Source organism: Hermetia illucens, chromosome 3, assembly GCF_905115235.1.
Source record: "Hermetia illucens chromosome 3, iHerIll2.2.curated.20191125, whole genome shotgun sequence".
In the NCBI taxonomy this organism is placed as follows: Eukaryota; Metazoa; Arthropoda; class Insecta; order Diptera; family Stratiomyidae; genus Hermetia; species Hermetia illucens.
In genome coordinates this window covers 112409111-112553289 of record NC_051851.1, presented here as the reverse complement: position 1 = coordinate 112553289, position 144179 = coordinate 112409111, and the positions used below count along the sequence as shown (strand labels likewise).

The 144179-nt window shown below is 42.4% G+C and overlaps 5 protein-coding genes and 1 long non-coding RNA gene across 14 annotated transcripts; 3 read left to right on the top strand and 3 right to left on the bottom strand.

Annotated features, from left to right (window-relative positions):
* The first annotated feature begins 79018 nt into the window (after positions 1 to 79018).
* LOC119651354 lies at positions 79019 to 92456 on the top strand. Of its 2 annotated transcripts, none has more exons than XM_038054917.1 (7): positions 79019 to 79177; positions 79234 to 79524; positions 90665 to 91030; positions 91084 to 91427; positions 91487 to 91651; positions 91716 to 91982; positions 92077 to 92456. In XM_038054917.1, the coding sequence occupies exons 1-7, from the start codon at positions 79033 to 79035 to the stop codon at positions 92269 to 92271; spliced, it is 1773 nt and encodes a 590-aa protein (XP_037910845.1). In that variant the 5' UTR covers positions 79019 to 79032; the 3' UTR covers positions 92272 to 92456. The 2 variants fall into 2 exon arrangements, with proteins under 2 accessions (XP_037910845.1, XP_037910844.1); XM_038054916.1 differs by having other exon boundaries at positions 91716 to 91987.
* On the bottom strand, positions 79541 to 118735 carry LOC119651356. Of its 6 annotated transcripts, none has more exons than XM_038054919.1 (3): positions 118415 to 118690; positions 113066 to 113274; positions 79541 to 79796 (listed from the first exon to the last, which is right to left on the bottom strand). In XM_038054919.1, the coding sequence occupies exons 1-3, from the start codon at positions 118434 to 118436 to the stop codon at positions 79776 to 79778; spliced, it is 252 nt and encodes an 83-aa protein (XP_037910847.1). In that variant the 5' UTR covers positions 118437 to 118690; the 3' UTR covers positions 79541 to 79775. The 6 variants fall into 6 exon arrangements, 2 of the variants coding, with proteins under 2 accessions (XP_037910847.1, XP_037910848.1); XR_005249448.1 differs by lacking the exon at positions 79541 to 79796 and adding an exon at positions 112319 to 112600 and having other exon boundaries at positions 113066 to 113321; positions 118415 to 118735; XR_005249449.1 differs by lacking the exon at positions 79541 to 79796 and adding an exon at positions 112319 to 112600 and having other exon boundaries at positions 113066 to 113321; positions 118543 to 118735.
* Positions 118736 to 118785: 50 nt separating this feature from the next.
* Positions 118786 to 119819, top strand: LOC119651355 (cilia- and flagella-associated protein 20). The gene is made up of 2 exons (XM_038054918.1): positions 118786 to 119181; positions 119409 to 119819. Exons 1-2 carry the CDS (start codon positions 118906 to 118908, stop codon positions 119715 to 119717), a joined length of 585 nt encoding a protein of 194 aa, XP_037910846.1. The 5' UTR covers positions 118786 to 118905; the 3' UTR covers positions 119718 to 119819.
* A 150-nt stretch (positions 119820 to 119969) lies between these two features.
* LOC119651353 lies at positions 119970 to 133486 on the bottom strand. 3 transcript variants are annotated; one of them, XM_038054914.1, is made up of 4 exons: positions 133192 to 133486; positions 122295 to 122639; positions 120892 to 122210; positions 119970 to 120340 (listed from the first exon to the last, which is right to left on the bottom strand). In XM_038054914.1, exons 2-4 carry the CDS (start codon positions 122611 to 122613, stop codon positions 120101 to 120103), a joined length of 1878 nt encoding a protein of 625 aa, XP_037910842.1. In that variant the 5' UTR covers positions 122614 to 122639; positions 133192 to 133486; the 3' UTR covers positions 119970 to 120100. The 3 variants fall into 3 exon arrangements, with proteins under 3 accessions (XP_037910842.1, XP_037910840.1, XP_037910841.1); XM_038054912.1 differs by having other exon boundaries at positions 122295 to 122644; positions 133192 to 133484; XM_038054913.1 differs by lacking the exon at positions 133192 to 133486 and adding an exon at positions 122808 to 122923 and having other exon boundaries at positions 122295 to 122644.
* A 427-nt stretch (positions 133487 to 133913) lies between these two features.
* On the top strand, positions 133914 to 134417 carry LOC119651357. Its single transcript, XR_005249452.1, has 2 exons — positions 133914 to 134079; positions 134143 to 134417. It is a non-coding gene; the product is annotated as an uncharacterized LOC119651357 (long non-coding RNA).
* Positions 134418 to 141247: 6830 nt separating this feature from the next.
* LOC119652739 (hydroxymethylglutaryl-CoA lyase, mitochondrial) lies at positions 141248 to 142576 on the bottom strand. Its single transcript, XM_038057037.1, has 3 exons — positions 142356 to 142576; positions 141626 to 142304; positions 141248 to 141573 (listed from the first exon to the last, which is right to left on the bottom strand). The coding sequence occupies exons 1-3, from the start codon at positions 142425 to 142427 to the stop codon at positions 141335 to 141337; spliced, it is 990 nt and encodes a 329-aa protein (XP_037912965.1). The 5' UTR covers positions 142428 to 142576; the 3' UTR covers positions 141248 to 141334.
* Between the last annotated feature and the right edge of the window lie 1603 nt (positions 142577 to 144179).

Genomic DNA, 144179 nt, shown 5'->3' with positions numbered 1-144179 from the left:
CACATGGTTTACTGGATGACCACTATAATATATGGTGTAGAGGCTCTTCTCCAGGAAACCGGTCCCTGTCCATCGTATCTCTTGTAATGCTGTTATATCAGCCTTATATTGGGACAGGGTATCGGCAAGCTGCTCATCAGCGCACGTTCCATGAGAAAATGCGCAAATCGTTAGTCCGTTGTCGTTGCGGGGTTCGTCGTTGTAAAGTCCATCCTGTCCGAGGCTCCTTTCGTGGCTCCGTAACATCGGTTTTCCGTGTATGGTTGTCAGCCCTACCCAACCCCCAACCTGGAGGAGCAGTTGGTACAGTTTGTCCTGTTTTTAGGCGCGGGCGACTCGCCTTCATCCTTCTCCGTCTGCAGGGGGGTAGTAGAGCTGTTGGTGTTGGCTCAGCAGGCATTTCCCAGGTTTTATGCTCCATCGTGGATACCAATCCACGTTCCGCCCTGGACCTTTATTCCCCTTTGACCACCATATTTTATAGTCGGAATAGTAAAACGCAAATCGACTATATTCTCATAAGACGCCAACATTTTACCACCATCACTGATTGCAAAGCTATTCTCTTTGAGACGATCGCACCTTAACATCGGCCGTTAATTGCCATCCTGCGAATCAAGTCGCCGATTAAACTGCGTGAGGAACGCGCATTAAATGGTGCCGGTTTCGTGAGAAGAAAGAAGAAATGATCTCACTTACGCGATTACCAACCATCACGAATGTAGAAGAGTCGTGGAACCAAATTAAAGACGCGATCCACAAAGCGGCCTCTGCAACCCCTACGGGTTACCAAGCCAGGTAAGCGGTACATCAACCGAGATACTTGGCTTTAGAATGACGACATTGAAATGTAGGACCGTGAAAAGAAACGCCTTTACCACAAGTTTCTTGAGGATAAAACGCTCCCCAATTTGCAAATTTATAAGAATGCCAACCGGGAAGCAAATAAAGCGATGGCTGTCACCCGAGCGGTCCATTACAAAAATCTCTACGATAAACTGGACACTCGGGATAGCGAGAGAGATCTGTATCGACTTACCAAAAGCCGAAATGAAAGCACACAAGATATCGAACACTTCTGTTGCGTTAATGACAAGAACGGTACTTTGCTTACCAACCGTCGAACCGCAACGAATGGCGAGGGTATTTCGAGCAGATTTCAACTAAAGAATCTGTTTACCCTGCACTTCCACAATAATTGCCGACATTTGGAGCAATTCCACCTGTCAGCGTAACTGAGTTCCGTCCCCACGTACTCGAGGAGGGCGATCAGACCCGAGTCTGCAAGGAACTCATCTGAAGTGGCTCTACAACGAAGCCTCACCGGAGGTTATTTGGTACCATGGGAACCGGGATGGCCCTCCGAGAGCATATGCTCCAGAAGAAATCCTGGAGGATGTGTTCTCGGCCCGGTTATTTGCGGTTGGCCCCCTAATGGGAGTTTCATGGTGGTTGTGGTTATGCCTACATCGCGGGCAGAACTCCTCGGAGTTCAAGCGTGGAGTTGCCCTGTACAACTCGGGTGCCGTACCCCTTAATTGCGGCAAAGGTGTTAGATAGGCCTCGCATCCACTGGTATGAATGCTGAGCCTGCACTCAGTATAAACCAGAACCGCTGTGCTTGCATGGCGGGGCTCTGATTGTGTGCCACACGAACTCATCTGGTATGCCATACGAAAACACTGCCAGAAGAACTTGCTCCGATCGTGGAAAAATTGCGAGAGAGGCGTCTTCGATGACAGAATCACGTAATTCGCGCTAACGAAAATTCGCTTACCAAGATTGGTCCAATGTTCAGCAAAGCGACCAAAAAGCCAACCGAAGCAAAGGTGGCTCAATACGCTGCATGGAGATTTAAAAGCCTCGCAATCTCATCCAGATCAGTCTTTTGATAGAGTCAAAATTGCTTGTGAACAGAACAAAAACGGAAGAAGAAAGAACATTTTGATTTATTCAAAGTTCTTATCTTTACGTATATAAAAGAAAATAATGTAATTATAGAAAGTTTCTAATAGTTAACAAAAATTATGAAGATTATACAAAATCACATCGTATTTATTGAGCTTTCGGAAATGAAAATATTTGTAGATCCAATCTTGTAAACTTGTATGACAGAACTGTAGTTTAGACATCATGGCCGATGTAATGAAAACTGAAAATTCAAAACTATTCTGAATTTACTTACACTTGCCAAAATTTGCTCCATACAATCTGTAAACCGTAATTATATTATATAGTAGAACAAGAAAAGGGTTGTTTTAATTGGAACCTCGATGATATCAAGCAAAGTACATGTGGAACAATGAAAATAAATGGTGTGGTACAACTTTTGGAACCATAATTCTAATCGGAATTATCTATCTTAAAGTCAAGCGCTGCTTTCGCGAAAATTCAAAAATTTACCTTATTTAACACCTATAGCGCTAGGTCAAGAAAACAGATCTACATTTTAAAGCCAGCCTTTTTTGAGTAGGTTCCACTCCCACGTCAGAAGTGTTTTTTATTAAGGTTTTGTGTAAAACAAAACCTTATTAAAATCGATTCAATGTCTGTCTGTCACTGCACTTTTCTCCAAAACGGCTAAAGCGATCCGAACAAAATTTGGTGGACAGGTGGGAACTATGAAATGCATACAACGAGTGACATAAATTTAGGTGGAGTTTAAAGGGGGCTTCCCTTGCATGCGTGTAGGATATCAAATGAAAGGTCTCGATTTGTGCTGACATTAGTTTTGGTGTGAATTGCAAAGTGCGTGAGTAAGGAGTCAAAATGTACGCACTTAAAGTGAGACAGGACTCATTTTCGGAACCTACCCAACCTAAAAATCCGAAAAAAATCAGAGCGGTACGCTTATATGAAATCTTTGCCCCAAAATATGTCTCATTCCGATATCTGCTCAAATAAACTTACTAATAGTATATTACTAACTGTTAGAACTTTACTGAAAAACCCCCTTAAATTCATCCTAGGACGAATTAACTGTTTCTAAACCCATACAAATAAGATGCTGACGTCATAATTGGAGGGAATAATTGACATTTGAGTGAAATATTAAAATTCCATTCAAGAAGAGTCTAGTTCTCCCCAGCCTTTATATTAAAATTGGTTTACTGTCTGTCCGTCTGTCTGTCTGTCCGTCACACGCATTTTTCTCGGAGATGGTTATAGCGGTTGGCACCAAATTTGGTAGAAAGGTGGGAACTGTGAACGCTCACGCATATAGTGAGTTACATCCGTTTACGTCGAATTTAAGGGGGGGGGGGGGGGTCCCTATACATGCAGAAGGGGGTTATAAATTTCTTTTTCATCAAATATAGTCATGTGGGGTATCAAATTAAAGGTCTCGGTTAGTACTTCTCGAAGCCGATCCTTGTTTTGACATTTGTTGAAAAGGTGGGGAGTGCGGGGAGTTGAAAGTGGTCATTTTTTTAACAAACCCATTCTCAGAAACTACCCAACCGAAAAATCTGAAAAAAATCAGGGGGCTGCCACTATATGGTGCCTAGGCTCCGAAATACCCTCCATATCGACCTGTTCAAATAAACTTAATAATAGTACATTACTAGATTTTTTAGTAATTGACAGGAAAACCCCCCTTAAGTTCTCTCTAGAATCACGAAATTTTGCAGCAATGTAGGCTAGGGCATAGAGCATGATCTTGCCATTTGATGAAAATCATACTATTACTGACAAAGTTATACTAGGTCAAACTGTCGCTTCTCTGCAAATTCAAGACTATGAATGTATTATAAATATTACTTGAAAGTGGAAATTTTCACATAATATACGCATATTTTACGTGCTACATGCTAATAGGACAAATGCACGCCCAAATCTCTTTATAAAAGAAATACACAAAACCTTTCATACCTGAGCGCTGAGCTTGCGGTTTCCTGACTTGTTTATATTTGATGTTCGTTACATTCTTGGCATTTGCTAATAATATTAAACTCAAAGTGTGAAGCGTATGAGGTCGACTATTATCAATACAGGGGTTTCCATCAAATGATTTATTTAAATCGCTTTCTAAAAAATCAAGGCAATGGAATTTTTAGCTATGTGCCACGAAGCTATCGTGTATATCTTGTTCTTTTTCTTCAGCCCTTATCTCGTTCACAAGCGGGGTCTTCTCATCGTGATCAGTTTCGTCATTTTATTTTATCAAATGCCTGATCAGAATCTAATCCAGCATATGAAGCTTTAGTTATAACAACACTTTAATGTCAATTTAGTTATAACAACACTTTAATCTATTTTTTGTTATTTTATTTTATTCAATGTAGGATTCACAATTTTATTTTTCCTTTTTCTTACGTCTACGACTTCAGTCTGTTTAATGTGACTTTTCACTAATTCAGTTTAATTATTTTTGTTTCCACCGATGGCCACTGTCAAATCGAATTAACAACATTCGAAATTTGTATTTCTCGCTGACTAACCGATTTGTTGACCTGATGCCTGGATGCGCTAAGTCGTGAACCACGTGAAACACTTCCTTGCGAAAGGTGACCGGAATGTGCAGCCGGGTTCCCTTTTTCGTGACTTCACAGCAGAGAAAGAGGTTCGAGCCGAAGATTGGCAACTCCCGAAATTTGTATTTGGGGTTGGATTTGACGCTCTGAAGTACTGCGTCATCCTCCTGCGCCTTGGCAATAGCCGAGAAGTTGGGTGCGGCAGGGATGTTAACCTCGGAGACACGTGGCAAAGCGTATGTTGTCCTTCCCGGACACATGCTGGATGTCTGACGTAAAGTGGCTTATAAACCTCCGGTTTCGAAGCTGACGAGGGGACACTTTGCCGGGCTTTTGCTTCAAAGCATATGTGAGAAGCTTAGGGGCCGTGAACGCTGTGAACGGCCTGCCTTCAAGGGAGAAGCGGAAGTATTTAATGGTCAAAGACGAGGCGAGCAGTTGTCGATCGTAAGTTCTGTAGTTCCGTTGAGCGGGGTTTAACTGTCTGGAGAAGAAACTCAACGGCTGCCAGACTTGATCCACCTTTTGGTGAAGGGGAGCACCTACTGCGATGTCAGAGACATCAACAAAAACGGCTAAGGGTGCATCTTGCAGAGAGAATGCCAAGAGTGTAGCGTCGGCCAGTTGTTGACGGGATTTGTCAAACACACGGATAGCCTCTTCAGACCACACGATCTCTCGTGTTGTAATGATAGAAGTGGTTATAGGAGATCAGGTCGATCATCCTGAGTGGCCGATAATGACCTAGAGGGCAGAGCTATCCCAAAAATCTAAACAAATTGGCTAAATTGACCGTGAAGGTCCGCCCACAAAGATTGAAGCTTCATCAAAGTGCTCGGTCGACACGTTCCCAATTATTCTTCCCCCTCAGATCTTGTATGAAGCGCGGCCCCTGAGGTTCCCACCCTTCCTCGACATCCTCAGGCCAGTTATTCATTTTGAGGATGTCCCTTATAGAAATTCCGCGGGAGAAAGGAGGATAAGAAAGGGAGGAAGTCCTCAAATTACGATTGGATTATTCAAGCTTCATTATTCATTGTTCAAGCAAACTTCAAAACATGAAATATAACAAAAACAAAAGAAAATAAAAATAAACAAAATGTAAAATTTAAAGAAATAAAATAATAAAAAAGAAAATAGAAAAAAAAGAAAACTGACTTACCCAGGTCGTCACTCCCAGCTCGGGATGATGCTGGTTTAAAAATTCTAAAAATTTTTATAAAAAACAATTATAAGCACAATTAATTTATTAATATATATATATATATTTATGTCCTTCTACTTGACGATTCCTTCTCGGCCAAAATATGTAACATATGTATGTCATCCAGCAGGGGTATTGCTTAAACTCTTACATAAACGATTACTAATATTATGCTAGAATCCGCACGTTTCTTAGCTGTCCAAAATCGGTCTTTTTCTTCTAGCGAAAATTTTTCCGGAATTTCTCCACAATGTTTGGCACTCATGAACACTCAAGTACCCAAAACAAAGCACTCTACTCTCTTGTCTTCCACCGTTTTTCTTCCGCACTGCTTCAACGCACCAAAAGAAAACAGTAAATCTACTATAGCCAGTACCCACACAAAAATGACCCCACTTGCTAATGTTCTTGCAGAAGCTTATCTGTACACATCAAAGGCGCTAAACAAGGAAAAGACATAATCTTCGACAAATCGTATTGGTAAGAGAGAGATCAGTGAGCTTTTGCTATTCTGGTACTACGGCGTGCTTACCCATATAGCAAAAAGTTGTGTCACGTATTCACTTATCCATAAACAAAAACTTGCCGATCTCACCAATACATTGGCAAGTCCGGGCGGTATGTCAAACACAGCTAATCGGATTTTCGTTACATCTCGCTCATGCTGAAGGGCAAAACAATTCGAAATCGTGCGTACTCGCACTGATTTCCCCCCTTGCGAGGCAAGGGGGAGTGTGGTAGCTGTCTAGTATCTAACCGTGCCCGCTACATAGCCTTTCTCACTCGCTAGGCAATGTTGCGGCAACATGCGCATGCGCCTGCGAATGCGGCAAATTATTCGCCTCTTGTCAAGATCAATTCGCCCGAATGCATTCAATAATGTGCAATCTGCGGCGAACATTAAGCAATTGCACACTATTAAATGCATTGTTTAAGCAAACTAATTAAGAAAGAGCCGAATGAGATTCTGCTCCCGTCGCGCAGCCGTGATCACTACAGTGTGTCCTTAGTTTTGGAGCCGGACAAGTACGCGTTCAAAACGGAAGAAGTTTAGCATGCCCAAGAATCTTGGCAAATCGCTCATGATTTTCGAACACGGGAAGCTTGAGATCGCTTCCACCTTGTCTGGGTCGGGCTGTATTCCTTCAGGGGAAATGAAGTAACCGAGGAATCTCACCTGCGTCTGGAGGAACTTGCATTTCTCAACGTTTAGGATTAAACGCCCTCAAAGAGACGTTGAAAAATGCACTCAAGATGGGCTAAGTGCTCAGACTCTGAAGAAGAAACGACTAAAACACCATCCAAATATTCGAAATAAAAGTCGAGGTTTCGCAGGGCCGAGTGGATGAACCTTTGAGAGGTTTGCGCCGCATTACACAACCCGAAAGTCATTCGTGTGAACTCATAGAGTTCAAAGGGTGTGCATATTGCCGTCTTTGGAACGTCTTCTGGAGCTACTGGGATTTGGTGATACGCCTTGGTTAAATCCAAGGTCGAAAAGATGCGGCAATTTGCGAGATTATGTGCAAAGTTGTGGATGAGAGGAATAGGATATCGGTCTGGAACAGTCTGCGTTTTTAGCTTCCTCTAATCCACACAGGGGCGCCATTCGCCATTTGTCTTAGGGACCATATGGAGTGGGGAAGACCAACAGCTGCCCGAAGGTCTGCAGATACCCTGTTGCATAAGTTGTTCAAACTCTTTCCGTGCCAGCTTCTGGGGTGGTAGAGGACGCACCTTCGAGAAGATCGGGGAACCAACGGTGTTAAAATGATGCTGCACATTGTGCTTCACTGGTTTAGAGAGACTACACTCGGTAGTAATCCAGCTGATCTTTTGGAGAAGTGCCCGAACATGAGAGTCGGTAATGTCTAAAAGTACGGAAAGATTGTAACTTGGGTGAGATGCCGTTTCGCCGGACGAATTAAGGTTGGTCGTGGGATCTATAAGAGACTTGTTTTGCGAGTCCACCAGCAACCCATAGTGAGAATATGGGAAGCTGACATCCACCAGGATGAATCGCCACGAAAACTTCCTATGCAAACCGAGACTCACGTCCACTTTCCTTTACCCGTATGTACTAATTCGGGAGGAATTTGCTGCCGCCAGTTTTAACGATTGAGGAAATAGTCGATGGTGCCAGGGTACGGGAAGAACCGAAACCTCCGCACCAGTATCTACGAGATAGCTGCCCCTGCTGAGAGGGTCGTAAATTGTTAGGCGACGTGGCGCTGTATTCTGGGTGGTCGTCGCCCGGACCCCCCGCGGACCTAGTTTTTTAAGGTAGGCGCGAATTTACACGGAACCGTACATTTGATGACTTTCTCGCCGAATCTGCGATGGTACCAACAAATACTTCAGTCCGTAGATTGTCCTGACGACCTACTACCCGGTCGCCCTTTTCGACCAGAGCAAACTCGTGACCTGCCGCCCGAACGCTGAGCGTCCAGCGTCGCTCTCATTTCAGCCATAATGCCACTAGCGTGGCTATTTCACGCTTCAGTTCGCCAACTTCGTCAGAATGCTGCTGAACGGCCGCTCTTGTTGGCCACAGCCGCCAGCGCCTCCAAAGAACCAGCGATGCACGCGAGGACCGCCTGGGTGCCCTCCTGGAGCCGTCGCAGCCAGAGTGATTTTAACAAGTCGTCGTCGATCTTGCGAAGCGATTGGCTGGGAATTCGATCGCCCAACGACAAACCTGCCAGCAAGTGATCCAGCTTAGCTGACCCACTTACCGGCAGACATTTGATTAACTCGGTCTTCAACAGTGTGTAGGAAACCGATTTCACAATGTCGACTACCAGGAGGATGGACTCCTCATCCAGACCTACAATCGCGTGGTTAAATTTGGTTGCGTCCACCGTTATTCCAGACATGTGGAACTGTGCGTCCAAATGGACGAACCACACCTCCGGATTTCGTCGCCAAAATGGAGGGACGTGGACTGCGGGAGCGGTCACATGAGGGTCTGATGGGCCCGCCGCGTCTTAATTTTCAAACGACATTACTAAAGCTAAACTAACGACGCGAGTGTTGTTGAAGGCGCGGCTGTACCGAATTCTAACAAGACCCTGCACTACGGCAAACCGCACCCACAAATGCCCACTCGAGCGAAACGCAGACACCAACAACGCACTCGAAGCGGATGCGTAGGCCAAAAAGAGAGGAAAAGAACTCGCCACCAAAGGCAAAACTCCATTGACTAACGTATAAGCCTAGTGTAAAAAGTTTGTTTGACATATAATACCAATAGAATAAATATACCATAAAATGTAATTAGGCTGGGATTAAAATTCATTCCTAAGATACCTGAAAGATGTACATACAATCATTTGTAACGACATATAAAACAGGTGCAATGGCAGTAACCTGCCCCTCGAGATATTTAAATCGCTCAGTTCTGGCATTGGCCAGAATCAGCCAATGGAGAACTATGTTATGCTTCTCACATAGGGAAACACGAAACCTGAAGCGTCAAGCTTCCGGTTGCCGACTTCTTTCTCTATAATGTTGAGGACCTTACAGAAGATGTTGAATAATATTAGTATACATGGGGCCTTCTATGTAAACCCATTATATATCAAATCTATACATCTATATGGCCACAACATGTAAACTCAATTTGTATGTTAAGCAAACACAACTTCTAGAGAAACAGCCATTGAAAATCTACTAAGTTTAAGAATCAATCTGTAAAAATTTATTTAAATTAAAAATGATTAATACTAATCAATTACTATAGAATCCTGCAAGTCGGAATACCAAAAGCGGGGTGCTTCGGGGATGAAGGCTTTGAGTTCATCTTTCGGGGAAGAAGGCGTTGATTCATCTCATGTAAAAAACTATCTATGCACGATTTTTCATTCGTACATAGCTAAGAATACAAAATATTCCGTCATAATTTTTCAAACTCTAAGATACACATATGTACACACATGCTAACGACATAAATACTGTGTTCAACCTAAATAAACAAACATCATCTGTTATCGCACGACGATGCACGCATAATATGTATGCGCGCATCTAAATTAATGTAACGCATCTTCACGCATTTCTACCTTACTCTGTGCACAAAAACATACATATGTATATACATGTGTTATGTACGTAAATAAAAATATCCAGATACACATATATCTATTATATTGTTTACTACCCGTAGGGGTATTTCAGAGCATAGGCACCATATAGGGGCAGCTTCTTGATTTTTTAAAGATTATTCGGTTGGATAGCTTCTCAAAATGGATCCGTTAAGGAAATGAACAATTTGACCCCCCGCACTCCCCACCTTTTCAGCAAATGTCAAAATTAAGACCGATTTCGGAAAGTACTAATCGAGACCTTTCCTTTCATAACCCACATGTATAGGAACCCCCGCTTAAATGCGACGTGAAAGGATATCACTCACCCTATGCGCGAGCGTTCACACTTCCCACCTTTCCACGAAATTTGGTATGCATCGCTATAACCGTCTTAGAGAAAAATGCTGCTGTCACTCAGACAGTAAATCGATTTTAATAGGGTTTTGTTTTACACAAATTGCTAAGTTTCAATTGCTATAACTTTGGCGTTAATGGTCAGATTTCCATGAAAGCCTGCATGTATATACGAGATATTGTCCTCTATGCTGGTGTGATGTATTTGTGTATTTGGTACTCCTTGGATAAATTTAAGGGGGTTTTCCAGTCACTTTCTAAAAGTTGGTAATATACTATTCGTAAGTTTATTCAAGCAGATTTTGGAATGAGACAATTTGAGGCCTAGATTTTATCTAAGCGCACCTTCCTGATTTTTTCAGATTTTTGGGTTAGATAAATTCCGAAAATGAGTCTCTAAGTGCGTACATTTTGACTCCTTACTCACGCCCTTTACAATTCACGTCAAAACGAATATCAGATTCGGAGAACTGATTGAGACCTCTCATTTGATATCCCACATGACTACATCAGATGTTTACAACCTCCCTTTACATGCATTGGGAACTCCCCTTTAAATTGCACGTAAATATATGACACTCACTGTATGCGTGGGATTTCATAGTTCCCATGTGTCCACCAAATTTTGTTCGGATCGGCTTAGGCGTTTTGGAGAAAACAGCGTGTGACAGACAGACAGACAGACAGTGAATCGATTTTTATATTTCCTCTTCTTTTCCTTCAGCCTTTGTCCCGTTCACAAGCGGGGTCTGCTCGCCGTGATCGGTTTCGCCGTTGTTTAGGACTGCCTTTTGGTCGTTTACCATCGATTTCGATTTTCAGACCAATCTTGGCAAGTGAATTCTCGTTAGCATGAATTGCGTGACCATACCATCGAAAACGCCTCTCTCGCAGTTTTTCACGATCGGTGCAACCCCATAACGATCGCAGATATCCTCATTTCGGATGTGATCAAAACATGTCACGCCACTAGTCCAACGTAACATCTTCGTCTCCATTACCGCAAGACGCCGTTCATTGTCTTTTATAGTCGGCCAACACTCAGACCCATAAAGAGCGACTGGATGGACGACATTGCGGGAGGGACATTCCGATTTGAGATGTTCACTGATACGTCGATCACATAGAACACCAGTTGGGGAACGCCACTTCATCCAGGTTGCGTTAATGCGTCAAGCAATTTCATAACGCAGTTCGCCATTGGCTGATAGCATTGACCCGAGGTATTTAAATCGCTCAGTTCTGGGCAGATCGCTGCCGTTGACAGTGATTGTGCCTGTTTCCTGGGGATCGGTCGTCAAAATTCAGTTTTGTTTAAATTCAATGTGAGACGGTGTTGCATGATCATTCCATTTTTGCACAAGTTGCTCGGGATCATTTTTGCTATTGGATGCTAAGAAAACATCATTGACATAAAACAGTGTATAGAGCGCTTGACGTTGGATGTCCTGCGTGACGGTGTACACAACAAAACAAAGAGAAATGGCGAGAGGGCGTTTCCATGATGAACATCAACAAAAACACGAAGCGGTTTTGATACACCCGCCACACTTCGAACTTTACTTTTCGAATTGAGGTAGAGCAATTGAACCCAGCGCACGGGTTCTTCTGGCACTAAGTGTTGTCGTAAAGCCCATCAGATGAGTTCGTGTGGCACACAGTCAAACGCTATCTCGAGATCCAAAAATGCAATCTAAAGAGGGCGATGCTTCCCACGGTGTTTCTCCATGAGTAACCGCGTAGTGTGTATTGCGTCAGTAGTTCCAAAGTTCTTCACAAATCTGGCTTTATTCACGGTTATTTCAACGATCCCGAATGTTTCAAGAATGCGAATGTTTGTCAAGAATGCGTTCAAAAGTCTTCATGGTATAGCAAAGTAACCGGATCGGACGGCAATTTGAACATTCTGCTGGATTACCTTCCTTTTTCCATATTGGAACGGTGGTACTTTCTTGCCAATCAAATGGTGTTTAACCGTCCTGAATAATCCGGTTAAAGAATTCAATCCGGTGAATTCCTAAAACATAGTAATATACTATTATTAACTCAATTTGTGCAAATATCCAAACGGGATGTATTTTGTGGCCTAAATTTCATACAAATGCATCACTGTGATTTTTTTCAAATTTTCGGTCGGATAGATTTTGAGGAAGAACCCTGTTTCACTTTGTGGGCACACATTTTGAGGCCTATCTCTCTTATGGTTCACTTAACGTCAGGAGAAATGTAAGTTTCGGAGAGCACTAATCGAACCCTTTCATTTGATACCCCGCTTGATCATATTCTGTAAAAAAAGAATTATACCCCCCCCCCGCCCTGTCGCATTTATGGGGAGCCTTCCTTCAATCTTAACAGAAAATGGCGCCACTCGCCGTAAATAAAGGGACACACAGATTACATGTTCTCACCAAGTTTCGTGACAATCCATTCAGTCGCTTTCGAGTAAATCAGATGTGACAGACAGACGGACAGACCGACATTGAACCGATTTTAATAAGGCTGTGTTTCACACAAAACTTTAAAAATGGAAAAAGCGAAATCAATATGATTCCAAACTTCATTAAGTTGAGGGACGGACCATGTAACAAACGAAGGTTGCTACGATCTGAAAATCGTATTATCAAGCTGATTAATGTATTAATTATACTTCCTGGAGAATTATTATTTTTTCTTGTGGAATTAGCAATAAAAATTTTTGGCCATTTTTAAGGTTTTGTGTAAACATAAATACTAAAATCGATTCAATGTTTGCCTGTGTGCCACACCCGATTTACTCGAAAACAACGAAACCGGTTATAACGAAATATGGTAAGGAGGTGTGGTCTGTGAATCCATATAGTTAGTGGCGCCATTTTGTATTGAATCTGAGGGGGAGCTTCCCATACATGTGAAAGAGGGGTGTACATTTTTTTTTCATCAAATATGATTATGTTGGGTATCAAATGAAAGGGCACGAATAGTACTTTTCGAAGATAGTCTTTTTTCTGATAGTGGGTGAAACATAGAGGAGTGAGGACTCAAAATGTGTACCCCAAAAAATGAAGCAGGTCTTTTTCTCGAAGCCTATCCAACCAAAAAGTATGAAGAAAATGACAGTGGTACATCTCTACGAAATCTAGGCATCAAAATATATCCGGTTAAGAAATCTACACAAATAAAATTAATAGTAGTATATTTCCGTATTTTAAAAGGGATACGGCATAATTTGGTCAAGTTTGAAGAGAATTTTTAACAAAATTATAGAAGGTGAAACTTTGCAATTTTTTACGAATTTCAGGCATTCTACAATATATATGAAGCCATATTGATCGTACACACATTTCCGATTTACTTCGTCCATAAAAGTATACATGTGTATATATAAAGTACGTATATTGAATACGACTTGTTCATTGCGTTTGATACTGTAAATCATGAAATATTATTAGATCAAATCTGTAAAATGTGTTATGGAATAAGAAGTAACGCATTAAAATTACTAACTAGTTATCTAATAAATAGACGGCAAAGAGTAAAAATAGAAAACATATTTGGTGACTATGAAAAAACTAAAACTGGAGTGCCTCAAGGTTCTATATTAGGTCCATTATGATTTGCTAACAGAAATAACTGATAATGGTATTGTATCATATGCCGATGGTTGTAATGATAAGTGTGGAGATAAGAGATCAAGTCGATCCCTTGAGTGGCCGATAACGACCTAGAGGGCAGAGCTATCCCAAAAAGCTAAACAATTTGGCAAAATTTGACCGTGAAGGTCCGCCCACGAAGATTGCAGCTCTATCAAAGCTCTCGGTCGACACGTTCTTGCACGCCTCTGTGCTAGCCAGGCTCGGGAATGTGGGGGGGTCCTTTGAGCGCTTTGATCCCTCACGCTTCATTACTAAAAACAACGTGTCTTTACCGGTGCGTGGGTCCGCACCGGATTTTAAAATTTGACTTTACAAGGGATTTCGCGATGGCCTGGCTAGCACAGAGGCGTGCAAGAACGTGTCGACCGAGAGCTTTGATAGAGCTGCAATCTTCGTGGGCGGACCTTCACGGTCAAATTTTGCCAAATTGTTTAGCTTTTTGGGATAGCTCTGCCCTCTAGGTCGTTATCGGCCACTCAAGGGATCGACTTGATCTCTTATCTCCACACTTATCATTACAAATGGCGCCCAACGTGGGGCCCAACATTTCCTGGATTCAGGCTTAATTTATTATTTACAGGTTTCCTGAATTAAGTGGAAGATAGCCTATTCCGGCTCACAACTTCGTTTGGTGGTGTCGGATAGAGAATCAATAGATTCTCAATATTGTTCCCGGCTAGGCTCCACGTACACTTGTCTTCAGATTTCTAGTTTTAGGTTTCACGCCTTTTTCCCCGGAAGCAAGTGTTCCTAAGCCTCAATTTCCTTTCCCACCCTGTAACGTAGAGTTTCCTGCCCTATCCTTGGTAGAATACCAAAAGAGCTAGTCGTTTGTTGTGTTTGTCTTGAGACTTAACGTCTCGTAGGTGATTGCCTCCCAGAAGTCTCTGGATCTACGGGCCTTTGCGGCTATAAGCTGAAAGGTATTGCCGTCCGAGCTTCTGAGGAGTGTCCTTCCCTACCTTTATGTGAAACGACTATCTCTTCGTTTCGGAATTTTGAAGAAAATTAAATATTCTTTCTTCTTCGTAGGGATGAAGTGACGGGTGAGATGGATCCTTGATGGAATACGGAGGTAGTCGGCTATATGCTGTGCCGTTCCGTCCTCAATGATTCATCTTCACTTTGTTCTCTGACTCCAGCCGAGGAAGATTGAATTTTCGCGATTCCTTTTTGCTTGTGTTCTTTTATTTAATATTCTGCGACGGGGAGCAACTCGATTGTTGTCTCTTCTTGGAAAACACTGTGTGTAGAAGTTCTGCACACAGATGAGAAAATTTATGAGGTTGGGATGGCATTTTAGTCATCCTAGAGTTCTGCGGGAGTTGAATATGGAGTTGAAAATTTTGAGAGTGAGGAGTCCTCGTAATTATTATTTTTTTTTTTTTTTTTTCTTTTCTTATCGTTCGATTGAGATTAGTATATTAGTTCATTTTTAAGGTTTTGTGTAAACACAAAACCTTATTAAAATCGGTTTACTGTCTGTCTGTCTGTCTGTCTGTCTGTCTGTCTGTCTGTCCGTCTGTCTGTCTGTCTGTCTGTCTGTCTGTCTGTCTGTCCGTCACACGCATTTTTCTCGGAGACGGTTATAGCGATTGACACAAAATTTGGTACAAAGGTGGGAACTGTGAACGCTCACACATATAGTGAGTTACATCCTTTTACGTTGAATTTAAGGGGGGGTCCCCATACATGCAAAAGGGAGGTGCAAAATTTTTTTTCATCAAATATAGTCATGTGGGGTATCAAATTAAAGGTCTCGATTAGTACTTTTCGAAGCCAGTCTTAGTTTTGACATTTCTTGGAAATGTGGGGATTGCGGGGGGTTGAAAGTGATCATTTCTTTAAGGGGGCCATTCTCAGAAACTACCAAACCGAAAAATCTGAAAAAAATCGGGAGGCTGCCACTATATGGTGCCTTGGCTCCGAAATACCTTTCATACCGACATCTGTTCAAAGAAAGTTAATAATAGTATATTACTATAATTTTTTATAATTGGCTGAAAACCCCCCTTAAATTCATCTTAGCGGCACGAAATTCTGCAGTGATATAGGCTATATTGTAGAGCATAATCGTACCAAGTTTGATGGAAATCGCACTATTACTAACAAATTTATAATACATCGAAGTTGTTGCTTCTTTGAAAATTGAAGACTATTAATGTCAATATCACCCGAAAGTGGACATATGCTTATATTACGTGCTACGTACTAAGAAATACACAAAACCTTTCGTACCTGAAGCGTCCAGCTTCCGGTTTCCCGACTTGTTTTTATTTATTTTCCTTTGCCTTATTTTTTTTGTTTTCTTTCCTTCGTTTTTTTTCTTTTCGCTTGAATTGATCATTTTACTTTTTTTTATATATACTTCGTTTTTCTTCTTTTCGGTTTTGCAACTTATAATTTCGCTTCTTTTGTTTTTCTTTATTTTTTCTCTTGGACTTCCTTTTGGTCGTTTCCAATTTTATTTTCTTTTTTTTAAATTTTAATTAAACACATGTCTCATCAACGAGATCACGGGTCTCGCGACCTTTATCGCCTTCCTTCCACGTTACCTCCAGGTCAATGGAGCTCAGCTGAGCTTGACCTGCCAGCACGCCGTGATGACTGACGGTGGCATGAGGCGGCGAGGAGAGATCCTGTGGGTTGGGTTGATCCTTCCACGCGGGATGCTAGGGCGACGGACGCTTCACGAGTTGAAGGATTGGTTCGAGAGCAATTTGTCCCGCTTCGAGACTCGAACCCGAACACGCACTCTGTGCATCAGGCAGCTCAACATCAGCCTGCTTCAACTCGTGCAGTACATTTTGAGGACAGACATGACAGAGGACATAATAAAGACAATTTTTACACACCTGACCATAGACGTAACGTTGATTTTTACGGACTTGACGACAGGTCCGGATCCGAGAACTTTCAACGACATGACGACAGATCCGGACTCGACTATATGTACGATTTTACCGACTCTGACGAGGACGATTCGCCGTATAGATGCCAGGCACGACCGCTTAATACAAAATCAGCGGATCGTGTTTATTCAATTTTGGCATCCTGGGACTTGGTTTTTGATGGCACATCCAAAACTTTGCCCATCAACCAATTCTTGTTCCGCGTGGAGGCTTTGACCAACACAACCTTACAGGGGGATTTCGGCCTGCTGTGTACTTATGTACACACTCTTTTCAGAGACAGAGCAGCAGATTGGTATTGGGACTATCACCAGTCTGTCGGACGAATCGAGTGGACCTCTTTTCGTGAGGCTCTTCGCCATGAGTTTAAGGATTCTCTAGATGATTGGGATATCCTTGAACTGATGAGGGAGCGCATGCAAGGTCCATCCGAAGATTTCGACAGTTACTATAAAGCTGTGCGTTCGCTAGCCAATAGGCTAGAAAATTCTTTAACGGAAGACAAGTTGGTAGAGTTGCTACGTCGTGGGCTGGGACCCGACGTTCAGAGGCACCTTCTCTATTTTCCGGCTAGTACGGTTCGCGAGCTGCGGAAGTTAGTGCAGCAGAGCGAAATTTTAGAGGAGCGTCTCTCAAGCAGGCTCTCTCACCAATTACACAGCTATTCTGCTGAATCTGAAGAGGGTGTTGACATAAAGAACATCTCAGGAAATCCTCAGTCTGAGATTCAAGATCATGATTTGGACTTGGTCTGCTGGAATTGTCGGCAGATTGGACATTTGTTTGAAGACTGTTGGGAGGATCCCAAAGTCTTTTGTTTCGGTTGCGGGCGCCCGAACACTCGTAAGCCCGTATGTCCAAATTGTCGAGTTCCAGAGCCCAGCCCCAGTCATCAGGGCAATCCTACATTGGACGCACGTGACTGCGCAGGCGTTGCGACAACGTCTTCCACAGTAACTCCGAAAGTTACCGTGTTGAAGCGATCCGATAAACCAGATTTGACCTACCCGGATTTGACGCCACCACCAATTATTTCAAGGAAACCGATGCTTTCGGTTCTGAGGCCGTTGCACGTAAGACTGCAACAATACCAAGCGGCCAGAGAACGGATCTTCGGAGTAGCAGAGATGGCGACGAAAAAACCGAAGCGCTCAACTCTTCGCTTACGCCAATATTGGATGCGAATAATGCGCAACCGTCGTCTTTACTACTCTGCCATTCTCACGAGTCGGCCCAATAACGACATTCGCCCGTATGCGGATGTCACAGTCTTGGGTGAGCGTGTTTCAGGACTGATTGATACCGGAGCCACGGTAAGTTGCTTAGCTTCGGATTTCGCCCGGAAAATTATTAACGACGGTCGGTACAAGTGGGAGAGATTACGCATCGATCTCAGGACAGCTGACGGGACTAGCCACTCGACAGTAGGCAGAGTGTCAGCTGACATCACGTTTCGTGATCGGACGGAATCGATGTCGTTCCTCCTTATCCCGTCGTTAACGCAAAATCTTTACCTTGGAGCTGATTTTGTGCGCAAGTTCGATCTCGCACAGGACTTATTTGTACCTTCCATTTGTTCCATCGAAAATGTCGAGAACGTCAATCAACACCAGTTGACGACACACCAGCGAGCAAGGCTCGAGGCTGTCATTGGCAGTTTTCCATCTTTCGAGTCGGAGGGCTTAGGACGTACAAGTCTCACGACACACGTCATCGATGTCGGCGGTAACAAACCGATTAAACAGAGACACTTCTCAGTCTCTCCCGCCATTGAAAAGCTCCTCTACGAAGAGATTGATAGGATGCTGGCTTTGAGAGTCATCGAAGAATCGCAAAGCGCCTGGTCTTCGCCAGTTACCCTTGTGGTGAAACCTGGTAAAGTGCGACTTTGCCTTGATGCACGTAAAGTGAATAGTGTAACAGTGAAGGACGCTTATCCTTTACCTCTCATCGAGGGGATTTTCAGTCGTCTCCCGAAGGCTAGATTCATTACGAGTCTAGATCTGAAGGATGCGTTCTGGCAAATTCCTCTGGATGAGGCGTCCAAGGATAAGACTGCCTTCACCGTCCCAGGTCGGCCACTCTATCAGTTTGTGACCATGCCGTTTGGGCTCTGCAATGCACCTCAAACCATGCAACGACTGATGGATAAGGTCATCCCTGCTCACTTACGTCATCAAGTCTTTGTATATTTAGATGACTTGCTGCTTATTACAGAGACCTTCGACCAGCACCTGCTGCTCTTAAGCGAAGTGGCTCTCTGTATGAGACGCGCTGGCTTGACATTGAACATCCGGAAGAGCAAGTTTGTCATGAAGGAAGCTCGATACTTGGGGCACATCATCGGTAACGGGACGATTTGTACCGATCCCGACAAGGTACACGCCATCAAAGATTTTCCGCGGCCGAAAACCGTCAGGCGGTTTCTTGGGATGTGTGGGTGGTATCAGCGATTTGTGCCAAATCACGCTTCGCTGACTGCACCGTTGACAGACATGCTTCAGAAGAAGCGGCAGTTTTGCTGGTCTGAGGAAGCTATCTCGGCCTTCGACGCTCTGAAAACGAGTCTCTCCTCGGCTCCAGTTCTGCACAGCCCCGCCTTCTCCAAGCCTTTCGCCATACATTGTGACGCAAGTCAACATGGCATAGGAGCGGTGCTGATGCAGAAGACAGAGGAGGGACATGAAGTTCCTATAGCGTATATGTCGAAGAAGCTTACACAGCCTCAGCGAAACTACACTGTCACTGAGCAAGAATGTCTGGCAGCGGTGGAGGCAGTGCGCAAATTCCGAGCGTATGTTGAAGGCACAACATTCGAAGTGGTAACTGACCACGCTTCGCTCAAATGGCTGATGAACCAGTCCGACCTTCACGGCAGACTGGCCAGATGGGCATTGAAGCTTCAAGGATTCTCGTTCATCATTAAACACAGAAAGGGATCACAACATCTGGTCCCGGATTCTCTATCTCGCATGTATTCACCAGCGGAGGTGGATGCTTTGGAGAGAAGTGGGAACAACGCAGACGTGGATTTTAATTCACCACATTTTCGGTCTGCGAACTATTTGCAGTTAATAGAGCGTATTAGGGAGAATTCCAACAAACTCCCTGATCTGCAGGTATGCGATGGATTGGTATACAAACGAACCAATCATGCTTCAGGAGATGAGATGCAAGAACAACAGGCTTGGAAGCTTTGGATTCCGGAGGAGCTGACGATGGAGGTGATCACCCGTGCCCATGATCATCCTTTGAGTGCACATGGGGGGGTTGGTAAAACCTTGGGTAGACTGCGGTTGTGGTTTTATTGGCCTAAAATGGTTTCACAGGTCAAGGACTATATCCGCAATTGTGAAACGTGCAAGACGTCAAAAGCTCCCAACCAAACGCTCCAACCTCTAATGGGAAAAGCGCTCATCTCCGATCGGGTATTTCAACGTTTGTATATCGATTTGATCGGCCCATACCCCAGATCTCGCGCCGGAAATATCGGAGCAATAGTCGTTCTCGATTCTCTCTCAAAGTTTTCATTTGTGGAGCCGATTAAACGGTTTACCGCAAACGTGCTGACCGAATACTTGGAGAAGAGAATCTTTCATGTGTTTGGAATCCCTGAGTCGATCACATCTGATAATGGGGTACAGTTCAAATCCGTGGCTTTCAACGATCTTCTGAACCAGTATGGCATTCAACACATTTACACCGCTTTATACTCCCCGCAGGCAAACGCCTCGGAGCGAGTAAATCGCTCACTGTTGGCTGCTATACGCGCTTATATCGGTCCTGATCAAAGAGATTGGGATAACAAGTTGTCATCCATCAACTGTGCCCTGCGTTCTGCGAAACACGTCTCGATAGGGACATCACCCTATCACGTCGTTTTTGGGCAAAGCATGGTCACCCATGGGAGTACCTACGCCCTTTTACGACGCCTGAACGCCTTACCTGATGCGACCTTGGAGATCTGTTCTCAGGATAAACTTGCTATTCTGAGAGCAGAGGTTCAAGGGCGAATCCTCCAGGCAAGAGAGGCACAGGAAAGGGGTTACAACTTGCGATCCCGAGCTCGTGAATTTCAGGTCGGAGATATCGTGTATAAACGGCTCTTCAACTTAAGCAGTGCAGCAAAACGATATAATGCCAAATTGGATCAGAAGTTCGTGAAGGCGAAGGTCATCGGTCGAGTCGGAACGGTTCAATACGAGCTGGAGGACATGGAGGGTCGTAACCTGGGCATCGCTCACGCGAAGGACCTCAAGGCCTAATGTGGGTTTGGATCTCGGTCTACCTTTCCTTGTAACCGCCAACACCCAGCCGCTATCAGCAGTGAGGCCCTCACTGGTCTTCAGCTTTCTTTCCTCGAGCGGGTCTCGAAAACCCAGCTGCCCAAAATAAAAATAATAGTGAATTCGGGCCCCACGTTGGGCGCCATTTGTAATGATAAGTGTGGAGATAAGAGATCAAGTCGATCCCTTGAGTGGCCGATAACGACCTGGAGGGCAGAGCTATCCCAAAAAGCTAAACAATTTGGCAAAATTTGACCGTGAAGGTCCGCCCACGAAGATTGCAGCTCTATCAAAGCTCTCGGTCGACACGTTCTTGCACGCCTCTGTGCTAGCCAGGCTCGGGAATGTGGGGGGGTCCTTTGAGCGCTTTGATCCCTCACGCTTCATTACTAAAAACAACGTGTCTTTACCGGTGCGTGGGTCCGCACCGGATTTTAAAATCGAATTTTACGTAGGAATTCGCGACGGCCTATCGAATAAAACCAGAACGCGAGCTAAATTGGAAAATAAAAATAATAAAAAAAAACGGCTCGACCGCGCGCGTGGAGCCGTTTGTCTCCGGACCCGAGTGCCGCGATCAAGTAGTGGAAAATCCACGACGGATCACCTTCCCGATTGCCGTCCCTTCCGCCTCAGATCTTGAACGAGGCGCGGCCGGTGAGGTTCCCACCCTTCCTCGACATCCTCCGGCCAGTTATTCTATTAGAGGATGTCCCTTTTGTAAGAATTCCGCGGGAGTAAGGAGGAACTAAGGGGAGGAAGTCCTCAAACCACCTTTGATTATTCACACATTAATGTACTTTTTCAAGCTTCAGAACATAATACAAAAAAAAATTATTACAACCAAAGAGAAATTAAAATAAAGTTAACTAAAATGTAAGTTTAGGAAAAAGAAAATGAAAATAAAATAAGAGAAAAAAAAAAACAATAAATAACCAAAATGTAAAATTTACCAACGCGAATGGAAATAAACTAAAAATCATAAAAAAAAAGAAAAGAAAAGAAAATAAACAAACCACTTACCCAGATGTCACTCCGAGCTCGGACCGATCCTTCGGGTACCTATTTCTTTTTTTCTTTAAATTCAAACTATTTATAACTAACAAATATATAGTCCTACAAAAAAAAAAACTAACGTTAGTTCACTTCTTCTCTATAATTTCGTTCCTCATGCTTTTATGAGGTTGTTTTGTTTATACACAGCGCGGAAATTTCGACACTAAACTTCAGCAATTAAATATTAATTTGTTTCCGTTGCTATTTCGCCTATTTCAATTGTTTTTCTCCTTTTTGCTTTAAAACTCTGTACATTGATCATTTGTTAACGATTAAACGATTTTAACTTATTCTCGGAATCTTCGTTTAAAATACACTTCAGTTAGCACGATGTGGTGTTAGTTTTCTTGGTCGAATTCTTTTATTTTGCTCGCGAAAACCTTCCCACCTTCGGATGAATGATCCTCTTCTTTTTTCTCCGTCTTCACTTTCCTCAAAATTCAAACCCGTTCTCCTCCCCGCCAAAAACCTTCTCCCAGCAACATTCTCGCTGCCTTTGTTCGTGCACCGCTTCTATTCCCGCTACATAGCCTTTCTCACTCACTAGGCAATGTTGCGGCAACATGCGCATGCGCCTGCGGATGCGGCAAATCATTCCCCTCCTGTCAAGATCAATTCGCTTGAATACATTGAATAATGTGCAATCTGCGGCGAACTTTAAGGCAATTGCACACTATTAAATGCATTGTTTAAGCAAATTGATTAAGAAAGAGCCGAATGAAATTCCGCTCCCGTCGCGCAGCCGCGGTCACTACATGGTGCAGCTGCAATAACTAAAGGTAAACCCTGGGAAAAAACCAAGAATAAAATTAACAAACTACTGGCTAAGATAGATACATGGCTTGCTGTTAATAAGTTTACTTTAAATGTTGATAAAACCGTCTATATGACATTTGGAAATTACTCCACTAGCGTACCTACTGATATTGGAGTAGAAATTCAAGACAAATCACTAAACAGAGTTAAAGGCTGTAAATACCTAGGAATTATAATTGATTCCAATTTAAAATGGAATAAGCACATTGAATACATAATCAGTAAAACCAAATATCTTATTTTCGTTTTTCACAAACTATCTAAATTTATGGAAAAGAAAGCTCTTTTGGTAATTTATTATCCTATTTTTCAAAGCATTATAAGTAATGGAATAATTGCTTGATGTGGAGGGTATTCAAATAATCTAAATTTGTTACAAGGGCTTCAGAATAAATTACTAAATCTACTGAATCTGGAATAATTGTTTTGCTTAGAAGGGATTTTATATCACTATATTGAGTTTAAAATAATTTATGAAGTATCAACAAGCAGAACCAGAAATAAAAACATTTTATTGCTAAAAATTTGTAAAACAATTGGCAAAAAAAAAGGTTATATTATTGCAATTAAAATATTTAATAGGCTTCCCAATGAATATAAAGTATTTAAGTAAAATTTGAACAAAAAATATAGAAAGAGTAAAATGAAATCCTGGATTATAGAAAATATATGAGAATTAAAAATTTTGATTATTGAATGTACTCTATTAGTAACTGAATTTTTTGTAATTTTTTTAGTTTATAAGAAATATCTTAGGTTGTAAGACACCACGACCTACACACGGGTATTACTATACCTCTGTAGGAATTACTATTACAACTACTTATGTAATAATAAACTGGTAAAATAAATAAATAAATATGTTCGGTAAATTCCTCGAAGGGTGCATGTCGGAGGTGCTGCTGGTAAACCTCCAGATGTACCATCCTCTTATAGACCTATATGTCTTCTAGACACTATGGGGAAAATGTTTTATTGCAAAGCATCTAGAGGATGCTGAGATATACTCTTCCGAAGTGCTTTAAAGGCCTTGTTGGAGAGCACTGGGCTGGCAAAGACTAGGGAAAAAGGAAGCGGTCCCCACCACAAAGCGAAGGGAAACTTTAGCCGAAGCACTGATACCGGCAAATGTGGTGTGGAGAAAGCTAACATCGTAGGAGGATTGGGATGCGATCAACTCAGTGATCGCATGAATCCAGGGCAAACTGTGAAAAGCGGAAGAGGTGCGGAAGGTACAGTTACGAACATCGCGCATTAAGGAGTGGAGAGCTAGCTAAATGTTCCGCAAAAAAAACACAAAATATAAGTTCCCGAAAGTAAAATCTATCAGAGGCCATAAAAAGCTTCCGAAAGCTCTAATCGAGAAACCGGATACCGACTATTCTCTTCGGAAAGCTTGAAGGAATCTGAAAATACCCAAACAAGATTGACCACACTCCTAGAACAAGTCGGAATACCGGAAGCTTGTGCTTCGGATATAAAGGTTTTGTGTTCATCTTATGTGAGAAACTTGAAAGCACATTTTTCTATCCATATATAGCTACAAATCCAACATATTTCTTCATCATTCATTCATTCATTCTTTTCCAAACTACAAAATATATGTACATATTACAGCCATAGATATTATCCTCACCGTAAGCAAACATTTCCGAATACTATACATATATATGCACGTATATAAATTGATCGTCATATTTCCCATTTACTTCGTTCACAAAAGCACTATATGTACATATATATTACGCATATTAAGTACGGCTGGTTTAATGTACAAATATATCTATCTGAATTAGACACTACCCGCAAACTTCATCAGCACGCATATACTATATGCTTACATACACACATGTCTGTTTGGAGTGATTGATATTCATGTGCAAACGGCTAAAAAACTAAAACAAAATAATTATATGAACTTCCTTCATTGATGTATTGACGAATTGATATGGGATGATGACGTCATCCACGTTGTAAAATGCACGAAATTCACAAAAAATGGCAGTTTCACCCCCTATAACTTTGTTAATAATAATTGCATTTTCTTTAAACTTGGTCAGATTGTGCATTATGCTAACAATTACACTCATGCCAAATTTTGTACTTCTAGAATGGAAATATGCTATTATTAACTTTATTTGTGCAGATATTAGGACCGGATGTACTTTGAGGCCTAAATTTCGTAGAGATACACCACTGCGATTTTTTTCAGATTTTTCGGTTGGATAGGTTCTGAGAACGAGACCTGTTACACTTTTTGATGGTCATATTTTGTGCCTTCACTCCCCTATATTTCAACCGATATCAAATATGAAACCATTTTCGAAAAGTACTAACTGAGCTACTTTAATTTTATACCCCACATGACTACATTTTATGAAAAAAAATTTTGCACCCTCCATTCACATGTATGGGGGCCCCCTCTTAAACTTAACACAAAATGGTGCCACTTGCTACATGTAAAGCGAACAACAGATCCCATGCTCCTAACAATTTTCGTGACAATCGGTCTAACCGTTTTCCAATAAATCGGGTGTGACAGTCTGTCTGTCGTACCCGACCCACAGACAGACAGACGGCTAGACAGACATCGAACCGATTCTAATAAGATTTTGTTTCACACAAAACCTTAAAAAGGTGTAACCACGACAAAACTACAAGCAAAATGATCCAAGCAATAACTAATATTTTTAACTCGACGACACATATTGGTTGCTCCTTGGACACGTGCAATTACGGTCACAAAATCGGGAAAAGATTCGGCGCAAGTAGCATCAAGCTGTCCGATACGCCTACTTCCAATCCTATAAAAGTATTTGAAAAACGACTGGCATCTTGTAACTTCTAACAATGCGTGATATAATCTCCAAGCATCAATTTGGCTTCCAAGAAAAGCATGGTACAACAGATCAGGAGACAATCGAGAAAGCGTAGTGCGGCCATTACTGTACGAGTATCTTTCCGATTTGCCAGGTTTCGATAATCCGTTTATATATGTTATTATCTACTCGTACTTCACAGACGACGGCGATTGCTAGCTCTCACAATACGGTGCCTCCAAACCATTGGATTTTAATTGAAAACTATTGAGCGGTGGATAATTCACGCTATGAATATCTGGCTGGCATATTACGGGTACCCGTTCGAGTGAATTAATATTTCATAAAGTGACAATAGATATATTGGCTTCCACTTCGATCAATATTTTACTTGGAGAAGGCACATCCCAACTAAATGAAAGCAAGTTAAATAAAAAGTAAAAAGTATATACCTGCACAATAAGGCACTTCCGTAAAAGCCATTTATTAAACCCATGTGGTGCAATGATTTACAATATACGAATACACTCAGAAGGAATGGCTCCGTGAAAAAAGTGATGACTTTCCAGCCCTGCACCCTCCCCCCATTACAACTGATGTCGAAATTGAGACCGGATTTAGAAAAATTGAGACCTTTCATTTGATACCCCATATGCCTATATTTGTTGAAAAAAAATTGTTACCATCTTGTGTATATCTGGGAACCCCCTTAAACTCAGTTACTCAACACAGCGTTTCTTCCAAATTTCGTGTCAATCGTCATAACTGTTTCTGAAGAAGGTGTGTGACCGACAGGCTAGCAGATATTAAACCGCTTTAAAAAGGTGTTGTTTTACACAGATGTAGCAGACCTCAATCTCTTAAATCTCGCCGTGCAAATCATTTTCGGCAAACAACAAAACCCTTCGCACCTGGAACATTCAGATTCTGCCTCAACCTAAACACGTACATGCTTTTAATTCAGACAGAAATCTGAAAAACTTTCAGTTTTCAGATAAAACTATCGATCATCCAACAACATATACTATTAGCTCAGAATACTCAAAAACTATTTTATTTTCAAGGAAACATACGAGCTACAATTTAATTGACATACAACAATATGCATTAGAAGTCTCTGTGAATTAAGTGGAACTTAAAATTGTTGCTGTGAATATGAACACTATTAACAACCCAACTCACAGTGTGACATTGCCACGTTTTTGAAGACGATGTGTGTACTTATGTATGTATATACGTAGAAAAAGTGTTACATACACAATGTTGTCATGTGCAAATATGACACGTTGCAAACGGCGTGGAGGTCATTGGCATTTGATAGTTGAGAGGGTTTATCATATAGGAATGACATGATCCCTTCCGCAATGTATGAATCAAATTTTGAACAGATATAACGAACTGCTGATTGCCTCAGAATGAAAACTGAAAGTAGCTCTAATGAAGTGTTGAGAATGTATCCAAATCGGGGAGTGTATATATTTTCCTCCAAAAAGAAAAAATTCACAGCACCTGCTCTTATCTGAAATGCTGTCGAATAGTGAGCACACACTTTTCACATAGAACATTTATACAATTTGCTTCCAAAAAAATATGTTAACATCGGAAAACAGTGAGGTGTGGTATATTTTCTGCATTTATTTCCAAAGATAAGAATCCAGAAAACCCAGAAAGCTTAGGAGAAATCAAGCCATGGGGATAATGATAAGAACAGTATCGACTACGACGACGTCGACATAGCGCAAAGTGCCTACGTCAAAATTGACACGATACACGTTTTCAAATCATCTCACTTGGCGTCGAAATTTGTGGACACAGCGCTTAAGCTCTGTGTTTGACCATGATTTATATACATACATAAAAACGGCTTGTACCTACTGACATCTAAAAATATGATAAACGCTTCTGCTCCAGGTTCCATGAGGTAATATTTTATTGAGTTGACACCTGGCAAAGGTATCCCCTTGGGACTATTGGATACGATGGGATTCCCAACTTTTATGCAAACATTTCTAACTACCAAATCATCGGCATTGTTGCTTTATCATCTGAGCACGAAGCACTTAAGCCAAACGAACAAACCTTTTTAAAAATCATAGTTTCCTTTCGTTTGGATTAAGTAATCCGCGTCTCATCGAAGGCCAATTCCACCGAATATCCCTCCAGTGCACCAAAACTTGCACAACACTGCTAAGAAGGAATCTACCGCGCATTCACGCGACAGTCCGATTTTCTGTAACCGAGGAGAGGAAATCCTCTTCTTCCGGAAACCTTGATCGAGACACCTTCTGTTCGATTTTCACTCCACACCGTTAACATTAAGACTGAACTAATTACAATTTTTAATTGTTTCGAGACGACAACGTGCCTTAAACCGAAATAATGTTTTCTTATCAAATGTTCGATGGAGCTGGCTGTGTTACTTAACGCCCCCCCCCCCTTTCTCTCTTTTTGTACGATATGCGCGTATATACAACACAGTACACCATTTGCTCTATACTCACACTGCACTAAGAAGTAGGTACAACGAAAAAATTACTAATTGTAGAAAAGTAAAAAAGTAAAATTAAAAACTCCTAAGTCAAGAGGAAACGATATGAAAAATGAGGTGAAAAACACCGGCAGGTAACTGTGAGACAATTTCTGGGTATATATTAGTATTATTGGTTGATAAAGTGGAAACAAGAAGTAATATCGAAATATGAAATAACATGTGACGGAGCTTTTCGAGAAGGCACCACATATGTTATGTAAAGGCAAATGAACATGTGCGGGAGGGTATAATGTTGGAACACAGAAGCATAGTAGAGCAACACGGGGGCTAGTAAAGAATTTCACTATGCACCTGCATTCATAATTATCATAAAATTCACTGTAGTCGAGTGGGATAATAAACATAAAGGTGGTTCTTTATATATGTTTTTTAAGTATGGGTGAACGAAAGAAGCGGCACTTGGGCAAACCGTATTCTAAGGAACATTAACTCCATTCTGTCCTTCTCACTAGCAATACGTTATGATAGCAAAAGCCAGCAACTTGTCCCCAAGCGATAACAATTAAATAATAGTAAATATGCCAGTCACGCCTTTTATGAACCATTTAACACTCAATGAGTGCAGTAAGAAATGCATTTACTGTGAGATTGCACACTGCACTCGCACAAATCGAACGAAAATAGTGTCAAGAAATTTCTTATCTTTTTTCATAATTGGATATTTTATCATCAAGCGCACAACTGAAAGAACCTTAACATTAGTGCTAAATAATCAATCCATAACTTAAAGGAAACTCCGTTAAACCATTTTCTTTCCAAATGTTCCCTTTTTTCCCCACTCATAATAGTTCTCGGTACCGGTTGTTGCAAAATGCAACCAAGAGGACCAGACTTTTAATCAACACACCAACAATGTCCGGGTCTACTCGCACTACCTAGCAGCCGCGGGCCTGAGATGGCGAAGGCTTACAAGCTGTGCCAAATCAAGGAGAATTTGGCCCGCTTATAACATAGCCCGATCACGAGAGCTCCTGTGCCAGACGCGTGCAAATGCATTCAAGATTACGGCGGTCTGCACGGGGCACTGGCCCATAGGGGACCATGCCGCTAGGCTCGGCCTACCCTACAACTCGCATTGCCGAAGCTGCGGAGAAGGAAGGGAAACCCTCATGCACTTTCTCTGCGATTGCCCGGCTCTAGCTCGAGTCAGGCTGCGGACACTGGGTAAACCATTCTTTGGGGACCTCAGTGCGATTTCTAGTTACAGGGTCGGAGAGCTGCTTTCCTTCGTGAATGCTACGGGCTGGCTCTGAAGATCCGAGCCAACTGGACTCCGCTTCCCTGTTCCTATAACAACAGTCACGGTCTTAGGAGTTTGTGGCATCAAAACGGCGCACCAAAGCGCTAATTGGGCTCCTCGGAGCGGCCACTGATACCTACCTACCTACCACCAACAATGTTGTCGCAAACAGATTAAGACCAGCTATCTTCGCTCGTTCCGAAGAAACGGAGAAACCCTAACACTAAGCGAAGATCAAACCCCACACTGAGGTTCTATTGCCGTGACACGCTAGACACGAGCAACTAACCTATCATGGAAAAGCGGGCTCCGTAGTATTCTACTATCGATACCAACCAATAAAGTAGTATGAATTAAGAAGCGTTGCAGCAACAATCCATATTGGATCAGGGCCTTGAAGTGTGTTAGAGCACTTTATTCAAGACCGTAACGGTACACTACAGTAGTACACTGTAAGAGGCAATGTGGTCAGCATTGCGCTCCCCCGAGATTATTACCCTGATTTGACTCAGGTACTCATTGACAGCTGAGTCGACTGGTATCCGACGTCAAGTCACGATACAAATCCCACTGCTACCAGCGAGATTTGAACCGCGGCCTTCCGTATGACAAGCCAGTTCTCTAACCACTGAGCTATTCGGACAACCTTATTGGCATACAGAACCAGAAATACAAGCTTACCGCCAGTTTAGGTTTTTGTAGACATACGAGCAAAGTCTAAAGGGGCTAGGTTTAGAGATGCCCACAAGTATTCCTAATTACTTAATTAATTTTATAGTTGATTCCGGATTTTTTTACCATCAACCCAAAGATATATGCAAAATGCATTTGTGTTGTTGATCCTAGATACTGTAAGTCATTCGCACATGCACATGATCGACTGATCGTAATTGTAACAATGAACAAGTCGGGAAACCGGAAACTGGACGCTTCAGGTACGAAAGGTTTTGCGTATTTCTTAATACGTAGCACGTAATATATGCATATGTCCACTTTCGGGTGATATTGACATTGATAGTCTTCAATTTCCAAAGAAGCAACAATTTCGACGTATTATAAATTTGTTAGTAATAGTGCGATTTCCATCAAACTTGGTATGATCATGCTCTACATTATAGCCTACATCACTGCAGAATTTCGTGCGGCTAGGATGAATTTAAGGGGGGTTTCCAGCCAATTACAAAAAATTATAGTAATATACTATTATTAACTTTCTTTGAACGGATATCGGTATGAAAGGTATTTCGGAACCAAGGCACCATATAGTGGCAGCCTCCTGATTTTTTTCAGATTTTGCGGTTTGGTAGTCTCTGAGAATGGCCCCCTTAAAGAAATGATCAGTTTCAACCCCCCGCACTCCCCACGTTTCCAAGAAATGTCAAAACTAAGGCCGGCTTCGAAAAGTACTAATCGAGACCTTTAATTTGATACCCCACATGACTATATTTGATGAAAAAAAAATTTACACCCCCCTTTTGCATGTATGGGGACCCCCCCCCCCTTAAATTCAACGTAAAAGGATGTAACTCACTGTATGTGTGAGCGTTCACAGTTCCCACCTTTCTACCAAATTTGGTGTCAATCGCTATAACCGTCTCCGAGAAAAATGCGTGTGACGGACAGAGAGACAGACAGACAGACGGACAGACGGACAGACGGACAGACAGACAGACAGACAGACAGACAGACAGACGGTAAACCGATTTTAATAAGGTTTTGTGTTTACACAAAACCTTAAAAACGTGGTTCCCTATACGTGCATTCCACGCTAGACACGCCTATGCACCATCGCGGTCGAAGTATCGTTGGGTAGATAACCCAGTTACAGTGAATCCATTAAAAAGTTGGACAGTTACGGCAATACATTTGAAAGTTAAACATATCGAAATCCCGATGATATTTTTTAATAAATTGTAAATAATAATGTGCTTTTACCGTTATTACTGTTATTTTTAACAGAAAAATAGTGAAAAAACTAAATAATTAACGTTTTGCACAGACAAAAAAATTTTGACATTCCCAATTTAATAAAAAGGAAATAAATTTCTGTCAACAATTGGGTAAATCAGTAGTTTATGTGGTGACCATTAGCTTTTTGAAACTGCCAGAAGTCTTCTTTACACCGACTCTATAAGTTTTTCGGTGACTTATGCGGGAAAAAAGCTCCAAACATCCTTTATGTTATATTCTGAATTCTTTTTGTTCCTTATCTCCCCTTTTCGTAGCTCATTTTCGACGTGTACCCACAAGTGCTCTATCGGATTTTAATCAGGGCTCTGAGATAGACGAGGAAGGGTCTTTTTAACATGGTCAAGCAGTCATTTCTTAACGACCATTGCTGTGTGTTTTGGGTCATTGTCAAAGTCAAAATGTACGCACTTAGCATGAGACAAGACTCATTTTCGGAAACTACCCAACCTAAAATTCCGAAAAAAATAGGGCTTTGCGCTTAGATGAAATCTAGGCCTCAAAATTTGTCCCATTCCGATATCTGCTCAAATAAACTTACTAATAGTATATTACTAACTTTTAGAAATTTACTGAAAAAAAAACCCTTAAATTCATCCTAGGACTGCCGACCTCTATCAACATAGAGGACAATATTTCGTATATACGTGCTAAACTTAATGGAAATCTGGCTATTAACGCAAAGTTATAACGGTTCAAAGTTAACAATTTCACGCGAATTGACTGCTTCCAAAGCCATTGCAAATAAGATGGTGACGTCATAATTAACGGGAATAATTGACATTCGCATGAAATATTAAAGATGCATTTATGAAGAATCTATTTATCTGCAGCCCTTTTTAAGGTTTTGTGTGAATCACTTAGGTGAAATCTAATCTTCGAGAGATGTCCCATTCCGGTATCTCCCCAAATAAATTTACTAAAAGTATATTATCAACTTCTTGAAATTGAGTAAAAAGCTCCCCTTAAGTTGATCCTGTGTGTATTTTGCACCTACATAGAGGACAGCTTCGTGCATACACATGTCAAGTTTCATGAAAATCCAACTATTAGTGTCAAAGTTATAGAAGTTCAAACTTATCAATTTCGTCCGAACAGCATCCTAAGCCATACAAACAAGGTGCTGACGTCATGATTAACGAGACTAATTGACATTCGAGTGAAATATTAAAATTCAATTTAAGAAGAATCTAATTCTACCCAGCTCTTTTTAAGATTTTGTGTGAACACGAAACCTTATTAAAATCGGTTTACTGTCTGTCTGTCTGTCCGTCTATCTATCTGTCTGTCTGTCCGTCACACGCATTTTTCTCGGAGACGGTTATAGCGATTGACACCAAATTTGGTAGAAAGGTGGGAACTGTAAACGCTCACGCATACAGTGAATTACATCCTTTTACGTCGAATTTAAGGGGAGGGTCCCCGTACATGCAAAAGGGGGGTGTAAACTTTTTTTTCATCAAATATAGTCATGTGGGGTATCAAATTAAAGGTCTCGATTATTCCTTTTCAAAGCCGATCTTAGTTTTGACATTCGTTGGAAGAGTGGGGAGAGCGGGGGGTTGCAAGGGATCACTTCTTTAAGGGGGCCAGTCTCAGAAACTACCAAACCGAAAAATCTGAAAAAAATTAGGAGGCTACCACTATATGGTGCCTGGGCTCCGAAGTACCTTCCATGCCAATATCTGTTTAAATAAAGTTAATAATAGTATATTACTACAATTTTTTGTAATTGGTTTGAAACCCCCTTTAGTTCATCCTAGTACCATGAAATTTTGCAGTGATATAGGCTATATTTGAGAGCATGATCTTACCAAGTTTGGTGGAAATCACACTATTACTAACAAAGTTATAATACCTCAAATTTGTTGCTTCTTTGAAAAGCGAAGACTATGAATGTCAATATCACCTCTTTCACTCTCACATAATATATGGATATATTACGTGCTAGGTACTAAGAAATACCCAAAACCTTTCGTACCTGAAGCGTCCAGCTTCCGGTTTCCCGACTTGTTTATACTTGATGTAGGTTAAATTCTTGGCATTTGCTAATAATATTAAACTCAGAATGTAAAGCGTATGAGGTTGACTATTATCAATACAGGGGTTTCCATCAAATGCTTTATTTAAATGGCTCTCTAAAAAATAGGGGCAATGGAATTTTTAACTATGTGACACGGAGCTGTCGTGCGCTCGTCGCTCTTCTCATCATTTTCTTTTCCTTCAGCCTTTGTCCCGTTCACAAGCGGGGTCGGTTCGTCATGATCAGTTTCGTCATTTTATTTTATCAAATCACTGATCAGAATGTAATCGCGAGTAATTTTAGATTTAAGAACACCAGTTGTGAAATGCCACTTCATCCAGGTTGCGTTAATGCGTGAAGCAATTTCATCACGCAGTTCTTCATTGGCTGATACCATTGATTCGAGAAATTTAAATCGCTGAGTTCTGGCAATGGCAGTAACCTGCCCCTCGAGATATTTAAATCGCTTATTTCTGGCAATGGCAGTAACTCCTCCTCCTCACATAGGGAAACACAAAACCTTTTATACCTGAAGCGTCAAGCTTCCGGTTTCTCGACTTGTGTAATATTCTTTTGGGAAAGGAATCGCTTCTTCCTCGGAGTATAGGCCTTGCATCCCTCCCTAGGGAGAAAATTCCGGACGGTTTGAAGATGAATTGTCACTATACCTTTGTTCTCCAAATTCTGTGGAATAGATGCTGCATTGTCTCTGCACTGTCTTCGAATTCTTCCTTATGTCCCGCAAAATTTGTCACTACCTGTACCGATCCACTTTCTTGAATTTTTTTTTACGACGGAACACACCGTGGTCTTTAGCTTTTCGATTATTTAATCTATTTCCCGCACACTTTTATTATTATTGGAATATTTAATGCTTAGCTCTTTTAAGTCACGAGACAACTGCTTATTGTCCATTTTCGGACCTACTAGGAAGCCCACAATACGAGACATAACAGTAATCTTTTTGAACCGCAATTATGTTACGTTGCCGATATGAAATGATAACTCGTGGTGTCCAAGTTTTTGTTTGCCACGATAAATGCTAATTTTTTTGTTTTTTAACGATTTTTCTGTGAAACATAAAATAAAAAAAATAATAATAACGGTAAAAGACACACATGAGATATTATTGTTTTCCCGTTCATAGCTCATTTGAAAATATCAGCTCGCTTTCGAGATATTCGACCTTAAAAATGTATTTGACTGTATGGACATTTTCCGTTGCTCTAGAAATTTGGTCAATTATTATTACCTCGGTGTAATCATAGCCTGAATTCTCACATCCCAAAAAACCGATCATAAACCCCTTTCGACACCAAAAGTCAAATCGGTTAAGTCAAACCGTACCCGAAGCGTTGTTGAGGTCCAGATAGCAATCGAGTCTCATAATTTGCAGTCTGTGTCCATTACTTTTTGGAGTATTTTAAAATTATTAATTAATATTCGTTTTGAGAATGATGGGGTCCTAAGTCCGCATCAACTTAATGCTGGACCGGACCAAATGGGAAGCAACTTACTCCCTCTTTCCTGGTCCACGGACCCCTCGCTTAGGGCTTGCACCCAAACCAGCATTAAGTTGATGCGGAGTTAGGACCCCATCATTCTCAAAACGAATATTTCAGCTCTGGCCAAGCTCTGGCCAAGCTCTGGTCAATAAGGCGGATTTGCGCTCAATATAATTCGTAGTCATGTCGTGTTCTACGAATTATATAAAGGAGCACTCAACATCTGCGAGCCGCTATGGTCACGCTGCTCCCAGGGCAGAGGTGAGGCAGCGTCTGACGATTTGCCTCTGCCCTGGTAAGAAACCGTAAAGTCGCCATCGCTTCACTTTTTTTAATAATTAATATTTTTTCTTTCCTGTTTAATGTTCAGTTCAGTCAGAATGTGGCTCAACTTTATTATTACCAAACTCTATACTGCACTGGTGAAAAACCTACACCAGCGGAGCAATACAAATTCAAACACAAACATATATGAAGAATCGTAATGAGATCGCGAAGCTGACGCTCAATCAACTCGTCTATCCTATCATCTCAAGCAGAATTTCGTGATTTGAATTTTACATCTGTGCACAACTCTACATTCTTCATTAATGTCTCGAATTATAGCGCAAGTCTTCTCTAAATGTATAGTTCGGAACTTAGATTAATCATTTTCAGTATTTTACATAGGTATCTTTCGTGGGAATATAGCTGCGAAAATAACCACTGAAATTACTTGAACCGTCTGTAGTCTCCAACTTTCGTCGGGTCTACCGAGGGAAGTGTTAGGAATTTTTCTCACTGTGTTCTTCCAGGATTCCGGTCCAACGGTACGACTTCATCGATTATGAAGCACTACATGTATTCGCAGTGGAACATACTTATAATAATAATAGTAGTTTGAAATTAAGTCATACTACAACGCCATCTTCTTTAGTACGTTACACTAGATTATTATATATGTAAATTTAGCTCCATACAGCGAAAGGCAAAATTTATAATGTAACGTTTGTGCAGACACCTTTTCAGGTTTATTCGACCACCTGAATTTCCTATGACGTTTTAATGTCTCCCAAATAACCAAATCGGTTTGCGGAACTAGCCAACCTACCAATGGTAGATGAAATCGTAGCTAAAGTCAAAATTCCATCAAGTAAGTTGCCTAGTTTAGAACAAGGGACAATTGATGTCATTATTACAGCGATGAATATCCTGCACTACATGTAGCCTCCATAATCACCATCATCAACGGCGCAACAACCAGTATCCGGTCTAAGCCTGATTTAATAAGGAACTCCAGACATCCCGGTTTTGCGCCGAGGTCCACCAATTCGATATCCACAAAAGCTGTCTGGTGTCCTGGGCTACGCCATCGCTCCATCTCAAGCAGGGTCTGTTTCGTTTTCTTTTTCTACCATAGATATTTCCCTTATAGACTTTCCGGGTGGGATCATCCTCATCCATACGGATTAAGTAACCCGCCCATCGTAACCTATTAAGCCGCATTTAATCCACAACCAGACGGTCATGGTATCGCTCATAGATTTCCTCGTTATGTAGATTACGGAATTCTCCATTCTCATATAGGAGGCCAAAGATTCTTCGGAGTATTCTCCTCTCCAACGCGGCCAAGAGTTCGCAATTTTTCCTGTTAAGAACCCAAGTCTCCGAGGAATATATAAGAACTGGCAAGATCATTGTCTTGTACAGTAAAAGCTTTGTCCCTCTGGTGAGACGTTTCGAGCGAAACAGTTTTTGTAAGCTGAAATAGGCTCTGTTCGCTGCCAAAAACCGTGCGCGGATTTCATCGTCGTAGCTGTTATCGAGTATGATTTTCGACCCTAGATAGGAGAAATTATCAACGGTTTCTATCTTTATTCTCCCCGTTTGACCAGCGCAGTTTGATGTTATTTATTCGTTGGTTCTCGGTTCTGACATTGCCACCATATATTTTGTCTTGTCTTTATTAATGTGCAGCCCAAAATCTCGTGCTGAATGCCACCTTCTCGATCTAGATGAAGGCAGTTTGTACGTCTCGGGTCCTTCTTCCCATGATGTCGATATCGTCAGCGTAGGCCAGTAATTGGGTGAACTGAAGAAGATCGAACCCCTCGCATTTACCTAAGCATTACGGGTCACTTGTTGATGTTCAATGGTCTTGAGAGTGATCCTGCTGCTTTTATCTGGCCTCGCACATTGGTCAGGTTCACCCTAGTCAGTCTTATTAATTTCGTCCGGATACCGAATTCTCCCATGGCCGTGTACAGTTTTACCCTGTCTATGCTGTCATAGGCGGCCTTGAAGTCGAGAAAAGATGGTGCAACTGATGTCCGTATTCCAACTGTTTTTCCATCGTTTGCTGCAGAGAGAAAATCTGATCTGCTGCTGATTTGCCTGGAATGAAGCCTCTTTGGTATTGGCCAATGATGTTCTGGGCGTATGGAGCTATCCGGCATAGCAAGATAGAGGAGAATATCTTATAAACGGTACTCAACAACGTGATATAGATATCATGTTACTGGACTGTGTGATATCCCCCTTTTTATGTATGAGACAGATACATAAGATGGGACGGATAATGTCTCGTTGCCAATCGTCAGGCATTAATTCGCTGTCCCACACCTTGAGCATAAGTCGATGAACCACTTGGTGTAATTGGTCGCCTCCATATTTAACCAATTCAGCGGTAATTCCATCGGTTCCGGGTGACTTATGATTTTTAAGCCGATGTATTGCACGGACTGTTTCTTCTATGCTTGGTGGTGGCATTATTGCCCGTCGCCTTCAGTTCCCGGAATCTCCAAATCGCCGATGTTCTGGTTGTTCAGCAGTTCATCAAAGTACTCAAACCATCGCTCCAATATGCCCATTCTATCGGAAGTCAGACTTCCCTCTTTGTCTTGGCAGGATGAGCATCGAGGGGTATAAGGCTTCATTCTGCTGACTTGTTGGTAAAACTTACGCGCCTGGTGCGGTTGCTCCCTGTACTTAGTTCACTGACCTGTTGATTCTCCCAGACTTCCTTTTTCCACCTGCGAAGTCTCTTCTCCGCTCGAAGGAGTTCGTAATAAGTCTCCGCGTTCTTTGAGAATGCAACATTATTCGGTATGCATCGTCAAACCAGCTGATCCGACTCTTTTTTCGGCTGGGGCCAAGTATTTTTGTGGCCGTATTTATGATAACGTTCTTCAGGTGATTATGAAGATCATTTGTTGATGCTTCATCTCCAGGACCTCTGTTGACTGCGGTTATTGTGGCATCCATTTCCCCCTTATAGGTGTCGCGGAGGGCTGTGTTGTGAATGGCATTAGTGTTAACTCTCACTTGATTGTCAGAGGGGATTCTGGGGTGGGTATGTTATTCGAGCTCGGAGCACCATGTCAACGAGATAGTAATCCAAGTCTATATTGGCTCCCCTATTTCTTCTGACATTCATCAGGACTGAGAGATGGCGGTGTTCGATCAACACGTGGTCAATTTGGTTGAAAGTGGTCCAGTCCGGAGGGGCCAACTTTTTGTTGGAGACCGCTTTCCGCTGTTAAAATCCCCAAGTATGATTTTGATATCATATCTGTGACAGGCTTCGAGGGTTCGTTGTACTGCCGCGCAGAAGGTATCGTTCTCCGACCCTGCAGTGTAATCTATTGGGGCGTGAACGTTAAAGAGGCATATATTTTTATGTCTGCCTCGCAAACGCAGAGTGCATAGCCGTTCGCTTATGTTTTCAGAGCCGATAACAGCAGGTTTCATTTTTTGGGTGACTAAGAAACCTACTCCGAGCACAGGGTTTACTGGATGGCCGCTGTAATATATAGTGTAGCGACTCTTTTCCAAAAACCCGGTCCCTGTCCAACGCATCTCCTGCAACGCTGTTAAATCAGCCCTATATTATGACAGGCTATCAGCTAGTTGCTTGGCAACTCCATCTCTGTACAGGGCTCGTTCCAGGAAAAAATGCGCAAACCGTTATTCCGTTGTCGTTGCCGGGTTTGTCGTTGTGTTATCCATCCAGTCCGAGGCACCTGTTGTGGCTTTGTAACAGCCCCCAACCCCCAACCAGTTGGTACAATTTGTTACGTGTTTAGACGCGATATACGTAACAGCTACCGACAACTTTGACACAGTTCAGGTAGGAAAAAAAACTTTATACATGTAGACGGGCCAATAAACTATCCCTAAAAATAACATTGCCAGGACGTCCAAGAAGAAACCGGCCCATCAACAATTCGGAAACCAAAGAATGTACATCTTGTACTTTGCAAAAGGTACCGCAAACCTGTTGCAAAGCGCAAGTGATCCCAGCTACCCAATTCTATTTTCGCCGACTTTAAAGGCAATGAAAAGATTTTGCAACCGATGACCATGTTCCAACAGTTTTTCAACGCATGCCGCACAACCAAAATCTAAACTGTTGCTTACTTGTTATTTGCCTGGAGCGAAACCTCTTCGATATGCGCTGATAATATTCTGACCGTATGGGACTACTCTACATAGCGAGATAGTGAAGGATAATTTATAGGCATTCTTCAACAACATGATACCTCCATAATTAGTGTACTGAGTAGTATCTCTGCATCGGAAAATATTTATTTATTTTTTATAATGTAGGTACATGTCTAAAGTTTTTATTTACATTGTTTTGAAGATCAAATCTGTTAGGTGACGTCCCCCATTCTCCATACATTGCGTAAACCGATTTCTGGCGTTTGTCATGACTCTTGTTAGCATAGCAGGTGTTATGTTGGCAATTTCTTCTTGGATGTTGGTCTTCAAATCTTGTAACCAACCCACACAAATGAAAATGGGCTTCATCGCTAAAAAAACAATAGCACCCTCGGGAACGACATTAAGAAGAAACTCACACGCGTTCATCCGAGAATTGAAGTCACGTTCTAAAAGTTCCTGCACTATCGTCATCTTATAGGGATGAAAATGAAGATCATCACGAAGAATTCTTCTCACAGAACGATCGGATAGTCCAAGGGCAGATGCGTGTTTGCGCGCAGAATGCCGTGGCAATCGCAACATTGACGCTCTCACTGCTTCAATGTTCTCACGTGATCTAACGGGCCGAGGGACTCCAGTTCTTCCTTTTGTCGCACTTGCAGTTTGTCTAAATGTAGTGACCCATGTAACAATTGATTTGCGGTCTGGGACAGGAGCCAACGGGGCTAAATTAAAGCGATTCCGAAATGCACGCTGTGTTGCAATAACCGAACATCCGCTTAAAAAGTAAACCTCAACGGTAAAGGCACGCTCCTCACTATTCCAACGCATGATGGCGACTGAACCGTATCGGGACAAAACTTTACAGTATCCCCTCTTGAACGAGACCACTATCGCTCCGCTATGACATCAACTAACTGAGTGGCACGCATTTTGAAAAAGGAAGTTATGTTGCCGCACCCTGTATTATGTGAGTATATCCACTTTCGGGTGATATTGACATTCATAGTCTTGAATTTGCAGGGGAGCGACCACTTTGACCTTGTATAACTTTGTTAGTAATAGTGTGATTTTTACCAAATTTGGTAGAACCATGCTCTATATCGTAGCCTACACCGCTGCAAAATTTTGTGATTCTAGGGTGAACTTAAGGGGGGTTTCCTTGTTAATTACTAAAAATTATGGTAATGTGCTATTATTAACTTTATTTGAACAGGTATCGGTATATATAGCGGCAGCCTCACGCTTTTTTACAAATTTTTCGGTTTGGTAGTTTCTGAGAATGGGTTCATTAAAGAAATGATCACTTTCAACCCCCCGCACTCCCCACCTTTCTAACAAATGTCAAAACTAAGACAGGTTTCGAAAAGTACTAACGGAGACCTTTAATTTGATACCCCACAAAGGGATTTACTAAAATCTAAAGTTTTTTCACTTTTTATCATAAAGTGACGTGCGCAAACTAACCATTTCATGAGAGACTGCTGCTTGTATAATCCTTAGTCTGTTGTCATTGATAATTTTGTGCTAGCTATAGGAGCCGACTTATTGCCTGAATACGGGCTCCCACCCTAGCTGGTTGTTCAATTCTCCAACTAAGATTTTGATAACATACCTGCGAAAGGTTTCGAGGGGTCGTTCTACTTAATATTAATCTATTGAGTTGTTCCTATAATTTTATTTGTGAAGGGAGTTTTAGTATTTGTTTGTAGGAGGTATCTTTCTTTGACTTTGTAGTGTCATCTGTAGGAATACATATAAAGGTTAAATGCGGGTTAAGCAATACAATATTGGTGTCCGACGATCTATGAAATTTCTAAACAACTATTGATTGTTCTTTTAAAATTATGTTCGAAAATATTTAAGGCGGTCATCCCGTATGAAGGCCGCTTTTTCGCTTTTTTGGAAATGTTTTGTGAAGAACTGGATAAAGATACAAGTACAAATTTTTCACCATATGTTTATTAATATCTTGAGCAAGTGTAGTGATTTTTTCACTCGGATTGCGTAGTTCATTATTTATACACCCAACTCCAAAAAAGGTATTTTTCTACTGCCACCCTAGAAGGCGCTGCTATCATTTTAACGAAAAAAAAAAGTAATCGGCATTTTAACCTGAAAACTTAATTACAGTTCGCAAACTAGGATTATTAAAAAATACAAAGAGCTAAATTTTTGGCGTCCTGCTAAACTTTTTTTGTGAATTTTGGTGTTTTCTTAAGGCTTCTTTCATGAATAAAAAAGACTACTGAATGAATCGCAATTATTCTAGTTTGCGGACCGTAGAAATGTGTTCTGAATAAGTCGTGAAAATTTCTAAGAATTTCTTTTGATAGATTTTGCGCTATAGTAGAAGCCCATTTTCAATATGCAGTTTCGAGAAAAACGCATTTAAAAAGTAGAATGTGATTTTTAGCCATAAAATGTTATCTGACCTGCTGTACCTAATCCATAAACCTTAGGTTTCTTCAAGAGACATGTACAGCCTTGGCTTCAATTGCTGCCCTTTTAATGAAGTTATTTGAACGTCGTTCGGACCGATAAATACGCGCTTTATTACGGCGGTCGACATAAATCTGGCATGTGACTTATTACGAATTACTATAATTTCCGAACGACTCCGAATATCAAAAAATCACTTTGCCTATATTTTCTACATTATATCTAGATACAATTGATGCAAAAAATTCGATTCCGCGGATCCGACACACGGAATGACTCCCTTAAAGTATCCGCAACAAAAACAATGAAATTTGTTGAATCCAAAAATGCAGATTTAGTAGTATAAACTGATACCTAGATGAGAACTAATAATCGACTTTCACATAAAAATTACAAAATTTATCAGAAATTTAGAGTAGAAAATGAAGTATGGAAGTATCATTTTCCATTAATACCATTAAGCACTATATACTGCCCGAAATCAACCTGGGAAACTTAGAAGTGTTCACAATTTCAATTCATTTTCAATGATTACAAACTAAACTAACTAAATTTGCTCAAACAACAGCCTTGACGCAAACAATTGAAGACTAATGCTACAACTGGGCAAGCCTTTAATTTATGGAGACTGTATTCAAAAGTTAAACTTATGAAATGCAGCAGGTTGAATAAAGAAGATAATATCTGTGTAAGTTTAGATGTTCGATAGCGAAGCCCCCTTATATCAACATTCTGGGCGAAGTACCTCGGGAACTCTGGGCATACCTCACGGATTACGCCACACGCAAGCCGAAATTTAGGAGAAACTTCGGTGTGCGCTTTTTAAGCAGGGCAGAGTGGAAGACTGGCGCAGTGTGTTGCAAAACTACGAAACATTTCACCGATGGATCAAAGATGGCCTGTGGAGTCGGCGCGGAAGTTTTCTCGGATCTGTTTGTATCCGAGAAAACTTCCGTGTGTTTCTGTCGTAAAGTCACCCAGGATGCAGTGTATTTCACGCCAATGTACTGCAATACTGGAAGCCTGCCGATAGCTGGGTCATGATCCGGACCCCAAACATAACATAAGCATTCTGACCGATAGCCAAGCAGCCATTAAGGCCTTGTACTCAATGGCGACATCCTTCAGGGTGATGAAGCACTGCAGAAACGATTGAACGATCTGGGCAGCATGCTCAAAGTCACCTTTCTCTGGGGTTCCTGGTCATAGGAACATAAAGGGGAATGAACGGGTTGACGGACTGCCCCATGGAGCTCTGCTCTTGCCAGTCCCTCGATGGGCACAATCTATGCTCCGATGGCGACTGTTCAGTGTGGAAGCTACTCGCACTATTTAGCAGCCGCGGACTTCAAATGGCGAAGGCTCACCACCTGCGCCAAGTCGTGAACCTGGTTCACCTATAACAAGACCCGATCGCGTGAGCTATTGTGCCGGACGTGTACAAAACTATACAAAATCACGGCAGGCTGCACTGACCTATGGTCCCCTACAGGGCAGACTCGGTATACTTTAAAGTTCGTATTGCCAAAGTTGCGGAAAAGAGGAAAAACCCTCAGGCACTTCCTTTGCGACTCCCCACATTTAGGGTAATAACAAAAATCTAAAATATTGGTTCATATATTCGCAACTTTCAGGCATATTTACATATTGAAGAGACAAATATTATGCTCATCCCAAACAAGGGGGGGGTATGACGGATTGAGAGAGCGACGAATAGACAGATAGGCAGACATAGAATCGATTTTAATACGGTTTTGGTGCACACAAAACCGTAAAAAATTTAATTGAGAAATATGCTTGACTTAATTTGCCATTTTATAGGCGCTGGTTCTCGGAGTATTGGCAATTCAGTGGAATTCGTTAAGATCGTTTTCTTGATTCTTCTTGATTGACAATTCAAAATTTTTAATAACAAATCTGAACAACTGAAATATGACAATTTTTTAATTTTTCATCCCCAAAATTTGAACCCTCATGATGTAAAAAAAAATACTGAGCGAACTTGGCCAGGGCTTGAAACGTTTGCTCATTTAATGTAGTTTTCAAAACTATGCAGCACGCTATATCGCTTTTTGATCAATGTTTTCATTGCCATTTTTGCCCATTTTAAGGTTTTGTTTGCAAAACGAAACTTTATTAAAATCGGTTCAGTGTCTGTCAGTCAGTGGTTCTGTCTGTCTGTCACACGCACTTTTCTCAGAAACGGCTATACCGATTGACACGAAATTTGGTGAGAAGGTGGGACCTGTGGATCCCCAGACATGCAGTGAGTGATATCTTCCTACGTTGAGATTTAGGAGGGTCCCCATACATGTAAAAGGGGAGTGTAAAAAAATTTTTCACCAAATATAGTCATGTGGGGTATCAAATGAAAGGTCTTAATTACTTTTCGAAGCCGGTCTTAGTTTTGAGATTTGTTAAAAAGACGGGGAGTGGGAGGGGTGCAAAGTGACGATTTCTTTAACGGACCCATTCTCAGAAACTACTCAACCGAAAAATCTGAAAAATCATCAAGCTGCCTCTATATGGTGCCCAGGCCTCAAAATACTCTCCATATCGATATCTGTTCAAATTAAGGTAATAATAGTATATTACCATATTTTTGAGAAAATTGAGTAAAACCCCCCTTAAGTTTATCCAGAGTTATAAAAGTTGGTAATAGTATAAAATATAATATGATTATTTATTACTAACAAAGTTACATTAGCTCAAAGTTGTCTTTACCGTGTAAATTTACAACCTGAAGTACTAAATCTGACGTGCTAAATGCATATTTTTAACGGGCTGCGTACAGATGGGATAGTTCTACACTCAAATATACTCACCCAAGAAGCAAACAAAACCGTTCATACCTGAAGCGCCCAGCTTCGACTTGTTTGTATTTGATGTTGGTTAAATTCTTGGCATTTGCTAATAATATTAAACTGTGAGGGTGAAGCGTATGAGGTTGACTATTACCAATCGCTGGCTACAAAATAGAAGGCAATGGAATTTTTAGGTATGTGACACGGAGCTGTCGTGCACTCGTCGCTCCTCACATCTTTTTCTTTTTCTTCAGCCTTCAGCTCACAAGCGGGGTCGGCTCGTCGTGATCGGTTTCGTCATTTTATTTTATCAAATGCCTGATCAGGATGTAATCGCGAGACCTTTAAATCCCCATCCAGTGTATCAATCCACCATGGTTTTGTTGTTGTTGTTTTGGCCGACTTTTTGGTTGCTTACCATTGACTTCGATGTTCTAACCAATACTGGTTATTGAATTCTCGTTAGCGTGAATTACGTGATCACACCATCGGAAACGCCTCTCTCGCAGTTTTTCCATGATCAGTCGAAACCCATATCGATCGCGGGTATTATCACTTCAGACGTGATTAATACGTGTCACGCCACCAGTGTAATGCAACATCTTCTTCCCCATTACCGCAAAACGCCGTTGTCATGACAATCTGTTCAGCCGTTTCCGAGTACATCGCGTGTGACAGACAGAGGGACGGACGGACAGACAGACATTGAACCGATTTTAATAAGGTCTTGTTTCACACAAAAATTGTATACCGTCCTTTTGCATGTATGGGGACCCCCCCCCCTCCCCCCTTTTTTTTTGGGGTAGGGTAGGTGAATGCATTTACGCACACAGTTCTGGACTCCCGATTCGGTACGTCGACGGACTACCAACTAAACACCTCCCCATCGTCAGAGAGCTAGCCTGGAACCATTTGTCACATTACTTCGGACTAGTCCCCGAACTCTCCCGCCTTGCGGAGCCTTCAAATAAGGGAATTCCTTTCACCAACGGGAGGGGAGAGGAGGAAGGGAACTGTCAGCAAGGAGCCCCCTGCCGGCTCCTCCACCGGTCGAGTTCTATCTTCTTAGCAACGAGAAGGGCCCGAACGTAATGGGCAACATGGTTCCACCTGTCAGCAGTCCTCAGCATCTCTTCGACAATATTGTCTGGAGAGAGATCCCCTGTGTTTAAATAGAGCTGCTGACCCCATCCCACCTTCCACAAGAAAAAAAAGTGTGGTGGGCATCGTCCACAACTCCATTGCAAAACACACAATCCGGAGAACGCGCCTTTCCAATCTTGTGCAGGTAAGTCTGAAAACCTCCATGCCCACTTAAAAATTGGGTAAGGAAATAGTCAGCCTCACCATGCTTCCGATTCAGCCACGCAACTAAGTTGCCGATGAGCCGCGCAGTCCATCTGCCTCTAGTGTCATTTTCCCAAGAGAGATGCCACTCGTCTAGAGTGTGTTGTCGTTCTTCGCGAGCAACCACCTCCCTTGGCCCATCTCCCTTTCGCTCGTATATGGCCTGACGCTCCCTAGCAAGAAGGGCAACGGGGATAACTCCCGCGATCACCATCACGGCCGGTTCAGAGACTGTGTGGTACACAGACGCCACCCGTAAAGCTCCCCGTCTCTGTACTTGCGCGAGGCGTTTACGATATACCTCCTTGTTAAGAGCGCCAGCCCATACCTCTGCGCCGTAGAGCAGGACAGACTGCGTTGAACTCATCAAGAGACATCGACTACTAGACGTAGGACTCCCAATGTTTGTCATTAGCCTACTTAACCCGGAAACTCCAGCCGCAGCCTTGTTCGCTGCTGCTATGATTTGCTCAGAAAAGCTCATCTTTGAGTCAAGAGTCAACCCGAGGTACTTTACCGCTGATTTTGACTCGATTATCGACTCGCCGAACGGTATGGGACGCAGGGTCGGAATTCTCTTTTTAGTCAGGATGACTACTTCGGTTTTTTCCAGTGCAAGGTTGAAACCATGAGTAGCCATCCATCCGCTTACCCGTCGCATCAATATGCCGAGTCTGCTTTACGCCTGTTCGACAGTGCGTCCAGCAACAAGCGCTGCGACATCATCTGCGTAGCCGACCAGGCGCGACTCTTTTGGCATGTCGAGTTTAAGCAGACTGTCATAGGTAGCGTTCCAGAGGTCCGGCCCTAGAATGGATCCCTGTGCTACCCCCGACGTGACCTTCATCCACCTTTGACCCTCTAGTGTTTCATAGAGCAGGGAGCGGTTCCTCAGATAGTCCCTCAAAATCCGTAAGAGATAGTTCGGCACGTTGAAGGTATTGTCTAGTGTGCCTAGAATGTCTTTCCATCTTACGGAATTGAAGGCGTTTCTGACGTCAAGCGTTACGAGGAGCACCACCCGTCGAGTTCGGCGGCTATGCGCCTCTGCTCGTCGAACGGCGTCCGCGACCTGCATGACAGCATCAATTGTCGATCTCCCTGCCCTAAAACCAAACTGCCGGGGAGATAAATCTCCGGCAGCGCGTATCGCTTCAGCGAGTCTACTTCTGATGAGCTTTTCGAGCACTTTCCCAGCAGTATCAAGCATACATAATGGGCGGTATGAAGACGGTCCATCTGCTCGGCCTTAGGTGAACAGGGTTTCCGCAGAGCCCCGATTTTTCGGGTTACAAATTTGTAAGCAAGTCCCCACGGTCCCCATTCACCTCGTCGATCAGATCTTGCCAGCAGCGAGCTTTGCTCTTGTTTATTGCGCTGCGGAGTCTCCTTTTGGCTGATTTGTACTCTGTCATTATGGTACATGACTCCCCCCGGTCACCTAGACGTTGTGGTAAGCGGCGGAGCCTGTGACACTCCTTCCGGAGCGATTTCCACTGTCCACCAATACATGGAAGGTTTGCCACGCCTCGATGTCTTCCTGGGCATGGAGGCTCCGCAGACCGTCGTTATCAGGTTCATAACTGAATTTACGACAGTGCCAACCGCGGCGCCACGGCCCCCAGGAGTACCCTTTAGCCTGGCCCCACCTGTTCCCAGAGTTTCGACAAACTTCCCGGTGTTCACTTTCGCGACTTTCCATACACGGAAAGATCGAGAGTTTGTGTCCACCACTTCGAAAGCAATGTATTGGTGGTCACTTGCCGAAAAGTCTTCCAGAACTCGCCACCCGTCCACCAGCGACACCAGTGATTCCGACGCGAAGGTTACGCCTGGAATGCTTTCTTCGCAGCCCGGGCGCCGGAACGTTGGGGTGGATCCGGTGTTTAGAACTACCAGTCCTGTTCTCGCCGCCATTTCCAGAATTCGTTTCCCTCTGGAATCTGTGTGAGGCATGCCCCATTCAAGTGCCCTAGCACTGAAGTCACCCGCGACCAGAATCCGCCTATCCGTGCTTAAGATAGCGTCCTCCAAAGCATCATGCCTCCGACGAAAGTCCGGCATCGTCTCATTCGGCGTAAGATAGACACTAAAAAACGTTATCCCTGAACACTGAATCCAGACAAAGCCGTCCCCTCGGCCTTGGGCAAGAACCCCCAGGAGGGTGCCGTCCCGAACCCAGATGGCAGCGGTACCTGATATGTCTGGGTGCCATGAAACTGGGCCCATGTTTCGATACTGCTCACAGATGAGTACTAAATCAGCTTTGGTCTCCGCAGCGAACTGCGCTAGCAACTCGTAAGCGGTTGCACTCCGGTGCATATTGATTTGTAGGATGCTCTGAAAACTGGACACCACCCCGATCCCGCAGTGTGCGCAACGCTCCCATCAGTCGCGCCACGGTCCCTGCATAGGACGCAGCTTTCCGTTTCATTGCAGCTGTTCGCTTTATGGCCTGCCTGACCGCATTTACGGCATGTTGCCCTTCTGTCAGGTCCCCGACAGTTTGCAGATGTGTGCCCATAATCCAAACATCTGTAACATTTGGTTGGGGTGGCGCGAATTCGTATCCTACACACTACCCAACCAATTCTTATTTTCCCGCTGTTTAGAAGCTTCCTCGCGTATTGCTCGGCAACTTTCACCACAGCGAGTTTTTGGCCTCGGGAGTTTGCGGAGGTGATACCAATCCGGACATTGGTTACCTCCGGCCATTCGCATTTGATGGCCTCTTCTACCTCGTTCTTTCCCGTGAGACAGTCAAGGTCTCGAATTTCTAAAGCACACGTGGGTTCCAGGCTAGAAACCAAAGCTTTTTCTCCTAGAAGCCCCTTGACTGCTTCACAGAACGTGACTTTATTTATAGTCTTCGGGCCTAGTTCGACTAAGGCTCCACCACCCTTCACTTTACGTATGGGAGACATCTCCGCTCCGTTGTCTTCGGGTTTGATTTTGTAACGGATTTCACTGAGGACTTCCGCAAAAGTCTTGCCTTCCGTCGGCTTAATAAGCAAAGCTGGCGGTCTAGTCCTCCTTCGTCTCCCCACCTTTTCTATTGGCACTCCGTCCTTCGTGTCCGCCTTAGTTTTAGGCAGAGGTTTTTCTGATGGCGCGACGTGTTGTTGTCTTTTGATCCTCGTCGCCTTCTTCTTTTCAGCCCTGGAGAGTACCTGAGTAAAGTCACCTTCAGATGTCCCTTCCTCCTTTCGTTTTTTACCAAGTTCGCCCTGCAATGAGCTGTCAGCGATCTGCTTCCTGCGGATTTTGTCTTACTTTCCATGTTTGCCTATAGTATGAAATCCTGTCCAAGAGCTCTTCCAGTTCCATTAGCCCGTTTTTCACCCCCTTACCGACGTTTTTCTGGAGGAACGTTGAAGATCGCATGTGCTTCACAACTGCCGTGCATTTTTTAATAAGTCTTTCCTCTTCCGCTTGCGCCAGAGTAATCGACAGTCCTCCCACTCGGCTTATATTCGAAACCATTTTATTACTTTCCGCAGTTTCCATTGTGCCTCTTTCCCCAATTATAGCACTGTGCGGTATGGTCTGGGTTTCTATCTGTGTTGTAGGTGCCGCATCACTTTCCGAGTCTTTCTCTCCGTCTGCGCGTCCCGATGTCTCGTCGGGTATTTCAGCCCTTGTTGCGTCCTTCGCTGGACGCTGGGGTGAACGGCGCATTTTCGTGCTGCGAATAAATGCAGCCAGCTCACTCTCCATTTCCACTATCTCCTCATTTCGTTCGTTTTTATTCTCCATTTGAGTTGTTTACCAGCGCATCGTGTGCAAGGGAGCGGGCCGCAGTAGTCAGGAACGGGTATACCCTCGGGGACACAGCCCCTACCCCAATTCCCTGAGGCCTGCCCTACGCTTAGCTGATCCCGTAATTCACGGACGGATCAGCGCTCGCTCGGGGCTACGCGGTCTACTAACACCGGTTCAATGCACACTACCCGACCAGGGTCCCGAAGGGGCTGGCTCCTAATAGACGCCACAACTACCACCTTCGCAGAGCTAGGCTCACATCACCCCATCGACGTCGACAGGGAGTTGTCGACGGCTCCGGGGACTCCCAGTGTGTCCCGGCGTGTATCGGTCATTAGCAGTTCGCTCTTCACCGAGAAACTTTCTCGAGGCTACTACCTAGGACGCAAGTATTATGCCAGCTAGGGGGTCAGAACTACTTGCTCAGGCACCTCGGGGACGCCACTCCCCGTATCGTAAACCACCCGTGAAGGATCGTTGACGATCCCTGAGGACATTAAACTCACTGCATGCGACGGGATTCACGGATCCTACCTTTAAACCAAATTTCTTATTCATAGTAATAACTGTTTTTAAATAAGCGACAGACAAACGGACGGATAAATAGAGAGAGAGAGAGAGTGAGTTAACCTCTTTTTCTTTTTCTTCAGCCTTTTTCCCGTTCACAAGTGAGGTCGGCTCATCGTGATCGGTTGGCTCTATCGAATGCCTGATCTGGGTGCAATCTTGAGGCTTTAAATTAAATTCCCATCCAGCGTATCAAGCCACCGTTGTTTAGGACTGCCTTTTGGTGGTTTACCATCGACGTCGATGTTCAGACCAATCTTGGCAAGTGAATTCTCGTTAGCACGAATTACATGACCATACCATCGAAGACGCCTCTCTCGCAACTTTTCCACGATCGGTGGAACCATATAACGATTGCGGATATCCTCATTTCGGAAGTGATCAAAACGTGTCACGCCACTAATCCAACGGAACATCTTCGTCTCCATTACCGCAAGACGCCGTTCATTGTCATTATGTTGTTTACCGAGAATGAAGAGGACAGGGTATACCTATTTCTTAGAACTGTCTGACACCCCAACAACGAATAAAAGGGGAAAAAAGAAGAACTGGAAACTAGCAAAGGAGGTATGCTCAGAAGCTCGGGTAAGGTGGGCAGTGGGAACTTTTAAACCACTGAAGTCACCCAGGGTAGATGGGCACTATTACAGAGGGACCTAAAAATCATCTTAAAATCTCTTCTGAGGGTGGTAAGGGGAAGCATAGCCCTGGGATATACACCAAGGGCTTGGGGATAGGCAAAAGTGGTCTTCATTTCGAAAGCGGGTAAAAAGGATCCTTTTCACCCTAAATCTTTCAGACCAATTTGCCTAACGTTCGTACTCAAAACGGTGGAGAAAATCATAGATAACTATATTATAACTAACGTTCTACAGCGTAATCCCCTACATCAGCGTCATCACGATTAACGATGTTAATAAATATTCGAATACAGGCCCAGAGTTACGGTGGCGACATTGTTTTAATCTGTAGGCGCAGATATGAAGATACCCTATGTGATAGAATCTAACGGTTACTAGTGTCTGGTGCAGGAAGGTGGGACTGCGGATCAACCCAGCCAAAACCACTATAGTACCATTCACTAGGAGGCGTAAGCTTGATCACCTGAGAGCCATAATATTACATGATATGGAGGTGAAACGAGTAACATAGGTCAAATATTTGAGAATTACGCGAGACCAAAAAATTACTCTGGAAGACACATGTCGGAAATATTGCCGGAAAGCTACCAAGGGTCTGATGACTTATGACCCCGAAGATACTACTTGGGTTTATACATTGCAATAGCAAGGACAATGATTACCTATGGGGCGGTAATCTGGGCAGAAAGAACTGAACTCAGCACACAAACCAGGGAATTACACAAACTCCAGATTCTGGCAGAGTCTGAGGACATGCCGTTCGTCGTCGTTCTGGGATTAGGCCCTTGCCATCTGCAGATGCTGATACAGGCCACGAGGGCAATTTTCAGGATTGCCGGGAGTATCAGTGAGGCGGGGAACTGCCCAAACCAAAGAAAAATTGATATTCCTTCTAGGCGGTATCCCGAATTATTGATACTAGAGAGCACAAGGGTGTCGTACGGAAGGTCACAGTTCAAATCTCACTGATCGATTTGTATCGTGATTTGACGTCGAATATCAGTCGACTCAGCTGTAAATTAGTATCTGAGTCAAATCCGGGTAATAATCGCGGGCGAGCGCAACGCTGACCACATTGCCTGCTACAGGCTATCCTGTAGTGTACCGTTACGGTCTTGAATGAAGTACTCTAACACACTTCAAGGCCCTGATCCAATTGGATTGTTGCGCCAACGATTATTACTTCCGATTTGTCACAATCTTGGCAGATGCCGGATTTTTTCCTAATACTAGCACTAAGTGCCAAGCATTTAGGCTCAGACGATCCTACCTCCGTTGGTGGTAGTGGTCGGTGATAGGTCAATGGGAGAATCCGTCGAGAACTCCCCGCAACATCTAGCACATATCCAGAATGGTATATTTTGCATGATTTGAGCAAGACTGTGCGAGAATCCCAGGACATCAAGGGAAGCCGTGAGGGATTTACGTACAGTACCTTTAGCTGAAAATATTATGAGAACTACAACCACCCGCTCGAGACGCCAAATTTCTTTGATTTCTCGAACCAGTGGCTCATAACTCACCTTCTCCTCCACGCATTTCCGTTCGATGTTGATGTTATAGGGGATAGCAACATCAGTAATATACGCGGAGCAACCCGTCAGTACGTTCAGGCTTGTTGTGTGGAATATGGAGATCAGTCAGAACTTATCGGTCCCAATACTATCAAATACAGCTTCCGGCTCATATCGATAAACCAGACATGTTCCCGGGATCAGCCCATGCCTGTATGCAAGGTTTTGATAAATCACTTTACATACAGCATTATACCTGGTGATAAAAGCAGTATAGGTCTCAGGGCGAAACGTGGATGGATGGAGCATAAAACGTGGGAAACGTCTGCCGATCCAACACAAACAGCTCTACTGCCAAACCCTATCTCCACCTACACGTGGGAGCTCTTTCTGAAGGAAAAGCCGCAGACGGAGAATGATGAAGGTGAATCTCCCGCGCCTAAAAACAGGACAAATTCCACCAACTGGCCCTCAAGGTTGGGAGGTGGATAGGGCTGACAACCCTACATGGAAAACCAACGTTACGAAGTCACAGAGGGAGCCTCGGACAGAATAGTCTTTCCAACGACGAACCCGGCAACGAGAACTGAATAACGATTTGCGCTTTTTCTCATGGAACGTGCGCTTCCTGTACAGAGATAGAGCTGCCAAGCAGCTAGTCGGTACCCGGTCTCAGTATAGGGCTGATGTAACAGTGTTACAGGAAATGCGTTGGACAGGCACCAGTTTCCTGGAGAAAAGGCACTACACCATATATTATAGTGGCCATCCAGTAAACTATCTGCTCGGATTAGGTTTCTTAATCAGTCAAAAGATGGAACCTATTGTTATCGGGTTTGAAAATGTAAGCGAAAGGCTATGCGCTCTGCGCTTGAGGGGCAAATTTAGAAATTTAAGCCTATAGTATAAACGTTTATGAAAACTTTCACACCCCTACAGAGGAGACTTCAGAGTTGGAGAAGGATACCTTCTACGAAGCAGTTGAGCGGACCCTCGAAGCCTGACCCAAGTATGATATCAAAATCATACTTGGTGATTTCAACAGCCAAGTAGGGACGTGTTAAGGCGATATGTTGGCTCCCATAGCTTACATACAATGATAACGGACTGCGGATTATTCAGTTAGCAGTATCGCATGAAGTGGTTGTTGGAAGTATCTGGTTTGCGCAGAAAGCGCTTCACAAACATACGTGGGCCTCTCCAAACGGGACCACTTTCAACCAAATTGACCACGTGCTGATTAAACGCTGCCACCTCTCAGCCTTGATGAATGTCAGAACATATAGGGTGGCCAATATAGACTCGGATCACTATCTCGTTGGCATGGTGCTCCGAGCACGAATAACAACACCACCCAGAATCCTCTCTGACAATCAGGTGAGAGTTCACATTCAAGCCATTGCAACACCTATAAGAGGAAAATGAATGCCGCAATAACTACGGTTAAAAGAGATCCTGGAGATACAGCATCAACAAATGATCTTCACAACCACCTGAAGAACAATATCATAAATACGGCCACAAACATACTTGGCAATCAGATGAGAGTTGACACTGAAGCCACATACAGCACAGGCCTCCCCAACGCCTATAAGGGGAAATTGGATGCCGCACTAACCGCAAACAACAGAGATCCTGGAGATAAAGCATCAACAAATGATCTTCACAATCACTTGAAGAACGTTAGCCGCATAAGGAGTCGAAATGGCTGGTTTGACGATAAATGTAAGTTAGCAATGGAACGGAAGAATGCTGCATACCGAGCAATGCTGCATTCTCAAAGAACGCGGGCACGCACGGAAACTTATCACGAATTCCGTCGAGCGGAGAAGCGACTTCACAGACGGAAAAAGGAAGCCTGGGAGAACTAACAGGTCTGTGAACTAGAAAAGTACAGGGAGCAACCGCACCAGGCCCGGAAGTTTTATCAACAAATCAGGAGGATGAAGCCTTATACATCTCGATGTTCATCCTCCCAAAAAAAAAAAAGGAAATCTGATTTCCGACAGAATGAGCATATTTGAGCAATGGGTAGAATACTTTGATGAACTACTGAACAACCAGAATATTGGCGAGTTGGAGATCCCACCAACTGAAGACGACGGACAAATGCTGCCACCACCAAGTATAAAAGGCACAGCCCGTGAAATCCACCGGCTTAAAAACCATAAGTCGTCAGCAGCCGATGGAATTACAGCCAAATTGGTTAAATATGGAGATGACCAACTACACCAAATGGTTCATCAACTCAGGGTATGGGACCGCGAATCAATGCCTAACGACTGGCAACGAGACATTATCTGTCTCTAACATAAAAAGGGGGATATCACGCAGGGCAGCAATTATGGAGGTATCGCGTTACTGAGTACCCTCTAAAGGATATTCTTCTCTATCTTTCTAGGCTGATAGACCCATATGCTCAGAACATCATTGGCCCATACCAAAGAGGCTTCACTCCAGGCAAATCAGCAGCCCTACGCTATTGATATTATGGGAAGAACAACCCGAGATGTACAGTTTACCTTCATCCAGTTCGAACAGGCGGCGCAATCTTGGGCTGCACATAAATTAAGGCAAGGCGAAGTACATGGTGGCAACGTCAGCGCCAAAAAGCAAAAACCGAACAACATCGAATCGCGCTGGTCAAACGAAAACAATAAAGATAGGAGACTACAACTTTGAGATCGTCGAAAATTTCTGATATCTCGGGTCGAAAATCACAACCGATAACAGCTATGACGATGCAGCCACAGAAATACCACTGGATGGTCTCCGAATCATCACGATTAATGTGAATTCCATCGTTGGAATCTACCGAAAAGCGGAGCTCCTTGATTTCGCTGGCAGGCATCAGCCTGACATGGCAATTACATTATGATGGATGATGCTATGAAACTCGAACTTATAAGGAGGAACTTTGAGTTGGTGCATCGGCCAAGAGCGGACTTGGAGCCAACGCCAATTTCGGAAATCGTGGAACGAGATGCCCATAATTTGAAAAGCAGTCTGAACGGCAAGGCTGATCTTAAAGAGAAGGATTCATCCAGTCCCAAGGGCTACCGCCCAATCGGTTTGCTGCTTCACATCAGCAAGGGTGTTTAAGGTTCTGGTATTGAAAGCGTTGAACGAGCATATCAAGAAGAAGGAATTATGGTCGAATGCACCATACGGATTTCGATCTGGACATTCAACAATACATGCAATAACAAAGGTAGCGTCTGATATTTGCTAGCGGATTAACAATGGTGAGTGCAAAGACGCTTGCCTTATACAGATAGAAAGGGCGTTTGATACCGTCTGGGTCCTGAAAAACGAGTTTCCTAGCCACCTCATAACGATGATGTGTAGTATGCTGTATGGCAAGTGTTTTGTCATCACGGACGGAAGTCTCACTACAAATAGAGAATTTCATGTTCTGAGTGGATTACAGCAAGAAACAGTGGCTGCGCCTACACTTTTCGCAGTATTTGCCGGCGAATTATTCAACTTATTCGAGTTTAATAATTCTCCAAAATTTTGTGGATTGTCTTTCCTTAAAAGAAGGTAAGGTAATGACATACAGTTCTTCACGAACAGGTGGCGGATGAAAACCAACGCACAAAAGTGTGAAACAATTCTGTTCCGAAATCCCTTGCCGTACGCCAGTAGGAACTTGAAATGGAATTGGACAGATTTCTACATTGTCTCAAACGAAGATAGTTTTGAGCGAATTCCCAAATGATGGGTATTTCGAGAAAACTCGCACGACAGGCTTCATTCCTGCCGAAGCGTTCGTCTATCTTGACAGGGATGGTCTAATTCTTGATTCTGCCGATGATCCGGTTATATATCATGTACATAGGTGGAACACGGACAAAAGAATAGAATATCACCCAAACTTGACTGTAGAGGCTCCGGAATTCAACAGAACGAGAGCAATTGATATTAATAATAATAATCGTTGGCGCAACAAGCCAATTGTATCAGTACCTTGCAATGTGTTAGAGCACTTCACTCAAGACCGTAACGGTACACTAAAGGATTACAGTACCTTGTAGGAGGCAATGTGGTCAGCATTACGCTCGCCCGAGATTATTACTCGGATTTGACACAGGTACTCATTCACAGCTGAGTCGACTGGTATCCGACGTCAAATCACGATACAAATTCCACTGCCACCAGTGAGATTTGAACTGTGACCTTCCGTACGGCAGCCTTGAGCTCTAACCGCCCAGCCATCCGGACACTAAATTAATTGATATTAAGCGGGATGAAAAGGAGAAATCCTGGTACTGGTGGCTGCGGGATTCTGGTTCGTGGCAGCTGTGCTCATTTCAGTCATTTGTGGCTTGGTGGGATTTTGTAAATATGTACAATTTGAACAGGTGTTGCTTTTGCCCCCATTTGCAATATAGACATACATGTTATTATTCTTCGTCTCTTTATTAATATTACAACTGTTGAACTGCTTTTTCTTCCTATTGATATTGTTATTGTAAAAAAAAACAAAAATAAATAAAGTGAAAAGAAAAATAAAATAACAAAAAATTAGAAAAACAAAGAGAAGTTTTTGACTAAAAGGTAAAAAAAATAGTTTTTTTTTGGGTTGGGGCGACAACTTTCATTCTACATTGCAAGCTGGCTTAACCCGCGACTATCAACCTCTGACCATTTGCAGATTGTTATAACGGTTCTCGTGAAGAGATATCCACGAACTCCAACAGCTGTTGCTCTCTTACATGGTCCCTAGTCCTAACGGTAACGGGGCCTCGTCGTCGACGAGCACTTTTCTATTGTGTTCTGGCTACAAGCTCAACCTATCGCTTGTTGCTATCAAATTCTGCCGTAAGGCTAGTATAGCAGTATTTTATGTTTAAATGAACTGGGATTTGTTCTTTCATATTTGTTGTGCGTACATATCTGGTTTTTCGATGTTACTACCAGACATTCATACTCTTGAGTATAATTGCAAGTAGGTACCATTTCATTCCTCTTGCTGGAAACTACTTATTGTACCAGGCACTCTGTAAGGCCGTATAGGCTTAGAGAACATCGAAAAATGCGGTTCCTTTACAGATTGGTACTTGCGACGTCATGAGTCCCATCCGAGAACTCCCAAATGCCAGCTCATATTTAGCTGGCATTTCGAAACTTCCGGAAAATCCCATGTATGTCACACATCTATTCCTAGAGGCGAGCCTCCCTCCGGTTTCCTAATGCCAGTATTTTGGACCTGGAGTGTGTAGCTGCAAGCTGCTAACACTCTCATGCGGAAGCAGCCAATACCTCTCATTTGGTCACAGTAAGAGTGTCTAGTGTGGAGGCACAGATACATTCCACTAAAAGCAGCCCGGTATCCTCCGCCCTTTCTATTCACATTTTGTGATTTCCGTAAAATGTCCTATGCAGATGGGAGGGATTAAGGCTCTCTAGATCGGAGCACTGTAAGCGGCTGAGACTTCTCGTATGGGAGCAGCTGTCCCTCTCATTTGGATATTATATGAGTGTCCAATATGGAGGTGCAGCTACATTTCACTATAGGCAGCTCGATGTCCTCCGACATCTTAATTCAAGATCAAACAAAGATAAGAAGGAAGAGAAGGAGTAGTATGAAAGTGTAAAATGAGAATCTATTCCTCATATAGCGATATTTCGAAGACCATATACCTAAGGAATGAAAAACTCACGTATTTAAAAAATAAAATTTGTCTTTTTTTCTTTCATTTATTATTACTTTCATATTTATTTATTTGCCACTAAGACCAAAAGAATTTTGTCGGGTTTTTACCATTTCCCAACAACTTATTGTAAAAATAGATTTTTGGTTGTTACTCTTTCTCTTCTCTGCTGTAAACCGTTATCAAAAAATGCTGAGAGCCCACAGTGGCCATTAGATTTAAGTTATTTTTGTTAGTTTAAAACATTGTCTTTTTGTTCATTTTTCCAATCTATATATTATTGTTTTGTCTTGAAAATAAAAATGATTTTAAAAACAACAAATCTTCAGTAAAACAAAAATAAGATGCTGAGATCAGGAGAAAGAGATAAATATCGCATAGTTGGAGTTTTTCGACTATGCCAAATCTTACCTGATCCCTCTTGGTCACAGGTCCCGCGACAGGCCCACCAAGAAAATGCATCTAATGTCGTTAAAAACAAAATGATCGTGTTGATAAACCTAAACTTCGGAGAAATGCTAGGGCGTTTATATCAGCCGACGCGGCAGGACGTGCCCGGCGAGGCGAGGGTTCTTCACACATGAACGACGTCACAACGTAAGTAAATGAGTCCAAGCAAAACAAATACATTTCTACGCACTAAATATTGCTGGCTTCACTGAATAGGTCGAGAAACCGGAAGCTGGACGCTTCAGGTATGAAAGACTTTGTGCATTTCTTTGATAAAGCCATATGAATGTGCATTTGTCCCATTAATACGTAGCACGTAATACATGCGTATATTATGTGAAAATACCCACTTTCGCATGATATTGATATAAGGCTTGAATTCTCACACAAACCGGAACGTTGACCTATTATAACTTTATTAGTAATAGTATTTATTATAGCCTTTTGCAGCCAATTACTAAAAATTTTAGTAATATACTATTATTAACTTTATTTGAGAAGATATCGGCATGGAGGGTATTTCGGAGCCTAGGCACCATATAGTGGCAGTTTCTTGATTTTCTTCAGATTTTTCGGTTCGGTAGTTTCTGAGACTAAGTTCGTGAAAGAAATGGTCGGCCCCCGCACTCAGCCCCTTACCAACAAATTTCAGAACTAAGACCAACTAAGTACTAACCGAGACCTTTCATTTGATACCCCACATGACTGCACTTCGTGAAAAAAAATTACACCCCACTTTTGCATGTATTGCAGACAGACAGACAGTAAAGATTTGAGTAAGGTTTTGTTTTACACAAAACCTTAAAAATGGAGGAACTCTCAAGAACCCTTCGGAAGATGTGTATTGGTATTTGCGCTCTATAAGACACTCAATGGTGGGGTACCAAAAGCTGGGCGAACGTGTCAGATTTTTTTTCTTGTTTAGTTTTAACGACGTATTCTTTTAAATAGAAACTAACAATAAGTTTTCAGATTTTAGAGCTAAAATTTGGATGTATTCCTCGTCAGTGCTACAGGACATATTATTCACTAAGTAAAATGATTTGCTGTTAATTTGTTTGTCTTTATTTATATTCTAGAATGTTCATGCTTTTCAGTCAAATATTTCTAGTCGAGTCCCAGCTTACAGTTTTTCTTTATGAGCCAATACATATTTTTTGTTCTCAGTTTAATTTGCAATGCCTTCGTTTAAAATATTTAAGACTTATTTTTGCTTTTCGCCAGTATTATTTATTATACTTGCATATACCGATATTTCGGAAACCACTTGTTCCCTCCATCAGTGCTACAGTTCCCTAAGATTAAGGGAACAATTATTCATTAATTATTTCAAACAATTAAATCGCTAGAATTTAAGGCAAGATCACTTAGATTGCCTTCGTCTCAATACGTTTTCTCCACATTAGTCGGATATCCAAGTGCAAACTTTACCTCATTCTGTTGAAGGTTCGTTACACCATTGATTGACACCTTAGCACATTTTTGCCGGTTCGGCGGCTTACGCCAATTTTCCATTTTGTAAACCACTTTTCAATTCGTCTTAGGTGGATTTGTAAGTTTTTTGATGCAACCTGAATTTAGAGACTTAAAATGGCAGTACCATCTGCAAACTTTAAAGAATCAGATTAGAATCAGTTGGTAGATCCGAGGTACAGATGAGGTAGAATTGGTCTAAAGATACTGCCTTGAGAGAGCCCAACTTAGATGTTGTACTCGCGAGACGTGAAGCTTTTGTATTTCACCCTGGATTTGCGGTCCAAGAGAAAAGATTCTAAAATTGCATGAAGCACTGGAAGCAACTTCTTTATTATAAAAATCTGTCCTTCGTGCCACACTTTGTTAAAGGCTTGCGCCACATCTGAAAAAACCGCTGAGCAATACTTTTTATATTCCATTGTGTTCTGTGGGTGAGAGGCGACTAAAAGGACTAGAAATTCGTGGGCTACCAACCTGCAAATTTTCAAACTTTATTGTTACCGAAACGCCAACAACGCCCCCGATAGGGACTGATCTCACGGCTAACACCTTTGTACATCGAAAACGGACTATGATACGTCTCTGGAATGTGCGAACCCTTCTCAACAACTGTAGTGGGGGTCCACAGAATGCTCACGCGTTGCTCCTGAAGGTCCAAGTTCCATCATAATTTCACAATGCTACGCACCAACGGAGGCTTTCGATATAGTGTAGAAGGATGCTTTCTGCAAGCAAGTAAACGCAGTTCAGGGGAAGTTTCCTATAGGTGACATTGCGTTGGTAATGGGTGTTCTGTATGTCAAGGTGGGTTCTGACAACATCTTGTTCGAACATATGATGGGGGGAAGTACGGTCTTGGCGACCCTTACGGTAATGGTGGGAGTGTCGTGGATTTCTGCAAATTCTACCGCCTCGTCATTGGTGTTCGAGCACAGAACTTGCCACAACGTCAGGCTTTAACTAAGCGACGTCGTACAAACAATCAGATTGACCACTTCGCGATCAACAGTAGATTTAGAAGTTGTCTTCCAGATGTACTGTAATGATAAAAGTGGATATGAAGATCAAGTCGATCATCCTAAGTGGCCGACAACGACCTAGACGGCAGAGCTATCCCAGAAATCTAAACAAATTGGCTAAGCTGACCGTGAAGGTCCGCCCGCAAAGATTGAAGCAGGTATTGCTTAAATTCTTACAGAAACGATTAATGTATTATGTTAGAATCCACACGTTTCTTAGCTGTTCAAAATCTATCGTTTCCCACGAACGACAACCTTTCCGGAATTTCTCCCCAACGTTCGAAACTTGCAACAAACGAAAATCACTCATTTTCTTCTTCAAGGAAAAACAAAGAAAAACCTCCTCCTCTTGTTCCTCGCGAAAATCTTTTCCTTTTCTCCCCAAACCAAAACGACCCTTGTTTCTTCAACTCAATTGTCACCTTTTCCACTCCTTCGCCAAAAAAAACCCAAAAAAACTAAACACTTCACTTCTTCTCCTTTCCGTTTTTTCACTCTGCACCGCCTCCTGGCCCTTGGTCTTCCGTTTTTCTTGTTCCCTCGCGAAAATCTTTACACCTTCTTTCTTCAAACAAACGACTTTCCTCCTTTCAACTCAACTGTCACCTTTTTCCACTCCTCAGCTAAAAAAAAAACCTCCAAAACCAAACACTGCACTTCTTCTCCTTTCCGTTTTTTCCACTCTCACCGCTTCGTCTCCAATTTGTTCTCCTCGCACCTCTTCATTTCCGGCTACATAGTCTTCAACTCTCTCTAGGCAATGTTGCGGCAACATGCGCATGCGCATGCATTCGCCCGAATGCATTCAATAATGTGCAATCTGCGGCGAATATTAGGGCAATTGCACATTATTAAATGCATTTTTTAAACAAATTAATTAAGAAAGAGCCGAATGAGATTCCGCTCCCGTCGCGCAGCCGCCGTCACTACAGTACGTAACAGGCGCTGACATCGGCCTCGAAAGGGACCACCATCTGATGGCCGCTTACGTTCGCTGGCGTGTTGCTTCCGCCACTTCTTGCAGGATTGGGGAGCTTTGACCTCTTAAATTCAACATCGACCGCTTGTACGGCCAAGCTGTCGCTCGACAGTGGGAGAGCTATACTGAGTAATACGTCTGAGAATATCGAGCGATATCTCGAGTAATTTATCGTAGCATACCCCGTGACAACGGAGCAGATCTGCTGCTCCCACTCGTACGGAAATCTTGGGAATTCGAAACCTTTCCCAGAGAGTGGAAGAAGGCGATTCCAAAAAAGGGCACACGTTTCAAGTGTGCAATCGAAGGGGCATCTGTGTGCTCCCTGCCGCCACGCCTTCGGCTGAAACCTAGGAGTTTCGGCGAGAGACCCGGTGGCGAGACTAGTACCTCACCAAAACATAGATACAAACTTCAAGTTCCTTCGAGGTGCAGACCACCGGCTGCGTGTGACGAGATGGCGGAGGTGGCTTTTATCTGGGTACGGCCCCTCGTAGTAGACGCTACAACCCGATCTCTCCAAGCCCGTCTCTCCTGTGGAGGACCAGGCCGCCAGAGAGTTGAAGGTCTGCCCCAAAGGCTAGCTTTGCAGAACTGGCAGCAAACTCTTCGCGGACAGCTGTACGGAGACCAAGCAGAATGAAAGGCAACCATAAACAGAACGGCTCGTCGCGCACCATAATGTCGGCCTTCAGCGTCCGATGCCAATATTCTAGCATACGTCCAATGGTATGCGGTTGGTATACAGTCCGCTGATCTTTGAATCCCAGGAGCTTTGCGAGCACCGAGAAGAGAGTAGATTCAAATTTCATTCCCTGGTCTGTGATGATGACGGTGAGAACATCAAAGCACGGATCCACTCTCGACAGAGGACCTCAGCACATGACTGTGGGGTTATATCCTTCAGAAGTATTGCCTCAGGCCGCGTAAGCTGATCAATGATCGTAATATTTGTAGCCGTGCGAGTCTCGCAGAGGACCTATAATATCGAGGTGTATAGTGTGCCTTGCCGACCTAAGGAGTACACCTGGTTTCTTCCTAGAATGTTTAGTGATCCTACACTTTTGACATGCTAAAGCCACTTTGACCCTTTCTTTACGAAAAGCGGCCGAAATATATGGCCTAGGTCTCTTTTGATAGATCTCGCAGTAGATAGAGGAATGACAGCCCAAGATAGGGAGCTCCTTGAACTTGTCTTTTGAGTCCGATTGCAACTACTTGTCGACATCGATGTGGTGATGTGGGACTAGTTCTTCCAAGGTGGTAGTTGTGGCGTGTATCAGGAACCAGCCCCTTTGGGATCCCCATCGGGTAGTGTGCATGGAACCGGTATTAGTAAGCCGCGTTGCCCCGAGCGAGCGCTGATCCGTCCGTGAATTCCGGTATCAGCTAATCGTCGGTCAGGCCTCAAGGGGGCAGGGGCTTTTTACCCGAGGTTATACCCGTTCCTGACTATTGCGGCCCGCTCCCTTGCACACGATGCGCTGTTAAAAAAAAAACTTAAATTGAGAATATAAATAAACGAAACGAGGAGATAGTGGAAGTGGAGAGTGAGCTGGCTGCGTTTATTCGCAGCACGAAAATGCGCCGTTTACCCCAGCGCCAAGTGAAGGACACAACAAGGGCTGAAATATCCGACGAGACACCGGGATACGCAGATGGAGGGGAGGACTCGCAAAGTGATATGGCACCTGCGACGGAGACAAAAACCCAGAAAGTACCACACAGTGCTATAATTGCGGAAAGAAGGACAGTTGAAACACTGCCGAAACTAACCAAATGGTTTCGAATATAAGCCGAATGGGAGGGCTGTCGACTATTCTGGCGCAAACTGAAGAGAAAAGGCTTATTAAGAAATGCGGATATGATCTGCGACGTTCCTCTAAAAAAACATTAGCATTGGGATGAAAAACGGGCTGATGGAGCTGGATGATGGAGCTCCTAGACAGAATTTCATATTATAGGCGGACATGGAGAGTACGAGAAAATCAACGGAAAACAGAAACAACCGCGCTTTCCGATAAGAACACTTCGAGTACCAAACGGATGGCAGGCAGAGCGAACTGGAAAAAAAAACGGAAAGAAGAAAGGACACCTGAAGGAGTCTTCACTCTGGTACTCTACAGGGCTCAAAAGAAGAAAGCGAAGAGGTACACGAAGGACGGAGCACCAAAAGAAAAGGTGGGGAGACGGAGGAGGACTAGACCGCCAGCAACATTTTTGCAGAAATCCGCAGTAGAATCCGTTACAAGATCAAATCCGAAAATAGCGAAGCAGGAGTGCCTTCCCTTCGTAAAGCGAAGGATGGTGGGGTTCTAGTCGAACTAAGCTCGAGGACAACAAATAAAGTTACATTCTGTGAAGCAGTCACGGGGCTTCTGGGAGAGAAAGCTTTGGTTTCCAGCCTGGAACACACATGCTCTCTGGAAATGCGAGACCTGCCTTACAGACAAGAACAAGATAGAAGAGGCCACCAAACGCAAATGTCCGGAGGTAACCAATGTCAGGATTGATATCACTTCTGCGAACTACCGGGACCAAAAAGTCGCTGTGGTGGAAGTTGCCGAGCAATACGCGAAAGCTGCGTACTATGCAAGGACCGTGGCGCGTCTGATGAGAACGTTGCGAACACTGCGGGCTCGGGGCGGTGTCCAGTCTTCAGAGCAGGATTGGAAATAGCTAGAACGCGGTCAACATGATTCGCATCCTACAAATCAATACGCACCAGAGTGCAACCGTTCAAGAGCTGCTAGTGCAGTTCGCTGCGGAAACCTAAGCTGATTTGGTACTCATCAGTGAGCAATACCGAAACAAGGACCCAGTTTCATGACACCCTGACAGATCAGGTACCGTTACCAAATGAGTTCGAGACGGCACCCTCCTTAGGGTTCTTACCCTAAGCTGAGAGGACGTCTTTATATGGATTTGGTGTTCAGAGATAACGTTTTTCAGTACCTATCTTACGCCGAATGAGAAGCGCCGGATTTTCGACGTAGGCTTGATGTTTTAGAGGACGCTATCTTAGGCACCGATGGGCGCGTCCTGGTCGGGGGTGACTTAAATCCATGCCTCACTCACACTGCAAAGGTAAACGAATTCTCGAAATGGCGGCGAGGACAGGACTGGTAGTTCTCAACACCAGATCCACCTCAATGCTCCGGCGCCCAGGCTGCGAAAGAAACATCCCAGACCTAACCTTCACATCGGAGTGACTGGTGGACGAGTAGCGAGTTCTGGAAGGCTTCTCGACAAGCGACCATCAACACATTGCCTTCGAAGTGTTCTGTGCATGGAACATTGCGAAAGTGAACACCGAGAGGTTTGTCGAAACTCTTGGAACAGGTGGGACCACGCTGGAGGATACTACTGGGGATGGTGGTACTGCAGCCGACACTGTCGTAAATTCAGTTATAAACCTAATAACGACAGCCTGAGGAGCCTCCATGCCCAGGAGGGCATCGAGACGTGCCAAACCTTCTATGTATTGGTGGACAGTGGAAACTGCACAGCTCCGGAAGGAGTGTCACAGGCTTCACTGCTTAACATAACGTCTAAGCCAGAGAGGCATGTACCATAATGACGGAGTACAAATCAGCCAAAAGAAGACTCCGCAGCCCAAATAAACAATCAAATCTCGCTGCTGGCAGGATCTGGTCGACGAGGTGAATGGGAACCCTCTGCGGCATTTTCCCTGCTCGTTGGAAGGTGGCGTGGCTTGTGCTGATCAGCAAAGGGAAAAGCGATCCCGAGTTGCCGTCTTCATACAGCCCACTATGTATGCTTGACACTGCTGGAAAAGTACTCGAAAAGCTCATCAGAAGTAGACTCGCTGAAGCGATACGCACTGTCGGAGATTCATCTCCATGGCAGTTCGGTTTTAGAGCAGGGAGATTCACAGTTGATGCTGTCATGCAAGTCGTGGATGTTCTTCGACGAGCGGAGGCACATAGCCGCCGAACTCGACGGGTGGTTCTCATCGTAACGTTTGGCGTCAGAAACGCCTTTACTTCCGTAAGCTGGAAAGATTTTCTAGGCACACTACACAATACTTTCTACGTGCCGAACTATCTCTTACGGATATTGAGGGACTATCTGAGGAACCGCTCCCTGTTCTATGAAACACTATAGGGTCAAAAAAGGATAGAGGTCGCGTCGGGAGTAGCGCAGGTATTCGTTTTGAGAATGATGGGGTCCTAAGTCCGCATCAACTTAATTCTGGACCGGATCAAATGGCAGTAGCGCAGGTATCCATCCTAGGGTCCGACCTCTGAAGCCCGCCCTATGATAGTTTACGTAAACTCGACATGCCAGAAGGCTCGCGCTTGTTCGATTATGCAAATGATGTCGCGGCGCAAAGCAGACTCGAATTAGTCATTCTGACTAAAAAGAGGATTCCGACCCTGCGTTTTATTTCGTTCGGCGGGTCGATTATCGGGTCGAAATCAGTGGTAGCTCGGACTAACTCTTAATCAAAGATGAGCTTTTTTGAGCAAATCAAAGCAGCAGCGAACAAGGCTGCAACTGAAGTTTCGGCGTTTAGTAGGCCAATAGTAAAATATGTCCTTCGTTTAGCAGCCGACGTCTCCTGATAAGTTCAACGCAGTCTGTGCTGCTCTATGGCGCAGAGGTATGGGCTAACGCTCTTGGCAAGGAAATATATCGTAAGCATCTCGCGGAGATACAGAGACGCTTGCGGGTGGCGTCTGCGTAACGCACTGTCTCTGAATCGGCCTTGATAGTGATCGCGGGAGTGATCCCTGTTGCCCTTTTGCCAAGGAACCCCAAGGCAGAGTCAAGGGAGGTGGTTGCTCGTGAAGAACTACAACGCACCCTAGACGAGTAGCAACTCTTTTACCATAACGAAGCTAGAGGCAGATGGCGCGGCTCATCGGCAACTTAGGTCCGTGGCTGAATCGGAAGCATGGTGAGACTGACTATTTCCTTACCCAGTTCTTGAGTGGGCATGGAAGTTTTCAGTCTTACCTGCACTAGATTGAAAAGGCACGATCTCCGGATCTTCACAAAACAATTCTACAGGCTTGAAAATATCTTTCGAGTTTATATGTATGTACTTTTTGTCTACACTTGCAAAGCCTTTTAATTTTCTTATTGGATATTAAGTCGGACTTCACCATACATACATACGACATAATCAAATCATTAAGGCCGTATTCGCATTCACTTGTGTAAATACCAAAATATCCACTTTCACGTATTCGTATGCATAGAAAATCATTAGAATTTATTCATATTTGCGAATAGAAATATGCCCAACTTAGCTGAGAAGTCAGTTTAAACTTTGGGGACAATAGATCGCGACGATGGTTATCTTGCTGGCCCACTCCAGTAATTGGATTGAAGTTGCTTGGCGGATTACCTCCACTGCATTAATCTCCTAGAAGATAATGCTTAATACGGGGTTTAGATTCCGACAAAGCTATGAGCTTATCCTTCCAGATGCTAAGTGTCGTAAAAGCTAAACCCATCAATTTGGAAATTGTTTTTGTGGGTGAGATCTGTTCGGATATTCCGTAATGTCGTATTTTGAGCTGGTTCATTTGCTCCTGAGAAGGATGTAAGATCTGGGTTTGATTTTGCGTCATTGCTTGCATCATGTTTTGCATCCAGACCATAAACTGGTCCATCGTTTGAGTCAGTATAAGGAGAAACCCTTCCAGATAGTGGGCCGGGGCACTTGTATTTCATTGGCTTTGAGAAGCGGATTTAAAAGCTAGCATAGCTCACGCCTTGTTGAGCTATGTTTTTAGAGCCTTCAACCGCAGATGTGCTGGCGGGAGTTGTATTTGTTACAGAGCGTTGAATTCGTTCTTAGGTTTCGATTTTTGATTAATTTCAGCATAGACTGAGTAACCTCCGTAACGTCCTTACACACTGCCTTATGCCGATGATATTTTCCCGAGTTCTCATAGTAACCCTGATCTCGAACAACTCTGTCCAAAAATGGAATAATCGCTTCTGCCAACACGGTCTCAGATTGAGTTTGAATAAAACAAAATTTTAGTCGACCAATCCCCATGAAAGTGGCATTATTACTTTCAGTGGCAGTGACCTTGTGGAGGCGCTGCAGTGTGTAAGCGGCTTAACGGAGATTCACCCGAGCTCCACACCAAAATCGCAGCACAACCTACCACTACTGAGAAATTCAAAACACACCCGCCTGAGCGGCCGACATAGCAACCGGGCTCGTGACAGTCTGCTTGACGCCGTCGAACAGACAGGTCCATATCAATTTTTTAATTAATTTATTAATTAAAATGGGAATTTAAGTATCATTTTATTAATTGTAATAATGTATGCATAATATTGATTTAATTGTTTATTACAATATAACTTAGTTAATTTTTATGAATTAATACATAAAATGCAATTGATTCATTAAATAAATTGGTTACTTACATAGCAACCTGCCCAGAACTGAGCGATTTTAACATCCCGGATCAATGCTAGAAGCCAATGGTGAACTGCAATGGACATCTAAAATTTTAAATTTACCGGAGTAATATCCGCCCTATCGACCGCTATGTTTCTAAATGTTGGCCGTATATAAGAGGGAATAAACGGTGGCTCACGGTAATAAAGACAAAGATATTACTTCGGACCAGCGATATGACACCCCATGATCACATCCGAAATGGAGAAATATGCGATCGATATGGTTGCATAGATCGAGGAAAAATTGCTAGAGAGGCGCCTTTGGGTACGGTCGGCCGAAACAACGGTGCCTCAATGTGCTGTATGTCTTGCGACTCCATCCAGATCAGGCCTTTGACCGAGCAAAATGGCGCAACCACTACAGGACAAAAACTGGTGAAGTATAGCATGACCCTCTTGCGTTAGGGATTATTCTTGCCAGAGCTTTACTCGCCGTAGATGCTTTGCCACAAGCATATTGCATGCGATGTTTAACACTTAGCTTGGTGTCTATCATCAATCCCAATTATTTAGTGGCCTGGTCCGAAATGATGGTGCGACTGCCAATTGAATCGCGGAGTGAGTGACAGTCCAGCGCTCTTTAACCAGACCTTAACTGCACTAATTGTTTTATTTTGTATAATCTAGCATCCCTTAGACGCTTTGTAGCTACGGCCAATGTTATATCATCGGCGTCGAAGATTAAATACATCATTGTACATGATGTTTCACAGCAAAAAACCCCGGAACGGGGACCTGTGAAACACCTGCGGTGACAACATACTCCTGGGGTCCGTCATCGATGTAATAAAAAAAATATCGAAAATAGCAGCTGGATATGTGGGAATGTCAGTCGTTACCAAGGTCCGCCCAACGTCATCAGCCCGAAATATTTTATAGTATTAATCTTTCCGTGGATCGCATTCTCTGCCTAGTCAGTAACCAATTTCAGGGTATCAAGGCTTAATCTCGCTTTATGAAACCCATAATGTCGATTACGCTTCCCCCAGAAACGGTGATATCTATTAACACGAAATTTAGTAGGAAGAGTAGAATTGCCTGCATGCAGTCTTCTTCTTTTTCTTCAGCCTTTGTCCCGTTCACAAGCGGAGTCGGCTCGTAGTGATCGGTTTCGCCATTTGGCTTTATCGAATGCCTGATCTGGATGCAATCTTGAGGCTTTTAAATACCCATCCAGCGTATCAACCCACCGTTGTTTAGGACTGCCTCTTTTGGTCGTTTACCATCGATTTCGATTTTCAGACCAATCTTGGCAAGTGAATTCTCGTTAGCACGGATTACATGACCACACCATCGAAGACGCGTCTCTCGCAACTTTCCACGATCGGTTAACCCCATAACGATTGCGGATATCCTCATTTCGGAAGTGATCAAAACGTATCACGCCACTAGTCCAACGCAACATCTTCGTCTCCATTACCGCAAGACGCCGTTCATAGTCTTTTATAGTTGGCCAACACTCACAACCATAGAGAGCGACAGGACGGACGACGTTGCGGTGAATTTTAGATTTGAGACGTTCGTTGATACGTCGATCACAAAGAACACTAGTTGACAGTGATTGTGCCTGTTTCATGGGGATCGGTCGTTAAAAATTCAATTTTGTTTAAATTCAATCTGAGACGGTGTTGCATGATCATTCCATTTTTGGACAAGTTGCTCGAGATCATTTTTGATATCAGACGCTAGGAAAACATCATCTGCATAAAGCAATGTGTAGGGCGCTGGACGTTGAATATCCCGTGTGACGGTGTCCATAACAAGAACAAAGAGGAGTGGTGAGAGGACGCTTCCTTGATGAACACCAACAGAGACACGAGGCGGTTTTCATACACCCGTCATACTTCGAACTTTACTTTTCGGATTGTGATACAGCAATTGAACTAAGCGCACGAGTTCTTCTGGCACGAAGTGTTGTCGTAAAGCATACCAGATGAGTTCGTGTACTACACGGCCAAACGCTTTCTCTAGATCCAGAAATGCAATGTAAAGAGGGCAATGCTTCTCACTGTGTTTCTCCATGAGTAACCGCGCAGCGTGTATTGCGTCAGTAGTTCCGCAGTTCTTGACAAATCCGGCTTGATTCACGGTTATTTCAACGATTTCGCGAATACGGTTGTGAAGAATGCATTCAAAAATCTTCATGGTATGGGAAAGTAACCGGATCGGACGGTAATTTGAACATTCTGCTGGACTACCTTTCTTTTTCCATATTGGAGCAGTGGTACTTTCTTGCCAGTCAGATGGTGTTTTTCCTTCCTGAATAACCCGGTTAAAGAATTCACTGAGCCACAGTGTTGGGTCCCAGCTCTTCGCTTTCCAGAGTTCAGATGCAATGTCGTCATTTGTTTTATTGCCTCCACGACTTCAATTGCGCTGACAGTCAAGCCCTTTGGTGTTTAACGTAGGTACCTGTCGTGCAGACTAAATCCTACGGTCCTCTTAAGACATGGATTGATTTTGTGACCACAATCAGAGCCCCGCTGAGGCAAGCAACAACGGTACCATTCTATACCAAATGCATGGCTTAGCATTCATACTGATGGATGCAAGAATTACCTAAATCTCTACCGAACTAAGGAGTACGGCACCTGTGTTGAAACGCAACACCACGCCGCGGCCGGAAGGTCTCTTCTCGCTTGAGCATAACCGCAACCCCCATGAAACTCCCACTAGGGGGCCTACCGCAAATAACCGAGCTGTCCTCACATACAACGGAAGTTCACCCGAAGTATGAGAGTCCAGGGGCTATCCCGGTTCCCATGGTACCAGTATACCCCTGGTAAGGTTTCGTGACCAATTTGCCTCTTCAGATGAGTCCCCGTGCAGACTCGGGTCTGATCGCCCTAATTAGACCTTGGAGCATTCGCCTACTGCATTACGGCCGGCAAACCAAAGTGAGTACAGCGTCTCCCAGTGCCACTACTATGGAGGTTCTCCTCGGCCATGTGGTTTTGGTTTGGCTGACAGGGTTGCCGCCCCATCTTCCTCCCCGCCACCTCTGAGCACCAGTTGCGCTGACAGTTAAGTCCTTAGGGTTTTAGCGTAGGTACCTGTCGTGGAGACTTAATCCTACGCCTTCTTAAGACACGGATTGATTTTGGGACCACAATGAGCGCCCCGCTGTGAAAAGCAACAACGGTACCAGTCTATGCAAGTGCATGGCTTAGCATTCATACTGGTGGATGCAAGACCTACGTAAATCTTTACAGAACTAAGGAGTACGGCACCCGTGTTGAAACGCAACACCACGCCGAGGCCCGAAGGTCTCTTCTCACTTGAGCATCACCAACAACCCCAATGAAGCTCCCACTAGGGTGCCAACCGCAAACAATCGAGCTGTACTCATATACGACAGGAATTCTCCCGAAGTATATGAGTCCAGGGGCTACCCCGGTTCCCATGGTACCAGTATACCCCTGGTAAGGTTTCGTGGCCGAAGCCACGGCCACGGCCGAAGACTCGGGTCTGATCGCCCTAATTAAGCCTTGGAGCATTCGCCTACTGCATCACCGCCGGCAAGCCAATGCGATACAGGGTTTCCCGGTGCCACCACGTGGAGGTTCTCCTCGGCCACTTGGTTTTGGTTCAGCCGACCTTCCCCGCCACCTCAGAGCACCAGTTGCGCTGATAGTGAAGCCCATAGAGTTTTACGTAGGCACCTGTCGTGAGACTTAATCCTACGGTCCTCTTAAGACATGGATTGATTTTGTGACCACAATCAGAGCCCCGCTGAGACAAGCAACAACGGTACCAGTCTATACCAAGCGCATGGCTTGGCATTCATACTGGTGGATGCAAGAATTACCTAAATATCTGCCGAAGTATGGAGTACGGCACCCGTGTTGATACGCAACACCACGTCGAGGCCCGAAGGTCTCTTCTCGCTTGAGCACAACCACAACCACCATGAAACTCCCACTAGGGGGGCCAACCGCAAATAACCGAGCTGTCCTCACATACAACAGGCTTTCCCGGTTCCCATGGTACCAGTATACCCCTGGTAAGGTTTCGCGACCAATTTGCCTCTTCAGATGAGTCCCCGTGCAGACTCGGGTCTGATCGCCCTGATTAGGTCTTTGGAGCATTCGCCTACTGAATCACGGTCGGCAAACCAAAGTGATTACAGCGTCTCCCGGTGCCACCACTATGGAGGTTCTCCTCGACCACTTGGTTTTGGTTTGGCCGATAGGGTTGCCGCCCCATCTTCCTCGCCGCCACCTCTGAGCACCAGTTGTGCTGACAGTTGGAACTGGTCCAAATGTCGGCAATGATTGTGGAAGTGGAGAATGAGCAAATTTTCCAATTGAAATCTGCTCGAAGTATTCTCGGCATCTATCCGTTGCGGCTCAACGGTTAGTAAGCAAAGTACCGTTCCTGTCATTAACGCAACAGATGTGTTCGATATACGTGTACGTTCATTACGGCTTTTAGCATGTCGATACAGATCTCTCTCGCCATCCCGAGTGTCCAGTTTATCGTAAAGATTTTTGTAATGGTTCGCTCGGGTGACAGCGACCGCTTTCTTTGCTTCCTGGTTGGTATTCTTATAAATTTGGCAATTAGCAGCCGTTTTATCGTCGAAAAATTTGTGGTAGAGGCGTTCCTTTTCACGGGCCTTTATTTCAACATCATCATTCCAAAACCAAGTATCTCGGTTGATGTACCGCTTACCCGGCTTAGTCACCCCGAGGGTTGCAAAGGCCGCTTTGTGGACCATGTCTTTCATTTGGTTCTATGATTCTTTCACATTCGTAATGGTTGGCAATCGTATGAGTGAGACCGTTTCTTCTTTCTTCTCACCAAATCGCCACCATTTAATGCGCGGCGGGCCAGTGCGTTTCTCACGCTGTTTTATCGGTGGCTTAATTCGCAGGACGGCAATCACCGGCCGATGTTGAGGTACGATGGTCCCATAGGGAACGACTTTGCAATCAGTGACAGTGGTAAAATGTTGGCGTCTTATGAGAATATAGTCGATTTGCGTTTTAATTCTCCCACTATAAAATATAGGAAGATGAGAAAATCGTTTAATGAACCATGTATTCATAAGTACAAGATCATGGGTGTCCGCAAAATCCATTATACGCTCGCCACCCTTATTCCGTGCTCCGAACTCCTTTCCCCCATGGCACCTGTTACTGTCTACTTTTCACCCACATGAGATCGGCAATGATAATATAGTCGTCAGCAGACGCGTGGCAAGTCTTTTCATCAAGAAGTTTGCCAGAAGGCATCTTTCTCGGCATCAGGTCGACCTGTCTGTGGTGCGTACTCGGTGAAGAAGTGAGTAGTTCGATCAGCTGATATAATGATGAGCTTCATCAGCCGATCATCAAATCGTTCGACTTCTTTAATGGCATCATGAAAACCCTCTGAGATGGCAATGCCAACACCATATTGAGTGTGTGGGTTACCAAAATAGAAAAGTTTATAGCCACTTTTACCGCATTCGCGTTCAATGTCGCAGCTTTTGCCACCAGACCATCGGGTTTCTTGCAGAGCGCAGATATTAATGCGCCTTTTTCGAAGGGCACTTGCGAGTTCCTCCGTCTTTCCAGTTAGGGTACCAACATTTAACATGCAGACACGTATTTGTTTTGTTCGTTTTGTTCGGACGCCCTAGCAGTTCTCCGAGGCTTGTAACTCAATCCGATCATCAAGGTTGAAACGACATTGTATGCATTTTCTTTTTCGACTGTTGCGGGACTTGTCACCAAGAGAGATCAGGTAGGATTTAGCATAGTGAAATAAGCCCAACTATACTCTATTTATCTCTTTCCCTGATCTTAGCATTTTATTTTTGTTTTACTGAGGATAGTACAGAGTACGTTGCCTCAAACCCTCCTCCTTTACCTGGGCTTGTGACCAGCATACAATGTTAATAGAATGGCGAAGTTCAATTGCCTGCATGCAGTGAATGATATCTTTCCAGATTGAGTTTAAAGTGGAGTTCCCAAGAGAGGAGGGAGAGGGGGTGTACATTTTTAAGAATATTAAATGAAAAATCTCGATGAATACCTTCCTAAGCTGAAATTAATTCCGGGGAGAAGCGCGGCTAGCAAGTGATCATTTATTCCACGGACCAATTCTTAAAAACTACCCAACCGAAAAATCACAAGATAATCATCAAGTTGCCCCTATACGATATCTAGGCCACAAAATGCCCTCCACATCAATATCAGTTCCGAGAAAGGAAATACATATATATATATTACCATATCTTTTGGAAATTGGGTAAAAAGCCCCATAAGGGGGGAACCACATTAGAAAACTTTTTCACGTACATTTTGAGATTTTTTAGTGGGGAGAATTATTTGGAATTCACTCAAATTTCGACATCATTTATATCACATACACGAACAACTTGTGCGATTTTTTTTTATAAATTTAAACCGAAAATAAAAGAGTTACGCAATGATATTCCGCTAAAAGTCGTAACTAATAATAATAATAATATGATAATCGTTGGCACAACAATCCATATTGGATCAGGGCCTTGAAGTGTGTTAGAGCAGAGTGTCCGGATAGCTGAGTGGTTAGAGCACTAGGCTGTCGTACGGAAGGTCGCGGTTCAAATCTCACTGGTGGCAGTGGAATTTGTATCGTGATTTGACGTCGGACACCAGTCGACTCAGCTGTGAATGAGTACCTGAGCCAAATCAGGGTAATAATCTCGGGCGAGCGCAATGCTGACCATATTGCCTCCTAGTGTACCGTTACGGTCTTGAATGAAGTGAAAAGTCGTAACTAGTGTTCGTCAACAACGGGACGTGTACCAAATTCAACTTTTATCTGAAACAAAAAACCTTTTAATTATACATCACTAACTTATTTTTTAAGCATATGAACCTCAACGTAACTAAAAATAGTCAAAGTCAAAAATGCTACAGGGGTTAAAAAAAATTATTTCAAATTACACCATTTTTTTCACCAATTATACAAGAAAGGGTACCCTTAAATATGCGATATCATTGGAAATGTCGGTTTATATTCTTGGTAATTTTTTAAAGGATCATACCTTCGAATTTCATAATGATGGATTCATTACTTTTTGAGCTAGAATTCCTGCAAATGTTGGTTGAAAAATTCCCTTTTGGATATGAAGACATTTATCACTCTTAATTATGAACAAACTATAGTTACAACAAATACAAACGAACTCGTACAGGCTAAGAATTTATAAATACATCACTATTTACATAACGCTGCAAGATTTCGTAAGGACATACAGCGACTACCTCCTGGGCAGTGGACCTTGAGCTTGTACCTGATAATCGCTCGGTTCTACGCTCATCATATCTAAACGACCACGAATTTCGCTTTGAAATTTCTCCAGCGTATTCTGGAATAACTAAACTAACAATCTATTCAATAAAAAAGTTCGATTCTGAGTTCCTAATGTGTTTTCCCCCCTTAAGCTCATCCTGGAATCAAAAAGTAAGTAATGTAGACTATAATGTAGAGAATGATATTCTGAGATACCCACTTCCCTTTAAGGCAATTAGCGTGGCTTAGAAGTCAAATTTTAATAAAAAACATGTTATGTTTTACTAACAGATTCTCAACGATTTTCTTCCTTCATATTAGTTCTATTAAAATATATCTATTTTTTCATCAACAACAGGATTCCTTTATTATGGAAAATAAGCACATTTTGATTATTAACGTTTATAACAAACCTTCAGATATCTTTCAAAAATAGGTGCAAATTATTTTTAGATTAATAAGAATCATTACCGAAGCAGGATATTACTTTTTTGACGTTGGGAATTTTTCTGGGTGTGACCAATAGGGTTAAAATCCTACTGTTACTGATGAAGTTATAGTGGATTGAGAATGAGTGGAAACGCAACCAAAAGATATACACATATATAAATTTTATATTAAAATTACTCCTATCTTGCAGTTAATGAAACTTTCTAATGCATCCAATTTACGGAAGTCATTAACCTCCTTAACTACCTTTAGGTTAGCCTCCGTTATTGCATGTTCCTCCTCGATGATGTGTCTGGCTACCAAAAATTTAAGGGCATGTGTTGGTCTGTTTTGCGCTTTCGCCAAATTTACTTCCTTTATATTTTCGTTGAACCTCGTTGTTATTAGTCTCCTAGTTTGCCCCGTATATGATTCTCCACAACGGTTAAATAATTAATATCGACGAATCATCGTAGAGGCGGTCAAAGGGTCTCAGGGCGAAACGTGGACTGGTACCCACGATGGAGCACAAAACCTGGGAAACACCCGCTGAATCAACACCAAAAGCTCAACTACTAAACCCTATCTCCACCTCCTCTGGTGATCGCTGAGAGTTCTTTCTTAATGAAAAACTGCAGACGGAGAAGATTGAAGGCTTATCTCCCGCGCCTAAAGAGGGGACAAATTGTACCAACTGGTTCTCCAAGTTGGGGGTTGAATAGGACTGATAACCTGAGAGTTCTTTCTTAATGAAAAACTGCAGACGGATAAGAATGAAGGCTTATCTCCCGCGCCTAAAGAGGGGACAAATTGTACCAACTGGTCCTCCAAGTTGGGGGTTGAATAGGGCTGATAACCAACCCTATACCGAAAACCCAAGTTACGAAGCCACAGAAGAAGCATCGAGCAGGATGGATTTTACAACGACGAACCCGGCAACGAAAACGGAATAACGATTTGCGCATTTTAACCAAGTAGGGAAGGAGCCCGTATTCAGATAATACGTCACGAAGCTGCCATATGAATACCAATAATAACGAACTAGGGATTCTTCAGTTTGCAGTATCGCACGCAATGGTTATTCGAAGCACCTGGTTTGTGCGAAAAGCAGCCCACAAACACACGTGGGCCTCTCCAGACCGAGCCACTTTCAACCAGATTGACCACGTATTGATCAAATGCCGCCACTTCTCAGCCTTGATGAACGTCAGAACATACACATATAGGGGGGTCAATATAGACTCAGATCACTATTTCGATGGCATAGTGCTCCGGGTTTGAATTACCCCACCGTCTACAATCCCCTTTGACAATCAAGTGGGAGTGAACATTGAGGCCATTCACAACATAACCCTCCGTAACACCTATAAGGGGAAATGCATGCCGCAATAACCGCAGCTAACAGATGTCCTGGAGATGAAGGATCAACAAATGATCTTCTCAATCACCTGAAGGACATTATCATTGATACAGCCACAAAGATACTTGGCCCCAGCCGCAAGAAAAGTCAGTGCGGTTGGTTCGACGATGTATGTAAGCTAGCAACCGAACGGAAGAATGCTGCATACCGAGTAATGTTGCATTCTCAAAGAACGCGGGCACACGTAAAGAATTCCTTCGGGTGGAGAAGCCTAGGAGAACCAACAGATCTGTAAACTGGAAAACCCCACCAGGAGCGGAAGTTTTATCAACAAGTCAGCAGGATGAAGCCTTATACACCTCGATACTCATCCTGCCGAGACAAAGAGGAGAATCTCATTTCCGACAGAATGGGCATGTTGGAGCGATGGGTTGAGTATTTTGATGAAGTGCTCAACAATCAAAATATCAGCGAGTTGGAGGTCCCGCCAAAAAACCATTGCCTCTCGGCCAATAAACCTTTAAGAAATACAAATGCAGAGCCTTTATCACCACCCTTTTCCTATAAACGTTTAAACAACAAACAGTTTTAGTAAGTACTATATGTTTTCATTTTTTCTTCTGAATTTCTTCTGAATTTTACTGTATTCGTAATCCAATCGTTTCAAGAAACATACTTCCCCGCTTTTACTGAAATAGAATCTTATATGAATACAGGCATATATTTTCCATCACTTATGGAAATATAATTATGTATTTGACATCATTTTTCTGAATATCCACAGTACACAAAGAAATGCGCTCAAACTGGAGGAAATATATATGCATACATCTGTGTATATACGAAGTTTCTTTTTTAAACGATAAAGTTAGCTTAATTGTCGGTTCTCACCTGATTACACAAGTTATCTGGAATGCTGCGTAATGTATACAAACATATATACATTCATATATATATATATATATATATGACACGAAAGGTGAGTGAAGACAAATTATACACATTATATATCTATGTATTAACGACGATACATGCAATAGATGTTAACAACTGTCCTAATACAATGCATAAATATTAAGTCATTTCTGCAATTCCAGGTTGATCGGAAACAGATACTTTAACAAGCCTTCTGGTAATATCTGACCGAAATGCAGTTAAAATACCTCCACCGCTCATTACCTTCTTTCATTGGAATTGAAGAGTTATTAAGAAACAATCTTATTCCGTGGCAAAGCTAGTATCTTTCAGCGCCCAGGAGAAATGCAGCTACAAAAATATTCAACCCTTTTTTTAAAATCCCAGGCCCATCAATTTCTAAAGAATTGCATGCTCATAGCACGCAATTAATGCTTATTAGCCCTCCTTCAGCAGCCAGCAATCATCGGAAATAACAGTTTTCCAATCACATGATGTTACTAATTATACAGAAACAAGGACTATACAATATCTATAAAACCTATTGGAAGGGTCATATGAAGCGAGTCCTTCTTCTGAACGCATACATACATATGTATAATGCAGTGTACAATATTTTTGATTATTATGAGTGTAAGGCTCGTCACCGGAGCTTCTGGTGTCCCCATCCTTGTGAACTTTCTGAACGAATTGAAGGAAGTTTATCATCCACTCCAAATCGTGGCCTATACCTGTTTTGACTCAGGTAAAGTAAATTTTGCTACTTAATGCCGGCTGACGTGTTTTCAACAATTTTATTAGATGAAAAGAAATATTTTGCGGAAAACTTCAACTCAATGCTGAAGTTCAATTCATTAGAGGCGGTAAGCAGTCTCGTCAAAGACGAAGACGCCCCTCACTTAACTACCTATCTACTGGATTTACAATGTAATAATTCGAAAGCATTTATGGAAGCCTCAGAAACCAGGAAATTTTTTCAACATCCTTACCGTTGGGTAATTTTTGGAAGCGTTTTGAGTCAAGTTCCTGAAATTGAAACTTTGATTGACAGCAACGTTTTATTTGTTGAGAAGAACTTTCAACTTTGGAACTGTAAGTACAACAATACCCTAGCTAAACAAAATAGTACGCATATGACCACTTGGGAACCAATTTACTTCCTCTCTTGTAGTCCGCGGAGCCCTCTTTTAGGGCTAAACACACAAGTTTTTTAAAAAAAGGAGCTAACAGTAAAACAAAACCGTCCCTCAAGTTTTTTTGCCTTTATTACCAAGAATGTACCGTTATTTGTAATTATATCATATATTTAGATATTTTATTGTAATTATATACCCTTTCAGCTTTCAGAACATAGCATCCATTATCTAAATGTAGAAGAAGAGAATGTAAAAATCAGTAGATATTCAATACATATTATTAAGTTAGGTCGGGTGAAAATAAGGAATTTACATAAATTGTAAAGAATCCTATTGAATTATTTGACATTTTTCAAGTCAACGTCCTTCGTTTATTCAAGACAAGTTCTTATGCTGGTACAACAAGGGGCACTAAAATGTTACACCTCCCCACCCTTATTATCTCCTAATAAGAGCGGATGATAAAGATGTTCGTTTCCTCAGACCCTTTCATCTACTACCTACAAGAAAATGCTGAAGTAATTACCGTAGTTTATGGCGAAACAGCGGCAGCGGATGAGGCCATGCTCCACATCATCGTGACGTCTAGACATCGAATGTAACCCAGTCACCAAGTCAGATGACTTTCGCCTGTTATTTGTACCGGCCCTTAAATTCCTTATTTGATACATGCGTATTTCATATGGTAGCCAACTACCAGAGGTGGTGACGAATCCCTCAGTGCATTTTTCTCACCTTCCCCCTGACATGCTGCTGTGGCCTACAGTCATTCGGACTAAAGCTATCCATTCCTCCTCCTTTCAAAACCGGACTTGGGACCGGCTACGATAGACCTCTGTTTCCTTCCATCCAGAAAACTCAAGTCAAGTCACCATGGGTGAGCCGTTTATTCTCAAACTAATAGGTACGTTATATTCAAATTAATAATAATGTTGCAGAAGTAAAATTTATTTACGATTGGAACTCTTCTGAGGATTCCACGTACACCAAAAGAAAAACATCGCCGAAACAACTTTGGGAACACTCGAAATGGATCCACCCTGATGCTTTCCATACCATCGGGCAGTGGACACAAGGAAAATGGAAGGTTAAATTATACCATCACCCAGCACCTATTGACTCAGTAAGAGGAACAGTAGAATTTAGATATTCATCAAGAGAGATCAAGTAGGATACCTAATGACAGGTGCCGCAACAAGCCGACCAAAAAACTGCATCCAATGTCGGTAAAAAACATAATCGGGTAGCAAGCCTCAGAAAAATGCTAGGGCGTCCACCTCAGTCGATGCGGCAGGACGGGCCTCGGTCCTGTCGAGAAATGGGCAAGGGTCTTTTTACGCGTGAACGTCGTCAGGACGTAAATAAGTTAGTCCAAGCAAAACAAATACGTATCTAAACTGAAAAGACCAAGGAACTCTTCGGGAAAAGCGCATTGATATCTGTGCTCTGCTCTGCGCGAACGCGGTAAAAACGGCAATAAACTTGAAGCTCACCATTATATCAGCTAATCCCATTATTCACTCTTCACCGCATATGCACTAAAGACAGGTCGACCTAATTCCGAGAGAGATGCTTTCTGGTAACGTCTCGATGAAAAGACCTCCAAGATAATGACTAATGCCAACCGGGAAGCAAAGAAAGTCATCACTATCACCCGAGCGGTCCATTAAAAAGATCTTTACGATAAACTGGACACTCGGGATGGCGAAAGAAATCTGTATCGGCTTCCTAAACGCCGACACAAACGCACATAGGATATCGAACATTTCTATTGTGTTAATGAGAAGAACGGTACTTTGCTTACCAACCGACGAGCCGCGACGATCTATTCGTCGACGAGAATATTGCGAGCAGATTTCAACTGAAGAGCCTGTTCATCCTCCACTTCCACAAGCATTGCCGACATTTGGAGCACCACCTGTCACCGCAACTGAAGTCGAGGAAGCAATAAAACGAATGAAATCGGGCAAAGCAACAGGACCTAACGACATCGCATCTAAGCTCTGGAAAACGAAGAGCTGGGACCCATCACTGTGGATCAGTGAGGAGGGTAGAACACCATTTGATTGGCAAGAAAGTACCACCGTTCCAATATGGACAAAGAAAGGTAGTCCCATAGCTGTCACGTCGATATAATTTTTCTGGCCGCTTTCCAGGTTTGGACATTTCAATTTGAAATTTCAAATCTGATTCTTCAGGTTTCGGCCCCGAAAGGGAAATTTATCGTTGTGACTGCCCTACTCTGCTTTGCCGCGCTACAGGGCTAGGGGAATTGATTTCTTGCGAGAAAGACAGAAAAAAAAGGATGAACGGTTGTTATTGGATATTTTTTTAACCTGAGAGCCAAGTGAGAAATTTCCGTTGACTTCTGTTTCGATAATTTCGCAGCGCCGCTTTCGCGCAAAAACTGCCTGAAGACATTTTCTTGAGCGTCGTAACAGGCAGAACAGTTTGAATTGTGTGGTGACGCGAAAATCGACGAGTAGTCCGTGCCAGCGATCAACAGGGTTTCACATGCGACGTTAGCGGGAGGCGTGGAAACATTCGGATTGCAACCAGCGGCTCTGCGTCCATGAGGCGCGATCGGGTCGATTACTAGTGTTTCAGTTGCGTAGGAAGATGAGGCTAAAAGTGTAGAGCGGATTGGCCCCTTTTGCGGCAACCGCCAGACTTGCCGTTGCCATCCCCAATGTGAGACTCATGGGATTCGCAATTAAAGTTTATTCGGAATCTAAGACCACTTCTGTCAAGTCACCCTCACCTTTCGCCAGAAAAGGCCAGGGCTGATGGCGAACTGAAGTCACGGTTGGAGGTTGCTTCACCGAACCGCGGTCAACATCATGGTATTTCTCGTCGGTTAGCCACCTGCTCTTGTCAAGTTTTGTTGGTTTGTCGAGGGCCGCCAGTGATAGCTTCAGCGTGTGATTGCTTGAAGCCACCCACGTGGGACGCAAACATTTGATGGAACAATTATGAAGGGCTCGAAATGCAACTTAAACGCCGATCAGTTACTCGGTGAACAATCTGACGGAGAAAAACTTTGTTTCGAATACCTTAGCCTTAATATCGAACTCCAGATATCCCCGCTTTTGCACCGAGGTCCACCAATGCCTAAAAGCTGTGGCGTCCTGGCCTACGCCATCACTCCATCTCAAGCAGGGCGGCCTCGTCTTCTTTTTCTCCCATAGATATTGTCCTTATAGACTTTCCCGGCGGGATCATCCTCATCCATACGGATTAAACGACCCGCCCACCGCAACCTGTTGAGCCGGATATTATCCACAACCAATTCTTCGGAGGATTCTTCTCTCATTATCATCATCATCAACGGCGCAACAACCGGTATCCGGTCTAGGCCTGCCTTAATAAGGAACTCCAGACATCCCGGTTTTGCGCCGAGGTCCACCAATTCGATATCCCTGAAAGCTGTCTGGCGTAGGTGTAGGTGGCCAAAAGGATTCTTCTCTCGCACGCGGCAAAGAGTTCGCAATTTTTCTTTTTGTTAAGTACCCAGATCTCCGAGGAATACGAGGACTGGCAAGATCATAGTCTTGCACAGTAAAAGCTTTGATGAGACGTTTCCAGCGAAACAGTTTTTGTAAGCTGAAATATGCTCTGTTTGATGCCAACAACCGTGCGCGGATTTCATCATCGTAGCTGTTATCGGTTGTGATTTTCGACCGGAGATAGGATAAATTAAAAAAAACAAATTACCACTCCCAAAGTTGTAGTCTCCTATCTTCACTGTTTTCATTTGACCAGTGCGATTCGGTGTTGCTCGATCTTTGGTTTTTGGCGCTGACGTTACCACCATGTACTTCGTTTTGCCTTCATTAATGTGCAGCCCAAGATTTCGTACCGCCTGTTCGATCTGGATGCAAGTAGATTGTACAGGGTGCGGCAGGATAACTTCCTTTTTTAAAATGCGCGCACTCAGTTAGTTGATGTCATAGCGGAGCGCTAGTGGTCTCATTCAAGAGAGGATACTGTAAAGTTTTGTCCCGACATGGTTCAGTCGCCATCATGCGTTGGAATAGTGAGGAGCGTGCCTTTGCCGTTGAGGTTTACTTTTCAAGCTATTGTTGTTTTTAGCGATGAAGCCCATTTTCATTTGTGTGGGTCGGTTAACAAACAAAACATGCGCTACTGGGCTGACACCAACCCTCGAGAATTGCATCAAAAGCCTTTGCATTCACCCAAAGTCACAGTGTGGTGTGCAATTTCCTCAGCTGCAATTATTGGTCCCTGATTTTTTGAGGAAAATGAGGTTACAGTGACAGTGAATTCGGACCGGTATGTAAACATGCTACAGAATTTTTTTTTCCCACGGCTAGAAAATTTGGATTTGGGGGACACTTGGTTCCAACAAGACGGTGCAACAGCACACACTTCAAGAGCATCGATGGCTGTTTTGAGGGGACACTTTCCAGAGCGCCTTATCTCAATTAGAGGCGATTTGGAATGGCCAGCACGCTCTCCCGATCTGTCCCCTTGTGATTTTTTTCTATGGGGTTTTTTGAAATCCCGTGTTTATGTGAACCGTCCAAGAATCCTACAAGATTTGAAGACCAACATCCAAGAAGAAATTGCCAACATAACATCTGCTATGCTAACAAGAGTCATGACAAACGTCAGAAATCGGTTTACGCAATGTGTGGAGAATGGGGGACGTCACCTAACAGATTTGATTTTCAAAACAATGTAAATAAAAACTTTAGACATGTACCTACATTATAAAAAATAAATAAATATTTTCCTATGCATACAATAGTTTTTATTGAGTTTTGAAAAAAGAAAGTTATGCTGCCGCACCCTGTATATCTCGTGTTGTTCTTCCCATGATGTCAATATCGTCAGCGTAGGGCAGTAGGGTGCACCTGAAGAGAATGGTGCCCCTCACATTTACATCTGCATCGCGAATCACTTTCTCTTGGGCCAGGTTAAAGAGGACGCATGATAGGGCAACCTTAGACCGTTGTTGATGTTGAATGATCTTGAGAGTAATCCTGCAGCTTTCACCTGGCCTCACACATTGGCCAGGTTTACCCTAGTCAATCGTATCAATTTCATCGGGATACCGAATTCTCTCATGACCGTGTACAGTTTTACCCTGGCTATGCTGTCATAGGCGGCCTTAAAGTTGATGAGAAAATGGTACAACTGATGGCCATATTCTAACAGTTTTTCCATCGTGTGCCGCAGAGAGAAATTCTAATCTTCTGGAGTGAAGCCTCTTTGATATAGGCCAATCATGTTCTGGGCGTATGGGGCTATCCGGCCTAGCAAGATAACGGAGAATATCTTATAGATTGTACTCAGCAACGTGATACTCTATAATTGCTGCATTGCATGATATCGCCCTTTTTATGCATGGGGCAGATAAGGCCCCGTTGCCAGTCGTCAGGAATTAATTCGCTGTCCCATACTTTGAATATCGGCTGATGCACCCATTGCTGTAATTGGTCGCCTCCATATTTAACCAATTCGGCTGTAATTCCACCTGTTCCTGGCGATTTACGGTTTTTAAGCCGGTGGATGGCACGGACTGTTTCTTCTGTACTTTGTGGTGGCCATATTAGTCCGTTGTCTTCGGTTGGTGGGACGTCCAACTCGCCGATATTTTGGTTGTTGAGCCGTTCATCAAAATACTCAATACATCGCTCCAATGTGCCCATTCTCTCAGAAATCAAATTTCCCTCTTTGTGTCGGCAGGATGAGCATGAAGGTGTATAAGGCTGAATTATTGATAACACTTCCGCTGCTGGTGTGGTTGCTCCCTACACTTTTACAGATCTGTTGGTTCTCCTGGGCTTCTCCACCCGAGGGAATTCTTTACGTGTGCCCGCGTTCTTTGAGAATGCAACATTACTCGCTATGGAGCATTCTTCCGTTCCGTTGCTTGCTTACATTCATCGTCGAGTCAGTCTGTTTGTGGCCATATCAATGAAAACGTTCGTCAGGTGGTTGTAAAGATCACTTGTTGATGCTTCATCTCCAAGACATCTGTTAGCTGGGGTTTTTGCGGCATCCATTTCCCCTTATAGGTGTTACGGAGGGCTGTGTTGTGAATGGCTTCAGTATTCACTCCCACCTGATTATCAGAAGGGATTGTAGTTGGTGTTATAATTCCGTGTGATCTGAGTCTAAATTGACCTCCGTATATGTTCTCACATTCATTCGCATCAAAGCTCAAGGGTGGCGGCGTTCCATAAGCACGTGGTCAATTTGGTTGAAAGTAGTCCCGCCTGGAGAGGCCCACGTATGTTTGTGGATCGCGCAAACCATGCGATACTAATAATAATAATCGTTGGCGCAACAATCCTTATTGGATCAGGGCCCTGTAGTGTGTTAGAGCACTTCATTCAAGACGGAATGCTACACTACAGTACACTTCAGGAGGCAATAAGGTCAGCATTATGCTCGCCTGAGATTATTACCCTGTTTTGACTCAGGTACTCATTCACAGCTGAGTCAACTGGTATCCGACATCCAATCACGATAACAAATCCCTCTGCCACCAGTGTGATTTGAACCGCGGCCTTCGGCTGCGATACTGCTAACGAATAATCCCCACTCCGTTATCAATGGTATCTCTATGTAAGTATGGGAGCCGACGTATCACCTAGATACGGCCTCTATCCCTACTGACCGTTGAAATTTTCAAGTATGATTTTATATCATACTTGGGACAGGCTTCCAGGGTCCGCTCAACTGCGTCGTAGAAGGTATACTTCTCCGACTCTGCAGTCTCCTCTATAGGGGCGTGAACGTTTATGAGCCTTATATTTCTACATTTGCCTCGCAAACGCAGAGTGCATAGCCTTTCGCTTATATTTCCACAGCCGTACAGGCAGAGCACGTTCCATGAGAAAATGCACAAATCATTATTCCGTTGTCGTTGACACTTTCGTCGTTTTAAAATCCATCCTGTCCAAGGCTCCTTCTGTGTCTTCGTAACATTGGTTTTCCGTGTAGGGTTGTCAGCCCTATCCAACCCCCAACCTGGAGGACCAGTTGGTACAATTTGTCCCGTTTGTTCGTCTGCAATTTTTGATTCAGATTTGGTAGTAAAACTATCGGTGTTGGTTCAGCAGGCGTTTCCCAGGTTTTGTGCGCCATCGTGAGTGCCAATCCATGTTTCGTCTGACACCTATACTATTCTTCAACAACCGGACGATCTTACTTAGTTAAAAGATAAAGGGGCGCTGGTGGCGGTAGCAGATCAGTAGGAGAATCCGTCGGGAATTAACCGCAACATCCTGCACATATGCAGAATAATTTATTTCTACATGGTTTGAACCAGGCTGTGTAAGAGTCCCAGGACATCAAGGGAAACCGTGAGTGATTTAGGTACAATGTCTGTAGCGGACAATATTATGGGAACTAAAACCACCCGCTCGCGACGCCAAATTTCTTTGATTTCCAAAGCCAGTGACTCATAGTTCACCTTCTTTTCCACGTATTTTCGTTCAATTTTGCTATTATGGGGGATAGCAACATCAATAATGTATGCGGAGCGACCCGTCTTTTCAATTACAGTACGTCAGGCTTATTATGTGGAATATGGCGATCAGTTAGAGCTTGCCGGTCATGCTCCCGTGATCAGTCCATGTTTGTATGCAAGGTTTTGATGGATCATACATTCTGCACTGATCGTTCTCCACTCGCTCTTTCATTATGAGCACTTTATAAGATCGAATGGTGACCACGCCGTCCTGAATAGCACAGCAAAGGGCTCTCCAGCACACAGCCATCTGCTCGATAAATGCACATCGCCAAATGGCTACCGAAGACAATTCACGTGTTTACCGTGCATTGTCTTCGACTTCCATTCATCGATCCGCTCTTGGTTCGACTTCACCTCATTCAGAAGATTGAAATTTCGATCCTTCAAATTAAGTGAAGTCAGCCACAGCCTCCCTTATAGACAGCCACATGCAAGGGACTCCCCTGCTCTCTGCTGTAAAAATAAGCGCGTAGCGAGTCAACTTGGCGGTGATGTTGGGCCGTAACGTCAACCACACGCCTACCTCCGATGTCAAGAGGCAGATTCATTCACTCCACGGGAGAGTTTGGATGATCCGTTCGGAATTTGGCCATAGCAGTCCGTATCCGCCGCTAGACGTTTTCCAGATCGGTTTTTGTCCACGGCAATATTCCGAATGCATAAGCCAGTGAAGGTAGGTATAGCGAATACATTCAATGCGCTTATTTTATTCTTCCCCGATACAATTTCAGCACCAACTTTATACGTCGCAGGAATTCGGACAGCAGATTATCAAGCAAGCAAAGCGAGCAAAGGTTCTTTGCGGAAATCCTAAGTTCTTGTTGAAGTCTGTCTCGGATATAGCTTCGATGTGGAAGTCACCAATGCTATGTCCGGAATGCGATTCGTGATGACTTTTGCGGATGGCTTGGATTCGACACTTGTCTAATTCAAATTCAATCCGAATATCACGGCTGAACCTGTCTACTATTCGTAACAGACTTCTAATTTGATTTCATCTAAGTGCATCAAGTGTGTCAGTTCCCATTTAGCATCTAGGCCATACTTTATTGCAAAACCATGCTCTCTAGCATCATTCAATAGCCATGGAAGGAGACTGAGTGTCATGCAAAATCAAAGAGACTTAACGAATTCCCCTGGAAGAGACCTCTCCGTATATTGATAGGCTCTGATGTATTGGCACCCTCAGACGAACGCACTGATAAGGTGTGTCAGCCTTCCATGACTGTGCCAGAAAATTTATTAGTTTCGGATTAATGCGATACAGATGGAAGACATCGATTAGCCAGGTATGCTGTACGCTGTCGAAAGCCGTGGCATAATCGATAAAGCAACTAAAGACGTTTCTTTGGCCTCCAGTTTCTTGTTCTACATCTACCGAGTCGATAATGAGCCAGCTCTTCTGCTCCTAGGACAAAATGTTGTTGGCCTCGATGGGCGCATTGACCCTTCCCTTAATAATGGACGTTATGGAAGATGTAGAGGATTGATAAGCAAGTAATCGGTGTTGTGTCTGCGGGGTCCTGTAACCGTGTACTTTTTAGGTAGTCCCAGCAATTAGGAACGGTGGAAATTCTTCCAACTGACTCATGACCACATGCTGTGTGGCCACCGACCATATATACTGGCGAACTTTTTGTACCAGAAGTTCCGCACCCGAACCAGACCTGGGCCCCTCCAGTTCTTCGAGTTGCTTGTGGCTCAGCGAACCTCCTCTTCGGTAACATCTGCGAAATTCATACCAGGCGTAGTGCCATGGCGCGTGTCTGCGGCAGTGTTCCACTCAGCATGATCGCCGTAACCGACTGCAAATGACAGAAAGTTTCTGCTTTAGCGTGTCCAAAATTTCAACTACCGGTGTCTCACTGGCGATGTCATAGTGCCAGTAAACGCTCTGTACTTTGTTATTCACTTATCTACTGGCATTGCCCGACGTTCCAGACGAATTTTCCATGGTGGATCTCTTCGGTCACTCAAATAAATAACGTGAAAGCGAAACTTTTGACCGAACAATCTAAAGCCGCTACTCCGCCACAAAAACGCAGTCGAGATGCAATCTCATCATTGATTTGAGATAGAATTCGCGGGGTTGCTGAAGATGCATATAGCTTGGGAATACCTTGTCTATGTAAAGGATCCATTTCCGAGAATTCTATACTCGCTCTTTGGAATTCGCCCCGAACCTCAACGGAAACCTCAGGTGGACGGTAGAGAAGAGTGCTTCGGCGAGTACTGAAACTGTTGCCTGCAGTGCGGTGTGGTGTTGTTCATGCCGCCGCCTCTGCCCCCATCGACTCTCGGTCACCAGTTTCCGCGATGACCTCAAGTCGAACACGCTCCCTGATGATGGCCGGGATTGTGTCGCTGCGAGTCTTAAAGCGGCGCTGCTCTGCACTCCGCCGCACAGCCACGTGTGTGAATTACTGGAAACGCTCGACGAGAAATCTCTGGTGCAACAAGGTACGGCACACGCTCCCGTCGTTATTTCGTAGGAGGAACCAATGATGAAGAGATACATTTCCTCAGTCCATTTCATCTGCTGCCTACGCGAACCTGCTGAAGTGGTCGCCACAGATCCTGGCGAAATATCTGCAGCGGGCGGAGCAATACTCCTGGTAATCGCGCACCTAGACATCGAACCACCCCACGCTTAGCGGTTTCGACGCCGTGCTGTTTATTACAGGAGCCCGACCCAGTCACCAAGTCAGACGACTCCCGCCGGTTAACCGTACCGGACCTCAAATTTCTCCTTCTCCTCATTTTTGGGTTTGCGTTTTAGTGAGTAATCTGCAAGACTGCAAAGTTCCTGCAATTTTATCAAATATCCCCTGGGACGCTGCCGTGGTGTACTGCCATTCAGACTGAAGCTATCTATCCCTCCCCCTTTCAAAACCGGGCTTGGGACCGGCTACGGCGGAGTATTATTATTATTTTTAACACAACCTGGATGAAGTGGCATTTCACAACTGGTTTTCTTTTTGATCGACGTACCAACGAACGTCTCAAATCTAAAATTTACCGCAATGTAGTCCGCCCTGTCGCACTCTACGGTTCAGAGTGTTGACCGACTATCAAAAATAATGAACGGCGTCTTGCGATAATGGAGACGGAAATGTTGCGTTTGACTTGCGGCATGGTACGTTTTCATCACATCCGAAATGAGAATATCCGCGATGGATATGGAGTTACACCAATCGTGGAAAAATTGCTGAGACGTATTCGACGGTATGATCACGTAATTCGCACTAACGAGAATTCACTCATCAAGATTGCTCTGCAAATCAAAGTCGATGGTAAACGACCAAAAGACCGGCAGAAACAACGGTGGCTTGAGTCGCCGGATGGGGATTTGAAAGCCTCGCAACTGCATCCAGATCAGGGGTTTGATGAAACCAAATGGTGAAACCGATCACGACGAGTCGACCCCGCTTGTGAACTGGACAAAGGCTGAAGAAAGAAAAGAAGACAATATATTTCCCTTAGTTTTTCATTATATCTATACCCAGCGAATATCTAAAGCGGCATAAAACAAGAACTTTTAACTTTATATAATAATTATTTTATGTACTCTAATAGAGTTGCTTTCAAGTCTACAGAGTTCGGCCGTCTTTACCATATATTTTTGAATACTTCGGGCATTGGGACGAAACTGGACTTCAAATTAACCACACTTCAATGGTGTTATCTCGCCGGCGACGTAACCTGCAGAAAATCCCCTTGAAAGTTACTATAGTCATTACTCAAAATCAATCTATGGATCATCTGGAGGATTACCAAGAAAGGCACATTGACTCAATTGGGAAAGTTAACTTTGCTGTAACAAAAGTGTTATTGGAGTCCTTGAATGCTTCCTCTATATATAATAGAGTCAATACTTGGGGTTATCTAAACCAAAGCACAGGAAATTGGACTGGTATGATGGAAGAACTGGTAAATGGACGGTCTGATATTGGAGGTAATTATTACGCGCAATTTACTTTTCCAAAATGACAAAAGCTTTGTTTCCAGGTACATCATTATTTTTTCAAACTAATCGAATACCATTGATCGATTATCTTTCAATGGTTACACCAACTAGGAGTGCATTTTTGTTTCGCGCGCCACCACTGTCAACTGTTTCAAATATTTATTTGTTGCCGTTTACAAATTTAGTCTGGCTCACGACAGGATTCATAGTTGTTCTAGCTGTTATATTCATATTCACTATATTAATGGTTCAAACCAAATTTGTTAATTTCGAGGGTCCAGAGAATTCATCTAGATTCTCTGATTGTATTTTGATTGGAATATCTGCAATATCGCAAATGGGGATAATACTGCAACCCAGGAGGATGTCATTGCGGATTGCTTCAGTACGTTGGTTCCAAAATACTTATCTTTTAGTTCTCCCACATATATACTTCTCCTCTAGATATTTCTTCTAGTCGCTTTACTTTTTCTGTACACATCTTATACTGCGAATATTGTGGCCTTGTTGCAGTCGACAGCAAGGACAATTACATCACTAACAGACCTTTTGAATTCAAATTTAGAAGTTGCTCTCGACGATAATCCGTATAATAGATATTATTTTCCGGTAATTTCAATTTCTTCCATACACAAGTCCTTCAAATAGTAACGAAACCATCTTTTTCAAACAGATGGCCACTGAACCAATCCGTCGAAAGATTTATGAAACTAAAGTGCTAACAGCAAAAGGCGGTAGCTACATCAACGTATCAGATGGTGTTGAACGTTTGCGAAGAGAATCATTTGCATTTCACACCGAGCTCAGTGTTAGCTACAACCTTATAGAAAGAACATTTTATGAACACGAGAAATGTAACTTGCAAACTGTGGAATTCTTGCAAGTAATTGATCCTTGGTATGCCATACGGAAGAATTCCTCCTTTAAGGAATTGATAAAGGTGAAGTAAGTCTTATCTTCTTAAAAATAACTCCTGCTACAAGCTATCTACCTGTTTATATAATCACTTATGAATTCCTTTTTATCTCATCCAGTTTATTTCGTATTCGAGAATATGGAATTCAAGCAAGAGAAAACGCGAAAATTTACACGAAGCAACCGCTATGCACGTCTCATGGACAAAACTTTGCCAGTGTACGATTGCAGGAATGTTATGGAGCATTCGTTATATTGGCCTCTGGGTTTGCAATTTCTTTTTTATTTTTCGTCATGGAAAAACTATTGGTTAATTCCGGAAGAATCTGCCTAATATAGAAATACTGAACGGGAGATTTAATTCAGAAAACACTATACAATGCACGAGGATTCCATTCGATAAAACGGTACACATGAAAAATCATTGAACCTTTGTTCACTATGTTAGTGCAAAATAATGCAACTTTCTGATATTCAATAAAAATTCACTATATTTTTCCTTCAATGCATTTATATTTAATCATGCAACGGAATCAACGAGTAAGTAACCCCCGGAAGCACGTGGTGAAGACCAGTATAGCAGGAGTATAGGTCCCTCGGGAAGGCCTCAAGGGAGCTGAAACACCTTTCAGCGAGGCGACAACGATGACGGAAAAATGCAGTTTGCACCCTATGCCCTATATAGGAGATAATGGCAACCATGTAAATACAGCGCAGTACTAGGGAATTATTAACACCGCTGATTTCAATGCAACTATGAACTGTTGCGTGTGTGGATTTATGATATGTATATTCTTTTAATACGCATCAGCTTCTTGTTATTTGCCCACTTCTGTACTCCCTGCTCACACTAGAGAAAGTACCGTTATATTTTTTTTTCTACGCTAAACATTGCCGCTGAATAGAAACGTAATAGAGCACCGTAGTGGTGATTTGTAACATTATCATGCATTTGTAAAACAGGCGATTTTTATTGTAAAAACGTTTGACATCATTAAACGCAGTTATTAAATCAAGAGATTTTACCAGTCTTAGAAGAAATTGGCGTACAAAATGTGCGTTTCTTTAAGTTTTGGCAAAATCATGTAATTGACAGCAGGGAAAAAGTAGCCATTCTTGCTCCAAGGATAGGTGACTCAAAAAAGCTAGGTTCTTCTTCCGGATTTCTACCTCGTCTTCTAATTACCCAAATTAAACCACCGATAATGATTGCGATTAACAACAAACCTCCTCCAATTAATCCGTGTGGGATGTATTGCCGAAAATCTGATTCTGATCCAAGTGTTGCTTCTAATTTCTGTCGCAAGATACCCCTATCTAACGAAATATTTGGGGCCTCTCTCAACTCATCTAATTGGTGAAATCGAGGAGTCACTGCCTCAAATTTTGCTGTCCAATTCAATACTACGGTATGAAGGGTCCCTGTGATATTGAACATGGCCATGTCAAGTGTGCAGTAGGCCAAGTGTATCAAGGACACTGGAAACCGAAGCTCTAAAGAAGCTTCACTACAGATTATTGGGATTTCCTTCACCTGACCTTTAAACACTGCCCCAAGTTGCGGTTTTAAACGTGCCACAAAAGTGCCATTACTCCACCTCCTAAGAGAACACCACTCCCGCAGATTTTTTGTTCCTTTTGCAATTTTTCGCGCGCAAGACGGTCCTGATCAAACAAGGTTAGTTTCAAAGAATCCGAGTAGAATTTCCACTGCATCTTCCTCAAAAAAAAATTTGTCATTCTTCCCTGGCCCCATGAATAAACCCCGAAACAGGACAGCCGTCCCCAAATCCCACGTAAGGCTCTGATGACCGGGAGTAGTAATTACTGCTACGTGGGCAAACCGTTCTCTGTAAGCCAGAGGGATTACAAATTCGATGGTGACTAAATCGTCTTTTACCCATGCTGAAGGAGGATGAATGTCGAAGATGCTCTCCGGATGATCCAAATCCGGTAAGATCATCCCTGGAACCTCCTTATTTATTCGCTTTATATATTCTGTAAGCTCTCCTATTGGTCTCAGTTTACTTAACTGCTGATACTTAGCCCATATTCCTGCTATTGAGTATTCTGATATTTCTTGTTGGAGCATGGCTACTTCCTGTCGCTCCACAACAGCATTAATCTGCCCCTCAACCTGATGGCCCTCGAGATCCGTGATATTAAGCATCAAGAAGGCGATTTTAGCTTGCTAATGCTGCAAGCTCTCTATCTCATTACCGATCACGGCATCTCGATAACCCATGTATACCATTGCCCCCGTGCCGAACACAGCTGGCAAGTACTTAACCCCTAGTTTCACAGCCTCCTTTACCATAAACGGAACCACGCTTGAGGCCCGCTTAGCTCGATTGAGTTTATAAGCGGCAATCAGGTTCTGGTTTACATCCTTAGCCTGTTGTTCGTTAGCGATTATCAGAGTCCCGCAATGTTCCTGGATGTCCTGCTTGACTTGTCTGGCGCAAATTTTCTTAAATTTTTTCCATTTGATCCGCTATGACCTCTAAATCGGCGGTTAAATTTACTGAGGTTGCCACCATGTACTTTAACTCGAACACCTTAACTTGAACATCGCTTAAATGAATACTCCTTGACTCTAACACCGGCTCTACCGATGAGGAGGCCAAACTGCCAGGCAGAAAGAACAAACAAAGAACCAAGGCAACGCGAGCCAGAAATCCACCTTTAAACTTTACGGCTCCACGTGTTCAAGACGCAGGACCGTCGATTGCTGCTTCGCCCCCCGGATTAGGCCTGCCGTCTGCCGATAAATCCGGTTTCAGCTTACCACCCTGCGGTAGTAATGGGACAAGCTGATGCACTGCACGGTTCACGTTATCCCGTTCAGTTGTTTTTAATCTCACTTGCCTCACCACGCCGTTGGGATCCGGAAACGTCTCAACGACCCGTGCCGCCTTCCAATTCAGGGGACTATGATCCTTTTCCTTTATTCGAACCAAATCCCCCTGATCTAACTGGCGCCCTGGATTTTTCCATCTGTATCGTTTCTGTAAATGGCCCAAGTAATCTTGCTCAAATTTTACCCTAAACTGATGCTGTAATTCCTGGACCTGCAGCCACCGCCTTGTTGCAGGAAGATCTTCCCTGAGACCTCTCCCCATCGGATGATTTAATAAATCCCGCTGGATTAAAAAATGTGCAGGTGTCAGCACCTGCAAATCATGACTGACAACGGGTATAACGGTCTACTGTTAAGGATGGCTTCCCAAGTACATACAGCGATATGCAAATCCTCATAGGACAGATTAACAACCGCTGGCATCGTTCTCACAAAACGCTTGAAGCTTCCCACTGCAGCTTCAAAAAGCCCTCCGAAATGGCTTGCCCTTGGCAAACTTTTCCCGACTTCGGCAGACACCTGCTGCCAAGCATCTTTCAATACTTTAGCTACGCCGACCAAGTTCGTGTCATTATCTCACCGAACCGACCTCGGCTGCCCCCTTCGACTCACAAATCTACGGAAAGAGGCAAGGTAGGCATTGGCGCTAAGGTCAGAACAAATCTCAAGATGGAGAGCCTTGGTTCCCATGCACACAAACACAACCACGTATACTTTGATTGTTTTTGAATTTCGCAACGGGCTACTTTTGATTTGAAATGGGCCACAGAGATCAGTCCCAACGTTTTCGAACACAAATTCAGCTGCTGTTCGTTCTACTGGGAGATCTGTCATCCTGGGGGTAACTGTTAGACCTTTCATACGAATGCATTTGGTACACGCCCTTATCCATTTCTTAACTCTTTGTTGTAGGGCAGGTATATAATAGATGTCTCGAATTATAGTCATGGTGACTCCAATCCCACATGAGCCTGTCTAATGAGTAGATCCACCAAATGACATTTTCCTAAAATGATGGGGTGCCGCTGCTCAAATGGTAATGGAGCGTTGCTCAACCGTCCTCCCACCCTGAGAAAACCACTTCCTTCCTCCAAGAAGGGGTTGAGCGTACTTACCCAATAATGTTTTTCTACGGGTAGCCCGTGCGCCAACCTCGCAATTTGCTTTCCAAATAGCTCCATTTGCTGCCATTTAGTCGCCGCGACTTCTGCTTGCTTTAACTCCATGGCCGAAAGGAAGCCTGACTTCCTGTTTCTCCACCTCAGGCACAACGCAACGCAACGGTCAGTCAGCATCACAAAGGGAGTGACGGGTAGATCCCCTTGCAAAAAAGGAGGACCCTCAAACCATAGCCCATGGTTGACAAATTTCCGGGGGAGCATTCCTCTTGATGCGCAATCAGCCGAGTTCAACTTTGACTGTATATGATGAATTTCGGAAGGAGCGAGATCCTTTCAAATTGATGCGACTCTACACTTCACAGCCTTATTTTCAATTTCCTTCTGACTTTGGATCAAAGCGAGGGCTACCTCAAAGTCAGTGTAGGCTAAGCACTTTAGTGGAATTGCCCCTAAGTTTTTTTGAATCCCTTAATAATTCGGCTAATAATACCACGCTTTCCAGTTCGAGCTTGGGAATGGTACAAAGCCCTTCGGCTTGGCCAACCCGGGCCTTCAGAGGAGTAACTTGCCCCTTGATGCAATAAGACGGACGACATACCCACGATGTGTTTTGACTCTGCTATAAATAACGGCAGGGTATCCATCCCCCGAAGCATCACTGAAACCAACTAACTCAGTTACGTGGCTCTCATTACCGTACCCAGTCCATCTAGGGATTTGGACCTGATTCAAATCCCCTAATGAAGAAAACACTTTTTCTATTTGTTCTCGGGCAACTCCTCAAATCTCTTCATCCCAGTCATACCCTTCTTGCCACAACTTCTGAATTTCGATTCGTAGCTTCATAATAACGGGCAATAACCAATGGAATCAAACAAAAATGCACTCACACTCAGGATTTTTCTTTTACTGAACATAGTAATTTTTCTCACCTTGATACCATACTGAAACAATCCTTTTGAGGATTGTAGTGTAACCCCAGCATCTTTAAATCACTCTCGGCCTTTTGCAACTCTACAACGGAATCAATTTGCCGCGATCTATCTATGTTTTCCAACACTTCGTTAAGGACATCTTCCCTTTCTCCAATGTTACCGAAATTTGATGAAGTGTCCTAATCGCCTGCCAGGGAGCGAAATCAATCCCATAGGTCACTGTTTTCAAAAAATACTCCTGAATAGGTTCCTTCGGGTTAGATCTCCATAAAATTCTCAGTCTTAACTGGTCCTCTGGTCTTAGCAAAATCTGGCGATACATTTTAATAATATCACTGGAAAAAACAACCTCAAATTTCCGACTACGGGTAACAATGTCAAAGATGTGGGTTTGCAACTTTGACCCAGGAAGAATCGTTTGATTAAGACTAACGCCATTCGGAAGTTTTGGCTGCTTAAGCAATGAGTCAAATTCCCGTCGGGTGGAGATATCCATTTTACGGGTAAGGATAAAAGGTATGAAAGGTACACCTTGATCACAATTGAACCCAGCCTTCCTCAGGTTTTGAACCACTGAGCGCATTGTGTCAAGTGCTTTTCCAATGGTACTGGGGTCTTGTAACACTATCTGGGGAAGATCTATGAGGGCCTGGATCTCCTTTTATACCAGCGCCCGAGAATTACTGTAGCGTCGTTCCAGAAGTTCCCAGGCCTTCTCGTAATTTTCCCCATGCACTCGTAAGTGCTCTACGACTCTCCTCGCATCACCTTTTAATTTGCTCTGCAGCATCATCAGCCTTTCTGCTCGCCCAATATCAGATCCTTCATAGACTGATTGAAAAATACTGCAGAAAGACTCAAAGTGACGAAGGTCCCCATCAAACGAAGGAATATCAGGGACTGGTGGACGAGGACAAGGTCTATGGCCGCGATTCCAATAAGGAATGCCTTCGGTCTCGGAGCTTCTTAGCCCAAAGCCTCTTGTCGGGAACGGTATGTCACTAAAAGGCATGTTCAATTCATCGGGAACCCGGGGGAACCATTCTCTAGAGAACAAGTCTTCCGGTCGTTTTGTCGCGTCCTCCAACTCCCCTTGAGCATCATTAAGCTCGGCTGAAGGACCGGGGCGCGGACTTGATGTTGTCCTTCCACCTGTGATTTCTCCATCGACGGGAGAGCTTTCGGGAATGATATCGCGATGAACACGCCCAATCAGCTCCTTAGTCGCATTATAAATACCGATCATTACGGATAATTTATTTTCTCGAAAATAAGTAATGTCCTTGGAAGCATTTTGACGAAGAAGGTGGCTGTGGCCGGCGAGGAAATCCCAATAAAGCTGTTGCACTTCTTCCCATGCCGCAGCAAAACGCTCCTGCGTCCTTTTTTCTGGCCGGAGTTTGACTTGGGACTCCCTCACACTTTCAAGTTTTATGACCCTTTCCTGCTGGGCATCAATAATTGCCTGAATCTCCATTCGCGGCGATAATATAACTTTGCGCCCTTAATTTAAGTGCCCTAACGATTAAAACTTTGCACTCTTAACAAAAAATTAGTGATTTCCACTCCACAATGGCAATACTCTGAACGGGGCACTGAATACGTGGGAAGCGCAACACTGTAACTTTGCGCTCTTAATTTGAGCGCCGCACCAAAAAATTAATGATTTCCACTCCACAATGGCAATACTCTGAACGGGGCACTGAATACGTGGGAAGCGCAACACTGTAAGGACCTACCCTTTGGTCTAAACGCGCCCACGTAACAACAAAATAGTGCACTGGAAACGTAGGAGACGCAACACTACCTTTCCTTTGGTCTGAACGTTCCTATGTTGCTCCAGCACAAACAAAGCACCGATAATTTTACCGATGTACTATACGTGCCGTTCAGTATTGTCGCGGCGGAACACTAACAAGTTTGTAATCTTTTTACTACGCACTTTAATTTCATTAACAACACGATCGATTTAATGAAATTCACTTTATTTCAAATTATAAATTATAAGTCATTTGCGGACATTTACGTGAAGGATCCTAGTTTGGCATCCTATCCGGCTCGACGGACCAAGTTGTTTGGGAGTCTTATATTAGGACACAGGTCGCCCCAAGTCCAGCCTAGTATTTAACTAGGTGCGCTTACTTCTTGGGAGCGACGGTCTCCTCTCCCTTTATCTCTAGCTGTCGAGTAAAGCTGTGGAAAGATTAGGAAATTAGGGTCTTACCAGAATTCCAATTGTTTGGGATTTCCGCGACCACACTAAAGGAAACCACTCTTCTTTACTTGACTAACACTTTATTAACCTTTTTTTTGCACTACACTAATTTCCTTCATCACCATCATCAACGGCGCAACAACCGGTATCCGGTCTAGGCCTGCCTTAATAAGGAACTCCAGACATCCAGGTTTTGCGCCGAGTTCCACCAATTCGATATTCCTAAAAGCTGTCTGGCGTCCTGACCTACGCCATCGCTCCATCTTAGGCAGTCTTCTTTTTCTACCATAGATATTGCCCTTATAGACTTTCCGGGTGAGATCATCCTCATCCATACGGATTAAGCGACCCGCCCACCGTAACCTATTATTAAGCCGGATTTTATCCACAACCGGACGGTCATGGTATCGCTCATAGATTTCCTCATTGTGTAGACTACGGAATCGTCCATCCTCATGTAGAAGGCCAAAAATTCTTCGGAGGATTCTTCTCTCGAACGCGGCCAAGAGTTCGCAATTTTTCTTGCTAAGAACCCAAGTTTCCGAGGAATACATGAGGACTGGCAAGATCATAGTCTTGTACAGTAAGAGCTTTGACCCTATGGTGAGACGTTTCGAGCGGAACAGTTTTTGTAAGCTGAAATAGGCTCTGTTAGCTGACAACAACGGTGCGCGGATTTCATCATCGTAGCTGTTATCGGTTGTTATTTTCGACCCTACATAGGAGAAATTGTCGACGGTCTCAAAGTTTTATTCTCCTATCCTTATTCTTCCTGTTTCACCAGTGCGGTTTGATGTTGTTGGTTGATTCGTCTTCGGTGCTGACGTTGCCACCATATACTTTGTCTTGCCTTCATTGATGTGCAGCCCAAGATCCCGCGCCAATGGCCGCCTGCTCGATCTGGATGAAGGCAGTTTGTACGTTTCGGGTGGTTCTACCCATGATGTCGATATCGTCAGCATAGGTCAGTAGTTGGGTAGACTTGAAGAGGATCGTACCTCTTGCATTTACCTCAGCATCACGGATCACTTTTTCGAGGGCCAGGTTAAAGAGGACGCATGATACGGCATCCCCTTGTCGTAGACCTTTATTGATGTCCAATGGTCTTGAGAGTGATCCCGCTGCTTTTATCTGACCTCGTGCATTGGTCAGGGTCAGCCTAGTCAATCTTATTAATTTCGTCGGGATACCGAATTCCCTCATGGCCGTGTACAGTTTTACCCTGGCTATGCTATCATAGGCGGCTTTAAAGTCGATGAACAGATGGTGCAACTGTTGTCCATATTCCAACAGTTTTTCCATCGCTTGCCGCACAGAGAAAATCTGATATGTCGCTGATTTGCCTGGACTGAAGTCTCTTTGGTATGAGCCAATTATGTTCTGGGCGTATGGGGCTATCCGGCCTAGCAAGATAGCGGAGAATATCTTATAGATGGTACTCAGCAACGTCATACCTCTATAATTGCTGCACTGTGTGATATCTCCCTTTTTATGTATGAGACAGATAACGCCTCGTTGCCAATCGTCAGGCATTGACACAAGTTGATGAACCACTTGGTGTAACTGGTCGCCTCCATATTTAACCAATTCGGCTGTAATTCCATCGGCTCCTGGCGACTTATGATTTACACGGACTGTTTCTCCTAAACTTGGTGGTAGCAGTATTTGTCCGTCGTCTTCAGTTGGCGGACCTCCAACTCGCCGTTGTTCTGGTTGTTCAGTAGCTCATCAAAGTACTCAACCCATCGCTCTAATATGCCCATTCTGTCGGAAATCAGATTTCCCTCTTTGTCTCGGCAGGATGAGCATCGAGGTGTATAAGGCTTCACCCTGCTGACTTGTTCGTAAAACTTCCGCGCCTGGTGCGGTTGCTCCCTGTACTTTTCTAGTTCACAGACTTATTGGTTCTCCCAGGCTTCCTTTTCCCGTCTGTGAAGTCGCTTCTCCGCTCGACGGAGTTCGTGATAAGTCTCTGCGCGTGCCCGCGTTCTTTGAGAATGCAACATTACTCGGTATGCGGCATTCTTCTAGCATACATATATCGTCGAACAAGCCGTTCCGACTCTTTTAGCGGCTAACGTTCTTCAAGTGATTGTGAAGATCATTTGTTGATGCTTTATCTCCAGGATCTCTGTTGTTTGCGGTTAGTGCGGCATCCAATTTCCCCTTATAGGCGTTGGGGAGGCCTGTGTTGTATATGGCTTCAGTGTCAACTCTCATCTGATTGTCAGAGGGGAGTCTAGGCGGTGTTGTTATTCGAGCCCGGAACACCATGCCAACAAGATAGTGATTCGAGTCTATATTGGTCCCCCTATATGTTCTGGCATTCATCAAGGCTGAGAAGTGGCGTGGTTGAAAGTGGTCCCGTCTGGAGAGGCCCACGTACGTTTGTGGACGGCTTTCCGCGCAAACCAGCCTACATATCGGCGAAATCTATGAGCGATACCATGACCGTCAGGCTGTGGATAAAATCCTCCTCCTCAATAGGTAGGATGTGGTATGAATGAGGATGATCCCACCCGAAAAGTTTATAAGGGCAATATCTATGGTAGGAAAAAAAGACGAGACAGACCCTTAATGAGATGTAGCGATGGATATCGAATTGGTGGACCTCGGCGCAAAACCGGGATGTCTGGAGTTCCTTATTAAGGCAGGCCTAGACCGGATACCGGTTGTTGCGCCGTTAATGATGATGATTTTGATATCATACTTGGGACAGGCTTCGAGAATTCATTCTACTGCCTCGTACAAGGTATCCTTCTCCAACTCTATAGTCTCTTCTTCAGGGGCGTGAACGTTAATGAGGCTTATAATTCTAAATTTGCCTTGCAAGCGCAGAGTACATAGCCGTTCGCTTATATTTTCAAAGCCGACAACAGGTTTCATTTTTTGCCTGCTTAAGAAATCTACTCGGAGCACATGGTTTACTGGGTGGCCACTATAATATATGGTGTAGTGACTCTTCTCCAGGAAACCGTTCCCTGTCCAACGTATCTCCTACAACGCTATTACATCAATCCGGATTGGGACAGGGTATCGGCTAGCTGCTTGACAGCTCCATCTCTGTGCAGGGAGCGCACGTTCTGTAAGAAAACGCGCAAATCATTATTCCGTTGTCGTTGCCGGGTTCGTCGTTGTGTGGTCAATCCAGTCCGAGGCTCCTTTCGTGTCTTCGTAACCAGTTGTTTTCCGGGTAGCAGCTTTTCGTTAAGAAAGAGCTCCCAGCGGTCACTACGTGGAAGTGGAGATAGGGTTTGCTAGTAGAGCGATTCCCAGGTTTTATGCTCCATCGTGGGTAACAATCCACATTTCGCCGTAGGACCTATACCACCCTTTGACCTTGAATTTTGCCTATGTAAATAGAATTTCTTTTGTTATTCGCCCTCGGCGAGGTTTTTATTTGGAATTTTTCGATAATTTTCTTTGCGTTGTATCTAACAGACTTCACGTTACGTTATTGTAAAGAAATAAAACACATACAACTGCTTTTATCACTTCCCTGAGCACATACACTCGCTAGAAAAAATGTGCGTACACTAAGCAGTTCCTGGTTATTCGTTAGTAAAACACACGAATAAATTAGTTTAAAAAAAGTGAAGTGACGGCGGCTTTACGGTTTCTTACCAGGACAGAGGCAAATCGTCAGACGCTGCCTCACCTCTGCCCTGGGAGCAGCGTGACCGTAGCGGCTCGCAGATGTTGAATGCTACCTTTATATAATTCGTAAAACACGACATGCCTACGAATTATATTGAGCGCAAATCCGCCTTGCTGACCAAAGCTGGCCATGGCTGAAATATTCGTTTTGAGAATGAAGAGGGGTCCTAAGTCCGCATCAACTTAATGCAGGACCGGGCCAATTGAGGAGCAACTTACTCCTTCTTTTCTGGTCCGGTCCTGCATTAAGTTGATGCGGACTTAGGACCCCTCTTCATTCTCAAAACGAATATTTCAGCCATGGCCAGCTTTGGTCAGCAAGGCGGATTTGCGCTCAATATAATTCGTAGGCATGTCGTGTTTTACGAATTATATAAAGGTAGCATTCAACATCTGCGAGCCGCTACGGTCACGCTGCTCCCAGGGCAGAGGTGAGGCAGCGTCTGACGATTTGCCTCTGTCCTGGTAAGAAACCGTAAAGCCGCCGTCACTTCACTTTTTTTAAAAAAGTTTGGGTGCAGGCCCAGCGAGGGGTCCGTGGACCAGAAAAGAAGGAGTAAGTTGCTCCTCAATTGGTCCGGTCCTGCATTAAGTTGATGCGGACTTAGGACCCCTCTTCATTCTCAAAACGAATAAATTAGTTTTTTAAAAACATTTTATTGTTTGCATATTGCTTGTGGTCTTGTTGCTTTGATAAGGCCACTTTTACGAAATTAGAATTCAAGGAAACTGAAATAAAAAAGGGGAAATAAGAAAAGTCACAAATGTTCAGTAGAAAAAGTCTGCGTACAGCCACATAATTAGGTGATTCCCCGAAATATAAATCCTTGCCATTTGGAGTAAATTGATTGTGAGTTATTGGTTTATGGCTGTGTTTGAAGTGTGAAAAATAAGGACGTTTTTTCGTTATTTTGTGTGTATAATTGTTATTATGGAATTGAAGCGAAAAGAGATTTGTGTAAGTGAAAGAAAAGTTATAATAAAATTATGGGAAGAAGGAAAAAGTTTCCGCGAAATAGCCAGGATAGTAGGAAGGCGACATTCATCTGTTCAAAGGGTAGTTAACAACTTTAAATCGACGGGAATAATAACATCGAAGCCACGATCTGGTCGCCCATCGAAGTTGTCGATTAGGGAAAGGCGAAGTATTATAGGTTCGGTGAAAAAGAATCCACGAATAACTGCACCACAAATCGCGAAAGATATTGAACTTAAGTTCAACAAAAAAATTTGTGCTGATACTGCACGGAAAATACTCAAGAGAGCTGGTTACCATGGGCGAGTTGCACGTAAGAAACCATTTATTTCATTAACTAATAGGCGAAAACGAATAAAATTTGCGAATAAGTACGTAAACCAATCAAATGAATTCTGGGAAAATGTGCTTTTCTCAGATGAAAGTAAATACTGCATTTTTGGAATAAAAGGAAGAAAAATAGTATGGAGAAAAGCATGTACAGGATTGAATAAAGAAAATTTGATGCCAACGGTGGTGGCGGAATAATGATTTGGGGGTGTATGGCAAGTGGTGGCGTAGGAAATCTGCAATTTATAGAGTCTATCATGGACAAATATGACTACCTAAATATTTTAAAACGTAATTTAAAACAAAGTGCTGAAAATTTACGCCTGGGTGACGCATTTTATTTTATGCATGACAACGACCCTAAGCATACGGCTGAGGTTAATAAGCTGTGGCTATTATATAATGTTCCCAAACAGTTACATACACCCCCACAATCGCCAGATTTAAATCCCATAGAACATCTGTGGGATTTATTAGAACGCAGAATTCGCCAATACGATATAACTTCAAAGGGTATGCTGAAAAATGTATTACAAGAAGAATGGAATAAAATAAGTGTTGAAGAAACATCTAAACTTGTATCTTCTATGCCGAAAAGATTAAAAGAGGTCATAAAAAGAAAAGGGTATCCTACAAGCTACTGATTTGCTTTTCATATTTACTCAAATATAATTTTTTTTAAATATTTGTTTACTGTACGCAGACTTTTTCTACTGAATTATTGCGATTCTTTTAATTTTTGACTTTATAACCTGGTTTTTGTAAGACTTATAACTTAGTGAATTAAATACACTAAAACTACGGAACTATTTGTAACGTTTGGATAATAAATTCGCCACAAAAATTAGCTTAATTTTTTTGTTTTACTAAGGAAAAGTATCATACTACTGAGTGTACGCACACTTTTTCTGCCTAGTGTATGTATTTCGTACAAAGGTGTCCGAATTTCATTTTTGCTATGCTTTCCCTTGGCCCCACCATAACTTCAGAGCAGCTTTACCGATTTCATTCACCTTTTTTAAGGTTTTGTGTGAAACAAAACCTTATTAGAATCGAGACGGTGTCTGTCTGTCCGTCTGTCTGTCTGTCCGTCTGTCCGTCTGTCCGTCTGTCCGTCTGTCCGTCTGTCTGTCTGTCTGTCTGTCTGTCTGTCTGCCTGTCTGTCTGTCACACCCAATTTATTCTGAAACGGCTGGACCGTGTGTGTGTGTAGGTATATATATGCGTGCTAATGAACTTTGCAGGTAGTGCCTAGTTCAAATAGATATAAGGAGTAAATCGGAAATATGGGTACGATCAATTTATATACGTGCATATATGTTTACAGTATTCGGAAATAGGTAGTTTGTTTGTTTAGGGTGCGGGTACGTATGTCTCGCTGTTTGGAAAAATATGGAAGATTATGTTGGATTTGTAGCTATATACGGATAGAAAAATATGCCTTGAAATTTCTTACATAAGATGAACACAAAACCTTTATACCCGAAGCGCGAGCTTCCGGTATTCCGACTTGTTTAAGATTTTGTAAGAAACAAAACCTTATTAGAATCGAGACGGTGTCTGTCTGTTTGTCTGTCTGTCACACCCGATTTATTCGGAAACGGCTTGACCGATTGTCACGAAAATTGGCCAAAGTATGTAATCTGTTGTTTCCTTTACATGTGCCATTTTGCGTTAAGTTTAAGGGGGCTCCCCATACATGTGAATGGAGCGTGTAAATTTTTTTTCATAAAATGTGGCCATGTAGGGTATCAGATGAAAGGTCTACTTTTTCTACTTTTCAAAACTGATTCCATATTTAATATTCGGTGAAACATATTGGAGTGAGGGCTCAATATATGACCATCAAAAAGTGTAACAGATCTCGTTCTCAGAACCTACCCAACCAAAAAATCTGAAAAAATCACATGGTGCATTTCTACGAAATCTAGGGCTCGAAATGCATCCGGTTCCGACATCTGCACAAGTAAAGTTGATAATAGTATATTTCCACATTTTAGAAATTTGCCCGGCAACCCTCCTTATTCATTCATTCCAGAAGTACGAAATTTGCTATGGTATAGCATAATGCACAATTTGGTCAAGTTTGAAGAAAATCCAACTATTATTAGCAAAGTTATAGGGGGTCAAACTTTGCCATCTTTGTGAATTTCGTGCATTCAACAACCTGTATGACGTCATCATCACATATCAATTCATCAATACCACGACGGAACGAGTTCCTTTGAATGAGGTCGCAAAGACTTATTATTTAGTTTTTTAGTCATTTGTATATGAATATCAATTACTCCAACCAGACATGTGTGTATATAGGTATATAGCATATGCGTGCTAATGAAGTTTGCGGGTACTGTCTAATTCAAATAGGTATATTTGTACATTAAACCGCTCGTATTTAATGTACGTATTATATATGTACATATGAATGCTTTTGTGCCCAAAGTAAATTGGAAATGTGGGTACGATCAACTTATATACGTGCATGTGTATGTACAGTATTCGATAATAGGCAGTTTGTTTGTTTAGGGTGAGTATAATATCTATGGCTGTAATATGTACGTATGTTTTGTAGTTTGGAAAAATATGAAGTAATAGGTTGGATTTGTAGCTATATACGAACAGAAAAATGTGCGTTGAAGTTTCTTACATAAGATGAACACAAAACCTTTATACCGGAAGCCCGAGCTTCCAGTATTCCGACTTGTTTTAATTTTCCTGATACGTTGTAGAATATTCTTATGGAAAGAAAAATTAAGAATAGGATGAATTTTGAAGCGTAAATTTCATTATAGGTGCATCATTGTGATTTCCATCCAAGCTTGCAGGAAATACTCCGTACAATTCATTGGCTTAAAAATCATAAGTCGCCAGGAGCCGATAGAATTACATCCGAATTGGTTAAATATGGAGGCGACCTACTGCACCAAATGGTTCGTCAACTTATGCTCACGGTGTGGAACAGCGAATCAATACCTGATGACTGCCAACGAGGCATTATTTGTCCCATACATAGAAAGGGAGATATCACGCAGGGCAGCAATTATAGAAGTATCACGTTGCTGAGTACCATCTATAAGATTTACTCCGCTATCTTGCTAGGTCCAGGCAAACGATGGAAAAACTGTTCGAAAATGGACGTCAGTTGCACCATCTTTTCATCGACTTGAAAACCGCCTATTATAGCATAGCCAGGGTAAAACTGTACATGGCCATGAGAAAATTCGGTATCTCGACGAAATTGATAAGGCTACACTAAGATTATATTCAAAATGCTACTCTTCAAAGCGAAATAATTTCTAAAATTCAAGCCGCTGATTTTGTCGCAGTTATTTGGGGTGAAACAATGGATATTTCATGTCCATCTATGCTATCAATTACTTTAAGATATATCTTCCCCTGGTGAGATCAAGAAAACATTTATAGGTTTCAAAAATATTTCAAAAGAGAGAACAGCAGTCCATTTATGTGAAAATGTAGTTGCTGTTATGCAGAATTTTGCATCTAATCGGTGAAATAAGTGGCCTGCATGTTCGAGTTAAAGTAACCTTCTCCACTGACCATTTTTTAAGGTTTTGTGTAATTATGCACGTTAAAAATGGGGGTTTTTGGTTAAATTTACAAAAATAAGGTATTACACTGTTATTAACTTTATTTGAGCAGGTACTTATTAGATTTTGTATAGTTGCACCATTGTGATTCTTTTCAGATTTTTCTATTGGATAGGTTCTGAGAACGAGACCTGATACACTTTACATACATACATACATACATTTTGAGCCCTAACCCACGTATGTTTCATCCAGTATGAAATCATTTTCAAAAGATACTAATCAAGCCTTTTCTTTTGATATTGCATATGACTATATTCTGTGAGAAAAATTTTGCACCCCCTTTCGCATGTATGGGGAGCCCCCCTTAAACTCAATGCAAAATAGCGCTACTTGCTATATGTAAAGGGATTCACAGACCACATGTTCTCATCAAATTTCGCCACAATAGTGTAAGCCGTTTCCGAATAAATCGGTTGTGACAATTAAGCCCATAAGTGTTTTACGTAGGTACCTGTCGTGGAGACTTAGTCCTACGGTCCTCTTCAGACAGTATCAAATGAAAGGTCTCGATTAGTTCTTTTCGAAGACGGTTTTAGTTTTGAGATTTGTTAGGAAGCCAGGGAGTGGGAGGGGTAGAAAGTGATGATTTCTTTAACGGACCCATTCTCAGAAACTACCCAACCGAAAAATCTGAAAAATTCATGAAGCTACCTCTATATGGTGCCCAGGCCTCAAAATACTCTCCATGTCGATATCTGTTCAAATTAACTTAATAATAGTATATTACCATATTTTTGGTAAAATTGAATAAAACCCCCCTTAAGTTTATTCATTGAAAATAACCGCCTTCAATATTAATACAGAGCCGTAAACACGCGGGTCAATTAGCGATACACGTCCACACAGTCTTTAACGGTAACGACTTCTGCGATGATACTTCGTATGAACGACTCTAGATTTGGATGGCGTATTCGCAAGCCTTTCGCACAAAAATGTCCCATAATTCGTAGTCCAGCGGGTTTCGGTCGGAGCTTCCCGACGTCCGTTCTTCAGCACGGATAAATGCTGAAACATTGCCCGTGAGCCATTGTTGACAACGACTTATGCACCAGCGCAGAATATTCGAAATTATCAATGAGTGGCTAGACTACTAGTTCGAGAACACTTTCTTCGTAAATTTTAACGATGGTTTTGACTGCAGTAGTGCGGAATTGGATGGGAGTAAGACCTTTCCAGGAGACTCCCTACCAGACTATCGCGTACATGGGTCTTTGTCTTTGGCGCCATGTGAAGACCGAGCATATACCCGATCGTTTTATTTGTTGCATTTTTGTTCAGTCCTAAAACTTTTTCGTCTTGTGAACAAGAAAAACTTTTGCCATACGCGCGCAGTAGCTTTTTCGATCTTTCGACTCTGAGATGCTTCAACCGTGGAATAAAGAGGTGCCCAGTATTGTTTGTAAGCTTTCAGAGTCAGATTCTCGCCCAGAGTGCGAAAACCGGTTCACAACGCTAATTTGATATCACACGCTATGATTTTCTAATTACGATAAGCCACCAGCATCATCAATTTAAACCCCCGCACTCTCCAGCTTTCCAAAAAATCTAAAAACTAGGACCATCTTCGGAAAGTACTAACCGAGACCTTTCATTTGATGCCCCGCATGACTATATTTGGTGAAAAAAATTTGGACTGTATTTGGTGCGGGGTTACCAAGGAAAAGTAGAAATGAAGTCCTCAAATTAAGAAAATTCAACTCAAATTCATGGTAAAATATTATACTATAATTTCATGAGTTCATTAATTTAAAAGAATAAGCAAAAGATAAAATTACATACACTTATTATGTATGTATGTAAAAATATCTAAAACGATAAGAAATAAAAAGCATAAATAATAATAATAAGAAAAAACAAAAGAAAATAAAGGAAATGCTTAAAAAACATGGTAAACCAAAAAAGATACTAACATATATAAAACACAACCTCGCCAGACCTGAAGTAATTTAGATTTTCTTCCGGAAACGCTTTGATAGATCCGGTGAAATTCCTTTTAGTATTTAAACTGGAGTATAGAGCCAAGCCGCATGGAGTGTTTTTGGATTGAGAACAAGTCGGAAAACCGGAAGTCCGGCGCTTCAGATACGAAAGGTTTTGTTTGTATCTTGTGTAAGTTTGAGTGCAAAACTATCCCATTTGTACATAGCCGGTAATGAATATAAATTTAGCATATCAGACTTTCAGTGTGATATTGCTATAATATTTTGTACTATGGGTTGCAGTAAATTTATGTGGAAAGGGCAACTTTGTGCTACTCTAGCCTTGTCAGTGATAGTATTCAATAATCTATATCACTGCGAATTTTTATAACTCCTGGATAAACTTGAGAGACGTTTCTAATCAATTTCCCAAATACAAAGTATTATACTATTATTAACTTAATTTGAGTAGATATCAATATGGAGAGTATTTTGAGGCCTGGACACCGTATAGATGATTTTTTTTTCAGTTGGGTAGTTTCGGAAAATAGACCTATTGAAGAAATCATCAATTTCGATCGCCCGCACTCCCCACTTTTCCAGCAAATTTCAAAACTAAGACTGGCGTCAAAAAGTACTAATCGAGGCCTTTCATTTGATACCTTTTGCATGTATGAGGACCCACTTAAACTCAACGTAGAAAGATCTTTGTTAAGGGGGTCATCCCGTGTGAAGGCCGTTTTTTTTGCCTTTTTTTGAAAAATTATTTTGGCGGACTGGATAAAGGCAGAAACGTGATTTTTTCACCATATGTTTATTGATATCTCTAGTATATGTGACAAATTTTTCTGCTTGATATCGTAGCTAGGTTTTGGAATACGTGTCAATTTATGCACCCATCTCCAAAAAAAGGTGTTTTTCTGCTGCCACGCTGAAGGGCGCTGTGTTCATCTGAAGAAAAAAAACTAAACGGCGTTTTAATGTGGACAATATTCTACGGTCCGCAAACTAGGATAATTAGAAAATATTAAAAGGTAAATTTTTGGTGGGCTTTTAAACTTAATTTTTTGGATTTTAGTGTTTTTTTACGGCTTTTTTTATGAATAAAAAAAAAACGACCCGTCCGATTGCAATTATCCTAGTTTGCGGACCGTAGAAATATGTATTAAAGAAGTCGTGAAAATTTCAAAGAATTTGGTTGGATAAATTTTGAGCTATGGTGGCAGCCGATTTTCAAGATGCAGTTTCGAGAAAAACGCATTTGAAAATTTAAATGTCATTATCAATAGTAAAATTTTAACTCAGCATTAATCTGCTATACCTGGTCCACAGAGAGTACCCTCCGTTTCTTCAAATAAGTCGTGTAAGGCTGATTGTTGCTCTCTGGTTTCAATTCTGGCTCTTTTAGAGAGGTCAGTCGATCGCCGTTCGCACCGCTAAATTCGCGCTTTTTTACGGCGGTCGCCATAAACCTGACATATGTGACCAACTTGACATCCCATTGTCACTAAGATTTTGAGAATGCCATTGAGTCCTTCATTGAAAATAATTACAGCCAGAAAAGTGACTATTTCTACATCCTTGGCCCCAGAATGAGGGTGTTTAGGAGCGAAAGTCCAGATCAATGCATTTAACGACTCATTGTTCCCATTCTTTTCTCGACATGTCCTACCCATTCCTTTTTTACTACTATGTATATTTTATTATTTGCAGAAATTTGCAGAATTACCGGAGAAAACTCCAGGAAAATCCAATATACAATATACAAAACTTGTCGCAATTCGAACATCCATGTTCATGCTTGCTAAAAGTTACTTTGCTAATGTTGATGCGAAGTCCTTTTTCTTCTCTGATAAGTATCGATTCCCATGAAATACTCGTTTTTCAGTGCGAGCATGACGTTGAATGGTAAAGCAATCTCCCTTCGTACAATCCATTTAAAAAAATCACTGAACACACAAACAGCACAATACTTACAACAAAATATAACTGAGTATAACTTGAACGCCTTTCAGTGCTCACTCTAGACTGGATTATCCTTTTTATTCCACACAGCAAATAAGTTTAGACAATTGATTGGTTTTCCATCTTTTCATATTCATACCTGTGTTCGAATTTATAAGGCTCAGGTAAAAAACTAACCGGTAAAAAAAGATTCGATGCTCTTTCTCATCGCGTACTCTAGCCGCGGCTGCAAACTCCTTACCTGTTTAACCCTGTAATTTCTGAAGGGCTCGGAATATCGGAAAATCCCTTTGCCCACATATTCTCCACTATATATAGATACAATTCATGCAAAAAAAAAAAAAATCGATTTCTCCAACCCGACACACGGGATGACCCCCTTAAGATTTATCTTAGCAGCAATCTTTAGTCTAAGATTGCAAATAGAATTACCATTATTATAATCAGAATATAAATAAAATTCCAAGACTAAATATATACATACTCGTATTTCTATCGAACAGTCGGTCTCAGTCCCGGTAATTCTCAATGCAAAAATACATTTTAGTCACCCTCAATCAGAAATAAAGCGTTAGGCCTGCGTTTAACAATATGTGACCTGAGCAAATTTAAATGCAAGGTCAACGTTCAATAGGTTCACATAGGATTCCCGCAAGACGCGTGGCTATGTAGCAGGTTTTAGGTCAGCACTGCTTTATCGCTTGTAGCGCTACAATCTCGGAACGTGAAGACCAAGAGTCAATGGGGGCAAAAGCGGCGGCAGCAACGCACTCAAACAGAAATTTTCGGTTGTAAGCAGTTGGTAACGATAGTTTAATGAAATACTTTTACTTTGTCACTCCACTTTAGAATATGTTTATTCTTCTATTAGCTTAGGAAGGCCTTATAGGCATCCTTGTATGGCGGCTGCAGTGGCGTTTGAGTGACATCAGTCATGACCTGAATGTGGAAGAAGCCTCCAGACTCCCTAGTGGTGTGAACCGGTGGTCCCACGTGACGAAATGGCGGAGGCGATTTCAATTTGGGAACGGCAATAATCCGGTTTCTCCAAGGCCTGAAACCGAATAATATCTGCATTAAAGATATGATTATTTTTATATTTTACAATTTTTTTCTTCATTTTGATGAATGAAGAGCGAAATGAACACACAACTATATAATAGAATATCTAATTGATTACGACCGGAGGTGAAAAACACCTGTATAATATTTAAACTATTTACATAGCCCCACCATGAGGCCAATGGCAGAACTGAGCACGGCTGCCGCTAGTTTGCATCCCTAAGCCACCAGTACCAGGATTTCTCCTTTTCATCCCGCTTGTTCTCGCTTTGGAGGATCTCCAGTCTAATCCTGGCTACGAAACCCAAAGGTTCTCATACGAAGCGGATCGTACTATATGACTTAGATGCACAGCTAACTTTGCAGCACACAGTTCGAGGCAAACGATCCTGCGTATGTACCTTAATAAGTGCTATACGTGACTTAGCACATAAAAGTTAAACTACGTATTACATACCTTGATTTGTCTTTTGAACTCACTTATATCGCTGCTCCATGTATACTTTCGGACGCATCCGAAAAAACGTCGATTTGCTTCTTCATCAGTACCTTGCCGGCAAATACATGCCTCGGGATTTGGATATCGTTGAGTGCCTCGAAGTCCTTTCGAAATTCGAACCATTTCCTTTGAAAAGTTGAACAAACAGGTGTATTTCATCCCGCATTCTGTTGGACGATAATTATCGCCGTTATAACAATCGGTCCTAAAATTCCTAGCGGGTCGAAAAGTCAAGTTAAAACACAAACAATTTTTCGTCTCGTTATGTTGTTATGTACAAGTTCTTGAACCTTTACTCAAAAACCCCGTTTTTTGGTTGTCATGTAAACCCCGAAGTATTGATTGATTCGTTTTTGGCACTACAGAGATCTAGCTTCTCTCTATCTTCGTTTGGGATTCCTTCTACATAGCAAGCTTGAGTGGTTTGCACTCCTATTTCCATACCCTACAGTTAATAGCTCGAAAATTTATGTAGCTTTGTTGGGATCAAGTCAAAATATTAGATGAAATGGTCGATGTGATTTGTGAATGAAGATCTGCGATACATTTTCTCAATTTGGACGGAAAACATGATCTTCGGCAACCTAAATCTAAGTATATTAAGGTTATCCACATTTCATCTTGGATGGCTGGTCTGCAGTGGGCTATGCCATTGAGATAGCTGTGTTGTTGTTTTTGCTGATGAATCGAAAACTACCGCAATCTGGTTGATGTCAACCCCACTTTGATAACACAAGGGTGCGGCACAAAATAATGATTCTTGAGGATACATTGATTTGATGTGTGTGATTTCTGATGTGTCCCTAGTTCGAGATTCCTTTGCAGTCGTCGTTCCAGTGCTAGAAATGTTCGCATTGCCACATCTTCTGATTCATCTGAAGTATTTTGGGAATCCTTGAAACAAGTGTCACACCACTGCTCAGCAACTGTCATTTGTGTTTTGTTTTTTTGTGCATTATCTGGTTGAGGTCCTCTTCTTCAGCATGTTGCTGAGGTTATCAATGTTATCTTGTGTAAACACAAAACCTTAATAAAATCGATTCATTGCCTGTCACACTCAATTTACTCAAAAACGGCTTTTTGTCACGAAATTTTATAAGAAGATATGGTCTTTAAAAGCCCCTTTACATATAGCCAGTGGTGCCATTTTGTGTTGAGTTTGAGGAGGTGCTTCCCATACATGTGAAAAGGGGGTGTAAATTTTTTTCACAAAATATGTTTATGTGGGGTATTAAAGGAAAGGCCTCGATTAGTACTTTTCGAAAATGGGGGGCGGGGTGGGGTGAAAGATAGAAGAGTGGAGACTCAAAAGCATATCTCGTTCTCAGAACCTATTCAACCAAAAAATCTGAAAAAAATCACACACAATCTACCAAATCTCAATATACGTACTGTATATGTACACAGGTATACTTTTGTGCACGAAGTAAATCGGAAATATTTATATGCGGGTATGTATATGTACAGTGTACCTATGCCTGTAATAGTTATTTGTATATCAGTGTCAATTAGCCGAGACCGGCATAGATATTTGTATACGCCAATCAAGTTTGCGGGTAGTATCCAATTAAGACAGATAGTACCCATGGGATTCAATTCACGTACATACATATAAGCATATGCACGTATGCTTTTGTACACGGAGTAAATTTAAAATACGTGACGCTTTTTATCAATTACGTACATATATGTATGTATATGCATGTGTCCGTATGGTGTACAGGCAATGTTTGTTTAGAACGATTTCAATATCTGCATTTAATATGTAAATATATTTTGGGGTTAGACTATACACCGGGAAGCAATTTCAGTGGCAAAAGGCACAAAATTTCATTGTGCACTTTTCGAGTAGGCAAGTGATATTGGTGTGTCACCTAGATGGTTTTCTTATGCGTGTTTCTTCATCTTATCCCAGCAGAAAACAACTACTTCCGAAAGATTGATCTTGGATGCATCTTCTTATTTCCTCCTCACTTCTTAGGACAGCAAACATTGATCTATTGCGTGTTTACTTCCACCAAGCTTTCTACAGAGGAATTTCGAAGCATCATTGGCTCATTGATTCCATTAAGATCCATTACCATTAATCCGAAATAAAGATTTACCTTTGGTTCCCGCCGGGATGTGGGAGGACATAAACCGCTGTACAATGTGTGTTGTTAGGACAGATACTGACACGTGCTCGCAACCACACTTGGGTGCGCGCCAATGCACTGCATCACATACATGATACTAACACCAGCCTTTATGTGCGGAAGTTTGTTCGCGCAACTCCCATCGCGATCGAACGTGTGCAAGACTTTTCCGTTTCCATAAAATTTCAAAGAATGTTGGGACTTGAATCTCCTGTGAATAGTCTTCTTGCTTGCAATGAATGCATGACGCTACCGTTGATGTTAATGCTCGATGTTCGTTTTGACTTTCGGTTCGCCCCGTCGAGTTCAAATTTAAAATCTTGTTTCCAAAAAAAATAGCTGCACTGTTAGTGGTTCTCTTGGGTACCCCAAAGATTGTTCGAAGAGCGTGTGTGACTCCTTATCTAGCTTTCTTACTAGTAAATGAATCAATATCGGATCCCAATTAGCTATCGAGATGTCAATGTTTATAATTCCAGTCAAGCATTCTTTTCTTGCATCATGCAAACTTTTGATAGCGATATACGGCGGACTATCTGCTGCCTGATTGGGTTGTGATAGCAGCTTATTGGCGAGCGCTGATACCAACGACCGTTTATTATTGAATCTATCTTCTAATATCTTCCATGCAGCTGCCTAGTTTTCGTTTGATGTTAACAACTCTCGAATTAGTTTTTCTGCGACAGATTTCCCATTTGCTCGAATCTTGAAGTGTCGTATCCGTATCGACGTGGATCATCAAAAAGGGGTAGCCTCTATTTATTCCCATAACTGAAATCTACTGTTATCAGCTTTGAAAATATAAGCGAAAGGCTATGCACTCTGTGTTTGCGAGGAAAATTTAGAAATATAAGCCTCATAAACGTTCACGCTCCTACAGAGGAGAATGCAGAGTCTGAGAAGGATACCTTGTACGAGGCAGTTGAGCGGATCCTCGAAGCCTGTCCCAAGTATGATACTCATACTTGGAGATTTCAATAGTCAAGTAGAGATGAAGCACGTATTCAGGCGATATGTCGGCTCCCATACTTACATAGGGATACCAATAATAACGGACTGCGAATTATTCAGTTAATAGTATCGCACGAAGTGGCTGTTGGAAGTACCTGGTTTGCGCGGAAAGCCGTCCAAAAACATACGTGGGCCTCTCCAGACTGGACCACTTTCAACCAAATTGACCACGTGCTGATCGAGCGCCGCCACTTCTCAGCCTTGATAATGAATATTAGAACATATAGGGGTGATGAATGGTAGAATATATTGGGGGGCTAATATAGACTCGGACCACTATTTCATTATCATAGTACTCCGAGCTTGAATTACGACACCACCTACAATCCCCTCTGAGAATCAGGTGAGTGAATACATAAGCCATTCACAGCACAGCCCTCCGTAACATCTATAAGGGGAAATGGATGCCGCAATAACCGCAGCTAACAGATGTCTTGGAGATGAAGCATCAACAAATAATCTTCACAACCACCTGAAGAACGTTATCATTGATACGGCCACAAAGATACTTGGCCCCAGCAACAAGAAAAGTCGGAAAGGCCTGTTTGGCGATGAATGTAAGTTAGCAACGGAACGGAAAAATGCTGCATATCGAGTAACGTTGTATTCTCAAACAACGCGAGCACGCGCAAAGACTTATCACGACGGGAAAAGGAAGCCTGGGAGAACCAACAAATCTGTGAACTAGAAAAGTACAGAGAGCAGCCGCACCAGGCACGAAAGTTTTACCAGGATGAAGTCCTATACACATCGGTGCTTATCCTGCCGAGACAAAGAGTTAAATCTGATTTCCGACAGAATGGGCATATTGCAGCGATGGGTTGAGTATTTTGATGAACTGCTCAACAACCAAAATATCGGCATACAAGACACAGTCCGTGCAATTCATCGGCTTAAATAAGTCGCCAGGAGCCGATGGAATTGCAGCCGAAATGGTTAAATATGGGGGCGACCAATTACACCAAGCGGTTCATCAACTGATGCTGAAAGCATGGAACAGCGAATCAATGCCTGGTGACTGGCAAAGAGCCATTATCTGTCTCATACATAAAAAGGGGGATATCACGCAGTGCAGCAATTATAGAGGTATTATTGCTGAGTACCATCTATAAGATATTCTCCGCTATCTTGCTAGGCCGGATAGCTCCATACGCAGATCAGCAACAGATCAGATTTTCTCTCTGCGGAAAGGAATGACAAAACTTTTGGAATATGGACAGCAGTTGCACCATCTTTTCAGCGACTTTAAAGCCGCCTATGATAGCATAGCCAGGGAAAACTGAACACCACTGTGAGAGAATCTAATATCCCAACGAAATTGATAAGACTGACTAGGCTGATCTTGACCAACGTGCGAGGCTAGATAAAAGCAGCAGGATCACTCTCGAAACCATTCAACATCAACAACGGTCGATGACAAGGGGATACCCTATTATGCACCCTCTTTAACCTGGCCCTGGAGAAAGTTATTTGCGATACCGATGTAAATGCGTGAGGCAATATCCTCTCCAAGTCCACTCAACTACTGGGCTACGTTGACGATATTGACATCATGGGAAGAACAACCCGAGATGTACAGTCTACCTTCATCTACATCGAGCAGGGGGCTCGAGATCTTGGGCTGCACATGAATGAAGGCAAAACGAAGTACATGGTGACAACGTCAGCGCCAAAACCGAAATAAACGAACAACATCGAGTCGCACGGATCAAACGAAAACAGTGAAGATAGGAGACTACAACTTTGAGACCGTTGAAAATTTCTCCTATCTCGGGTCGAAAATCACAACGGATAACAGCTGTGACGGTGAAATCCGCGCACGGTTGTTGGCTGCCAACAGAGCCTATTTCAGCTTGCAAAAACTGTTTCGCTCGAAACGTCTCACCATAGGGTCAAAGCTTCTACTGTACAAGACAATGATCTTGCCAGTCCTTATGTATTCCTTGGAGACTTGGGTTCTTAGCAAAAAAAACTGCGAACTCTTGGCCGTGTTCGAGAGAAGAATCCTCCGAAGATTTTTTGGCCCCCTACATGAGGATGGACAATTCCGTAGCCTACGTAACGACGAAATCGATCAGCGATATCACGGTCGTATGGTTATGGGCGTCTGATGCGCTATCAGACTTTAACTTTATCAACTACCGGAAATCCGGCAACTCACTCATTTCTGTAGACGGAAGCATCGAATACAATGGACCAACACAGTCTGAGTGCTCAGATAGTCATCCTCTTCCCCACTGTACACAGACACATCCTATTTTAATCGCATATGAATATTTCCTTGCAAACCTGTCCGTATTTTCGCCCCCAATTTATCTACATAAATGCGCTAATTTACTAAAAGCACCAATAGAGAAAACGTTCCCACTACCCGTTTTTAAAATTTTACCAGTTTCACTACAAACAAAAATTAGAATAGAAAAGTATAAAGAAATATTCTACACAAAATTCTCTCAAATTATAACCAACATTCTTCAAAATTGCCATTGACAACCGGCTAAAAGTCGTTGAAGTCACGTTGCCATGCAACCGAAAAAATCGACATAAACGACAAGAATGAGTTAGATTTAGATACGAAGTTTTAGTTACATATTTGAATTCGTCACTTCTACGCAAAAATTATACAAATAAAGAAAAATCACAAGTGAAAATATGTTTAAAAATACATTTCAATCGGGATTTCTTTCCATTTTATACAGTATTGGTAGTAAACCCCTTCAAATCTGGGATAAGAAAGTAAGAAATGGCCATATTAAACGGATCACGGACAACGACATACAAAGTTTGGTGTTAGAAATAGTGGGAACAAACGTTAGTACTACATATATCACATGTCCAGCCGATCCGAAGAGAACGCTGGGCATTAAACTCCCTTTCCTCGTTATGATAATCAAGAATCTGAAAAAATACTTTACATTTGAAGTGCAGGTAAGGAGTAATTCAAACAACCTGGTTGTTTGGTTTTTCACTTTGTTGTTCACTTGAAGAGCCATTTTATGAAAGTTTCAACGGCAGGCAGACGGTGTTTCAAAAGATTCCCTAATAAAATGTTGTGTAGTTTTGTTTCCTCTTAACTGTATTCAACATTGAAGAACGACGGCTGTTCATTGTCGCATAACAGAAGCAAGTATAGGTATAACATTCCGTTTTTGCAGGTTCTAGATGATAAGAATGTCAGACGACGTTTCCGTGCAAGCAACTACCAATCAACGACTCGTGTTAAACCATTCATTTGTACAATGCCAATGCGTCTGGATGAAGGGTGGAACCAGATACAATTCAACCTTTCCGATTTCACAAGGCGTGCTTATGGAACTAATTATGTTGAAACACTCCGTGTCCAAATCCACGCCAACTGCCGAATAAGACGGGTTTACTTTTCCGATCGTCTCTACTCCGAGGATGAACTTCCCCCTGAATTTAAGCTTTTCTTGCCCATTCAGAAACCTGTTCCAAATCGTTAAGTCAGCCAAACGTTTGAAGCTTCATAATTATCATGTATACTTCAATGCAATTATGTGAATGCAATATTGATAATTCTCTTACAATAAAAATTCGTGACAGCATGTTTAATAAAAATAAATTGTTATTGACTTGCAACGATAATTCGCTGCCATTCAAATTTTCACGAATTCAATTGAAATAAAAGTAAAATAATATTAAAATTCGATCGTAAAGCCAGGACATTTCAAAACATCTAAGCTCCATTTCTAAAATTAAAAGTCGCAACGTAGTCTAAACAAACTACATAAAGTTCTCTGAAACTTCAATATAAATTTGCTTCATATACATTAAATAAAACACAATTCTCTTCTTGTCCGAAATTATTTCTTTTTCAATTTCTAAACTAGTATTTAGAAGCTAAATCTTTAGCGTCTTTTAATAATAAAACAGACATATCCCCCGAAGCTAATGAGAAGTTCGCCAAACTTCCCGAACTTTTATCTAAATTTCTCTCTTTACGTGGTGACATATCAGTCTTGAATTTGCCTTCGTGTCTTAGGACCGCAGGAACCATACCTGATCCCAGATATTGGTGTATTTTTTCACCCCCAGGTATAGATATAGGGCTTCGCTGATCGACAACCTGGAAAGATTTTACAGAATAATTATTTAAAGATTAGTTATTTAAGCTACCACCTTTAAAATTTCAGTCTCAGACTTCACCACAGATTGAATCGAGATTATAGATAGTGACCTATTAAAATCGTAAAAACCAAAAACTACCTTTCGACTCAATCAAATGTTAATAATAAATAATAACATCCTATCCTTGAAAACGAACATAATTTGAAATTTTTAGATCTGTATACTACCCGTATACAGAATTCCGCGACTCCCGTAGCAAAGTACAAAATAAGGGAGCATAGCATTACATCTAAAACAATGCTCAAAAACGTTTTAATCCACAAATGGAACGCCACACGCGCTCAGCAATTTGCGAAGCTAATATAGGAATACAGAGTAAATGATAACTGCGGTAATAAAGGCCAAGGGTGGATCAACAAAATATTAATAATTTTGTATTACAACACAATCGATCAAATCACTAAGAGTTTCATTTTTTACGCTAAACAAGAAAAAGACATAAAATATAGGGTGCCTAATACTTATGGCCAAGGCTGTATAATAACTCACATGTTTATATTCTGCTGAAATATACGCCTTTCGAGGGAGACTGCATAATGCTTTTGGAGGAGTTTCCTTCAAACTTTCTAAATTATTTCTGCTTGGTGGCCGTGACTCTCGCCCATACTTTGTATCAAATATACTTTGCGTTGTTTTCATTGTTGTCGTAATAGGTGATTTTGGCGTATTGTGAATGTAAGTTCGTATCGGACTTATAATATGATCAAACCTATGATCGAATTTCGGTACATTATTAGATTTAAACAGCGTCTTTGTGAGCAATGGTGAACTTTGCTGATTTATCGCTGCACTTTTCGGTTTCTTTATAACAGTACATGGGGTTGCAGGGGAAGTAGTGCAAACTGGTGTTTTCCTCACTATCGGCACTAATTTCGTTTTTAATGGAGTGGTTTGCTGATCTGCTAAGTACTTTCTGCCCTTTTTCATTATATATTCAATTTCTTCCAAAGTATCATTGAATTCTCGGGACACATTTATGTCACTTTGTTCACTTAATATTACCGAATCATCCGTTGGAGTCTCTAAGTCTCTATAGAAACCCCTATTCAAATCATCATTACTCGTTGCGTCAGCTTCGTCATCCGAAATCAGTATCACTGATGATTCGTCACGACATGCATCAGTATCTCTAGAGCCTTCAAATCTTGTTTCCTTTTTTATGTCCCTCATAGAATTACACTCTTCACCTAAATTCCCTCCAGCCTCCAAACTATCTTCCATAAATTTACTTGACCTTGACTTTCTTTTAGGCTTATTTAAACTGTCATTAGATATTGAAGAAATCTTTGAAGTTTCATCCAACCTTTTCAAGGAGCTTTCATAATCTTTCTGATGGGCGGACTCTGGAAGAAAAACTGCTTTATTATATATTCGAGGTCCTTTAAATTTTTCGGGATAAGATAATTTGCGAAGTGGAAACATTTCAAAATAGGCGGATGCATCTGGTCTTGACGTTGTTGAACGGCCTGAATCTGTTGAAATCGAAGCATTTATTTCATTCGGATCTCTATGTCCGATCCGTTCTTTAAATTCTTCAGAATGTGTTTCATTCGCCGTTTCATATTGATCTGACGATGCCGTTTCCGTAGGAGGTGGTTGAGCACTTTTGAAACTGTTGGAACTAGCAATAGATTCAGTTCCACTTTCTTCTAGAATTGTGGATGGACGGAGTAGGCCAACAATTTTCACCGGAGATGAGAGATGACATGTTTCATTATTTACAGTATTATCCCAAAGACAAGAGGGAGGTTCGACCTCACTTAATTGTGTTTGGTTCACTTCCTTACTGCTATTTTCATTATCAATCCCTAAAAGTAGAGCATATAAAAATCATTTTACTAATTGATATTCTTAACAAGTTAATTTTAAATACAGAAACAAACTGAAGTTACCAAACTCTTGATATAATCTATTGAGTGCCTCTATTTCTTCATCAGATTTCGAAGTCTTCTTTTTTCTTGTTTCCCAATTTTCTAAATAATCATGAATTGAGTTTTCTGGATCCGATAAAGTTTTATTGCACATTCGTTCGATGGTTTCAAACGTCACATCGGATTGCTGATGCCAGAGAGATGTTTCCTCCATTATCGAGGAATCATTACAACGCTCTCCTTCATAACTCCCTGGCAACTGAAGTCGTTTCTCTTTCTCTTTCTTTAAAAGGCTATTAGCGTTTGAATAAGAATATAAATTTTCCTTGTTTTCCTGCATGGTTTATTTCCAACGCCTTGGTGAATCTTTTCTGAAACAGAAGGTGCACGTTATGATTCTTCTTCTATATAATATCTAATACAATAGAAAATGTTAGTGAAAATGTGAATTATCAGTCTCAGAATAGAATAGTGCCATGACTGCAAAGCTGTTAAAAATATGTTAGTTTTACTAGTACCAAACAGATCACTTACGTGATGTGAAAAATTATTTCTGCCAGAAAATAAATACTGACTTCAAAATCATGAACGAAATACTATACTCTTAACATAAGAAAATTACTACCGAATGTCCGCGTGCAGGTAATTCTCTTTTTAAAGCATTTTCAATAGTCATTTCCGAATATGCTGACATTTTATATTTAAATTTTTTGGTAACTAGGATCTCATTCAAATATATTTTTTTTTTATATTTATTTTATTGTAACAATCTCGACAGACGCCGGATTTTACCTAATGCTAGCACTAAATGCCAAAAATTTAGACTCGGACGATCCTACCTACTTAAATTATAATGGGGCGCTGGTGGTAGTGGTCAATGGTCATTGGGTGGATCCGTCCGTGCAGAATGGTATACTTCTGCACGGTTTGCACCAGACTGTGTGAGAGTGCCAGAACACCAAGGGAAGCCGTGAGGCATTTAGGTACAATACCTGTAGCTGACAATATTATGAGAGCTACAACCAACCCACCCGAGACGCCAAATTTCTTTGATTTCTCGAGACAGTGGTTCATAGTTCACTTTCTTCCCCACGTATTTCCGTTCGATATTGCTATTATTGGGATAGCAACATCAATAATATACGCGGAGCGACCCATATTGTCAACTAACAGTAAGTCAGGCTTGTTGTGCGCAATATGGCGATCAGTTAGAACTTGCCGGTCGCAATACATGTAAGCAGAACTGTCAAGTACTGCTTGCGGCTCATATCGGTAAACCGGACATGTCCCGTGATCAGCCCATGCTAGTATGCAAGGTTTTGATGAATCACCTTACATATAGCATTATGTCCGGCAATGTACTGTCCCAGTGCCATAACAGTGCAGCTAGAAATGAAGTGGTCCAACGTCTCTAACCCCGAACCACACATTCTGCACTGATCGTCCTCCACCCGCTCTTTCATGATGAGCTTTTTATAAGGTCGGGTGGCGACCACGCCGTTCTGAATGGCACACATGAATCCCTCAGTCTCAGCAAAGAGCTCCCGAACACACAGCCATTTGTTCGACAAATGGTGGTAGGTGCTTGTAAAAGTCTGTCTCGGTCATAGCTTGGATGTGGAGGTCACCAACGCTATGTCCGAGATACAGCTCGTGATGACCTTTGCGGATGGCTTGGATTCAACACTTGATTTGTCCCTGGAAGACGCCCCTCCGTATATGGATGGGCTCTGCGGTATTAGTACCCTTAGATGTACGCACTAATAAGGTGGTATGCCACCGACCCATAACTGTCGCTAAAAACTTCATTAGTTTCGGATCAATGCGATACAGATGTAGGACATCGATTAGCCAGGTATGCGGGACGCTATCGAAAGCCTTGGCATAATCTAAATAGCAACTAAAGAGGTTTCTTTAGCTTCTAGTTGCTTGTCCTACAACTTCCGAGTCGATAATGAGTTGCTCTTTGCAGCGGAGTTGCTGGAGATGCATAGAGCCTGGGAATACCTAGTCTATGCAAAGGATCCATTTCCGAGAATTCTATACACGCTCTCTGGAATTCCTCTCGAACCTCAGCTGGTCGGCAGAGAAGAGTGCTTCGGCGAGTACTGAAACTGTTGCCTGCAGTGCGGTGTGGTGTTGCTGATACCGCCGCCTCTACCCCCATTGACTCTTGGTCACCAGTTTCCGCGATGACCTCAAGTCCAACACGCTCCCTGATGATGGCTGAAATTGTGTCGCAGCGAGTTATAAAGTGACGCTGGTCTGCGACTCGCTGCAGTCACGTACGCGTGCGTACCGGACCTTAAAATTCCCCTTCTCCTCATTTTTGGTAGGATTTTATCCCTAACTGCCAGGTGTAGTGATAGCTTCTTCAGTGAGTAATCTAGTAATCTGCAAGACTGCAAATTTCCTGCACTTTCGTCACCTACCCTACTATTTATTTACGAAATTTATTACTGAGCTTCTTCTTCAGCCTTTGTCCCGTTCTGAAGCAGGGTCAGGTCATCCCTGTTCAAAACAATCTGAGCTATCGAGCTATCATCAACGCGTATTTCAAGACCATATCATCCAAGACGGCTATCTCTTAACTGCTTCATAAAAGGTGCAACGCAATATCAATCATAGCGAGTTATAACTCTGGCGCAGGGCAACAGTTTAGCCTAAATTACTGCGAGATAACTTTCATTTCTTTGGTGGACAGTCAACACTCGAAAGCATGTGTGACAGGATAAATGGCATTGCGGTAAATCTTGGATTTGAGGGGTTCATTGATATGTCGGTCGCGAAAGACGCCAATTGCGGAGCACCAGCTGATCCAGGTTGCTTTGGCACGTGAAAAAATTTCATAGTGCAATTCACTGTTGCCTAAGAGCATCGATCGGAGTTTCCGCAATTTCTCAATTCTAGACAGGCTGCTGCCGCTAATAGTAATCGTTTCGGTTTCATTGGGATTGGTTGTAAAAAAATTGCTTACTTCAGAGTCAATCATTTAGGCAATTTTTTCGCATGGTGTCTACAACAAGAACAAAGAAAAATTGTGAAAGGGCATTTCCCTCTTGAACACCCACGGACGAATGGTTTCTCGATTGCTCATGAAAAAATCCTTTGAGAAATCAGGAACAAACATTAATGTGGGTGGCCAAATTATTATATTCAAACGAGAAAATCCCCGCTGGCGATTTTTTCGGTGCAGCTCTTGCAGTCTCTGGAGGATATTTTGGAAATATAACTATCTCTTCACTAACATCAATTTGAGGCTATTCCGCACCAGTGTTCTGTGCTATTATATGTGGGTAGTAAATGAAAGTGGACCACTGTTACTCAAAAGCTCCTAGCTTTCATCAATTCATCGCAACATTGTGAGCATATGTTGTTGGAACGAAAACGGAAATGGCAGTAGACAGGTCATACACCAAGGTAAGACCACAACTCTACTGCGGGTTATGCGTGCAATAAAAACCACTATTCCAGAATAACTGGGCGGGTTGCTCTAGAACTCTGTGGCGTAAAACAATAGAAAAGTGAAAATTTCTCGGAAGATTATGAAAGCAGCTCAAGTACACTGGCAGGAATGGACAGCGATGAAAGGGTTTATGGCAACCATGCCTACTGTTATAACTAATGAAATGATTTAACGGATATTCTATTTGACTAATTTCTACTAGCATTATAGAACAGATGGCATAACACCATTGTAGAGCTAGATTCCTTCCCACTTATCTTTCTAGGAAAGAAACAATAAATAAGACTCAAGTTTTATAATATAATATTAATAAGACGGTTTGAGCAGCCATCAGGGTGGGATGTATTTCGTGGCATAGTTTTCACAAAAGAGCACCATCGTCGTTTTCCAGATTTCTCGGTTAGATAATTTCTGGGAATTAGTCGATCTTATTTTAAATTTGTATTTTCGCACCCTTTACCCTCTAATTTGAAATCGATACCAAATCTAGAACCTGATTTGTAATCGAGAACTTTCTTTTGATGGCTCACACAGATATGTTGGAATACAACATTATGCCAATCTTCGGCTATATACACTCTCCTCCGCTCCTATTTAGCTGGAAAGAATGCAGGAATTTATAGAAAAAATAATTACGCGAAAACAAGAGCGAATTTGGAGAAGCCATACAGCCAGCATACAACATTGGTTAAAGAAGCGAGAACGAGAAATGAAATAAATGGATACCGATGTCTAACAAGTTCCATAAATAAAAACATTTATGGAAAAATTTAACAGAAAAATGACCACCATTGCTATTTCTTTTGTTGTGTATGTAATTTTTTCGGCTTATTTAATTAAATTAACTTACAGTTAAGGTCTAGATTTAGGTATTTAAAGGACAAGCTGGTCCATTCGCAATTCAGACTAAAACTCACTGAGGAAGAGAACTGGTCCTCGAAATACAGATATATAAGTAATAAACACTTTATATTCGTCATGTAAAAAAAACAAATTTAATCTTTTTCTTTTTAGTTTTTTTTTTCCTCCATAAAACTGGTCAGTTCCTGCAGAGATATTACGATAAAACAACTAGGTGAAAAAAAATTCACTTAAGTAAGAAGGAACGAATCGAGAAACCAGTTATGTCAGTAACTTTCAATGTACGTTTACCAATTCGTGCATAGCTAAAAACTCAAAATATTTCTTCATGGCCTTGGCCAAAAGTATTAAGAACCCCTAGAAAATGTTGATACATTGAATAGTACAAATTGCTTCTACAAACGCTTTGGATACAACCTAGGCCGACACTGTTACACAAATAAGCCTTTGTGATCCCACCAAGTCGACTTTATCCACCGAACTAATAATCTTATGCGATGTGTGTACATTATTGGTGATTATATTGTTTAGTCAATGGATTTCAGTTAAGGATATTTTAACGAAGTTTTCCATTAGTTTGCAGGTAACAAGAATAATCTCGTCTTATATGTATATATGCCTTTGTTTTAGGCTTTCAACTTCAATATGGGCCTTGTATTGTCTGAATGCTTAGAATGCAATAAATTCATTCGAAGAAGACAAATGGTTGAGTTTTCAAAATCTATCATTTTCCCTGTTCAAAAATGACTGGTCCATAATGTTCCGAAGCAACTGAAAAACCCCGAAGTGAAGAAGGCCATGCCTCTCACGTTATCTCTCCATGAGTAAGCAGCGTGCATTGTATCAGTGAGTTCTTGAAAAACTATTTGATTCGCGATTAAGAGAACGATTTCGCGAATATGCTTGCCAAGACTGGGTCCAAAATCTTTATGGTATTGGATAGCAACCGGATCGGGCGGTAATTTGACATTCTGCTAGACTAACTTCCTTTTTCCATAATGGAACTATGATACTTTCTTGCCAAGCAGATCGTGTTCTACTTTCCTCAATAACCCGCTTGAAAAATTCACTGAGCCATAGTGTTGGGTCCAAAGCTCAGATGCGATGTCGTCAAGTCATGTTAATTTTCTCAATTTCAATCGTTTTATTACTTCCTCGACTTCAGTCGCAAATGTCAGCAGTGCTTGTGGAAGTGGAGGATGAACAAATTTTTCCAGTTTATCGTCTTTGTAATGGATCGCACGTGTAATTTTTTTTGCTTTCCTGTTGGCATTCTTGTAAATTCACCAGCGTTTTATCGTCGAGAAACTTATGATAGAAGCATTTCTTTTCATGGATCTTCATTTAGACGTCGTCATTCCAAGACCAACCGCTTACCTGATTTGGGGACCCCGAGGATTGCATAGGCTGCATTATGGATCGTGTTTTTAATTAGTTCCACGATTCTTCGATATTCGTAATGGTTAGTTATCGCGTAAGTGCGATTATTTTTCTTTTTCTCACAAAATCTCCACCATTGAAAACGCGGCAGGCCATTGCGTTCTTCTGGCTATTTTATCGGTGTCTTGATTCCGACCGCGGCAAACAACGGTCGATGTCGAATTGCAATAGTCCCATTGCAGCCAGTGGCGGAAGTAAAATATCGGTATCATATGAGAATATAGTCGATTTGCGTTTTGCTGTTCCCAATATAAAATGTAGGAGAATGAGGGAATCGACTTCTCTAATAGGACGACGGAAACCTTCGGAGATGACAATGTCGTATTGTGTGTGTGGACTACCGAAATAGAAAAGTTTATAGTAATATTTATCGCGACTGCGTTCTACGCCGCAGTTTTTGGCATGCAGCTCCTTGTAAAGCGCAGGTATCAATGCACCTTTTCCGAATGGATCTTCTGAGTTCCTCCGTCTACCCAGTGAGATTACCAATATTTACCGTGTGGACACATATTTGTTTTGATCATACTAATTTACTTACGTTCTGACGCCGTCCATCGCCAAGAACTCTTGCCCATTTCTCAACAAGACCGGGGCCCGTCGTGCCTTGTCGACTGACGTGAACGCCCTAGTATTTTTTCGAGGCTTAGGCTATCTCAACACCATCATTTTGTTTTTAACGGCATTGAACGCATTTTCTTGGTCGACCTGCCGCGGGAGCTGTCAGCAAGGCAGAGATAGGATTTAGCATAGAGGAATAACATAAGCTATACTTTAATTATCCCTTCCCTGATCTCAGCATTTTATTTATTTTTTAGAATAGTGCAAAGTACGTTGCCTATGCATAAGCGATTTTCTTGAGATTTTTGTCATCCAGCAGGATGTTTTGCATTTTTAAGGTTTTATGTAAAAATAAGTCCTTATTAAAATCAGTTTACTCTGTGTCTGCCTTACGCGCTTTCAAATGGAATTTGATGGACATATGCAGACTATGAAATCCCATCCATGCAAAGAAAACCATGATTTTATGTAGATTGTAAGGGTAGAAACAACGTTAGGACCGTTAAGGACCTTTACAAAATTGATTTTTTTAATTCACAGATCGTTCACTTAGCGATCCCAGAACACATTGCGAAAAATTCAAAGCAAAATTCGTGTTCCTTCGGATTTTATGAGGATAGAACCAAGCGATTATCGAATTCAGGCTCGAACGCCCACAAGTTAGTTGTATGTAGCTTTATGTCCTTACGTAATCTTGCAGCACAAGAAATATGAACCGACAATTTGTCAAAAGAATCAATGTCGCAAACGTGGTTTTCCTTAATGAGCAAAAATTATAATTTTCATAAAAAATGTATCTTTTAAAATTTTAAAATAATGTCCTTATTAGGTGACCCTATATTATGAATACAACAATTGCAGTCATCGCTAATTAGTTATTGATAAATTTTACACAGAATAATGCGCTAGAAAGAAAAACTAAAATGACTCCGTGGACCCCACCGTTCAGATAAGTTCACTTTATATCAAGATGACGTCGTAGACATCTTAGAATGCAATAAATTTACGTGAAATGCAGAAATTAACTTTCAATAACTTTGTTAATAATAGTCACATTGCGTTCAAACTTTCAGGAATTATCGTCTATACTGTTACTAAATTTTATACCTCTAGAATGAACTCAAGGGGGATTTTCGGTTTTTCACTTTTGGGGGCCACATTTTGAGCTCTCACTCTCCTATGTTTCATCCAATATTAAAAGTAAGAAGGTTTTCGAAATGTACTAATCAGGCCATTTGATATACCACATGACCATATCGGTTGAAAAATATGAATGAATGCCCCAAAAAGCGAAACAGGTCTCGCTCTCAGAACCTATCCAACCGAAAAATCTGAAAAAAAAAACATAATGATGCATCTATATGAAATCTAGGCCTCAAAATGCATCCCGTTCCGATATCTGCGCAAATAAAATTAACAATATCATATTACCATGTTTTAGAAATTTACCGGAAACCCCCCTTAAGTTCATCCCAGAAGTACAAAATTTGATGTCAGCATACGCGATAATATAGGACATAGTCCATCATCCGCCCGCACTTCAGACCAAAGCTTGAATCGAGCTAGACGCTGTTCCCAGGGCATAGTTGAGGCAGAGTCCGTGGAGTTGCCTCTGCCCTGGTACGAAACCGTAAACCGTCTTCGTCCCCCTTTTAAATTTTTTGAACTTTGGATGGTTAACCCAAAAAGAGGAGTCCGTGAACCAAAAAGAGTACGAGCAAGTTCCTCTCCATTTGGTTCGGGCGGACATCAACTGGATGCGGACTTAGGACTCCTCAGTACCTAAAAAAATTAATTGATAACATCAGCATCATACGCTTCACACTGAGAGTTCAATATTATTAGCAAATATGAAGAAGTTAACCAACAACAGAATTCAGTTGCCCTCTATTTTTTTGAAAGTCATTAATACAAATGTTTTGATCTGCAAATTGCTGTCTTGATAGCAGTTGACATCATACGCTTCACATTGGGAGTTCAAATGTGAAGAAGACAACCTACCACAGATGGAAACAAATGCTCGCACTTTGGGTATAAAGATTTTGTGTTCATCTTATGTGAGAAATTTTCTACACATATTTTTCCATTCTTATGTAGCTAAAACCCCGAAATATTCCCTCAAACATTTACATATAATAGATTATAGACGTAAATATTATCCTCACTCTAAACGAACAAACATTGCCTATTATCAAATACTATACTTATACATGCACGTAAATAAACTCATCGCACACATATTTCTGATTTACTTCGTACACAAAAGCATACAATATATCTACATGAATTAGGTACTATCCCAAAGCTTCATTAACATATGTCCACATATAAATATAAATTCCCCATTCATATAAGTACTTTGATGAACTACTGAATAATCAGAACATCGGCGAATTGGAGGTCCCGCCATCTGAAGACGACGGACAAATACTGCCACCGCCAAGTGTAGAAGAAACAGTCCATGCAATTCATCAGCTTAAAAATCATAAGTCGCCAGGAGCCGATGGAATTACAGCCGAATCGGTTAAATATGGAGGCAACCAATTGTAATTACACCAAGTGGTTCAACAACTTGTGTTCAAGGTGTGGGACAGCGAATCAATGCCTGACAACTGGCAAAGAGGCATTATCTCTCTCATGCATAAAAAACGAGATATCGCACAGTGCAGCAATTATAGAGGTATGACGTTGCTGAGTACCATCTATAAGATATTCTCCGCTATCTTGCTAGCCGGATAGCCCCATACATCAAGAATATCATTGGCCCATACCAAAGAAGCTTCACTCCAGGCAAATCAGCAACATATCAGATTTTCTCTCTGCGGCAAGCGATGGAAAAACTGTTGGAATATGGACATCAGTTGCACCATCTTTTCATCGGCTTTAAAGACGCCTATGACAGCATAGCCAGGGTAAAACTGACAAAATTGATAAGATTGACTAGGCTGACCCTGGCCAATGTGCGGGGCCAGATAAAAACAACAGGATCACTCTGAAGACCATTCGATATAAACGGTCTACGACAAGGGGATGCTGTATCATACGCCCTTTTTAACCTGACCCTCGAGAAAGTTATTCATGATGCTGATATAATTGCGAGGTTGCCTACGCTGACGATATCGACATCATGGGAAGAACGACGCGAGACGTACAAACTGCCTTCATCCAGATCACATCAATGAAGTCCACCTAACTACTGGCCTATACTGACGATATCGACATCGGAAGAACGACCCGAGATGTACAAACTACATTCATCCAAATCGAGCAGGCGGCGCGATATCTTGGGCTGCACATCAATGAAGGCAAGACAATATATATGGTGGCAACGTCATCACCAAAAAACAACCAACAACATCAAACTGCACTGGTCAAACCAGAAGAATAAAGATAGGAGACTACAACTTTGAGACCGTTGATAATTTCTTCTATCTAGGGTCGAAAATCACAACCGATAACAGCTATGACGATGAAATCCGCGCTCGGATGTTGGCAGCCAATAGAGCCTATTTCAGCTTACAGGACTTAACCATGGAGAACTGATTCCGCTCGAAACGTCTCACCATAGGGTCAAAGCTCTTACTGTACAAGACAATAATCTTGCCAGTCCTTATATATTCTTCGGATAATTGGGTTCTTAGCAAGAAAAATTACGAACTCTTGGCCGCGTTCGAGAAAAGAATCCTCCGAAGAATTTTTGGCCCCCTATATGAGGATGAACGATTTCGTAGCCTACATAGCGACGAAACCTATGAGCGATACCATGACCGTCAGGTTGTGGATAAAATCCGGCTCAATAAGTTACGGTATGGTTGAGGATGATCCGGCCCGGAAAGGTAGAAAAAGAAGGCGAGGCAGACCCTGCCTGAGATGGAACGATGGCGTAGGCCAGGACGCCACACAGCTTTTGGGGATTTCCGCTTGGCAACAAAAACGATAAAACACGGAGGATTTCCCCATATCCAGCGTCATGATACGGCCCTGCTTTTTCTTCCATGGAGTTGGTCCAATATACTGGATCAAGAGTAACATCCATTAAAATGTCCATCAAATATTTCGCTACAAGTTATGATCCAGTATTGCGAAACAAGTATTAAAAATTAAAAAAAAACAACCGAATATTAAACCATTCTTCGGTAATGTTCTATACCCAGGCGTTATTTCGTTTTTGTTTATTGTTGAACAAAGCATTGAACTACTTTTATTTTGAGCGCTCCTTCCTGGACCTTAAGTAGCGAATGCTGCTTCATTTTTCCCATGAAAAGTTTCTATATAATTTACTTTCATTTTGCCTCCGCTACACAATTAGCTTGACTTTATCACTATATTCGAGTTTTAGTCAAACTCAAGTTTATTTTTTGCACTTTCACAGTTCAAGTCGGAACTGTTGCTTCTTTGCCGCCACTGTACAGCCCATGAAAATTGCCATTCCATGTAACACAAATTTAAATGCTATTTCTCGACATTTTTGAACACACTCATCATGCAATAATTACGCTTACAGCCAGGGAAAAATAGAAAATTCTAGTCGGATGTTTTAGGGAGTTTCTACTCCCTAAAATTATTTAAACAAATGAACCAACCACCACATACCTGACACTTGTTGTTCTGATCTGTGCCAAGTCAACAGTTGAAAAAGGATCTCTTAGATACGCCCGCCGACTTGTTTTAAATACGTCGACTTTGTCTTGACAATATAAACCTTCTCGTCTTCCAAGTGAAATCAAATCAAATCAATCGCTTTCCCCAAACGCTCCAAAACTCCGACGAATCACTCTTCAGCACTTCTTAATAGAACGTTAAGCACCGCATACTCGCCGACGACAGTTCATTTCAAAATCATTTCCAAACAAACAATTGCTACCAATCGTTACCAATAAAAACTAAATAGACCGAAGAACACCGTCTAGGGACAGTTCTGAAATACCGAGTATTTCCGAATTCCTTTACCTATTTACGGTAATCGTACGATAAGCACCCTACTGAATAAAAATGCTGTGCAGCTGTGAAGTATTGTTTTAGGAACGAAGCTTGACAGTTGCAGGTTATCCTTCCGTATTCCTGCTCTAGTTTCCAAAGAAGTATGAGGATACGTCGTCCCCGTGGAATAACTCCTATCCAGTTGATGGTTGTTTCGGTGATAGGAGTGATAGGCGGAGTTTACATTTGGCAGCCACTAATACTGCGGTTTCGAAAAGAAACTGGAGCAGTCGCTGAACCCGGAAAAAGTACAAAACACGTCGATATAAGCAGGGGCTGGCTTTTTACAGAAAACTTCTATTACAGATGAGCTTCCTAAAATTTCTGAAAAGTAGTCAATTGACTGGTCCAGGTCTTGTGACTCGTGGTATAGTTCTCACTCTCGGATTTGTTATTGCTTACAAATGGCTAGTACAACCAGAATTTCAAAGAAGGAAGCGGCGAGAGGCGGAATCCTATGCAGACTTCATCTTCGAAAAAGAACGAGCTGATGGACAAAGGGTTGAATGATTATTAGATTTTTCACAAAAAGGCGCTAGTAATAAAATATTGTTTTGTTCTTAGAAGCTGTTTTTGTTGGATAATTGGTCCACAAATGAGCCGAGGCCTCACTAAAGCGTTTGCCACACGACGCGATCAGTCGCGGCAATCAGCAACCCCAGCCTGCAACGATCTGGCAATGTAGTTTTATGATATTATATGCCATTGCACATTCCGCGTACACCGCGGTAGTTAGCGATCTATTTGTGCCATTTTACAGAATTGGTCAGGGATCTGTTCGGTGGTATTTGTATTGTTTTAAGTTTCTATGATAAATAATAAGTAAAATCTTAGAAGTCTCAATTGTTTATAAAGTATTTTCCATAATTTGCATTAACAAAGAAATCTTTCCCTCGTTCTAATTAGTTTCTCCGATTCATTGTGTACTTCTCAATGTAGGTAGAGTTGTAATAGGTGATGCAAGTCTTCTAAACTTTCCCAAGATAAATGGAAATACTAGGAAAACCTATCTTCGTGGCGATGGTATTCTCGAAGTCTTCATCTTCCCTGTTTATCTTTTGTACACAACATCGTCTTTTTTTTCTGCTGCCTTGAAGTGCTAAAACAAGAGCCTCCTCGTCTGAACTACTCATTTTTAGCCTGCTAAGAGGAGGTTAGTTGGCCAAAGTTTGAATAAAATAAACCGAATGAGAAGATTATTTCGCTCATTGACTAACAATTTAGTGAAAAAAAAAAAAAAACAAATACTGTAGTGTGCTTTCTATTTTCCAAAACTGAAAAAAGGAACAGACAGTTGGTCCCCGAAATACTGTATTTGTTTTTTTCACCAAATTCTCAGCCAATAAAGGAAAGAATCTTTTTAACCAGTTTAATTTTTACACAAAGTTTATAAGAAGTATTCGATACTATCGAAGTTATTGGTTAGAAAATAATCACAATATTGGATCGCTCACAAGATACCACATTGTGAAAACGCCATATCGCCGACCGCACGATTTTTGATCGCCGCGACAAATCGCTCCCTGCGTGCCAAAGGCTAAGTGAGATATATATTGCAAATAATTTGTCGAAATGAGATCTACAACATAACTTCAGAAAAATTGTCACAATCCCCTCGGTCTCGCGCCAATGTCGTCCAATCCATCACTGCCAAAATAATTGTCGACATTCTATCACATGCGGTTGTTCCGCTGGCAGGGCTTATATCGTTGTCTTTTAATATAGAAACTGTCTTTGTAGACTTCCCATGCAGGATCTGTTGAAGTATTCGGATCGGGCACGGGTACTATGCATGAGAGGAAATTCTATTGGATAGACCTAGTGAAAACGGTACCCCTTAAGTTTACTCTTGACTCTCAGATAACTTTCCAAAACATCCGATAGTGGCAATGCCTAGTCGTAACTCGTTGAAGATATTAAATGCTGTTGATAGTACTCTCGTATACGGGTTCTAGCCATGACCGTCAACGGTTTTACCGTATCGTAGGCTGTCCTGAGATCGACAAAACGGTACAATTCCTGATTGTTTTCTAAAAGTTTTCTATCGATTGTCCCAAGGAGAATACAAGGGGTGAAATCTAGTTGACATTTCGGGTCATAACTGTATCTGTTTTAAGCAAAATTACACTTTCCTCTTCTTATTCACGGTTTGTTAAAAAAAAGCAGTAGAAGTTAGATCAAGTTTCAAACAAGTCTGGAAACCGCAAGCTGGGCATTCATTACTACTACAAGGCATAAAGGTTTTGTGTTCATCTTAGGTGAGAAATTCTCTAAGGGAAGCTAAAACGTCCCCATGGACTCCGCTGTTCATATAAGTTCACTTTATATGATGATGACGTCCATCTTACAGTGGCATAAATTTACCCGAAATGCGAAGCTTTGTCAATAATAGTCGGATTGCTTTCAAACTTTTTGGAATTTTGTCCTATGTTATCGCCTATGCTAATATCAAATTTCGTACTTCTGGAATGAACTTAAGTGGGATTTCCTGGTAAATTTGAAAAATATGGTAATATACTATCATTAACATTATTTGTACCGATATCGGAGTGGGATATATTTTGAGGCGTAGGTCATATAGTTGCATGATTGATTTTTTCAGATTTTTCGGTTGGGTAGGTTCTGAGAACGAGACTAGTTTCACTTTTTTGGGCACGCATTTTGAACTCTATCTCCCCTATGCTTCACCCAATATCAAGAGGAGTGCGGGAGGTCGAAAGTGATCATATCTTTTACGGATACATTCTCAGAAACTACCCAACCGAAAAATCTTAAAAAAGTCAAAAAGTTGCTACTATATGGTGCCTAGACTCTGAACGATATCTGTTATAAAGTTAATAATAGTGCATTACTATAACTTTCAGTAATTTGCTGCGAAACCCCCCTTAAATTCATCCTACCACCGTGGGCTATAATATAGATCATGATCCTGCCATGTTTGGTAAAAATCGCACTATTATTAAAGTTATAATAGGTCAAAGTTGTCGCTTCTTTGCAAATTCAAGACTGAATGTCAATATCATCCGAAAATGAATATTCTTATATAATATATACATAACGTGCTACTTACTAATAGGACAAATGCACACTCAAATGTCAAAGAAATACACAAAATCTTTCATACCAGAGGCGTCCAGCTCCCGGTTTCCCGACCTGCTTTGCTTTTATCCTTTATTTTCAAAATAAAAATATGCAAATCAATATGTTATTTCATTTCAGTGAAATCACTATTCTAAAAACACTACTAATTGCGCTCTGAGTGTGAAAAGTGACCTTAACTGGATGTTCTATACTTTTAAGACAAATTGATCAGCTTTGTTGCCGCTTGGTCATTCCGATAAATTGTGGGTTTTCAAGAGCGTGTGCCTGACGCTCCCTAGCAAGAAGGGCAACGGGGATCACTCCCGCGATCACTATCACGGCCGGTTCAGAGACAGTGCGGTACGCAGACGCCACCCGTAAAGCTCCTCGTCTCTGTACTTGCGCGAGGCGTTTACGATATACCTCCTTCTTAAGAGCGCCAGCCCATACGTCTGCGTCGTAGAGCAGGACAGACTGCGTTAAACTCATCAGGAAATGTCGCCTACTAGACGTAGGACCCCCAATGTTTGCCATTAGCCTACTTAACGCCGAAACTCCAACCGCAGCCTTGTTCGCTGCTGCTATGATTTGCTCAGAAAAGCTCATCTTTGAGTCAAGAGTCAACCCAAGGTACTTTACGGCTGATTTTGACTCGCCGAAGGATATGGGACGCAGGGTCGAAAGTCTCTTTTTAGTCAGGATGACTACTTCGGTTTTTTCCAGTGCAAGGTTGAAGCCATGACTAGTCATCCATCCGCTTACCCGTCGCATCAATATGCCGAGTCTGCTTTGCGCCTGTTCGACAGTGCGTCCAGCAACAAGCACTGCGACATCATCTGCGTAGCCGACCAGGCGCGACTCTTCTGGCATGTCGAGTTTAAGCAGACTGTCATAGGTAGCGTTCCAGAGGTCCGGCCCTAGGATGGATCCCTGTGCTACCCCCGACGTGACCTCCATCCACCTTTGACCCTCTAGTGTTTCATAGAGCAGGGAGCGGTTCCTCAGATAGTCCCTCAAAATCCGTAAGAGATATTTCGGCACGTTGAAGGTATTGTATAGTGTGCCTAGAATGTCTTTCCATCTTACGGAATTGAAGGCGTTTCTGACGTCAAGCGTTACGAGGAGCACCACCCGTCGAGTTCGGCGGCTATGTGCCTCTGCTCGTCGAACGTGTAGGTCTGGCCGGTGTTGGAATACCAGTTTGTATACCTCTGCTGGAATACCATCGGGTCTTGGCGCCTTCTTGTTTTTCATAGAGAGGACTGCTTGTTCCAACTCTTTTATAGAGAAAAGTGGACAGTCCTCTGCGCTTTCCGCGCCGACGTCACCATCCCATACGGGGTACGCAGGGAAGAGGGCCCTTACAATGCGGTCCATCTGCTCGGCATTAAGTGAACAGGGTTTCCGCAGAGCCCCGATTTTTCGGGTTACCAGTTTGTAACCGAGTCCCCATTCACCTCGTCGACCAGATCTTGCCAGCAGCGAGCTTTGCTCTTGTTTATTGCGCTCCGGAGTCTTATTTTGGCTGATTTGTACTCCATCATTATAGTACATGCCTCCTCCCGGTCGTCTAGACGTTGTGTTAAGCGGCGGATCCTGTGACACTCCTTCCGGAGCTCTGCGATTTCCACTGTCCACCAATACATGGAAGGTTTTCCGCGCCTCGATGTCTTCCTGGGCATGTAGGCTCCACAGACCATCGTTATCAGGTTAGCTTGTTACCCTTACTGCTGAAACTTAAAGTACATTGAAAAATTGCCCACTGACACACACCACAGTCCCCAGTTTCCCTCTTTCCTGTTAAAAACCGATTGATTACTTGAAAAGTAAGTAACAAGGAAAAAACACTTCACGTAGATAAAATTCAAATTGCTAGCTCGACGACGTCACCGCATTTTCTTTCCTACCTTGTGAGAATTAAATTTTTAAACCATTATAATTAACAAATTAGCGTTCCGAATTGTTATTTTAACGAATATATGGGGGGGTTGGGTACGGCTGACAACCCTACACGGAAAACAACTTGTTGCGAAGCCACAACATGAGCCCCGGACTGGACGGAAAACATCGACGAATCCGGCAGCGACAAAGGAATAACGATTTGCGCATTTTCTCGTGGAACGTGCGTTCCCTGTACAAAGATGAAGCTTCTTAGCAGCTAGCCAATACCCTGTCCCAATATAGGGTGATGTAACAGTGTTAGAGGAGAGGCGCCAGACAGGGAGAAGAGTCGCTACACCATATATTATAGTGGGCATCCGGTAAACCATGTGCTCGGAGTAAGCTTCTTAGTCAGCAAAAAAATGAACACATAAGCGAACGGCTTTGCACTCTGTGCTTGCGAGGAAAATTTAGAAAGATAAGCCTCATTAACATTCACGCCCTTACAGAGGAGACTGCAGAGTCGGAGAAGGATACCTTCTACGAGGCAGTAGAACGAACCCTCGAAGCCTGTCCCAGATATGATATCAAAATCATACTTGGGGGATTTTAACAGCCAAGTGGGGAAGGAGCCCGTATTCAGGCGATACGTTGGCTCTCATAACTTAGACCAAAATACAAATGATAACGGATTGCGGGTCATTCAATTAGCAGTGTTGATGAATGTCAGAACATATAGGGGGAACAATACAGAATCGGATCACTATCTCGTTGGCATGGTGTTCCGAGCTCGTATAACAACACCAGCTACAATCCCCTCTCACAATCAGATGAGAGGGGAGAGAACACTGAAGCCATCCATAACACAGCACTCCGCAACACCTATAAGAGATAAATGGATTCCGTAGTCAGCAGAGATCCTGGAGATGAAGTATCAGCAAATGATCTTCAGAACCACCTGAAGAACGTTATCATAAATACGGCCACAAACATACTTGGCCCCAGCCGCAAAAAGAATCCGAACGGCTGGTTTGACGATGAATGTACGCTAGCAACGAGTAATGCTACATCCTCAAAGAACGTGGGCACGCGCGGAGACTTACAACGAAATCCGTCGAGCGGAAAAGCGACTTCACAGACGGAGAAAGGGAGCCTGGGAGAACCAACAGGTCTGTGAACTCGAAAATTACAGGGAGCAACCGCAGCAGGCGCGCAAGTTTTACCAACAAGTCAGTAGGAAGAAACCTTATACACCTCGATGTTCATCCTGCCGAGGCAAAGAAGGAAATCTGAATTCGACAGAATGGGCATATTAGAGTGATGGGTTGAGTACTTTGATGAACTACTGAACAACCAGAATATCGGCGAGTTGGAGGTCCCGCCAACTGAATACGACGGATAAATAGTGCCACCACCAAGTATAGAAGAAACAGTCCGCGCAATTCATCGGCTTAAAAATCATAAGTCGCCAGGAGCCGATGGACCAATTACACCAAGTGGTTCATCAACTTGTGTTCAAGGTGTGGGACAACGAATCACTGCCTGAAGACTGGCAAAGAGGCATTATCTGTCTCATACATAATAAGGGCGATATCACACAGTGCAACAATTATAGAGGTATCACGTTGCTAAGTACCATCTATAAGATATTCTCCGCTATCTTGCTAGGCCGGATAGCCCCATACGCCCAGAACATTATTGGCCCATACCAAAGAGGCTTCACTCCAGGCAAATTAGCAGCAGATCTGATCAGGTTTTCTCTCTGCCGCAAGCGATGGAAGAACTGTTGGAATATGGACAACAGTTGCACCATCTATTCATCGACTTTAAAGCCGCCTATGATAGCTTAGCCAAGGTAAAACAGTACGGCCATGAGAGAATTCGGTATCCTGACGAAATTAATATCAGATTTTCTCTCTGCCGCAAGCGATGGGAAAACTGTTGTAATATGGACATAAGTTGCACCATCTATTCATCGACTTTAAAGCCGCCTATGATAGCATAGCCAGGGTTTTTACCCTGTACACGGCCACGGGAGAATTCGGTATCTCGACGAAATTGATAAGACTGACTAGGCTGACCCTGACCAATGTGCGAGGCCAAATAAAAGCAGCAGGATCATTCTCAAGACCATTCGACATCAACAACGGTCTACGGCAAGGGGATGCCCTATCATGCGCCCTATTTAACCTGGCCCTCGAGAAAGTGATCCGTGGTGCTGAGGTAAATGCAAGAGGTCCGACCCTCTTTAAGTCCACCTAACTACTGACCTATACTGACGATATCGACATCGGAAGAACGACCCGAGATGTACAAACTACATTCATCCAAATCGAGCAGGTGGCGCGATATCTTGGGCTGCACATCAATGAAGGCAAGACAAAGTATATGCTAGCAACGTCAGCACCAAAAACCAACCAACCAACAACATCAAACCGCACTGGTCAAACGGGAAGAATAAAGATAGGAGACTACAACTTTGAGACCGTTGATCATTTTTCCTATCTCGGGTCGAAAATCACAACCGATAACAGCTATGACGATGAAATCCACGCACGGTTGTTGGCAGCCAACAGAACCTATTTCAGCTTACATGATTAACCATGGGGAACTGATAGGATTTCAAGTGCGATAACGTTCCCAGCAAACACTCGATACAATTTCAGTTAACAGAAGTTAGCGAGAAATCCATCCCAAAAAGCTTAGCTTAAAATTGTAAAAATATTTTATTCAAATCATTGGTGTAAATAAATGCATCTGTTACGCTTATATTATAAAAATTGATAACAAATCCCTACTGGTCACCAGGATTACACTTCCGTGAAGCTCGGCTAACTTTCGACTCAGATTGGCGCCCAAGTTCCTCACAGATATATTTCCCAACATTAATCAATTTAGGCAAGTCAATGCCCGTAGCTATGCCCATTCCGTGAAGCATATACACGACGTCTTCGGTTGCCGCGTTTCCAGATGCGCCGCGAGCGTAAGGACATCCCCCTAGTCCAGAGACAGATGAATCAACAACTGAGATACCTGCAAAAAGACTCAATGTTGCCAACCAATTTTTATTTATCAACAACTATACCGTAATCCAGTGATGTGAGAATATTCGGAAGAGCCTGGCCGTATGTGTCGTGGCAATGAACAGCAAACTTATCAACAGAGCAAACTTTTAAAACTTCATCAAGCATTTTCTTCATAGTTCCGGGGGTGCCTACTCCGATGGTATCTCCCAGGGATATTTCGTAGCAACCTAAATCGAGAAGGGCTTCCACAACTTTTGCTACAGCCGAAGGTTTGATTGCTCCTTCATAAGGGCAGCCCACCACTGTCGACACATATCCGCGGACTTTAATATTGTCTTTTTTGGCCGCTTCCAACACACAGCGAAACCGTTCAATGGCTTCCGCTGTACCACAATTAACATTCTTCTGTGAAAAAGACTCGGAAGCTGCTCCAAATACTGCAACCTCTTTCGCCCCCGCCGCCAAAGCTGACTGATAACCTTTCAGATTCGGGGTCAGAACAGGATATGAGATACCCGGGTGGCTCTTGATCCCTTTAAGAACTTGAGCGTTATCCGCCATTTGAGGCACCCATCTAGGACTCACGAAACTAGTCGCTTCAATGCTTTTAAGTCCTGTTTCGGAAAGTTGGTCGATTAGGTTTATCTTGACTGCGGTGGGAAGTATTTTAGGCTCATTCTGAAGGCCATCGCGTGGACCTACTTCTACAATTCGCACTTCCACCGGGCGGCAGATAACCTGCAAAGCGATCTCTTTAAAATTAGTCAAAATGAATATAAATAATCTTACGCTAAGCCTTCGACACCCAAACACACTTATTGTACCTCCGCAACTATATCTAGAAAATGCCTGGCGAAACATCGTGCAGAGTGTCTGCGTATATTTCCTACTTTGCCAACATTTTACTTGTACTTGACGTCTACCAGCTGATCAATCCCCAACGTCACTGTTTTTGATTAAAAAAGCCATCCACAACGCAATCGTTATCTTAATAAGCGCGTTACAACTGTTACATAAGTAGATGACGGAATGAAAAAAATATTTCGATATGGAAACATCCCTTTCTGACTAGACCGACTTCCAATTGTGTCCAAACATTTGCAAATTTCATATGTCGAACTGCTTTTCAATAACATATAACAGTCACGCAAGCCAGATGGCCGATTAGATAATCGGTAACGCTAGAGATTCATCGGCAGCCTAAACTCAAAATATTGAGTAGTTCTTGATTAAAAATGCCACAGAGGACTCAAATAGCGATATCTTTGGAAGGAAATAAGAACTTAGAACATATCCGATGCCGACACCAATAACATCATCGTCATCCTCAACCACTATTTCTTCCTTGAAGCGGCATCTAGCGACAACTAGTTGCAATGCAATGATTTCGAATTAGGCGAAGATTCATACCGGGGACCTATCCTATCCTGGAACCTATTCCAGTTGTTATGAGCTTTCCGCGCGTCAGCACCGTTAAGGAGATAAAATTCCCTCAGATATGAGCAATGTTGCTGGGGTAGTCGAGACAAAAGAGTCGGTATACGCCATCAGAGTTGCCTTTTTGCTTGCTGTCAGAAGTAACAAATTTAGTACACTACGAGACGCATCTCAAGATCGTCAACGTTTTCGTAATCCACTGAAATGAAATTTATTGCAAACGCAGTCTCATGCCTAATTATATTAAAAAGTTAATCAAATTATCTAATTATATTAATCAGGAAATCAGGAAAAAAATTTCAGATTACTTCACGATTTTCTGACGAATTTGATGCCGGATCTACATGCGAGATTTATCCCTCAGTACGCCGCCATAAATTGCAACGTTTGGATAGGGTGTTTGGCGTGGTTTGTGCAAGAGTTTGCAACCGAGTCGATCGAGTGTCGGTTTTTTGGACAAATCAAACGAAATTTGCTTGCATACAATAAAATCAAGCCAAACATTTGTAGAGGTTTGGACCCGGCATTGGATTTAGGGGGTTATTTGTTGGATACAGCATGACTCGAAGGTTAATACCTTAAAATCTGGGGGTAGCATTGACATGAACGTACGTACGTACGAACGCCTCGCCTGACCTATCAGATCAATGGGGGGATTATACCGTCCGATATATAGCAGTACGACATACTTTCTATTATTTTTCATTTCATTTTATTTATTTCCAATTAGTGTCTTACATCTGATACATTTTCCTTAAAAGCAGCTTAGAATTAGCTTAGCTAGCTTAGAATTATTACAATGGGTGGCTATACATTGTTTGGCCTACCCGACCTTCTCTGTAATTAACTTTATTGTGTAAAAACACACTGTAATTTACAACGTTCCTTGGCTTTGTATTAAAATAAAACATTACTTAACCTATTTTCAAAACTGCATCCGCACTAATGACGCGAGAAGGTTTTATTTTACTTACTTACATCTACCTTATTACTACTTTTTTACTACTACTTATTTCTACTTACATAAATAGTTAATTCTACTATATACAATATCACTTAGTATTCATTTAGTGCTTAGCCTCTTTGCACTCCTACCAGGGAAGGTGTGTCGAAGAGGGACAGGATTATTGATTTTAGGTCAAGGTTCAGTATCTGGCACGGCCTAAGGAAATCGCT

Excerpts from the sequence above, each read along its gene's own strand:
- LOC119651356 (XM_038054919.1), bottom strand. The coding sequence starts at position 118,436 with ATGCTTCCGTCTACAGAAATGA. Across the intron at positions 113,275-118,414 it reads GCTTCCGTCTACAGAAATGA|AATGCGGGATGAAATACACC; the intron begins GTGAGTTGCCGG and ends ATCGTCCAACAG. Across the intron at positions 79,797-113,065 it reads AGTTCAAAAGACAAATCAAG|ATAATGGATGCTATGTTCTG; the intron begins GTATGTAATACG and ends TTCTACATTTAG.
- LOC119651355 (XM_038054918.1), top strand. The coding sequence starts at position 118,906 with ATGTTTAAAAATACATTTCAATCGGGATTTCTTTCCATTTTATACAGT. Across the intron at positions 119,182-119,408 it reads ACTTTACATTTGAAGTGCAG|GTTCTAGATGATAAGAATGT; the intron begins GTAAGGAGTAAT and ends CCGTTTTTGCAG.
- LOC119651354 (XM_038054916.1), top strand. The coding sequence starts at position 79,033 with ATGCAGTGTACAATATTTTTGATTATTATGAGTGTAAGGCTCGTCACC. Across the intron at positions 79,178-79,233 it reads CTATACCTGTTTTGACTCAG|ATGAAAAGAAATATTTTGCG; the intron begins GTAAAGTAAATT and ends CAATTTTATTAG. Across the intron at positions 91,988-92,076 it reads AAGGAATTGATAAAGGTGAA|TTTATTTCGTATTCGAGAAT; the intron begins GTAAGTCTTATC and ends TATCTCATCCAG.
- LOC119652739 (XM_038057037.1), bottom strand. The coding sequence starts at position 142,427 with ATGTTTCGCCAGGCATTTTCTAGATATAGTTGCGGAGGTACAATAAGT. Across the intron at positions 142,305-142,355 it reads TTGGGTGTCGAAGGCTTAGC|GTTATCTGCCGCCCGGTGGA; the intron begins GTAAGATTATTT and ends ATCGCTTTGCAG. Across the intron at positions 141,574-141,625 it reads TCTCACATCACTGGATTACG|GTATCTCAGTTGTTGATTCA; the intron begins GTATAGTTGTTG and ends GTCTTTTTGCAG.
- LOC119651353 (XM_038054914.1), bottom strand. The coding sequence starts at position 122,613 with ATGCAGGAAAACAAGGAAAATTTATATTCTTATTCAAACGCTAATAGC. Across the intron at positions 122,211-122,294 it reads TAGATTATATCAAGAGTTTG|GGATTGATAATGAAAATAGC; the intron begins GTAACTTCAGTT and ends CTCTACTTTTAG. Across the intron at positions 120,341-120,891 it reads TTTCAGCAGAATATAAACAT|GTTGTCGATCAGCGAAGCCC; the intron begins GTGAGTTATTAT and ends AAATCTTTCCAG.